This window comes from Oncorhynchus kisutch, linkage group LG4 (assembly GCF_002021735.2).
Source record: "Oncorhynchus kisutch isolate 150728-3 linkage group LG4, Okis_V2, whole genome shotgun sequence".
In the NCBI taxonomy this organism is placed as follows: domain Eukaryota; kingdom Metazoa; phylum Chordata; class Actinopteri; order Salmoniformes; family Salmonidae; genus Oncorhynchus; species Oncorhynchus kisutch.
In genome coordinates this window covers 21,036,299-21,180,477 of record NC_034177.2, presented here as the reverse complement: position 1 = coordinate 21,180,477, position 144,179 = coordinate 21,036,299, and the positions used below count along the sequence as shown (strand labels likewise).

Genomic DNA, 144,179 nt, shown 5'->3' with positions numbered 1-144,179 from the left:
GTATCTTTACTTTGAAACTATTGAGTACTTTTTCCAATGCCGAGGATCAGGAATCCTTCATTTCTTGCCACAATTCTATTTTGATCATAACATCAACAATCTCAAGCTGTCACTTTCTCCAATGCAATGTAGTATATAGGGGCATTGCCAATAATTCACCAGCTTTCCTCTACAGCTTCCATAATCAAGGAACATCGCATGCCCACAAAAAGAGGAAACATGGTTGTCTGCCATTGTATGAGAATAACATCCATGAGTAAAAGCTTAGTGCAATCCAGAATCGTTGGGATGTCCCTATCCTAAACTATACCTAATCATTTTTGAAATGCCAACTTCAAATGGGGTAATGTCAAGGCTTAGACATCCAAAAAGTACTCCAGTGAAAGGCACCCAGTAAAGTTGGTAGAGCATGGCATTTGCAACTCCAAGGTTGTGGGTTTGATTCCCACAGGGGACCAGTACAGGAGAAGAAAAAAAATCAACTCATCACAGCAAGTCGCTCTACTAAAATGACAAAATTGAAAATAAAATCACAGAAACTTTCCTAACACTATAGTGCCTTGAGAAAGTATTCACTCCCTTGCCATTTTTCCTATTTTGTTTGTAAATATAGTATAACCTACCAATCAAGTGAAAGTTTTACCATCTATGCCAGGGATGGGCAACTTCATGAGCCACAAACAAAAATGGAACTCATCATGAGGGGACAGTGGCTGGTGGGTCTGCATACCCACCACCATTCTGAAATTGCACCTTGTGTATTCTATTATTCATTTTCTCTGGGAGTAGGACACAGGAGAGCTAAATAGATCATGTGAGACAAGTGACAGACAATGAATCAAATAAATAAATCACAGCAAAGGAATGTCATTTGTGAGCTAGAAAATGGAGGTGATAGTACATGAGTTTTGATTGGATTACAGTTTAGTACTCGGTGGCGTTTTGAAAATAAATGTGTTCAGAAGTGCCTCCTTAGAGCTCTCAATCATCTCAAAAACTAAGCCATTTTGTATTACAGTGGTAGCACCTAAACATCTTTATTTTCTCATCAGTTCATGTTTTGTTCAGGGTTTTACATGATCTGCAAATCTATATATTTCACTTGTCTACTGTGAATTGTACAAAAACATTGAATTCACTTAGAATAAAAAATAAAATAAAAATTGAAAAAAACCAAATCACTGAAACTTGCTGATTATGTATGATCGAATGAGAAAAGGCTGTTAGAATCTGTCTAGCAGGTTAACTACTGGATCTTTACCTCTGTCGTTACAAAGAGGAATGTAGTAACCTTTGACTTAAATCCAGCACCCAAGTCAGTTCTCCAAAAAACACATAGCAAAATGTAGTTTGTTTCTTAATTCAAAGGGCAAAACAATGGTGCACATACAACTTCAGTCAATAAGAAACTGATTGGGGGTTGGTTCATTCAATGTAAAAGTACATTGTATGAAGGGTAAACGCTTTTCTGTTTGAGAAAAACACTTCAAATTTGATAGATGTTTCCAATCCATGGAAACAATAGCTGCAGAATCCAAACCAAGTACACATCCTATACTCAGCCTCCTTTACTCCTGAAAGTTTTCATTTAAGAACTTTAGCAGTACAAATATGAATGTTCATAAAACATGTAAAAAATAAAAAAATTAAAAACTGACTTGGTGAGAGAAGACCAGAAAGATCTCTCCCCCAGTCCCCCCTCAGAATGCACGACTAACTGGCTTATTCTGTTGTTGCATGTTGAGGTTATCCAGAGAGTGACCCTCCTAATGTTCCTATCCTCCATATCTTGCCCAGGCAGAGGCCCGAATCCATCCTTCCACGCAGCAAGAAGCAACATTCCTGAAGGCTTGAGGAGAGCCTCGGGTGGGGCAGAAACATACTGACTTTAATTTAATTGGATTCTTGCTGGCTCCGGTCCAGTGTGAGGCAGTGATCCAGGTGAGGAGGAGATTGGGTGGTTGCTCTCAGCTCCCCTTGACAGGGTGAGACTGGTACCCAACTGGCTGAGGAGGGGCAGTTCACTGGGTTGTGTGGGAAGGGAAATGTTTTTTAGGAGTTGTTGGCCGAGTTCTCATTGCTGGTTGAGCTGGAGGACGGGGGTGCAGAGGAAGAGGCAAAGTTCATCCCTGATAGACCTGGAGGATTCATGGCTGTGTTCAGTCCACTTAAGCTTTTCCTGCACACTGGACATGTGTCGTGCTTTGGAAACACACAGGAGCACAAACACAGAAGACATCATTATATATAATCAATCATCTTCAAGAAGATTTTATTTTCCGGAAAACTCAAGATTGTAAGTAGAGCCCACAGTTTTAATTGACAACTTAACTTAAACAGGAGAAACTCTGGTTCAGGAAAAGGTCATCTAGGTTTTGTCAATGATAGCACTAAAAGAAAGGTACATATGAGTGGAAAGGTCTTACCTGTTCAAGCCAGGGTACTATGCAATCATTGTGAAACAAATGATTACATGGAAGTTGCCTAACGTTTTCTCCAGCACTGTAGTCTTCTTTACACACTGGACATTCTAGACCAGAGCCTTAAAACAGAAAAACAAATTCAAGATGGAAATGTGTTCAACAAAGGCTTAAAAACACCTCCAAAACCGATGACCTACTGATTTCCATAGAAAATGAGCAAGACCACAACAAGTCCAGCGCACAGGGCCTGAGATGATGCACTTGACTGTGCTGTGTGTGTGTTGATATTCAGGGTCACTTACCTACATGCTCCTGTGTGATTAGGACTGTGGGAAGGGTCATGATTTTGTCCCCATCAGCTGGCGGAGGACCAGTGTTCTCAAACTGATTTAATAACTATAGGACACACAATTTTTTTATTTATGTATTTGATACTGTGTGGATCATGCTAACCAAACAAATAATAATAATTTTGACAATCCAAATGCAGGTATTTTGTTGTTGAGTTTCACAGTGAATTTAGAAATGTTTAATAAGGTGAGTGGTAAACAGTCATTATGTACCTGTGTAATGATTGCATCTAGTCCGTTGGCACCCCAAGCGTAATCCATGGGGTTTGAGTGAAGCACGCCCCTATAAATGAAGATAAACAAAAGTCAGCTGTAATACAAAGAGTCAGTTGGAAAACTTCTACAAAGTTTTACATAAAAACAATGGGTCACGAGTCCCAAAATACTGGAATGTACTAAGTTTAACTCACCAGGGTCCCACACCAATATTTGGCACTGCCGCAGGGGCGATTATTCCATTCACTAGCTGCTGAATTATTCTACAAGAGGACAAAACATTTTGGTTATCCTCTGCATGCATCCAAAAATAAGACCTAATTGCATCATTGCCTACATAGAACATGTTATCAAAGCTCAGAAGAAAAGAGACAAGCCTATCACTGGGAACATCTATGTGAATCATGGAACATTTAAAAAAGGTCCCACAAGTCACTGAACTTACCCCTCTAATGTGGGCACTCCCTCCGGTCTCCCTGCCTGCCTCCTGACGCCATGGCGACCTCGAGGTTGCCTGGCGCCGTATCGCTGCCGTGATGCCATCTCCCGTTCTCGTCGATTCTCTGCGTCGCGGTTGTCCTCTGTTCCCAACCCAGGTCCTCCTAGCCCTGCTCCTCCCAACCCAGCTCCTCCCAGCCCCGCTCCAAAGTCAAAGGAGTCGTCAAAGACACCCATAGCAAACTGGCCGTAACCCGAGGGGAACGTAAATATATTTGAAGGGTCCACATTCTACAAGAAATGGACATTTCACAAACAGATGCATTCATAAATTACTTGGAGTTCTTTCTGTACATACTATTCAATGTTTATAGTCAACAGAAATCCCAACTAGGCCTACGTCAAAAAACAGGTCCGATTTTACAAGTTGTGTTTGTTTGTTTTCTAAGATAACAATATCATGTTCAAGCCTTTGTTTCTCAATACGCAGAGTAAATAAGCTGAGAAACCTCAAATGGATGTTGGTTCTGGTCACCACTGGAGATGGTGGATGTGGACCCATTTTCACTGCTGTTCAGGAAGAGAAACATAGAAAACAGTTAGCATTTTTGGAGAGGGATTTGATTTAAATGTGTACGCACACCCTCTTGACCAGAGTGCTGTAATCATAGGTAAAAAGTTATGTGATGCCAAGTGACAAAATCTAGTGACAAGGTTGCTGACATTTTTATTCAGAATGTCAACAGAATGCTTGCTTTGATGTCACACATTCAACAAACCGTCTCTCCTCCAGCAGTTCCTCGATAAAGCCAGATTCACACCGAGGACATGTGTAATCCTGCAAACAAATATTATAACGCCATTAAGTGTCATTTTCGCATTCACTACCACAAAACAGGCTAGCAATCAGCTATTGAATCACTACTACTACATTCAACTATAGTATCAGTCAAAAGTTTGGACACCTACTCATTCAAGGGTTCTTCTTTATTTTGACTATTTTCTACATTGTAGAATAATAGTGAAGAAATCAAAACTATGAAATAACACATGGAATCATGTGGTAACCAAAAGTGTTAAAACAAAATATATTTTAGATTCCTCAAAGAAGCCACCGTTTGCCTTGACAGCTTTGCACACTCTTGGCATTCTCTCAACCAACTTCACCTGGAATGCTTTTCCAACAGTCTTTAATGAGTTCCGACATATGCTGAGCACTTGTTGGCTGCTTTCCTTCACTCTTCAGTCCAACTCATCTCAATTGGGTAGAGGTTAGGTCATCTGATGCAGCACTCCATCACTCTCTTTCGTAGTCAAATAGTCCGTACACAGCCTGGAGGTGTGTTAGGCCATTTTCCTGTTGAAAAACAAATGATAGTCCCACTAAGCACAAACCAGATGGGATGGCGTATCGCTGCAGAATGCTGTGGTAGCCATGCTGGTTACGTGTGCCATGAATTCTAAATAAATCACAGATAGTGTCACCAGCAGAGCACCCCTACAGCATCACACCTCTGCCTCCATGCTTCACTGTGAGAACCACACATGCAGAGATCATCCGTTCACCAACTCTGTGTCGGCGGCTTGGACCAAAAATCTCAAATTTGGACTGATCAGACAAAAGGACAGATTTCCACCGGTCTAATGTCCATTGCTTGTGTTTCTTGGCCCAAGCAAGTCTCTTCTTATTGGTGTCCTTTAGTAGTGGTTTCTTTGCAGCAATTCGACTATGAAGGCGTGATTCACTCAGACTCCTCTGAACAGTTGATGTTGAGATGGATCTGTTACTTGAACTCTGAAGCATTTATTTGAGCTGCAATCTGAGGTGCAGTTAACTTTAATTAACTTATCCTCTGCAGCAGAGGTAACTCTGGGTCTTCCTTTCCTGTGGCGGTCCTCATGAGAGCCAGTTTCATCATAGCACTTGAAGGATTTTGCAACTGTTCTTGAAAGGAACTTTAAAAGTTATTGAAATGTTCCTTATTGACTGACCTTCATGTCTTAAAGTAATGATGCACTGTCGTTTCTCTTTGCTTATTAGAGCTGTTCTTGACATAATATGGACTTGGTATTTTACCAAATAGGGCCGTCTTCTGTATACACCCCCCCTACCTTGTCCCAACACAACTGATTGGCTCAAACACATTAAGGAAAGAAATTCCACAAATTAACAAGGCACACCTGTTAATTAAATATGTTATCTCTGCTACCGCACGGCACGCAATACTGTAGCGCCAAGTCTAGGTCCAAGAGGCTTCTAAACAGCTTCTACCCAAGCCATATGACTCCTGAACAGCTAATCAAATGGCTACCCAGACTATTTTAATTGCCCCCCCCTCTCTCTCACTCTCTTCTATGCTGCTGCTACTCTCGGTTATTATCTATGCATAGTCACTTTAATAACTCTACCTAAATGTACATATTACCTAAATTACATTGACACCGGTACCCCCGCACATTCAATAACTCTTCTTGAACTGCACTGTTGGTTAAGGGCATGTAAGTAAGCATTTCACGGTAAAGTCTACACTTGTTGTATTCGGCACATGTGACAAATAAAATTGGATTTGGAATTGAAATGCATTCCAGGTGACAACCTCATGAAGCTGGTTGACAGAATTCCAAGAGTGTTCAAAGCTGTCATCAAGGTAAAGGGTGGCTAGTTTGAAGAATCTCAAATATATTTTGATTTGTTTAACAATTCTTTGGTTACTACATGATTCTGTGTGTTATTTTATTGTTTTGATGTCCTCGCTATTATTCTACAATATAGAAAATATTTTTTTAAATGAAAAAACCCTTGAATGAGTAGGTGTCCAACCTTTTGACTGGCACTATATGTGTGGCCAACACGAGAGAAAAAATTGACAAAAAGGAGATAACCCAATTGAACTACACTGTTAAGAACAGTCAAGAAGGAAGGAGTTGAATTGTGTTCAGTATTTAATTCAGTGTTCATTGCCAGCAAACTGTGGAAAGCCTACTGATTAACATGTTTCATTGTGAGAGACACCTTTAGTATTCTATGACAGATCATTCCAGCACCTGACTGCTATGCTGGTGTGACTTACTGAATGGTGCAAACACACACACACACACACACACACACACACACACACACACACACACACACACACACACACACACACACACAGAGAGAGAGAGAGAAAGAATACACTGTGCCATTGTCACTGTGACTAGAATATAACACTAGACATAATATTTTAGGTTTGGCATTGGAATCTGCCAACCTCTCTCCTCTACATGTCTATGCTTTCTACAGAAAACATAAATGCCATCATCATGGAAATATTACAATAAATTGTTCCTTGAAGATGCAGAAAAATAAACATATCATATGACTAACGTTAGACAAATACAAATCTCCCTCTGCTTTAGCTGATCTGAAGCCTACAGGATGTTTGGTTACTGAATGGAGTCCTTTATACATCATTTATGACTAATCTGGATGCACATGCCATTGCCAAGCATTGCTGATATCACAGGCAGTTCAGATGCATTCCTTGGCTAAGACTGTTTGTCCCATGTGTTGTCAAGATTTCTAGGCAGCTAGCTATGTTGTTCCCATTTATATCTTTCACATATTAATAATGAGCCGTGAGTATAGAATAATTGCTGTCAAGCTAATTTCATGCCCTAGCTATAAATCAAGCTGGTTAACGTTAGCACGCGCACACAACCAGAATAACTAGCTAGCTAACGTTAACTACAAACGACGCAACACAATACAGGATAGCTAGCTTGGCTGATAAGCACATCGGATGCGGTTAGTTAGCTAGCGAGCTAATCAGTCTCTGATTTTACACGCTTTCTATTTTAAAATATGAGCGAACTAGACTAGTTCTCGTTAGCTGGCTAACAGTCAGATGCAAGAAGTTGAAAATATGGTTAGCTTAGCTCAATGACTGTATGATGGGGTTTAGTTAGCCAGCTAGCTAGAATTTTTATGGACTCGTTCAAACGTACAAGACCAACAATAATTTAGCTACTCTCCTCGACTAATTGTCTTTCGCTTCTTGTCAACGTTACTTACGGGGAGACGAGGGCTGATCTCTTCTGAACATCTGTGACAGAAAAACCGGCTGGGCCATGGAGGTGCTTCCGCCATTTTTTTGGTTCTCTGTTGAAGGATTCAGTTGGAGGGTCGTCACTAGTTACCACAGCCACAAAGTCATAATTATGGATAAACCCAGACTATTTCTACAATTATCTTCTTAAAATCTGATTTTAAACCTAACATTAACTACACTGCTAAACGTATTTCCAAGCCTAATCTTAAATTAAGACCAAGAAGCTAATGTTTTTTTTCCATAAATGTTTACGATATAGCCAAAGTTAGTACAGTATGATTCTCCAATAGAAATCCCAAAATCACACTGGTAGACGATGTCATGTCGACGTTGGCTAGCTAAACTCATGCGTAGAAACACTTAATCGCGTTTAACGGTCGTCTCGCCAGAAACTGCGCATGTGCAGTCGTCAAATCAAAGGCACTCCTTCGATATAAAGTTATTTTTGACAAAAAATGAAAACGTGTCAGTTTATCACTTTTACGAGCTTGGAGTAAAAACAAGATCAACTACTTAAAACATTGGGTATAATCTAGGTTGTGACTTTGGATTTCGATAAAAATTAACAAATAAGGAAGACATTTTGACTTCTCTCGATTACTTATTAAAACCCAAAACCACAGCCTGCTCTGTTTGCACTGTTTCGCAAGCGTTCCCGGAAACGTAGCGACGTTGCGCCTCTCAGTTTAGAAACTCTGTGATATAGCCAATTCTGACTTTGTGGCTGTGGTAACTACTGACAACAGTGGAGACAGTACAGAGTAAAGAAGGGGACAAGAATGATTCGCTCACTAGAATATACGTAACGCATAGAATGAAATACTTCAAACTCTTCAAATCTGTTTCTACATTTATATTATTCCACATATTCAAGCTAGCAAAATAAAAAATGCAATCTTGAAGTAGGCCTAAATTAGCATTTTCTCTCATTCTATCAACGTTGCACTCATTTTGACAGAGAAGTACATCAGATACAGATAGTTAGCTAGCGAGCTAGTCAGTCTGATTTTACAAGCTGAAAGAACTCGATTTATGGCTAAAATATGACTTGGATGTTTCTTTAACTCATGGGACTAAGTTGAGCTATTGTAACCCGACCACATATATCATTTTCTCGTGATTTTTTAAGAAATTAAAATGATCAAAATACACATTTATAAAGACGTTTGGGGAAAAAATAAAATGACCAATGTATATTTCACTTTTCTAATGGCAGTTCTATGCGTTATTGCCACATGGTGGTGCTTTTGTGTCCTATATCTATTTACAGATGATCTCCAGTAAATATTGCAGTTCAGCAGGTAAAGTATTCTATTCCTACTTTCTTCATATCAATGTACAAGATTGTGGTACATTTAGTGACCAGTTGAGAACCTATTGGAAATAATCGTTGTGATGCTAAAAGAACCAGGGCGCAATGAGATCATGCTGGTCTAAATGACCAAATCCCCCTCTAGTATCCTCATGGATGGAATGTTATTAATGTTTTCCATAATTTCCTTATTAATAAACATGGTTTAAAAACAACTATGAAAATCTGTTGTTTTTATGTCAAACGGTTTTGTTATATTTCAGTCTTCTGTGATGTACAGCGCATTCAGAGAATATTCAGACCCCTTGACTTTTTCCACATTTTGTTACTTTACAGCCTTATTCTAAAATTGATTAAATAATTGATTTTTCTCATCAATCTACACACAATACCCCATAATGACAAAGCAAAAACAGGTATTCAGACATTTTTGTAAATGTATTGAACATTTTTAAAAGCGCGATAGCGCGATATCAACCCAGAGCATATCGAGCTACCAGGTACAACCCTCAATCCATAAACATGGGCACCCTCATAGATATCATCCTGACCAACCTGTCCTCTAAATACACCTCTGCTGTCTTCAACCAGGATCTCAGAGACCACTGCCTCATTTGCCTGCGTCTGACCACCCCCCATCACTGTCAAACTCTCCCTAAAACACTTTAGCAAGCAAGCCTTTCTAATGGACCTGGCCCAGGTATCCTGGAAGGATATTGACCTCATTCCGTCAGTAGAGGATGCCTGGTTATTCTTTAAAAGTGCTTTCCTCATCATCTTAAATAAGCATGCCCCATTCAATACATTTAGAACTAAGAACAGATATAGCCATTGGTTTACTCCAGACTTGACTGACCTTGGCCAGCACAAAAACATCCTGTGGCGTACTGCATTAGCATCAAATAGCCCCCTGCAACTTTTCAGGGAAGTTAGGAACCAATATACAAAAAGTTCTGGGGCACTGTAAAGTCCATGGGTATTAAGAGCACCTCCTCCCAGCTGCCCACTGCACTGAGGCTAGGAAATACGATCACCGCCCGATAAATCATGGTGTGTCAGTGACCTTCCACATCTCTCCTGCCTTGAAAGACCAGTTTCCAGATAAATGGGCTTTCACTGCGACTCGCCTTGGGCTAGCAGACCATTCTTATCCAGTGACCAGCCTTCAGAAGAGATACAGGCACTTGGTTGGTCTCCCCCTACAGCCGTTCATAAACGGCAAGCCTCTAGCCCTCATTGGTGCAGATCATCCTCATTTGATTACCCCCATTGAACCAGTGAGGTTCGGTCCTCCGTGCGGGCCAGCAGCTGTCTGGACCAGACTTGGGTGAATGCTAGGTTGGTGGAGTCCAGCTAGGTTGGTGGAGCAACACCTCCGGCCACAGCAATATTTAGTGACGTCCATCATCCATACCGTCCATACCTTTCCGGAATGAGAAAGAGATGACCCGGACAAGGAATCCGTCGACCTGCTCGAGGCCAAGACTGCATGCATAGAGGTAGACAAAGTGTTTCGCTACGCCAACCCGCTAATGCCAAACCCCTAAGGAAGAGGTGATGCAAAGCCTTAGAAGAATGGAGAGACGGCTTGCTAAGGATCCAGAGAGAGCTGCAGCCTACAGTGCTGAGATGCAAAAGCTGGTGCAGGCAGGCTCAGTTAAGAAGTTAAACTCTGACATGCTCACTCAAGAAGGAGAATGGTGGTATAACCCCCACCACATGGTGAGTCACAATGGCAAGAATCGCACCGTATTCAAATGCTCCTACCAGTTCCAGGGTCTCAACCTGAATGAGTCCCTGCTGCCAGGACATACCTTGGGTGCGTCACCCCTGGGAGTACTGTTGCGATTCCGTGAGCATGCCGTCGGGATCAGTGGCGACATCAAGGCAATGTTTCATCAGGTCCGCCTCCTGCCTGAAGATAGGCCCTTCCTACGGTTTGTGTGGTGCGACATGAAGAGAGAAGAGCACCCTGATGTCTTTGAGTGGCAGGTGCTTCCCTTTGGCACCAGATGCAGCCCATGATGCGCAATCTTTGCCCTCCAGAGGCATGTCACACAAAATAGCGAGCCTAGCGAAGATATTCGGTTCTCTGTAGAGGTGCTTCTACATTGATACCTGCTCCCAGAGCATGCCAACACCGGCAGAAGCCAGACAGCTAGTGGACAAGCAACGAGGTCTCCTGGCATCTGGAGGGTTCGATCTACACCAGTGGACCAGCAACATGCCAAGCATCATCAATCACCTACCAAAGGAGGCTAGATCAGACAACCTCGAGCTTTGGTTTGCCCAAGAGAAAGAAGATTCACCTGAGTCTACCCTAGGCCTCAGCTGGCACTGCATGGCAGACACCTTGGGGTACACGCATTGAACCGTGGACTACGGAGTGCCGATCATTCAGAATGTGTACAAGGTTCTCGCCACCCAGTACGACGCCCTTGGGTTCGTTCTGCCGTACACCACCCGAGCCAAAGTGTTGGTCCAGCGCCTCTGGTATAAACATTGGGACTGGAATGACCCTCTTCTCACTCAAGATCTTCTTCAGGCTTGGAACATTTGGGAAGGAGAGGTACAGATCTTGCCACGCATCACCCTGCCTAGGTGCTATGTACCTGCAGATGTCTACTAGTCAAGTGTCACCAGAGAGGTCCATGTGTTCTGAGACCCATCAGAGAATGCCTACGGGTCTGTCGCATACCTGAGGACAGAGATAGTCAGAACAAGACCTACCTGTCATTCCTGATGGCCAGGTCCAGAGTTGCTCCTTAGCGACTACTTACCATGCCAAAACTAGAGCCCAACTTGCCAAGCTGATAGAGAAAGAGTTTACAGTGCCTTGCAAAAGTATTCATCCCCCTTGGCATTTTCCTATTTTGTTGAATTACAACCTGTAATTTAAATATATTTTTATTTGGATTTTATGTAATGGACATACACAAAATAGTCCAAATTGGTGAAGTGAAATACAAAAAATAACTTGTTTAAAAAAAATATTTAAAAAATGTAATGGAAAAATGGTGCGTGCATACACCCCATTTGCTGTGAAGCCCCTAAATAAGATCTGGTGCAACCAATTACCTTCAGAAGTCACATATTTAGTTAAATAAAGTCAACCTAATGCTATGTCTGGTGCAAACCCAACACTTCTCATCACCCCGAGAACACTATCCCCAGTGAAGCATGGGAGTGGCAGCATCATGCTGTGGGGATGTTTTTCATTGGCAGGGACTGGGAAACTGGTCAGAATTGAAGGAATGATGGATGGCGCTAAATCATTTGCCCTCAATGGAAAATCTTGAGGGAATCCTGTTTCATTCTTCCAGAGATTTGAGACTGGGTCGGAGGTTCACCTTCCAGCAGGACAATGACCCTAAGCATACTGCTAAAGCAACAGGGGGGATACATTTAAGGGGGATACATTTCAATGTCTTGGAATGGCCTAGTCAAAGCCCAGACCTCAATCCAATTGACAATCTGTGGTATGATTTTAAGATTGCTGTACACTAGTGGAACTCATCCAACTTGAAAGGGCTGGAGTAGTTTTGCTTTGAAGAATGGGCAAAAATCCCAGTGGCTAAATGTGCCAATCTTATAGAGACATACCCCAAGACACTTGCAGCTGTAATTGCTACAAAATGTGGCTCTACATAGTATTTACCTTAAGGGGGTGAATAGTTATGCACCCTCAAGTTTTCTGTTTTTTTATTTATTGTTTGTTTCACAATAAAAAAATATTTTGCATCTTCAAAATGGTAGGCATGTTGTGTAAATCAAATGATACAACCCCCCCAAAAATCAATTTTAATTCCAGGTTGTAAGGCAACAAAAATAGGAAATATGCAAAAGGGGGTAAATAATATCGCAAGCCACTGTACCTTGAAGATCTGCCAGACCCCCTTGTGGACATATTCCACAACCGTGCTGGTGTGGCTGCAGTGAGAATCCTGCCGCTTCAAAGTTTTTGTAGACACCCGGGTGGCCGAGATTCAAGAAGTTACAGACCTCCGTGCATGGCACTATGTGGATTTGGCGGGGAATCCCGCAGATGACATCACAAGAGGCAAGACTCTGAAAGACCTTGCGGAGCCCAACAGATGGAGTCAAGGACCACCGTTTCTCCTTCAAAGTCCAGGCGAGTGGCCAGCTAAGCTAAATGCTCATCCTGAAGAGGACACGTCTGAACTCCGAAAGCCCATCTTCTGCTGTGTCTCTACGGGTTGCTGGTCCCCAAAACCCAGATGTGAGCTAGTGTACCACATGGAAGGAGCTTCTGGAAGTCACAATGCAAATGCTACAAGGGGCGGCAGATCAGGGTGGTGACCCTACTGCCGAAGACTACCAGAAAGCGGAGACCGTCATCTACAAGAGAGCTAGCGAGAGAGTTTCACAGATGAGCTCTGTCTCCTGAACGCTGGTAAGCCTCTCCCATCCAGCAGTCGCCTACTTACATTGTCACCTGAGCTTGACGAGTCCGAGCATCCGAGTTGGTGGGACACTAAATCGTGCTGAAGATCTAGAACATGCTACAGTTCATCCCAACCTTGGTCATCCATCCACTACACTCCTGATCTAAGATTACGACAACTGTCTGTGCCATCCCGGCCCTGAGAGGGTGTTTGCAGAGATCTGCCGCACCCTTTGGATCCTCCGGGTGGGAGGCCATCCGTTGCTTCGAGCACACCTGCACGCAATGCCGTAGGTGGAAATCCAGATCTGCTGTCCCCAAGATGGCTGACCTGCCAGCTCCACGCCTGTGCCTCTTCAAGCCAGTCTTTCACTCCACGGGCATGGACTGTTTCAGGCCCTTCCAGGTCAAACTGGGGCTGCGCATCGAGAAGAAATGGGGGATAATCTTCAAGTGTCTCACCACGAGAGGTGTATACTTGGACCTCCTGACCAACATCAATGCCGACTCCTTTCTGATGGCTCTTAGAAGATTCATCGCCTGCCAAGTGACGTCTGCTGAATTGTTCTCTGACCAGGAACGAACTTCCGGGGAGGCGAGAAGGAGCTGTGTGAGGCTTTCACTGATTTGTCTCCCAACCTGCAAGTGCAGCTTGCAAAACAGAAGATTGCCTTCCGCTTCAACCGCCCTGCAGCACCGCACATCGGAGGAGTTTGGGGGAGAGAGACTCACTCAGTTAAGACTACCCTTTACACTACAGTGGGTGCCCAGTCAGTGACCGATGAAGTGCTCAGAACTGTCCTCATTGAAGTGGAAGGTATCTTGAATTCGAAGCCCTTGGGCTATGTGTCCTCCAGTATTGCAGACCTGGACCCCGTGACCCCTAACCTCCTGTTGAGGGGGCAGTCAGATGGATCACTGCCTCAAGGGGTGTACCTGGAGACTGAGCTCCTCAGCAGACATCGATGGAGACACTGACAGATCACTTCTGGTCCAGCTACATCATGCACTACCTACCCAGCCTGCAAGCCCGCTAGAAGTGGCATGCCATCCCTGCAGACCTCAAACAGGATATTGTGGTTATGTTGGTTGACCCCCAGCTTCTGAGAGCCCTCTGGCCCATCGGATGTGTCATTAAAGTTCACCCAAGTGCAGACGGTCATGTGAGGTCTGCCGAGGTCAAGATCAAGGACAGAACATGCACACGTCCTGTGGCCCGATTGATAGTCTTCCTAGCTCTCCCTGACAGAGAAGACAATGACAGTACGCATGCCGTAACCCCTCCCAAGAGCCCTTAGCCTTTCTCAGGAGCAAATTGATATCGCAATTTGGAGGCAGCTCTACGAAAGACTATTGAGAGGAAATATTAGTTCATCATAGGAGAGATGTAGCTCTGCCCACCGGTGATATGGAGCAGTGAATGCTGGGTGATCTCTGAGGAGAAGGAAGTAACTAGAGAAGGTACACACGCCGTGATAAGTTCCAGCCATCTCCTGTGATAACCTTTAGTTAGCACTCTTTGTTTTAGCCAAGGCCAGTGTGCGTCCTTCAGAAATGTGAGTTCATATTTCTTACAATTCATGTGTTGTGGACACACCTCATTGTTATGCTAATTAGCGTTTTTTACCGTGCGCTAGGAACTGTAAGTCCTCTAATTTCAGAAATTTAACATTTCAGTGTCTAGTCTTATTATATGGATGTATACTGTACAGACTATGTGGGTATTTGTTAGAATTGAGCCTTGTGGATGCATTACACATTCAAGTTCATGCAGTTGTGTGAGGATGATGGTGCAGCTCTGTAGTGTTGTGTAGTTGCACTCTTCATTCATTAGTGAAGTCACAGCCATGTTGTTAGGTTGTATTTCCCTCTGCAGCAGATGACCTATTGTAGTCATATTATTTATAGCTTATGTAATTGGAGGTTGTATTAAGCCTATACCTGCCATTTACTATTGTATTTAATTTCCCCCTTTTCAGAACCACACACAGTCTTGGTTAACACAATTGTCAAGCCATACACTGTGCTGTTCGGTTACTGTTCTATGTGAATCAGCGTCATTAAACCACCTCAACTGGAATCCTACCGGTCTGTCATCTGTGACCTTACAAGCACCTGGGATGGAACACATAGGGCTAAGTAAAACCTAACCCTAAAGAATGTTACAGTCCACCAAGTCCAACTACAGTAATATTGGGATGCAAACTCAACATTTTATACATTTCAACTCTTTATCTGACATGGTACAGGTGTCATCTTCTTTTAAGCTTATAACCATGTGTTTGAGGTGTATACTTTTGTTTCAAAGTAGATTTGTTTAAGACTACCAAGAAACACTCTGTGTGACCCTGATTTAGCCTACTGCAGAAAAAGGTTATATAATTACATACTTTGGGGATTTGACAAGCTGTGGGTTAAATATACAAAATTAATATGCAGATAGTATTAATCTATTTATCTGTTATAAATGCACATAATAGTTCAAACCTCACATTTTTAATGCAAGATTGTACTGCCCAGATGGTTTTGTAGTTATGTAAAAGCGGGAAGGTTGATTGATAAGACCCAGTGCACCAGGCAGGTCTGTTTTTATTTTGGATATGAAAAATACATGTCCTTTGATATTTCACTCTTTCACAAGTAGCTTTAATGTTATCTCCAGAGAGACATAACATTAGTGATTTATGGTCAGCTCTGGTCGCTTTGTAAGATATCACTCCAGCATGTAGTGGTGTTGAGTTTGCTGTGCTACCTTGAGACACGCAGTATTTCCAGTACTTGGCACCAAGTGTTGAGAGTAAGTAGGAGTTTCCGCCTGACTATCCTGCAGCCAATCTCTGCTCTCCAATCTGCTCGGCTGATTTTGATGTGTTATTTCATACTCCTGCCATGCCGAAACCATTATTTTTAGCAAATACAGAATCCATATACCAAGCATAGAATAGAATGAGGCCAAAGTAGGGTACTTTTGATTGATTTGGACTAAATACAACATGTTGTTGCCAACATACCTTTAAAGCTAATTAGAAAAATGGCATAGTAAACACATAATGTACAAATTGCCTCGCCTAATTTACAAATTACCATGTCCTTGTGGGTCATTATGCCTTTAAAAATATTTTCCATCACATGAGCTAGTCCAACATGAGGACTATTTCTCTTTATCAGCTGAGAACATTTCACAGTGATATAATATTATGTCCCACTGGGCACCCCACTTCATTTTAACGTGGACATTTAGGTAATATCTTGTTGAGACGTTGATCAATGAGATTTCAACCTTTATTCACCCATGAAAAAGATCAGACAGAAGTTTGTTGAATTCTCAATGTGTTATCAATATGCTTTCAACCATCTAAAGCAAGCAAAGATAAAATGGGAATACTATGTCAATATTTGGTTTATTTATGCAACAGATTAATGTGTTATCACTGTGCATAATTTAATAGAACCACCACATGATCTGGATTGCACTTGATATTACATTGAAAGTAGATGTGCAATTGATCAATTCTGTTCGAGATTCTGCACAGGTTATTATAGTAATTGTGAAGATCTCCACAGACCTGCGACCTGCTATCTTGAACATGCACGCTTTCTATGATTACATATAAAGACATTTATAGTTACAGTAACCTCAATCTGGCCATGGATGTGTTACTCATTTTAAGGTTGAGTAAACACTGTTACAATAGTTTGTCAGATAGCCTTAACTTTAGGCTTTTAACCTTATTACAAAAGTAATATTGAATTATACTTGGTTGACAATGCAAACGAATATCAACATTTTAAAGAAGATGCACAGTGCCTCCAGAAAGTATTCATACCTATTTCACATTTTGTTGTGTTATTCAAATTGATTTTTAAAAAACATCTCACCCATCAGCATACAGTACCCCATAATGACAAAGTTAAAACATGTTTTTATATTTATTTTTACATTTGTTGAAAATGAAATGGATGGGTGAGTCAATACTTTGTAGATGCACCTTTAGCAGCATTTACAGCTGTGAGTCTTTCTGGGTAATACGTCTCTAAGAGCTTTCCACACCTGGATTGGACAAAATGTACCCATTATTCTTTAAAAAATTCTTCAAGTTCTGTCAAATTGGTTGTTGATCATTGCTAGACAACCATTTTCCGGTTTTGCCATAGATTTTCAAGTAGATTTAAGTCAAAACTGTAACTCGGCCATTCAGGATCATTCACTGTCTTCTTGGTAAGCAACTCCAGTGTAGAATTGGCCTTGTGTTTTAGGTTATTGTCCTGCCGAAAGGTGAATTCATCTCCAAGTGGAAAGCAAACTGAACCAGGTTTTCCTCTAGGATTTTGCCTGTGCCTAACTCCATTCTGTCTATAAGTTATCCTGAAAAACTTCTTAGCCCTTAACGATTACAAGCATACCAATAGTATGATGCAGCCACCACTATGCTTGAAAATATGAATAGTGGTACTCAGTAATGTGTTCTATTGGATTTACCTGTCACGTTCTGACCACGTTCTGACCATCGTTTCTTTATTAAAGAACCATGAATTATAACCACGCTGCTTTTTGGTCCGCCTCTCTTTCACCAGAAGAAAACCGTTACATTACCCAAACATAACACTTTGTATTCAGGACAAACAGCTAATTGCTTTCACACATTTTTGTAGTATTACTTCAGGATCTTTGTGCCAAAAGGATGCATATTTTGAAATATTTCTTCTTTTCACTCTATCAATTAGGTTAGTATTGTGGAGTAACTACAATGTTGTTGATCCATCCTCAGTTTTCTGCTATCACAGCCATTAAACTCTGTAACTGTTTTAAAGTCACCATTGGCATCACAGTGAAATCCCTGAGCAGTTTCCTTCCTCTCTGGCAACTAAGTAATGAGTATGAGGGTGATGTGGTCTGCGCAACGCATCACCGGGGGCAAACTACCTGCCCTCCAGGACACCTACAACACCCGATGTCACAGGAAGGCAAAAAGATCATCAAGGACAATAACCACCCGAGCCACTGCCTGTTCACCCCGCTTCTATCCAGAATGTGAGGTCAGTACATGTGATTCAAAGTTTGGACAGAGAGATTGAAATACAGCTTCTATCTTAAGGCCATCAGATTTTTAAACAGCCACTACTAGCACAGAGGTGGCTGCCTACCTACAGACCTACAGACCTACATCATTGGCCACTTTAATATATGGAACACTAGTCACTTTAATAATGCCACTTTAAGAATGTTTACATATTTCACATTTCTCATCTCATATGTCTATTCAGTATACTGTATCCTTCACTATCTATTCTTTACTATCTATTGCATCTTAGCCGCTGTCACTGCTCATCCATATATTTTATACTTCTATTTTCTTATCCCAGTCCTTTACTAGATTGCGTGTATTAGGTTTAGTTGTGGAATTGTTAGATATTACATGTTAGATACTGCTGCACTGTCAGATCTGTAAGCACAAGCATTTCGCTACACTCACAATAACATCTGCTAACCATGTATGTGACCAATAACATTTTATTTTATTTGATGAAGGACTGAGTGTATTGATACACCATTAAAAGTGTAATTAATAACTTCACCATGCTCAAAGGGATATTCAATGTCTGCTTCTTTTTATTTTTTACCCATCTACCAATAGGTGCCCTACTTTGCGAGGCATTGGAACACCTCCCTGGTCTTTGTGGAATCTGTATTTGAAATTCACCGTTCGACTGAGGCACCTTACAGATAATTGTATTTGTGGAGTACAGAGATAACGTAGTCATTCAAAATCCTGTTAAGCACTATTGTCTATTATCGTCCATGCAACTTATTAAGTGATTTGTTAAGCAAGGTTTTACTCCTGCTCCAAAACCGCCATATGAAAGCCAGACTATGGTTTGCAACTGCACATGGGGACAAAGATTGTACTTTTTGGAGAAATGTCCTCTGGTCTGATGAAACAAAAAGAGAACTGTTTGGCCATAATGACCATCGTTATGTTTGGAGGAAGAAAGTGGAGGATTGCAAGCCGAGGAACACTATCCCAACCGTGAGGCACGGGGATGGCAGCATCATGTTGTGGGGGTGATTTGCTGCAGGAGGGACTGGTGCACTTCACAAAATAGATGGCATCACGAGGAGGATAAATTATGTGGATATATTGAAGCAACATCTCAAGACATCAGTCAGGAAATTAAAGCTTGGTCACAAATGGGTCTTCCAAATGAACAATGACCCCAAGCATACTTCCAAATTTGTGGCAAAATGGCTTAAGGACAACAACGTCAATGTATTGGAGTGGCCATCACAAAGCCCTGACCCAACCCTATAAAAAATGTGTGGGTAGAACTGAAAAAGCGTGTGCGAACAAGGAGGCCTACAAACCTGATTCAGTTACACCAGCCCTGTCAGGAGGAATGGACCAAAATTCACCCAACTTATTGTATTTAAAGGCAATGCTACCAAATACTAATTGAGTGTATGTAAACTTCTGACCCACTTGGAATATGATGAAAGAAATAAAAGCTGAAATAAATCATTTTCTCTACTATTATTCTGACATTTCACATTCTTAAAATAAAGTGGTGATCCTAATCGAGCTAAGACAGGCAATTTCTGTTAGGATTAAATGTCAGGAATGGTGAAAAACTGAGTTTAAATGTATTTGGCTAAGGTGTATGTAAACTTCTGACTTAAACTGTATCTTCTGTGTCACTGACTTATTCTGGCTTTAATTCCAGTTTAATAATTGATATGTTGGATTCACGTATCCATCTCAAACGAAAATCGAAGTCGTCAGACTAAATCATGTTTGATTTGATTTAGTCCTTATCTTTGACTTTAACTTTGGGTTGAACTGGAGACCTGAATCAAACATATTAATATTTAACTTGAAGATACAATTTGAAATCAACCAAAGCTTGAAACCCTAGGCCTATACCTGTATGTATTGTCTATTTTTAGTTGAAACCAGGGTTGATTTAAAACAATAGCTATTTATGACTTCACAAATGTTATACAGGCCAAAATAGTATAATTGATGATATATGACTACATTGATTACATTACATTTCACTTGCTCTCTTAAACACATTTTGTTGGACTGACTTTGTTAGCAACAGTGAATCTTTCTCAATAATAATTTTCACGATAGCACATTGGCAGTTGTCAGTGACAAGTATCACTGATGATAAGCTGAGCTGAGAATAGGTTTTTATTACCGGCGTAAGGCTTGTTTTTCTTTAGAGGCCAGGAAGCACTTGATTAAGTGTATCATGCAGCCCTCAGGTTCATTACAAATAAAAAACACAAGACAAGCTAGCTACTCTAACTTGATAGCCTGAAGTGGCTTCTTGATAGCTTGTTATGAGGTTGGGAACCTACTTGGGCTAGCTAAGCCAGCTTCATAAAATTGCTAACTGGCTAATAGTATTACAGAGAACCAAACAAAATAATAATAAACTACACAAATCTGAGGGGCACGTGCCATCCTATGTGAATGATGGCTCTGGTCACCGCTGCTGTAACGGATCTCGTCCTCCTCTTCTGAGGAGGAATAGCGAGAAGGATCGGAGGGCCAATGCGCAGCGTGGTAAGTGTCCATAATGTTTAATCAAACACAACAGAACACTGGAACAAAACAATAAATGTGAATAAACGAAACAGTCCGTGTGGTAACAAACACTGACACGGAAGACAAACACCCACGAAGCACAGGTGGAAAAAGGCTACCTAAGTATGATTCTCAATCAGAGACAACTAACGACATCTGCCTCTGATTGAGAACCATACCAGGCCAAACTCAAAAACCAACATAGAAAAACGAAGATAGACAACCCACACAACTCACGCCCTGACCATACTAAAACAAAGACCTAAATAAAATAACTAAGGTCAGAACGTGACAGCTGCATTACCATGTTCACTGTTGCACTCAAATCTGGGGAGTGACTATGAGCAGCCTGAGCAGACCAGGGTCAGAGACAGGTCATGTGAGCTGTTGGAAATAACCATGCAAGACTGAGCAAGCTCTCTGATCATGTCACCGTAGTAATCCGTAGTAATCTGGGGTTACGATATTGAATTATTAAGTGTTGAAAATAGAACTGAGTTTACCTTTGGAGTATTTGAGGCTATCCCTCAGTCATGTAGAAGTAAGATATGGTGACAGGCAGCAGTTCAATATGAAATACAGTATTAATGAATTGCTCAAAATGTGTGTATACCTAGAGTAAATGGGATTAATAAACACTGTAAATGTATATTATTGAATGTGTGTTACTATGCAAGTTATCTGTGTAAAAACAGATGGTAAAACTACAATCGGCAGACAGAAGGGTCCTTTAGGGCCAGCATGGCCAACTCCTGATGATGCAGTCATAAGAATAGAACATAACATGCTTTGTGTGTAAACGTGTGTATAGGCACTAGACAGGCATTGTCCCAGGCATGCTGGTAGGACAGCTGTCACCCCATAGAGTTGTTCCAGACACTCCAGCAGGGAATGGCCTGCACAGTTCCGCTCGGCCCCCGAGTACTCAGACACACAGCAATAACAAACTTCCTGGGCCTCTTAATCATGCGTCACTTATTTTTGCTCCCACTTAACGAGGTCCCTCTCCTACACACGCTGGCTGTAGCCATACATCATAAGAGCTGAGCATCACACTGTAAAATTCCAGAAGTGAGTGCCAGAGTTGTAAAGATTTCAGTAGTAATGGAAAATATGTCTGCCCAAGAAGTCAAGACAAACATAAAACGTTTCAACACATAAATGAAACACACATTAGGCAGTGTGGATTGTCTGCCAAATCAATTCCAGGTCATGAGATCTTCTCTTTGGTCAGCTCATCCACAGTGTTTTTCCATTTGTGATTGTGTGACTAGGCTATGTGTCACAGACACTGGCCGCACTGCAATAGTCCATTAGCTTTGCCGATTACATCACTACGAAGCCACGGAAATATAGATGCCAGTGTAGTCGGCAATAACATGTGTGCACAATTAGCAGCAACAATCCAATCTCCTCTGTCATAGTGAAGGCTTCTTAGTCTCTCTCTCTCTATGCTCTTGCAATACCCAAGAGATCTTGATGTAATGATAGTTTGGTAGTGAATTTATGACCCATTGCTTCACATTATTACATGTGTCAGACAGGAGCGTGAACACAAAGTGTGCCTCCGTCCCTTATCCCAGAATCAGGTCACCATGGTGAGGAAGGGTGGTGAAGGGCCATGGCAGACAGACTCAGATCCCTATCGTCTGCTGGAAGGTATTAGACGCAGCAGATGTGTCAAATGGATTTTGTCAAGGCTGGGTAGCCAGTATAAACTGTACTTCCTCAAAATAGTCAGAATTTATCTAAGATAACTCAAAAAATCAGTCTTTAATTTTGACGTTTTTGCTGAGGAGAAAACAAGCAACAACAATATAGATAGAGAGTGGGGCCAGTGTGTCAGACTGTTGTTGTCGACACGCCCCTGCGCTGAGCCGGGGCAGATGATATCAGGGCAGAGGCAGGCAGGCAGTCCTCCAGTCGAGAACTCCCTCACCATAAGTCTGTTGCTGAGATGTGTGTAATTTTATTTATTTGATTTGATTTCACCTTTATTTAACCAGGCAGGCCAGTTGAGAATAAGTTATCATTTATAACTGCGACCTGGCCAAGATAAAGCAAAGCAGTGCAACACAAACAACAACACAGAGTTACACATAAACAAACGTACAGTCCATAACACAATAGAAAAATATATGTACAGTGTGTGCAAATGTAGAAGAGTAGGAGGTTAAGGCAATAAATAGGCCATAGAGGCAAAAATAATTACAATTTAGCATTAACCCGGGAGTGATAGATGTGCAGGTAGAGATACTGGGGTGCAAAAGAGTAAGAGGATAAGTAACAATATGGGGATGAGGTAGTTGGGTGTACAATTTACAGATTGGCTGTGTACAGGTACAGTGATCGGTAAGCTGTTCTGACATCTGATGTTTAAAGTTAGAGAGGGAGATATAAGACTCCAGCTTCAGTGATTTTTGCAATTTGTTTCAGTCATTTGCAGCAGAGAACTAGAAGGAAAAGCGGCCAAAATAAGTGTTGGCTTGGGGATGACCATTGAAATATACCTGCTTGTGCGTGCTACAGATGGGTGTTGCTATGGTGACCAGTGAGCTGCGATAAGGCGGGGCTTTACCTGGCTTAAATTTAGCGATGACCTGGAGCCAGTGGGTTTGGCGACGAATATGAAGCGAGGGCCAGCCAATGAGAGCAAACAGGTCGCAGTGGTAGTTAGTATAGGGGGCTTTGGTGACAAAACGGATGGCACTGTGATAGACTACATCCAGTTTGCTGAGTAGATGTCATCGCCGAAGTCAAGGATCGGTAGGATAGTCAGTTTCTGAGGGTATGTTTGGCAGCATGAGTGAAGGAGGCTTTGTTGCAAAATAGGAAGCTGATTCTAGATTGAATTTTGGATTGGAGAAGCTTAATGTGAGTCTGGAAGGAGAGTTTACAGTCTAACCAGACACCTAGGTATTTGTAGTTGTCCACATATTCTAAGTCAGAACTGTCCAGAGTAGTGATGCTAGTCGGGCAGGAGGGTGCGGGCAGCCATCGGTTGAAGAGCATGCACTTAGTTTTACTAGCTTTTAAAAGCAATTGGAGGCCACGGAAGGAGTGTTGTAAGGCATTGAAGCTCATTTGTGGTTTTTATTTATTTTATTTTTATTTCACCTTTATTTAACCAGGTAGGCCAGTTGAGAACAAGTTCTCATTTACAACTGCGACCTGGCCAAGATAAAGCATAGCAGTGTGAACAGACAGAAACACAGAGTTACACATGGAGTAAACAATTAACAAGTCAATAACACAGTAGAAAAAAAGAAAAAGAAAAAAAAGACTATATACACAATGTGTGCAAAAGGCATGAGGAGGTAGGAGAATAATTACAATTTAGCAGATTAACACTGGAGTGATAAATGATCAGATGGTCATTGTGCAGGTAGAGATACTGGTGTGCAAAAGAGCAGAAAAGTAAATAAATAAAAACAGTATGGGGATGAGGTAGGTAAATTGGGTGGGCTATTTACCGATGGACTATGTACAGCTGTAGCGATCGGTTAGCTGCTCAGATAGCAGATGTTTAAAATTGGTGAGGGAGATAAAAGTCTCCAACTTCAACGATTTTTGCAATTCGTTCCAGTCCCAGGCAGCAGAGAACTGGAAGGAAAGCCGGCCAAATTAGGTGTTGGCTTTAGGGATGATCAGTGAGATACACCTGCTGGAGCGTGTGCTACGGGTGGGTGTTGCCATCGTGACCAGTGAACTGAGATAAGGCAGAGCTTTATCTAGCATGGACTTGTAGATGACCTGGAGCCAGTGGGTCTGGCGACGAATATGTAGCGAGGGCCAGCCGACTAGAGCATACAGGTCGCAGCGGTGGGTGGTATAAGGTGCTTTAGTAACAAAGCGGATGGCACTGTGATAAACTGCATCCAGTTTGCTGAGTAGAGTATTGGAAGCCATTTTGTAAATGACATCGTCGAAGTCGAGGATCGGTAGGGTAGTCAGTTTTACTAGGGTAAGTTTGGCGGCGTGAGTGAAGGAGGCTTTGTTGCGAAATAGAAAGCCGATTCTAGATTTGATTTTGGATTGGAGATGTTTGATATGAGTCTGGAAGGAGAGTTTACAGTCTAGCCAGACACCTAGGTACTTATAGATGTCCACATATTCTAGGTCGGAACCATCCAGGGTGGTGATGCTAGTCGGCGTGCGGGTGCAGGCAGCGAACGGTTGAAAAGCATGCATTTGGTTTTACAAGCGTTTAAGAGCAGTTGGAGGCCACGGAAGGAGTGTTGTATGGCATTGAAGCTTGTTTGGAGGTTAGATAGCACAGTGTCCAAGGAAGGGCCAGAATTATACAGAATGGTGTCGTCTGCCTAGAGGTGGATCAGGGAATCACACGCAGCAAGAGCCACATCATTGATATATACAGAGAAGAAAGTCGGCTGAGAATTGAACTCTGTGGCACCCCCATAGAGACTGCCAGAGGTCCAGACAACAGGCCCTCCTGACTGAGTATATTCATTCCTGACTTCCCTGAAACGTTGCATATCGCGGGGGCTATTTGATGCTAATGCAGAGTGCCACAGGATGTTTTTGTGCTGGTCAAGGGCAGTCAAGTCTGGGGTGAACCAAGGGCTATATCTGTTCATAGTTCTACATTTTTTGAACGGGGCATGCTTATTTAAGATTGTGAGGAAAGCACTTTTAAAGAGCAACCAGGCATCCTCTACTGACGGGATGAGGTCAATATCCTTCCAGGATACCCAGGTCGATTAGAAAGGCCTGCTCGCAGAAGTGTTTTAGGGAGCGCTTGACAGTGATGAGGGGTGGTCGTTTGACCGCAGATCCATTATGCACGCAGGCAATGAGGCAGTGATCACTGAGATCCTGGTGGAAGACAGCAGAGGTATATTTAGAGGCCAAGTTGGTCCGGAGGATATCTAAGAGGGTGCCCATGGTTACGGATTTGGGGTTGTACCCGGTAGGTTCCTTGATAATTTGTGTGAGATTGAGGGCATCTAATTTAGATTGTAGGACGGCCAGGGTGTTAAGCATGTCCCAATTTAGCTCACCTAACAGTATGAACTCTGAAGATAGATGGGGGGCAATCAATTCACATATTGTGTCCAGGGCACAGCTGGGGGCTGAAGCGGGTCTATAACAAGAGGAAACGGCGAGAGACTTGTTTCTGGAAAGGTAGATTTTTGTTGTTTGTTTGGTTCACAGTTTGGGCACAGACCTGGTTAGCATGACAGAACTCTGCAGGCTATCTCTGCAGTAGATTGCAACTCCACCCTCTTTGGCAGTTCTATCTTGTCGGAAAATGTTGTAGTTGGGATGGAAATTTCAGGGTTGGTGGCCTTCCTAAGCCAGGATTCAGACATGGCTAGGACATCCGAGTTGGCGGAGTGTGCTAAAGCAGTGAATAAAACAAATTTAGGGAGGAGGCTTCTAATGTTTACATGCATGAAACCAAGGCTTTCACGGTTACAGAAGTCAACAAATTAAAGCGCCAGGGGATTGGCAGTGGTGCTGGGGGCTACAGGGCCTGGGTTAACCTCTACATCACCAGAGGAACAGAGGAGGAGTAGGTTAAGGGTACGGCTACAGGCTGTAAGAACTGGATGTCTAGTGCGTTCAGAACAGAGAGTAAAATGAGCAGATTTCTGGGCGCGGAAGGATAGATTCAAGGCATAATGTACAGACAAGGGTATTGTAGGATGTGAGTACAGTGGAGGTAAACCTAGGCATTGAATGACAATGAGAGTAGTTTTGTCTCTAGAGGCACCATTTAAGCCAGGTGAGGTCATTGCATGTGTGGGGGGTGGAACAAAAGGGCTAGCTAAGGCATATTGAGCAGGGCAGGAGGCTCTACAGTTAAATAAGTAAATAATCACTAACCAAAACAGCAATAGACAAGGCATATGGACGTTAGGGAGAGGCATGTGTAGCCGAGTGATCTTAGGGTCCCGTGAGTAACTTGGCAAGCTGGAGACACGAAGATTCAGACAGCTAGCGGACCGGGGCTAGCGGACTAGCAGTTGGGCCTTTGGGGTACGTCGCAACGGAAGAGCCTGTTGAAACCCCCTCAGACGGTTAGCAGACCAGTCGTGATGGATCGGCGGGGCTCTGTGTCAGCAGTAAAAGGGTCTAGGCCAATTGGCAAAATAGGTATTGTAGCCCAAGAATTGGTTGAAGGACCTCTTCGGCTAGCTGGGAGATGGGCCTAGCTCAAGGCTAGCTCCAGGCTAACTGGTGCTTGCTTTGGGACAGAGACATTAGCCAGGGGTAGCCACTCGGCCAGCAGAAAGCTACAGTGCCTTGCGAAAGTATTCCTTGTTCCTTGTTCCTTGTTCTTCATGATGCTCTCTGCGCTTTTAACGGACCTCTGAGACTATCACAGTGCAGGTGCATTTATACGGAGACTTGATTACACACAGGTGGATTGTATTTATCATCATTAGTCATTTAGGTCTTTGCACGCCCAATTTTTCAGTTTTTGATTTGTTAAAAAAGTTTGAAATATCCAATAAATGTCGTTCCACTTCATGATTCTGTCCCACTTGTTGTTGATTCTTCACAAAAAAATACAGTTTTATATCTTTATGTTTGAAGCCTGAAATGTGGCAAAAGGTCGCAAAGTTCAAGGGGGCCGACTCACTGCTGATGGGGGTTCTGGTTCCAAAGTGTAAAAAATTGCAGATCCGTACCACATTGTGTGAGGCCGGTTGCAGGAGAGTATGTTCAGTCCGAAGATGAAAATTGAGATTAAAAATATTGAAAATATATATGAAGAAAACAATACTGCATATACATGGGACGGGACATGACAAGACAAAACAGACGTCCGACTGCTACGCCGTCTTGGATTTTTGTGTAGTCAGAGGAAATGGATCCCATATGGCTCCAGGAGATCACTGGGGGTGTATTGTTCCTTTGCGATGAGAATTGAATTCTCTGCAGTTGCTTTTGCGATCAGTGTTCTTATCGTTAAGCTATCAAGTTGTTCTAAATTGGCACCTTTTACTTGCATCTTCTAAATGTTAATTTGGGATGCTGAATGTTCACTTGTCAAAAGGTTAGTTACACATGGAATAAACAAGATTACAGTCAATAACACAATAGAAAAAAAGAAAGTCTATATACAGTGTGTGCAAATGGCATGAGGAGGTAAGGCAATAAATAGGCCATAGTAGCGAAGTAATTACAATTTAGCAAATTAACACTGGAGAGATAGATGTGCAGATGATGATGTGCAAGTAGAAATACTGGTGAGCAAAAAGAGCAGAAAAGTAAATAAAAACAATATGGGGATGAGGTAGGTAGATTGGATGGGCGATATACAGATGGGCTTGTTGATGGAATCAAAGGGATACATCCCTTGCTGTACTTAAAGTCAATTGCAAACAGACTCAAAGATAGATGCATACTCCTCATTATATAAAATAGCTATCTGCTATGCTACTAATGCAAAAAAAGGTAATATTCTAAATGTATTGGGCCACAAATTATATTAGGCTAATTTATTTGGATCCATAAATCGTTTTTTGAAGGAGATTTTTGCATATAATATCTATAAACTTTGGAGACCTATATGGAAAGGAAATAAATTGGAAGGAAGTCACATTGATCAGTTTCAGATGTGGGGTTGGGACTGTTTAAATCAAGGCGTGATGTGGAGAGTGGGTGGTCTCTGGGAGCACCCCAGCATGTTTTCGTCGGGACGTCTACGCCGATCAAACTGTTGGGCGTAACTTACTGGAAGTTGTCAGTCAACTGCAGCACCAAGATGACAAGAAATGGACAAAAAGAGGCATGGAGAGTGAGCAATGAAGACTTTTTCTGATCAAAATAGATGGACCCAACATCTCTCAAACTTGAGTGTTTGAGTTGCTTCAAGTGTTTGTTTGAAAGTCTAAACATCTTACTTGGAGCTCATGAGTCATGACAGAGAGGTTTGTGCAGTGTGCATCTGTTGGATTCAGAGCAACAAATCAGTGTGTTCTGGTCAAATCCACGGCAGTGCATGACACAATCTACAGCAGGATTGCAGACTCCTTCCATTCAGGAAGTGAAGGGAATACTTAATGGCCTTCAGAACTGCCCCCTTACATGTAGAAAACACACGGTGGACGTCCTGATCATGGTGTGCTACGAATCTCAGAGGTCTCACGCTAAACCTAATTACAATTGCTTTGAAATGCCTCATATGGTCTGTGCACCCTGAAGTTATACCTCCAGTTTGGGATTGGGGAACATCATTTCCGTTGTGACTCAGAAGACATTAGCTGTAATAATACACTGTGTTTGGGATTAGGTTGTTCTTCCTGAATGTATATTACAAAACAGGGATGGCTGTTATGGTGGCCCACGTTGGTTTATGAAGACTTACACATGAACCCGATAATGTTTGCTACACTCGCATTAACATCTGCTAACCATGTGTATGTGACAAATAAAATTTGATTTGATTTGATTTGATAAAGAGCTTCATTGCCAAAATCTCAAACTATCCCTTTAAAGCTGTTCCTGGGGGACCAGGGATGGTAGTAGACTTGAGGTTAGAGAGCCAGACCATGGTTCAAGCCCCGGGCTGGGCAATACAAAAATGGGAATGGACATGAACTGGCATTTGGAAGGCTGCTGATCTCTGATCCCATGTAACATTTCCTGCCTTTGTGACTTTGAGCAAGGCACTCAACCCCCCCACAATTGCTCTCCATCCAGGGGGTGCTGTACTGCTGCTGACCCTGTGCCTCTCAATGTGTGTGTATGTGTTTGTTTGTATCTAGGGGTGTTGAGAAAGGAAGGCAGAATTAACATTTAAGTTCTAACCAAGTTACAATGAAGTTGTATTCTATACTACTATTGGGTCACAGTTTAGTCTAGAATGGTTAAACATTGGTTTTGTTTATTGGGTTGGTCACAAGACAATTGAAATGGCTTTACATGGGTTACTCATATCCCAAAAATGGTCTGGGAACCATGCCTTAAACATTTAATTTTCTCAGGCATTCTCCATAATGAAACTTTAATTGAAATTCTTTCATATACTCTAAAAGGATCTTTCACATAAAAGGATCTTTCATATACTCTACTTTTATATGCTGATTATCACTATATAAAAAACTGAGCTGGCATGAGAGCTCCTTCTTCCTAAGAATTGGAGCGTTTAGATAAAACAAAAGAGTAGTGCATGCCATTGGACCACATTGAGGTCAGGTCTGACGAGATCATCAGACCATTACAGTTTGTACCAGAACTCTATAAACTAGGGAATGGGTGGGTTCCCTCTATGCCATCTGATAATGCAGCATTTAATTACAAAACAGAAAACAAAAGAACAGCATTTACAATAGAGAAACGGTAGAATAAATAAGCAGAAATAAGATGCATGCAAATCAGAAAAACAACCACTTTTCCATAACATTGTTATTGCCTGTTCGAGCAAATCTTTAATTCCATTATCAATGTATTAAAGGGGTGCTTGGATCACAATATAACATATCGCAAAGTTAAACCAGATGCTGGCCCAGTCAGGCCAGATGCTGACCCAGTCAGGCCAGATGTTGGCCCCGTCAGTCTAGGAGTGGTTTTCAGTCAGAGCAGAGTAAACAAGGACAATATGTCAAATAGGAAAGTGAGTCAGTCAGTGGCCCTCTGTCGCTTACCTCACCCACCTCCTCTCCTCCAGAGGGGGCTCCTCAGGAACAGGAGATGGGGTGCCTGTGCCCTTGCTTTAATGCTCCATCCCCCTCTTCACTGGTCTCCTTTCCCATCCTCTGAGGCTTGTCAGTGGGATGTCAGTTGCCAGGGCCATTGCACGCACAGAGGTTGCAGCATAGTAAAAGCCGTCCAACACTCTAGCCCACCTGCTGATCCTCTATGTGGGTAGTTAAGGTAGACGGTTCACTAAGGTTCATAACCATGGCCATTATCTTCTGTAGGCAGTAAGGGATAGACGATGTGCATATAAGTTTGTCACGACCGCCCCACGAGGCTTGAAAGGACTCCATTAATAAATGCCTTTACTATTGTGTGTATTTTTAGACTGACAAAAGTCTAGAATCTAGAATGGCAATTACTGTGCATACAGTATGTTTGTACTGTAAGTGATATTTTGTATGATAGAGAATTAATAACAGAGGGTAGGACAAAGCCTATCTGGAATTATGCACTAGACTAGAGAGATTATTCTGACTAGTATAACATGAATTTAATGACTGTCGAAATTGCACCAGAAATGAGAGAGGCATCATGACAAATACTATAGTTTATGTTGAGATAAAATGGCAGTACAAAAATACAAAAATAAGTAGATACATTTGTCATTCAAATTTCACAGTAGGAACACAGGTACATGAAATTGAGTTCTATTTACAAGAAACTAGTGTAAATTGTTCAAAAACAGTATTAGTTTTAATTAAAAATCTATTATATCATCTAGAATAAATGGGTGGGCAGCACTATTCATTCATATCACAATAACCAATAGCTATTTGCAAATAGCTATCTGCCCATTTGGTCCAAATAGCCACTAGTACTTAAACGTTGAACAGATACATTCGGCTGTGAGTTAACTTTGAGTAAATTAATGTAATTTGGCATTATCATGTTTTTAATTTGATAAGGCTAACAACATTTGTCAGATTTTGCAGTTACACTATATTACAGTGTATTCAACAACCTGTATGGCATTATATTGGTCTCATATTACCCACAAACATACAAAATAAACAAAGCCAAGACTTCAACAGTGGAGGTATTGTAAAGGCTTGGGGTTGAACCAACAGTCTAATAAAATGGCTGCACACTGAACTAAACTGTTCATTTGAGTGATCAGTGGGAGGCTTATACATTTTATTGGGCTCCAGCATAAACAGTTTCATACTCTGTGCAAGCAGAGTTAGAGGAGACATACTGTGCACTTTTGTTTTGGCTAAGTCTCTCATCACCTCCAAACAAACACTGAAATACAGACAGCAGTTACCCTGTTTTGCTTCGAGTGAATTGAAACAAAATATATTGTCATCCTCTAAATGTGATATCCAGTATCCAAACAAATTGAGTTTTTTTGTCATGCTGCTTTTAAGGGGACAAAGCACTTTATTTAGGAATATGAAAAATACACAAAAATAAAAATAACTTGCCAAAATAAAAGAATGTACCTTAAAACAAAATACAATAAATACAGCTGACCTATTGATATATGGATTTGTATACAGGGTCAAAACATAAATAGAACAGATTTGATACCTTCTTCAATAAATAGTAGCAGTATTTACTTACAATATACACATATTTTCCAATACTTAAAGCCCCCTACATATTTCTCCACAGTTTCATGAGCAAATCATCCTATTTAACATACATTGCATGCATCATCAAATACAGTATTGGTTTCCTTTTGGAAGAACAAACTGCTACTTCCAACGGGTTCCCCCATATCAAATGTATCATTGTTCTATGTACAGGGGGTAGGGATGGAGGGGATAAGTGATTGTAAAAAAAGTAGTCAACATAAATCAGAACTTGGTGAGTGAACATCGGGACAATGTTGGTTCACGTATCGAAGGTGATCTCTTGGAAATCTTCGTACCGGGTGTACTAAGCTAAGTCTAGTGCCAGGTGGACTGAAGTACCAGTTGGACCACACAAGAACTGTCCCTTTAGAGTGAATTCTCCTCACTGCCCTCCAAAGCCAGGGTGCTTCTTGGAACACCTGAGAGAGAGGACACAAGACAAAACACATCCAACACATGCCAAAATATCTAAAGTTAGAAAATCCATTCAATTTAGGTTGTTTATTAATTTATTGATTATACTTAGGCTATGTGTTGACAGATCAGGAACGGTGAAGGGGATTTACTAGTGCAGCTGCCATAGTGACGCACTCCTATGGAGCGCCCCAGGAAGCAGGTGGCTCTACGGAGGTGGCAGGCGCTGGGGTAGGTGATGTTGTCGTTGCCACAGATAGGCATCTCGGACTTCAGCGGTATTGGGCAGGGGGTTGTGCGGCACATGACACAGTGGGCACTGTTAGTCTGATCTGTCACACAGGTGTGGGTACCTGGGCACACCACATTGGAGCAAGACTCTGGACAGAACATGAACATAGAGCATTAGTAATATAGTATCGCTACAAAGGAATACTGATTTGAATCCAAGAATGTGTGTAATATTGCTGCAGTAGCACAATTAGTATTTGAAATAACCAAACTGCTGACATGCAAGATAACTCTTGAAGTACAGGCGTGTCCTCACTTTTGCATTCTCCCTGGTACATGACCTCCAGATCAGGGTGTCCCTTACAGCGGGCCATCAGGAGGACACACTCGTCACGATAGGAGTTCCCATCGCTGCCACACACAGCATGCTTTTTGGAGATGTTAGTGCAGTCGGGAGAGCACGCACACTGAGGACGTCCAGCCTTCAACGTACACACCTTCCCTGGGCCGCAGTTCACACCATCACAGGTCTCTGCAAAACATAGAGTAAAAAGTCAGTATTACTGTCGAAGCATTTACTCATCTTAAATGGTCTGTCGTTAAGTGATCCATATCCACCGCTGCTTAAGATTCATTCTCAACAAAACAGAACACATTTCTGAAAACTTTTGTCTTTAACCGCAGCATGATTTAGCCAGCAAAACATTTACAATAAATGCATATTTTGTTTATGGTCATACACAAGGATGTCAAGTCTGTAAGAATGTGTCTGAGGTTGTGCCTGTTTCCACGACTGTAAGATCCCTGTAATGATGAAAGCAGGGCTAAGTCTTAGATGGATGGAAGGGTGTTTGAGCAGACCAACCAGTTCAAAGGCCTGTCACTGGGTATTACAGGCTGAGAGATGTTGCAGGAGGAACCGTTGACTCTCCAAGGCCCAGCCTGGTCAATAGGAAGTCACCCAGTACTGTAACCCTAAAACAACACAGACATACCATCGCCACCTTTCAACAGGCTTCTCAGGACCTGTTTGATCCTAATAGAGAGTGATATTCAGACCTGATCCTGTAAAAAGCAGCACTTTATTGCCTTTCTCTGCGAGCGCTTGCTTTAATATCCTGCTATTCTCCATCTCCAAAGAGGCCAACTCTGATACCTCTGGATTTTTCACACGAGTATCAGATTCATCCCCATTCCTCCCAGGGAAATCCCCCAAAAATCCCTTTTTCTGTTATGTTTTGCTCCGGTTCACTGGCAGCTCGTTTCAATTCATATACGTTTTCACAAATCAATGCAGATTTAAATATAGGTCAGACATGGAGCACTAGTCAACACCCAGGAATGCTTTGAAGCACTGGAAATCAGTAGCCCCAATGGGGAGGATCAACTGTTGGGCCCAGTCTGACTCTGACAGGCAGTACTATGATAATAGACCAGCACTTCCCCGCAGTATCACATGTACATTGATGCTGTAGTTTTGTTCTTTCAGTCTGCTTAATGATCCAGATAGTGCTCCACATTATGAAAAACAGACGTCTGGGTATGTGGCAAACATTTCTCCTGTGGTAAACAGAAATTCATTTTTTTTATTCTCTGAGGGGAGGCAGCCAGGCCTGTGTCTCAGCCAGCATTGGGAAATAATTTATGCAGAGTGAAAAAGAAGAGGGAGGAGGAGAAGGAGGAGGGTTATTGTCCATTTATTTTATTATTTCGATTTTATTCAATTGCACTGCAACTTGCAGGGACATTTTGTGGACCAGTTCCAAGGTGGGATGGACACACCTCTCGATATATGCCATACAGTGCCTTCAGAATGTATTCATACCCCTTGACATTTTTCACATTTTTTGACTTTACAGCCTTATTCTAAAATGGATTAAATCGTTTTTCCCCCTCATCAATCTACACACAATACCCCATAATGACAAAGCAACATTTTTGTTAATTTATAAAAAATTAAAAACTGAAATATCACATTTACATAAGTATTCAGACCCTTTACTCAGTACTTTATTGAAGCACCTTGGGCAGCTATTACAGCATTGAGTCTTCTTGGGTATGACGCTACAAGCTTGGCACACCTGTTTTTGGGATGATTCTCCCATTCTTCTCTGCAGGTCCTCTCAAGCTCTGTCAGGTTGATGCACAACTATTTTCAGGTCTCTCCAGAGATTTTCGATTGGGTTCAAGTCCGGACTCTGGCTGGGTTACTCAAGGACATTCAGAGACTTGTCCCGAAGCCACTACTGCGTTGTCTTGGCTGTGTGCTTAGGGTCATTGTCCTGTTGAAAGGTGAACCTGCTCTGGTTCATCTTTCCCTCAAACCTGACTAGTCTCCCAGTCTCTGCCGCTGAAATACATCCCCACAGCATGATGCTGCCACCACCATGCTTCACCGTAGGGATGGTGCCAAGTTTCCTGCAGATGTGATGCTCGGCATTCAAGCCAAAGAGTTCAATCTTGGTTTCATCAGACCAGAGAATCTTGTTTCCCATGGTCTGAGTGTCTTTAGGTGCCTTTTGCACCTTTTACTGAGGAGTGGCTTCTGTCTGGCCACTCTACCATAAATGTCTGATTGCTGGTGCTGCAGAGATGGTTGTCCTTCTGGAAGGTTCTCCCATCTCCACAGAGGAACTCTAGAGCTCTGTCAGAGTGACCATCGGGTTCTCAGTCACCTCCCTGACCAGGGCCCTTCTCCCCCGATTGCTCAATTTGGCCGGGTCGGCCAGCTCTAGGAAGAGTCTTGGTGGTTCCAAACTTCTTCCATATAAGAATGATGGAGGCCACTGTGTTCTTGGGGACCTTAAATGCTGCAGACATTTTTTGGTACCCTTCCCCAGATCTGTGCCTCAACACAATCCTGTCTCGGAGCTCTACGGACAATTCCTTCGACCTCATGGCTTGGTTTTTGCTCTGACATGCACTGTCAACTGTGGACCTTATATAGACAGGTGTGTGCCTTTCCAAATCATGTCCAATCAATTGAATTTACCACAGGTGGACTCCAATCAAATTATAGAAACATCTCAAGGATGATCAATGGAAACAGGATGCACTTGAGTGAAATGTTGAGTCTCATAGCAAAGGGTCTGAATACTAATGTAAAGAAGGTATTTCTGTTTTTTAATTTTTAATTTTATAAATTTGCTAAAATTTCTACAAACCTGTTCTTGCTTTGTAATTATGGGGTATTGTGTGTAGATTACTGAGATGTTTATTTATTTAGTCCATTTTAGAATACAGCTGTAACGCCTACAAAAAGTGGAAAAAGTCTAGGGGTCTGAATACTTTCCGAAGGCACTGTAGCTAAATCATTGACATTTATAGCTTGTCTTTTACAACTTGTCTTGTTACTTTTGTCATTCTAGATCACTTGAGATTATCCACTTATCATTTAAGCACATAATTGATGAGAACATTTCATTATTTACTTTTGCTGCTATCATATAATTATGCTTGTTAATTCAACTAGTTGGTTTATACCTTGTTGTAATCAACAGCATGCTGGAATAGCCTTTATATCCCTTAAAATAAGACTGCTCCATAGAAGTGAAAACATGATCGATCATACAGTAGTTAGCAGGAATGCTACTACATTTTGAAACTAGGATTATATTGCTATTTGGTACATGCTGGCTTCAGCCTTGCTGACACTAATCATCCTCACATGGTTTAAAATAATCCACTACCCTGGCAAGAGATCACAAGGACTTGTTAAAGTGCCACCGCAACCTTAGTTTATAAAAAAGGAATATATCCTTGAGTGAACCTGAATACCCATGGTGAAGGCTTCCAATAGTGGAAGCCACTCAAAACAGCTGTACAGAGTTAGATGGAATGACTGGCTGAGATCCACATTTCACAAAATTTAGAAACCTCTGGAAAATAACTTGACTTGGAAATTCCATATGGGTCAAAGTTATCCCAAGAAGAAGACAGGTGGTCTAGTTATAGCCAAATGACCTGCCATTTGGAACTATGATCAACATGTGACCCCTTAACATCTTTGCTTCATTCATTGCCAGTTATGAGGGGACCAAGTGGACAACCTAAAACCATCTAACTTGTCTGAGGCACCTTTGGTACACTACCAGCGATGGTGGTTTGCCATAACAAGAGACAAGAAATCAGCATCTACTTCTGTTAGTCAAATGGTTTGAGAAATAGCAAAACACCCGTATTAATGATAGGGATATGATACTGTAATTTTGTTAGTTGATTCACAGCAAGTAATTCTGCAAGTTCTACTGCGTTGTTACCTTTGCAGGGTTTGCAGGATACGATTCCCAGGAAGCCCAGTAGGCTGACCTCATTGATCGGCAGACTAGTGTTGGACCAGGCCGTGTCCAGACGGCCCCCGGAGCAGCATTCCTCCCTGCTGACCCCACGCATCAGCACCATGTCACAGCGCTGCTCTTGGCTCTGCTGCAGCCAACACATCCCCGCTGAACACACCACAACAAAGACAACAACAGATCTAGTTGGAGTTTTTCTACATCATTTATATACATGATTGACATATTTAAAGTAGATATACTTTGATGTATACAATGGCCTACTGGAAATACAAATAGCCCACTTCAGAGCCATAATATAGATTTATGGCTCTGGCCCACTTGTACAATAGCCAGGACTCTATTTACTTTACATCAAACTGGACTGAATGGACCAGACCAGTCCGTAGCACACGCAATACACTTTAGCAGCATCTAATCCACCAATTCATACAGGAGAATAGAGACCTTTTGCACAATCATGGAGTTTTGTTTAAAGGTTTTAGGACTCATCACTGCCACAATCCATAAACTCTCACGTATATTACTTTGTAATATATAAGGTATTCCAACGTCCCTAAATGAGAGAATAAAGTTACTTTGGAATAAACATGCAGTTCTGCATACTAATGCAAACCTGTGATTACGGTAAGTAACAGTTTGCACGTTACACCGTAGTAACACAATGCGCACCTGCACTCTGTAATTCTCAGTATCAAGCAAGCAAAACTATGGTTTAACTTGGTTTAATGGTCATTATTCACAAATCATGTCAATCAAGTACTTTCGAATGTTTTAAGCGTTTTAAATTAAGATATCAAAGCTAGACTTCTTAAGGCAAAAATTGTTCCAGAATGATTTCATAATTAGTCTACATATCAAACGTAATTTTTGATAAATAAAATAATACTTTACTCACCATTTACAGTATATCTTCCGAACATTTGACTCAAAGCAACTGTCACACCGAAAAGAGCAATCAAAAAGCCCATGGTGATAAAAAAATATAATAATAATTGTAAAATAAAACTTTGGTCAAAACTTTCAAAATGTCTGTTTGTTCTTTTCCAAACGTTTTCAAATAATGTTAACTTGGCAATGGAGAAGTTCGCATAGCTCTCACGTGAATGAATGTGTTGTAAATGAAGGTCGTTCCCCTCTATATAAATATTTAGCCCAGACGAAATTATGCTGCTGGGATGGGCGATGTTCTCAGCCAGTTATAATGCTGGAACAGGGCTGGAATTGACAGTGTTCTACGTGTTCTGCGTTCTGACTCAATTTCCAGACAAGAGACGTCCCCTCACCAGAGTGCATCAGAAGCAACTGGACCATGCGTCTTCTGATTACGGTGGTGTTGTGAACGTAGAGTAGGCCTAGCATATTTCGAATAGGTTTAACATATTTTCAAATTATTATATGCGAATAGATAATAAAACATTTTTCATTCAAATATTTCAAATAATGTAGAAAAACGTAAGAACTTTTCAGTCCATATCATATAGCTTTCAATTGTAGACAATGTTGGCTATAATCAATTACAACAATATCACAATTCTGTTTTATTTGTTATATATTTTTTTTTTTTACTGATAACAGGATATACAGTATGACTTGCAGCTTTGATATAGTCTAGATTGTTTTAAATCTGTAGTGACCATCGTGACATATGAAGCATATTTTCTTTAAACTTGTCTGGCTCTGTTGTCTAGGCGCTGTCTGGTTTAGGTTGCATGTCCTCTCCTCCTAATTGAAATCCACAGAGTGTGAGATGTGATTATGGGAGACTGTTGCTGTATAAGTACATTGTGCTTTGTGGATGTGTGTTGGACTTTTCTTATGGATTAAATCACAAAAAAATTAAGAAAAGTTCAAGAATTCAAAACATCAATCATTCTTAATTTCCCCCAGTGCAGACATGCCTAATTTCCTCAACTATACACACTATTATTGCAATGTATATGAACCTTAACAATATGCAAAGTTAATCCATATCATCAACTAAGATATGAAGATACATCCAGCCTATAGACAGTCTCAATACCACTAAGTTAGATGTGGTTAGATAAATACCAACATGTTAGAGATGGGGTATAAGCCTTTAGCCTTTTTCTATTTTTATGAGAGGACACATTAAAGCTAATAAGTGATCAAATACATTTGTGGCCCCAAGTCAGTCTTCAACAGCAGCAGGGAACACAGAAGAAGCAGAAGCAGATGCAAAGCATCAGTGAGAGCGATGGCAGGTGATTGTGATGGTTAGGAGGCACTCATTTCACTGATAGAACCCCTACGTGAGAATGTCAGAGTGAGCCTGAGTGTTATTTCGTCAACATGTAGACCTCCATCTATCTTCCATACCCTTTCTTTCTCTTGTCCCCTATCACCGCCTCTCTTCTGTGGCGTATGATATTGCTTGGGAGCCAAAATTGTGCCAATCTTCCCATCTGTCTGTCTCCGGCTTGTAGTCCCTTTGGTGGTGGAGAAAATGAAAGTAGCATATGCTGTTTCTGTAAGTCGTGGTGAATGATGTTGCCTTCTGTTGCTGTACAGAGATCCCCAGGGCACAGCTGGAATGCTGACCCTGCAGAGTGGTGCAGTGGGTGGGCTGGAGAACTGGGTCACTGCAGCAGCTCACATGGTTTGGATCATTGGGCCACACAGATGAATAGGCTACGGTTTGGCAACCCAGACTAACCACTTTTTATCGCTATTATTTATGTATCTATGGCAATGCAATACTGGTGTGACATTTCAAGTTGAAGACATTTTGTAAAACGACATGACTATGAAGCATGTGTAGAATCTAGGGTTTTCTAAAAGTTATATGACTATAGTTTAAGGACATATTCTATCAATCATAATTCTGTTTGTATTTGTCTGTCTTTCTCTGTTTAATGTGCCACTGTATCATTGCTGTGACTATGCATTTGGTCCAGAAAGATATAATTTACCAGTGCTGCCATCAACTGGTGAGTGTTAACATCACATCCACATAAGGGAAAGCTGAATAAAATATGTTTTTATAACTATTAGCATAATAAAATAATTTGTTCACACAGCCTCAGAAACAATAATCACCTGTGATAGTGACATGACAGGGCCCATCTCCCCCTAATAAACAACGTTTGAAATATGTTCTACCCTTTTGTGGCTGTGAGACACTGACTTTAATCACAGAGTGAAATTTTAACCCCAATGGTCCTGTGGTCATAGACAGAAGTTTGCATTGAGGTCAACTCACTGGAACCGTCCTGTTTCTACAAGAAACTACACATTTTGTAAAAATACCGTTTTTAAATCTTGTTTTTTTTTGTACCATAACCAACCTTAGTAGCAGGCAGCCTGCATCGTATGACTTCGTATGACTTCGTATGATATCGAAAATTGTGACCTCTCGGAGGATCGCATGTATTCCTGCACCACAATTCTTAGCTGTTGCTATAGATTTCCGCATTGTGAATTTCTATGTTTGGAACATAGATAATGTAAACAAGATGGAGGCGTTTCTGACAGCCAACACTTCTTCATAGGCAATCGATGACACCGGTAAATGAGCATACAAGGTAAAGTTGACCTCTTTCAACATACAGACAATATACCCCATACCTGAAAATGTAATGCAAAATGACAGGACAGGAAATTAATGTAGCGTTAGCTAACTTAATAGCTTACTAAGAGACAGCTGAATACTAAATCTATAACATTGCTTGGTTTGTGGATGTAACTGCAGTAGATAAGACAGTTAGCTGGCAAGCAGGCTCGTTGGGGAGATGTTTATTGCACAAGAGTCGGCTGCTACAATGAGTCTTCTCGGAATTGTTATTGTTCCTTTATATGTGTGCCCTTATCGCAAAACAATGAACGATATCTAGCTAACGTTTGCTAGCCTTGCTGTTTCAATATGCTTTGTGTTGTAACTCTAGCCGACTAAACTCACCGATTTACGATGGAGTTGAGCGGCAACTAGTGTGGGCGGACTGGTGCTCCGACGTCACATCTACAATGAAGGTTTTATTCCAAACTATTGATTTAAACACCCAAATAATAGCCAGCAATTACACAGAACAATGTCGTGTGTAATTGCGGGCTAATCTTTGGGTGCTGAAATCACTAGTTTGGGATAAAAACTAGATTGTTTGGGACGCGGGAACTCCAGTCTTAACTGTTGTCGCCGCTCAAATCGTGAAATTGAGTTTATTCAGCTATGTTGTAGCTAGTCACGACAGACCGCTGGTTTGCACTTTCTGACCTCACTCACTGACACTGATTATGCTATTCATGGCCTGCTCAGGGGCGAAAATCTGATATCAACTTTGGAGGGACAATTACATCATTTTCTCAAGAGCAATTCCCGGACACCAAAAGTAGTGCTGTAACACATAGCCTACGTTGTAATATGTCAAATGTATATTGAGGAACCATAATTACTACTACTGGATAATTGATAGGTACAGTAGTTAACTGAAGGGTTGTCCCAACTTGTTAAAATGTTTAAATCATTATAATACTACTACGAATAATAGTTATAGCAGTGTTCCTTATCAGTCCAGTATGTATGCAAGTGTTTGTATTTACAACCAGCAATACCAAGCAAGGCCAGTAGGTGGTAATGGTACTGTACACTGTATGGGTACAGGTTTCATAAATACAATAAACATGGTGCGATCTCATCTCAAAGAATCTCCATTGAGAACCATCACAAAGTTGGTCTCCGCACTGAACTGACCTTTTTATGGAACTTTTTTCATATTAATTTATATAGTCATTAAATATGTGCCACTGGTTTGAGTCTATTACAACATCTTTACAAGAACAAAACGCTCAGAATAAGAACAGTTCCAAAAGCAAAATAACTACTTCAATGAAAAACCCAAACAAATCAACCAAAATATCCTTCAGAAATACTTAGTTATTGTTCAGTCAGTGTCACAACTCTTCAAACAACAGCTATGGACAAGTATGTCACACAAAGTATAGAATTGTAAATAAAATAAAGAATTAGTAAGTGTACTGTCATGTACTAAAAATGTCAAAACAAAATAACAAATAACATACTATACACCAGGGGTTCTCAAACAGGGTAGGTGGACCCCTATGGATCCCTGGTGTAATGGCAAGGGGTCCATGAAAAAAAAAAAAATGTAATGAACGTATTCAGCAGCACTCTTTACAACTTTTGCAGAATGTTTATTGTCCTGGTCAAAACGGTTGCCAAACTGAACCTCCACACCATCCAACATTTTTTTTAATTCTGCCCTATAGTGATCCACTGTTTTGCCAGCAAATCGTCTTGAGTTTGCATCAATGGATTCAATCAATGTTATTGCTTTCTCATACAGTGCAAGGTAGCTTTCTTCATTTCTGCTGTTTACCCCACGCGCTGGATAACTGGACACTGATTGGATTTAGCTGGTGTGCTGTTACAGTTACACAGTGGCGGTGGGTTTGGCAGTTTTGATGTGCTGTGAATTTTACAATGGCTTTTCTCCAGTTCCTAAATCCTGCACTAATGAAGGCAGCATCCGCTCTTTGGCCAAAAGATGGCTGGCTTGAAAACCCTTGGCTACAGTGAAAACACAAAACTCCTTTTATTGATGGATTATAATGTAGCCCGGGGAAATCGCCAAACCATCTCTCTTGAAACGTCAACACTGTTGGCAAGAGTTTGGGGTTCTATAAATTGTGGGTGTGGCTGATATAGTTTTGTGCCATCACTGAGGTAACTGGACAATGCTGTGCCACTCTCCCCTATACTGGTGCAGCTGGCAACAAGGTTGACACCTGGTCCTGCCGTGGCTGTGCCACTGTTCCCTATACTGGTGCAGCTGGCAACAAGGTTGACACCTGGTCCTGCTGTGGCTGTGCCACTGTCCCCTGTACTGGTGCAGCTGGCAACAAGGTTGACACCTGGTCCTGCCGTGGCTGTGCCACTGTCCCCTATACTGGTGCAGCTGGCAACAAGGTTGACACCTGGTCCTGCCGTGGCTGTGCCACTCTCCCCTATACTGGTGCAGCTGGCAACAAGGTTGACACCTGGTCCTGCCGTGGCTGTGCCACTCTTCCCTATACTGGTGCAGCTGGCAACAAGGTTGACACCTGGTCCTGCCGTGGCTGTGACACTGTCCTCTGAAGTCTCTCTCCGTGGCTCTTTCCCTTTTACCACCCTCACTACCTAACAGTCTGTCTCTAGAAAATAAATAAGGTGTTTGCTGTACTCCTAACTACCGGTACCCAAAACTACACAATTAATCACAACAGCAATACCATTGCCTTAAACAAATCTTAGTTCAGTCACCAGTTTAAGTTGAGAGTGGGGTTCTCCATGGCATTTTCCTATTATGTCCCTATTTTACAAGTAAAAAAAATTGAGATCCTTTCATAATGTTGCCAAACAAAGACTCAACAAACTTACCTGAGACTCCCTGTCTCTGCCAGTCTGTCCCTGCCCATCTGTCCCCATCTCTGCTGTCAGTGTGCCCGCTGTTGCCTGATCTGCCTAATGACATCATTGTGAAACATTTCCATTAGCATCTCACTTCTTTCTAATGAACATTTTATCAACTAGTCTTAGGCTACTAGGGTTCTTGCTTTGCGTTTACTGAAAAATGTACCGAAAAATATATATATATATATATTTTAACTTTTTTCTGAAAATTTTCTACCTGGCAGGATGGCTAGCTGCACAAACACACAGTGTGTGTAGGTTATTTACATTAGGAGATGGGCTTCTATCATTCTATATGGGCTTCGATCTAAAAGGTAGCTAGCAAATGTGAAACGGATTGCAGTGACAAGAGTTGACAGCTGTATGAGTTCACCATTTACACAACATATGCTGCAACCTTTTGTAATTTGAATAGTTTGTTTCATATTGGCTGGCTTCCAACAATATCTGAATTTGCAAAGCTAGCATGCACCAATTCCGTTTCTGTGGTGTTTGCTATAATCTTTGCTATCGTCAGTTTACTCCAAGATCGGCACATATGTGCTTCAAAGTCCCATAGCGACATTTTAGCTTTTGCAACGAGACCATTAAAGATATGTAAGACAATGGTAGAAGAGAGTGTAGTTCAGTTGGGAGTTCAGTTTATCGCTAACCTTATCACAGGGACTTTGAAGCACTACAGCTGTATGCTGATCTTGGAATAAACTGACGATAGTGCAGATTCCATCTTTAACGACGCCACATAAATGGAATAGGTACTAGCTAGCTTAATAGTTAATGTTTGCCTGCTAGCTCTGCAAATTCAGCTAGTGTGTGTGTAAACCCTGCCAACATTAAAAAAAAAAAAACATTGCTATGGCGCGATTGACTGGATTAACCTCACGTCAGTTACGTGCCTTTCAGACAGTAGATACGAACCCTCTGTTTCCTGCCAGATAAGGAACTGGCAGTGGATCAAACCATTGTGAGGCAAAGGGCGGGGGGTCGCAATCTTTTGAAACTTAAAAACGCACTATTAAGTGTCTATAATTAGCACAAGTGCTTTCATTGCATATTATTAATATGATTGAAATTACATAGTTATGTTTACAGTGATATATTGGGGGGGACAAATCATATTTTTCCCAGGATAGGGGGGTTGCGTCCCCCTGGGATTTCCGCCTATGGGCCTGCTATGTTGTTGAGTGGATGTGATGTTCATAAAAATATTCAGCATTGTTTGTTGTAATGATAGGAGCTAGTTAACTAGTATTTAAATGTATACCGTTATGATAGCACATCCGCATCATTGGTCATGTGTATTGACATGGTAGTATCGTAGTGTGTATAGACATGGTAGTGTACAAATGCATTTGCACTTTCCATGCATTTCAGTCTCGTGAATTTCATCAAAATGCATATGCATGTGATTGTGCATTTGTATTGCAGATCTGAGGATCCCTACAATGATTCATTGAAACTGGATGGACAGTTGTGCAGGCTTGGCAAGTACCCAGGATTTATTCAGAACATGGATGGAAGTAGAACATTCGATTACCCAAGCTTTGTAAAATACCTCGTTGAAAATCTATCATCATACACCACATTTACAATTCATTATTACACTTGAATAATAGCAATTATGCAAACAGAACGTAATTACATGGTTTGCCCAAAACATGATGATATTAACCAACAACCAAAGCACTCATCACAGCAGTTTCCAGGTGTCACAAGGACATGGCTAAGAAGGATGGAATAAGCCTGTATCATCTGAGAACATAGACAGAGAACCAAACATTCCCTCTTATCAGAGCCAAACTCTGTAGACCTGTAATATTGGACACCAGGTCCACTCACCTCTCTGGTCACCATACTCAAGCAGTGCTACATTGTCAGCAGGTTAAGGAGAACCTTCTGTTGCATTTCTGCAGTTGCAGCATCCCACATTTCAATACATTAGTCTGCATTCATATTCATTGTTGGAGTATTGTCCGACCTAGGATATCCAGAAACATACAACACATAAGTATTAAAAACAGTCACGTCGCTGAAAGGGGAAACCATGAGTGACGGGGACTTCCATGAACACATGGACTATTTGGACTATTTGGAGAATCACCTGACCATGTACACCTTCGTCCAACTTCGTCCATCGCATCGACTCCAGTCATCTACGAGCCGCGGAGGAAGAGGGCAAAGCTGATTGGGAAGTACCTGATGGGAGACCTGCTGGGGGAGGGCTCCTATGGGAAGGTGAAGGAGATGCTGGACTCTGAGACACTCTGTAGGAGGGCTGTCAAGATCCTTAAGAAGAACAAACTGAGACGCATCCCAAACGGGGAGCAAAATGTCAAAAAGTATGTGAGATGCTTTGCAATGGTCTTCACAGTAATTTTAGTGTTGATAGATGCATAATAGACTAGCCGTGTTTGTTTGGTGTGTGAATGTGCTTCTAATCAGTGCATGTATTTCAGGTGTTACTGTGCCTTTTAAGAATCACTGAGAGTAATATTAACCACTATTAGTTGAAGTGATTAAATGTAGCTTTTTAAGAGTAATTATGGTTTTCTCACTAAATCCTGCCTTTAGAAGGTCAGAAGATAAAACAACGTTGAGGTTGTTCAAATTACTTTGGCCCTCTGTGTTTTTTGTTGTTATCAGTGCTGATGAAACTGCATAATTATTTTGTAGTGAAAATTAATTCAGTTTTCCCAATGCCATATATCTAAACAGTTTAAAAAAAAACATTTTCCTTACAGAGAGATTCAGCTGTTAAGAAGATTGAGGCACAATAATATTATCCAGTTGGTCGAGGTTTTGTATAATGAGGAGAAGCAAAAGATATATCCTTTAAAAATGATGAATGTGTTTTTATTCTTTAGCAGGAGTCTATCTAAACCATAGAGATGTCTCATTAGTTGTACAAATCGTACTAACGAAGACTTCAAAGCACTGCATAAGATTTGACCAAGCATTATAATGTGTGGATAGTGGGATAAGTTAGCCTATTTTGCGGCTACTTTTCTCACAGTTGGGGAATTATTGTTTTCCCATGGAACAGTAGAGTAAGCTATGCAGATCAACTGTAAAGATAAGTGTGCACTGTCCTTCAAATGAGTTTCAATGCACCAATAGTCACTTTCACCGGAAATGTCATGTTGCTGTAATTCAGCGGTATGACCACACGAGGTCTCTGTTGTCCTGTTGGGGGAATACGGCAACTTGACTCTCAGTATTAGATGGACTAACTAACTTCACAAGGCCTTTACCTTCTGCTCTCTTCCTCCCCCTAACTCAATCACTCTTTGATTCTAATAATCTCTGGCTTGTCCTTAGAAGTCTGCCGCTCTACACCACATAAAACACTCATTACCCTTTGTGTCGGACATTAAAAGGGTCTCCCCAATTGATTTAGTACAGTTTAGACCATGAATGATTCAGCCAATGTTCAGTCAGGTAAAAAAATAAATCCCAATTTACATTTTAGACCACGTAATTGTTGAGGTGAGAACATATTATAGGAAGTTATGACATGGTTTTCATTTTAGTTGCTGAGTCATACAAGCTAGATTGACTTAATGGAATGTCTCCGCTTTGTCTAGCAACACGTGTTTGTGTTTTATAATTTAGTGTCAAGGGGTCTGTTCTTTTCATCCGCAGCATGCTCTGTTGGAACATTGTGGCTCACAGGTCACTTTGCATTGCGGCTGTAAAAGAGTAGTGATGAAAAACGTGACTGAGTTATTTGTGTGGAACACAAATATGTTAAGGGCGTGAGAGCTCTGGCTTCTGCTTCTAAAACAAACTCTGAGAATAGTTGCAAAAAAGTTTCTAAACACGGAACCATATGTTTTTGTTACCTGTCTTTTTGCACAGAGCAAGAAGTGTGAATACGTAGAATTCTACCTTTAAAAACATCAATCATTTGCCTCTCAAAAATGTTCTTTCCGCCCGCCCGGCCACCCCCTGTCTGAAAGCCCACGGCTCCTACGTCAGATGGGCCCAGCAGTGGTGAGTGCTCCTTCAGGCCCGTCTGACTGCAGCCCAGCTGCATCATCTATTCACTCAATTTACTCCTAATGTGTGTTACTGATTGAACCGGCAATGAGGGCTGCCCCCCTTTTCCTCTCTCCTGCTCCTTCCTGTGCCTTTCTCTCCGGTCATGTGAAGTCCCTCCAGCGGTTAGTTAATGGGGGTTCTAATATGGGTGTGAAGCGCATACTGTGGGCTGACTGCCCCCCCCCCCCACCCCCCTCCTTGGGAGAGAGGAACACTGACGCAGTCGTGACTAACTGGCTCCTACTGTCATAGACCTGCCTGTTTACCCAACCAACCAGCCCTCCCCGATCCAACAGGATGGAAATATCCCCACCTTTCATGTCTCTCTCCTCCCTACTCTTCTTCCTCTCTGGCTGGGGCTGCTGGTTAGATAAGTGCCTTCTATAAGTGACCCTGAGAACTGTGAATACAGAATTTAGTATTGTTTTGACATGTAATTTCACAATCCATTTGTACACTTTCATTGTCTCATCTTCGGTCCATTCAGGAAGATCAATTTATTCTCAGGGACAAATGGTATTTTTCCAGAGTTATCTTGGATTGATGATATTTTGTGTGTCTAGCTAGTTTGATGGATTAGTAACTAGTCAGTCAACCACATATTGATCAGTAATGTAGACAGGATTCAAGGTCATTTGTGTTGAATTAATATAAATCCTTTGGTGATGAAGATATAGCACTTTCGTTTTGATACCTTGCTAGGTTACCAGTATGAAACAATTGCCACCTTGTCTCTTTTCCTTGACTCTGCTTACCTATATGGTGATGGAATATTGTGTATGTGGAATGCAGGAGATGTTGGACAGTGTTGATGAGAAAAGGTTTCCAGTTTTTCAAGCTCATGGGTATGTTTATCTTTCATCTCAATTCAATAATTGTAGATATGTGGCTTGAAGATATCTGACCAAACACCGAAGTTAATACAGACACAGTTGAAGACAGAAGTTTACATACACTTAGGTTGGAGTCATTAAAACTCCACAAATTTGTTGTTAACAAGTCGGTTAGGACATCTACTTTGTGTATGACACAAGTAATTTTTCCAACAATTGTTTACAGACAGATTATTTCACTTATAATTCACTGTATCACAATTCCAGTGGGTCAGAAGTTTACATACGCTAGGTTGACTGTGTATTTAAACAGCTTTGAAAATTCCAGAAAATAATGTCATGGCTTTAGAAGCTTCTGATAGGCTAATTGACAATATTTGAGTTAATTGGAGGTGTACCTTTTGGATGTATTTCAAGGCCTACCTTCAAACTCAGTGCTTCTTTGCTGACATCATGGGGAAATCAGCCAAGACCTCAGAAAAAAAATTGTAGAACACAAGTCCTTGGGAGCAATTTCCAAATGCCTGAAGGTACCACGTTCATCTATACAAGGAATAGCACGCAAGTATAAACACCATAGGACCACGCAGCCATCATACCGCTCAAGAAGGAGATGCGTTCTGTCTCCTAGAGATGAACGTACTTTAGTGCAAAAAGGGCAAATCAATCCCAGAACAACAGCAAAGGACCTTGTGAAGATGCTGGAGGAAACGGGTACAAAGTATTTATATCCACAGTAAAACGAGTCCTATATCGACATAACCTGTAAGGTCACTCAGCAAGGAAGAAGCCGCTTCTCCAAAACCACCATAAAAAAAAGCCAGACTACAGTTTGCAACTGCACATGGGGACAAAGATTGTACTTTTTGGAGAAATGTCCTCCGGTCTGATGAAACAAAAATATAACTTTTTGGCCATAATGACCATTGTTATGTTCGGAGGAAAAAGGGGAAGGCTTGCAAGCCGGGGGTGGCAGCATTATGTTGTGGGGGTGCTTTTCTGCAGGAGGGACTGGTGCACTTCACAAAATAGATGGCATCATGAGGAGGATAAATTATGTGGATATATTGAAGCAACATCTCAAGACATCAGTCAGGTTAAAGCTTGGTTGCAAATGGGTCTTCCAAATGGACAATTGTATTATTTTTTATTTTACCTTTATTTAACTAGGCAAGTCAGTTAAGAACAAATTCTTATTTTCAATGACGGCCTAGGAACAGTGGGTTAACTGCCTGTTCAGGGGCCGCAAGCATACTTCCAAAGTTGTGGCAAAATGGCTTAAGGAAAAATAGGTTAAGGTATTGGAGTGGCCATCACAAAGCCCTGACCTCAATCCTATAGAAAATTTGTGGGCAGAACTGAAAAAGTGTGTGCAAGCAAGGAGGCCTACAAACCTGACTCAGTTACACCAGCTCTGACAGGAGGAAAAGGCCAATATTCACCCAATTTATTAAGGCTACCCAAAACGTTTGACCCAAGTTAAACAATTTAAAGGCATTGCTACCAAATACTAATTGAGTGTATGTAAACTTCTGACCCACTGGGAATATGATGAAAGAAATAAAAGCTGAAATGAATCATTCTCTCTGCTATTATTCTGACATTTCACATTCTTAAAATAAAGTGGTAATCCTAACTAACGTAAAACAGGATTTTTACTTGGATTAAATGTCAGGAATTGTGAAAACTGAGGTTAAATGTATTTGGCTAAGATGTATGTGAACTTCCGACTTCAACTGTATACATTTCTCTTTTTACCCAGGTACTTTTGTCAGCTGCTAGATGGCTTGGAATATTTGCACAGCCAGGGAATAGTTCACAAAGATATGAAACCAGGGAATCTACTGCTGACGACGGACGGTGCACTAAAGATCTCTGACCTGGGTGTAGCGGAGGTAATTATATTCTCTAATAGTTTTTGATGTCAACTTTATTGCATTTCAATTTGGGCATAGTTCAACATCAGTGGGCTACATTTGCAAACCCCAAAATCAGAGACTGGGGCCTTCTGATGATGTCTGTGTCCCCCCTGGTGTTCTCCCTCTCAGGCGCTGCACCCGTTTGCGGAGGACGACACATGTTGTACGAGCCAGGGCTCTCCTGCCTTCCAGCCCCCAGAGATTGCCAATGGCCTGGACACCTTCTCGGGGTTCAAAGTGGACATCTGGTCTGCTGGTGTCACACTGTGAGTGGCCACTCGCAGATTAATGGTTTCAGATGGCATATTTATTTCATGCCTGATTTTATTTTTATTTTTGGAATATATTGAATTTTTCCTTTCAGATATAACATAACAACCAGCCTGTACCCTTTTGAAGGGGATAACATATATAAGCTGTTTGAGAACATTGGAAAGGGACACTACAGTGTTCCAGAGGAGTGTGGCCCTCTGCTCTCTGGCCTGCTAAGAGGTAAGAGTCTAGACTGACTAACACTACTGCTGGCACTCCTGATATTCTATTTCATGGTATTAAACCTTGTTAGAGATGAAAGCATTAGTTGCAGTAGTAAGAGTATTACAAGAAGGGTATGACCACACAATTATAGATTCTCCTCTTTATTGGACTTAATTCGTCCACTCAGATGTACTTTATAGTAAGTAGCGGTGATTCAATCTTGGAGGTTTTTCTTTAGGAGCTGTAGATGGCACTGTGGTGATTTTACATTAGCACAACAATGATCATTTTGATGTATCATGAATATGCAGTTGATAGAAAATGCATTTCTAAGGTAAAGATGGGTTTAATTGACACCCTTTTTTCTTTGATGGAAATGGTCATAATGCACAATTGTCTGTTTCATTGTTTTCAAGAAGCCCTGATTTGAACACAGCACAAAAATAAGGAAATAATGAAAGGAATAAATGCATCTCATCAAATGGTTACAAAGCCGTCAATAATTTATTTTGTATTTTTCTTCCAGGAATGCTTGAGGATGACCCTGAGAAGAGGTTCTCAATACAACACATTAGACTACACAAGTAAGTCATCGTACTCCCTTTGTCTTTGAAGCAGAATATGTGCTGAAGAGAGTGCTAGAAGTACAAATTGAAAAGGAGATGAACTGGGGAAAACAGCAGTCCGGTGATGAGCGGTGTCCAATCTATTTATTTTCAACACATGAGGATGAATGTAATATGCATCTCTTATGTCATAGATTTGTTGTCATTTGCATCTGAGCTCCGCTGAATGCCAATTTGTCTCATTTTGATAATGGTGGGTAACGGGACTGGAGGAGAAAAATGAAAATGCACCTCCTCACTCTATCATTTGCAGCTCTTATGGGAGGCCCATTATGTTGGAACAGGCTTTTATGATCATTTAGCACGCATATCTGTTTGTTTTCTGTCTCTTTTATCTGCATGTGTGTGTGCGCTTGATCAAGCCCTCAGCTCAGTGTGGAGGCGGACTCCTGTCCAGTGGTAAATAGGAGCTACAGAAGGTCAACAACCTTTCCCTCTCTGAATCTCAGTCACGACATGCTGCTGCTTACAGATTCACATATTCATCTCTTTTCATGATGTTGACCTTACTTTTCTTTGGCCTTGCCCAAGGAATGCACTTTCTAGTCTGGAACACCAAGTAGACAATAGTTTGGCAAATTTCATTAGGCTTTACTGTGATGTTGTGGGGACAAATGGGGAATGACGTGGTGTTAATTTACACACCAAAAGGAAATATTCACATTTGCTAGTTAGCACAAACGCTGTAGTTTGTTATAGCCAATTCATCTTCCAATCTTTTGTGCGCCTCTATCTAACATCAGAGAACTCATGTGGTAGTATTTGTTGGGATGTGAGGGCCTCTGATGAGCTGTAGTTAAAGGCCCAGTGCAGTAAAAACAGGATTTCCTGTGTTAAAAAAATACATCTATATCTATTTCCACACACACACACACACACACACACACACACAGTACCAGTCAAAAGTTTGGATACACCTACTCATACCAGTTTTTTTATTTATTTTTACTATTTTCTACATAGAATAATAGTGAAGACATCAGAACTATGAAATAAAATACATGGAGTCATGTAGTAACCAAAAAAGTGTTAAACAAATCTAAATATATTTTATATTCTTCAAAGTAGCCACCCTTCGCCTTGATGACAGATTTGCACAATCTTGGCATTCTCTCATCCAGATTCATGAGGTAGTCACCTGGAATGCATTTCAATTAACAGGTGTGCCTTGTTAAGTTAATTTATGGAATTTATTTTCCTTCGTATTGCGTTTGAGCTAATTAGTTGTGTTGGTAGAGGTGGTATACAGAAGATAGCCCTATTTGGTAAAAGACCAAGTCTATATTATGGCAAGAACAGCTCAAATAAGCAAAGAAAAATGACACTCCATCATTACTTAAAAACATGAAGGTCAATCAATCTGGAAAATTTCAAGAACTCTGAACGTTTCTTCAAGTGCAGTCGCAAAAAAACTAGTCCAACACTCTAACCACCTGCCTCACAAGGAGCCCGCCTGTTACGCGAATGCAGTAAGAAGCCAAGGTAAGTTGCTAGCTAGCATTAAACTTAATCAATCATAATCACTAGTTATAACTACACATGGTTGATGATATTACTAGTTTATCTAGCGTGTCCTGCGTTGCCTATAATCAATGCAGTGCGCATTTGCAAAAAAGGACTGTCGTTGCTCCAACATGTACCTAACCATAAACATCAATGCCTTTATTAAAATCAATACACAGAAGTATATATTTTTAAACGTGCATATTTAGCTAAAATAAATCCAGGTTAGCAGGCAATATTAACCAGGTGAAATTGTGTCACTTCTCTTGCGTTCATTGCACGCAGAGTCAGGGTAATACAACAGTTTGGGCCGCCTAGCTCATTGCAAACTAATTTTCCAGAATTTTACGTAATTATGACATAACATTGAAGGTTGTGCAATGTAACAGGAATATTTAGACTGATGGATGCCACCCGTTAGATAAAATACGGAACTGTTCCGTATTTCACTGAAAGAATAAATGTTTTGTTTTCGAGATGATAGTTTTCGGATTTGACCATATTAATGACCTAAGGCCCGTATTTCGGTGTGTTATTATGTTATAATTAAGTCTATGATTTGATAGATCAGTCTGACTGAGCGATGGTAGGCACCAGCAGGCTCATAAGCATTCATTCAAACAGCACTTTCGTGCGTTTTGTCAGCAGCTCTGCTGTTTATGAATTCAAGCCTATCAACTCCTGAGATTAGGTTGGTGTAACAATGTGATGTGAAATGGCTAGCTAGTTAGCGGTGTGCGCGCTAATAGCGTTTCAAACGTCACTCACTCTGAGACTTGGAGTAGTTGTTCCACTTGCTCTGCATGGGTACTGTCACTACGCCTGGAGTGGTGGGTGCGGAGTCAAACGCAGAGAGCAGAGGATACTGGGGAAGCCAGACTTTATTTCGGTTTCCAATGCTAACCCCCAAAACAAGGTGAAATAATAAATAATCACAAAAATGTCCAACCCAACACAGGGCACAAATGGTCAGGAACACTAGGCGCAGGCGATCCGGGTGGAGGCGGTGGAAGTCCCTCAGTAGTGATAGGTCCAAGATGTCCCCCACCGGTACCCAGCACCTCTCCTCCGGACCGTACCCCTCCCAGTCCACAAGGTACTGTAGGCCCCTCACCCGGCATCTAGAGTCCAGAATAGAACGCACAGTGTATGCCAGAGGGGGAGGAGGGATCTCGAAGTCCAGAGGGGGAGGAGGGATCTCCGGCACCTCAACTTCCTGCAGGGGACTAGCCACCACCGGCCTGAGGAGAGACACATGAAACGAGGGGTTAATACGATATTGGGAGGAAACTGTAACCTATAACACACCTCGTTTATCCTCCTCAGGACTTTAAATGGCCCCACACACTGCGGCCCCAGCTTCCGGCAGGGCAGGCAGAGGGGCAGGTTTCGGGTCGAGAGCCAGACCCGGTCCCCGGGTGCGAACATGGGAGCCTCACTGCAGTGCCGGTCAACGCTCCTCTTCTGCCGGCCACCAGCTTGTTTCAGTGATTCCTGGACGGCTCTCCAGGTCTCCTTCGAGCGCTGCACCCATTCCTCCACCGCAGGAGCTTCGGTCTGGCTCTGATGCCATGGGGCCAGGACCGGCTGGTAGCCCAACACGCACTGGAACGGTGACATGTTAGTGGAGGAGTGTCGGAGGGAATTCTGAACCACCTCCGCCCATGGGACGTACCTCGCCCATTTACCAGGCCGGTCCTGGCAATACGACTGCAGAAACCTACCCACATCCTGTTTCACTCTCTCCACCTGCCCATTACTCTCGGGGTGAAAACCCGAGGTCAGGCTGATCGAGACCCCCAGACGTTCCATGAACGCCCTCCAAACTCTGGACGTGAACTGGGGACCTCGATCAGAAATGATGTCCTCAGGCACCCCGTAGTGCTGGAAGATGTGGGTAAACAGGGCCTCCGCAATCTGTAGGGCCGTAGGGAGACGGGGCAACGGGATGAGATGACAGGACTTAGAAAACCGATCCACAACGACCAGGATCGTGGTGTTTCCCTGAGACGGGGGAAGGTCGGTGAGAAAATCCACCGACAAATGCGACCACGGCCGTTGTGGAACGGGGAGGGGCTGTAACTTCCCTCTAGGCAGGTGTCGAGGAGCCTTGCTCTGAGCGCACACCGAGCAGGAGGTTACATAAAACCTCACGTCCTTGGCCAAAGTGGGCCACCAGTACCTCACCCTAAGACTCCGCACTGTCCTCTCAATACCAGGATGACCCGAAGAGGGAAGGTGTATGGGCCCATCGAATCAAACGATCACAGACACCAAGCGGCACGTACTGAACACCCGCTAGACATTGAGTCGGCCAGTTACACACGGCTGTAACGCGGGCACACTCCATCACCACCCCAGAGGTGGAAATGCGATAACCCAGGAAGGAAATGGCTTGTTTGGAGAACACACATTTCTCAGCCTTGACGTACAGGTCATGCTCCAGCAGTCTCCTAAGTACCCTATGCACCAGAGACACATGTGCAGCGCGTGTGGCAGAATAGATCAGTATCTCATCGATATACACCACCACACCATGCCCGTGCAGGTCTCTGAGAATCTCGTCTTTGAAAGATTGGAAATTGGCTGGAGCATTCTTCAACCCATACGGCATGACGAGGTACTCATAATGACCAGATGTGGTACTAAACGCTGTCTTCCACTCATCTCTCTCCCGGATATGCACCAAATTATACACACTCCTAAGGTCCAGTTTTGTGGAAAAAAAGCGCCCCGTGAAATGATTCCACCGCCGTGGCGATGAGAGGTAGCGGGTAACTAAACCCCACTGTGATGGAATTTAGACCTCTATAATCAATGAGCGAACGCAGACCCCTCTCTCCTTTTTCTTCACAAAAAAAGAAGCTTGAGGAGGTGACGTGGAGGGCCGAATGTACACCTGTCCCAGAGATTCAGTGACATATGTCTCCATAGCCACTGTCTCCTCATGGGACAACGGGTACACGTGACTCCTGGGAAGTGCAGCGTTTACCAGGAGGTTTATCGTGCAATCCCCTCGTCGATGAGGTGGTAATTGGGGCAAATCGGCATATTCAGAGGGAATGCGCACAGTGGAAACCTGGTCTGGCGCTGTGCGCATTCCCTCTGAATATGCCGATTTGGCCCAATTACCACCTCATCGACGAGGGGATTGCACGATAAACCTCCTGGTAAACGCTGCACTCCTCAAGCTTCTTTTTTGTGAAGAAAAAGGAGGGAGGGGTCTGCGTCCGCTAGTCGGATCGACATGTCAATGAGTTCGTCGAGGGAGAGGGTGGCGTCCTGACAAGCTAGCTCCCTACGGCGTCCTCCCGGAGGCTACAACAATAGTGGTCCATTAGGGCTCTCTCGTTCCACCCCGCCCCAGCGGCCAAGGTCCGGAACTCAAGCGCAAAGTCCTGCGCGCTCCTCGTCTCCTGTCGCAGGTGAAACAGCCGTTCACCAGCCACTCGGCTTTCAGGTGGGTGGTCGAACACGGCTCGGAACCGCCGGGTGAACTCTGGGTAGTGATCCCTCGCCGAGTCTGGGCCATTCCACACTGCGTTGGCCCACTCCAGGGCTTGACCTGTCAGACAGCAGACGAGGACGCTCACGCTCTCCTCCCCCGAGGGAGCCGGACGAACGGTAGCCAGGTACAGCTCAAGCTGTAGTAAGAACCCCTGGCACCCAGCTACCGTGCCATCGTACTCCCTGGGGAGCACCAGACGCAGAGCACCGGATCCGGACGCCATAGGAGGGGTAGGTGGAGCTGGCGGCGGAGGAGATGGGGGTGAGGTAGGGAGGCCACTCCTCTCCCATCCGATACGGTGGAGAATGGCCGTATGATGGAGGACTCGCTCCTCAATGGATGGGAGAGGAGGTGCAGCTGCTCCTGCTGACTCCATAGTATGGTGCTGGCTTCTGTCACAATGCCTGGAGTGGTGGGTGCGGAGTCAAACGCAGAGAGCAGAGGATACTGGGGAAACCAGACTTTATTTCAGTTTCCAATGCTAACGCCCAAAACAACAGGCGATATAATCACAAAAATGTCCAACCCAACACAGGGCACAAACGGACAGGAACACTACACGCACAACCTGACTAACAGAAAACAAGCCCGCACAAAAACAGGCGGGCCTAACAGGCTTAAATAGTCCTGAATCAAAAACAAAATAAGAGACAGGTGCAACCAATAAAATAAAACAAACAGAAAAGGAAAAGGGGATCGTGGCAGCTAGTAGACCGGCGATGCCGAGCGCAGCCCGAACAGGCAGGGGAGTTGTGACAGTAACGCTGCTTCGAGGGTGGCTGTTGTCGATGTGTTCCTGGTTCGAGCCCAGTTAGGAGCGAGGAGAAGGACGGAAACTATACTGTTACACTGGCAATACTAAAGTCCCTATAAGAACATCCAATAGTCAAATGTATATGAAATACAAATGGTATAGAGAGAAATATAATTTTTGCCTATTTACTGCCTCTCTCTCCTAACTTTCCAGTCTTTTTTACAGCCCTTAAAGACTCTTGACTACACGAGCTGTTGCTTTGGCGAATGTCGGCTGCAGTTACCATGGCAACAAATGACTGAAGCATATCTGTGTGCTGGTGTGATGTTAGACCACTGAGAGAGAATAGAGAGGGAGGGGCCATGTGCGTCTCGAAACTGCTTTAAAATCATATTTCATTTTGGCTCACTGTATTGGGTGAGAAAAAAATTATGAAAACCGGCAGATTCTTGTAGAGTGTAGACAAGCACACACACACTTGTAATGAACTACACTAGCGTTCAAAAGTTTGGGGTCACTTAGAGATGTCCTTGTCTTTTAAAATAATTTTTTGTCCATTAAAATAACATCAAATTGATCAGAAATGCAGTGTAGACATTAATGCTGTAAATTACTATTGTTGCTGAAAACAGCATTTTCATTTTCTTTTGAATGGAATATCTATATAGGAGTACAGAGGCGCATTATCAGCAACCATCACTCCTGTGGCACGTTGTGTTAGATTATCCAAGTTTATAATTTTAAAAGGCTAATTGATCATTAGAAAACCATTTCGCAATTATGTTAGCACAGCCGAAAACTGTTGTGTGTCACGTTGGCATGAAGGATCGGGAGACAGAAGCAGGAATGCATTTTTTTTTATTACACCCAAAATGACGGTCTATTCTTGTTCTGAGAAATGAAGGCAAATTGTGACAAATTACCAAGAAAGTGAAGATCTGGTACAGTGCTGTATACTACTCCCTTCACAGAACAGCGCAAACTGGACCTAACCAGCATAGAAAGAGTGGGAGGCCCCGGTGCACAACTGAGCAAGAGGACAACTACATTAGAGTGTCTAGATTGAGAAACAGATGCCTCACAGGTCCTCAGCTTCAATAAATAGTACCTACAAAACACCCGTCTCAATGTCAACAATAAAGAGGCGACTCCGGGACGCTGGCCTTCTAGGCAGAGTTCCTCTGTCCAGTGTCTGTGTTCTTTTGCCCATCTTAATCTTTTATTTTTATTGGCCAGTCTGAGATATGGCTTTTTCTTTGCAACTCTGCCAAGAAGGCCAGCATCCGGAGTCGCCTCTTCACTGTTTTCTAATGATCAATTAGCCTTTTAAAATGATACACTTGGATTAGCTAACACAACATGCCATTGGAACACAGAAGTGATGGTTGCTGATAATGGGCCTCTGTTCACCTATTTTTTTAAATTTTCTTTCACCTTTATTTAACCAGGTAGGCCAGTTGAGAACAAGTTCTCATTTACAACTGCGACCAGGCCAAGATAAAGCAAAGCGGTGCGACACAAACAACACAGAGTTACACATGAGATAAACAAACGTACAGTCAATAACATAATAGAAAAATCTACATACAGTGTGTGCAAATGTAGTAAGATTAGGGAGGTAAGGCAATAAATAGGCCATAGTGGCACAATATTTACAATTTAGCAATTAAACACTGGAGTGATAGATGTGCAGAAGAGGAATGTTCAAGTAGAGATACTGGAGCAAAAAAATAACAATATGGGGATGAGGTAGTTGGGTGGGCTATTTACAGATGGGCTGTGTACAGGTGCAATGATCGGTAAGCTGCTAAGACATCTGATGCTTAAAGTTAATGAGGGAGATATAAGACTCCAGCTTCAGTGATGTTTTTTTCCAGTCATTAGCAGCAGAGAACTGGAAGGAAAGGTGGCCAAAGGAGGAGTTGGCTTTGGGGATGGCCTGTGAAATGTACCTGCTGGAGCGCATGCTACAGGTGGGTGCTGCTATTGTGACCAGTGAGCTGAGATAAGGCAGGGCTTTACCTAGCAAAGACTTATAGATGACCTTGAGCCAGTGGGTTTGGCGACAAATATGAAGCGAGGGCCAGCCAATGAGAGCATACAGGTCGCAGTGGTGGGTAGTATATGGGGCTTTGGTGACAAAACGGATGGCACTGTGATCGACTACATCCAATTTGCTGAGTAGAGTGTTGGAGGCTATCGCCGAAGTCAAGGATCGGTAGGATGGTCAGTTTTACGAGGGTATGTTTGGCAGCATGAGTGAAGGATGCTTTGTTGCGAAATAGGAAGCAATTTTAGATTGAATTTTGGATTGGAGATGCTTAATGTGAGTTTGGAAGGAGAGTTTACAGTCTAACCAGACACCTAGGTATTTGTAGTTGTCCACATATTTTAAGTCAGAACCGTCCAGAGTAGTGATGCTAGACGGGCGGGCGGGTGCGGGCAGCCATCGGTTGAAGAGCATGCATTTAGTTTTACTTGCATTTGGAGGCCACAGATGGAGTGTTGTATGACATTGAAACTTGTTTGGCGGTTTGTTAACACAGTGTCCAAAGAAGAGCCAGAAGTATACAGAACGGTGTCGTCTGCATAGAGGTGGATCAGAGAATCACCAGCAGCAAGAGCGACATCATTGATGTATACAGAGAAAAGAGTCGGCCCGAGAATTGAACCCTGTGGCACCCCATAGAGACTGCCAGAGGTCCGTACAACAGGCCCTCTGATTTGACATACTGAACTCTATCTGAGAAGTAGTTGGTGAACCAGGCAAGGCGGTCGTTAGAGAAACCAAGGCTTTTGAGTCTGCCGATAAGAATGCGGTGATTGACAGAGTCAAGCCTTGGCCAGGTCGATGAAGATGGCTGCACAGTATTGTCTTTTAGCGATGGCGGTTATGATATCGTTTAGGACCTTGAGCCTGGCTGATGTGCATCCATGACCAGCTTGGAAACCAGAGTGCATTGTGCAGCTGGGAGGAGATGCTCTTATTCTCCATGGACTTTACAGTGTCCCAGAACTTTTTGGAGTTTGTGCTTCAGGATGCAAATTTCTGTTTGAAATAGCTAGCCTTTGCTTTCCTAACTGCTTGTGTATATTGTTTCCTAACTTCCCTGAAAAGTTGCATATTGCGGTGGCTATTCGATGCTAATGCAGTACACCACAGGATGTTTTTGTGCTGGTCGAGGGCAGTCAAGCCTGGTGTTTTTTGAATGGGGCATGCTTACTTATGGTGAGGAAAGCACTTTTAAAGAATAACCAGGCATCCTCTACTGACAGAATGAGATCAATATCCTTCCAGGTTACCCTGGCCAGGTCGATTAGAAAGACCTGCTCGCTGAAGTGTTTTAGGGAGCGTTTGACAGTGATGAGGGGTGGTCATTTGACCGCGGACCCATTACGGACGCAGGCAATGAGGCAGTGATCACTGAGATCCTGGTTGAAGACAGCAGAGGTGTATTTAGAGGGCAGGTTGGTCAGGATGATATCTATGAAGGAGCCCATGTTTTACGGATTTATGGTTGTACCTGGCAGGTTCCTTTTTTTTCTTTTTTTCCCACAATTGTTAGAAGCTACTGTCTTGTCTCATTGCTACAACTCCCGTACGGGCTCGGGAGAGACAAAGGTTGAAAGTCATGCGTCCTCCGATACATAACCCAACCAAGCCGCACTGCTTCTTAACACAGCGCGCATCCAACCCGGAAGCCAGCCGCACCAATGTGTCGGAGGAAACACCGTGCACCTGGCCACCTTGGTTGTGGCATGCACTGCGCCCGGCCTGCCACATGAGTCGCTGGTGCGCGATGAGACAAGGATATCCCTACCGGCCAAGACCTCCCTATCCCGGGCCCAATGCCAATTGTGCCGGTTACGACGGAGCCTGGGCGCGAACCCAGAGTCTCTGGTGGCACAGCTGGCGCTGCCGTACAGCGCCCTTAACGACCGCGCCACCCGGGAGGCCATCCTGGTAGATTCCTTGATAACTTGTGTGAGGTTGAGGGCATCTAGCTTAGATTGTAGAACGGCCGTTGTGTTAAGCATGTCCCAGTTTAGGTCACCTAACAGTACAAACTCTTAAGATAAATGAGGGACAATTAATTAACATATGGTGTCCAGGGTACAGCTAGGGGCTGATGGGGGTCTATAACAAGCGGCAACAGTGAGAGACTTATTTCTGAAAGGTGGATTTTTTAAAGTAGAAGCTCGACCTGTTTGGGCACAGACCTGGTTAGCATGACAGAACTCTGCAGGCTATCTCTGCAGTAGATTGAATCTCCACCCCCTTTGGCAGTTCTATCTAGGCAGAAAATGTTGCAGTTGGGGATGGAAATTTCAGAATTTTTGGTGACCTTCCTAAGCCAGGATTCAGACACGGCTAGGACATCAGGGTTGGCGGAGTGTGCTAAAGCAGTGAATAAAACAAACTTAGGGTGGAGGCTTCTGATGTTAACATGCATGAAACCAAGGCTTTTACGGTTTCAAAAGTCAACAAATGAAAGCGCTTGGGGAATAGGAGTGGAACTGGGGGCTACAGGGCCTGGGTTAACCTCTACATCACCAGAGGAGTAGTAGGATAAGGGTACTGCTAAAGGCTATAAGAACTGGTCGTCTAGTGCGTTGGGGACAGAGTATAAAAGGAGCAGTTTTCTGGGTGTGGTAGAATAGATTCAGGGCATAATGTCCAGCAATGGTATGGTGGGATGTGAGTACAGTGGAGGTAAACCTAGACGTTGAGTGACAATGAGAGAGGTTTCGTTTCTGGAGGCAGCAGTTAAGTCCGGTTTAGGTCTCCGCATGTGTGTGGGTTGGGACAAAACAGCTATCTAAGGCATTTGGAGCGGAGTCCTCAGGCCTCTACTGTGAAATAAAACAATAGGAACTAGCCAAGGTAGCAGTAGACAAGGCATATTGACATTAGAGAGAGGCATAAAGCCATCACAGGTGTTGATCAGGAGAGCTAAGACAGCAATGGGTAAATGGCGATGAATGGGCAGAGCGGGTCAGTTAGGTATATACAGGACCTGAGTTTGAGGCTGGGGCCGACAGGTAAACAAAATGAGGTACAGTGTTATTGAAACAGTCCAGGGGGCATCAGCTGTGTAGCCGGGTGATCATAGGGTCAAAAGAGCAGCAATAGGCGAGTCAGGGTGCCGTTCGGTAGTCACTACTACGCTAGGCGAGCAGGGGACACAGCGTTCAGAAAAGCTAGCGGGCCAGGGCTAGTAGATGGTTCTTCGGCGACATCGTAACAGAATAGCCTGTTGAGACCACATCGGGCAATCACATCAGCAGTCCAGTCATGATGGATTGGCGGGGCTCCGTGTCGACAATAAAGGGTCCAGGCCAATTGGCAAAGGAGGTATTGTAGCCCTAGCATTAGCTGGTATATGGGCCTAGCTCGAAGCTAGCTCAAGGCTAGCTGGTGCTTGCTTCGGGACACAGGCGTTAGCTAACAGTAGCAGCTAGCTAGCTGCGATGATCCGGTGTAATGATCCAGAGCGGCAGGAATCCGGTGATGTTGTACAGAGAAGCAGTCCAATATGCTCTGGGTTTATATCGCGCTGTGCAGTCTGGCAGGGGTTATCCAAGCTAAGGCTGGCTGGTGACCGAGAAAAAGGTGAAGACCACTAGCCGTTGCTAACATCGACTAGTAGCTAGTTAGCTGGCTAGCTCCTTATGGAAGCAGATCTGTACCACATTGGGTGAGGCGGGTTGCAGGAAAGTATATTTAGTTTGTAGATGGAATGTGAGATTAAGATGTATACGAAAAATACTGGATAATTACACTGGATAAGACACGGTATTAGACAAAGTCAAACACACACGTCTTACTGCTACGCCATCTTGTAGTTGGGTGTAGATTTGATGTAGATGTAGATATTCCATACAAAATCAGCTGTTTCCAGCTACGATAGTCATTTGCAATATAAACACTGTATATATGATCAATTTGATGTAATTTTAATGGACAAAAAAATTGCTTTTCTTTCAAAAACAAGGACAATTCTAAGTGACCCCAAACTTGAATGGTAGTGAATGTTGAAGAGTTATAGTCTAGTTATAGAAACATTTGTAGTTACTTTTTACATTGGAAGTTTCTCATGGTTTAAATATGTCTAATATTTGCTTTTTGAATATGGTAGCAAATGTGACTCATCTGACCTCAAACTGTAGCCCTGTATGCCTTTCTTTTATTTCCAAAACACTTAAGCGTTCTGTCTCTGATAAACTCTTGTTATCTCTCTCAGAACGATCTTCTTGACCCTAACCAGGACGGGTCTTCTGTGTCACGGAGGCTCTGCACTGCCAAAGCTGACTCTCGCTCCTCTGTTCTCATCCTCCTAGATCTATCCGCTGCCTTCGACCCCGTGAACCATCGGATCCTCCTCTCCACTTTCTCAGGACTGGGTGTCTCAGGCTCTACACACTCTTGGATTGCAGCTTACCTGGCAGGTCACTCCTACCAGGTGACGTGGCGAGGATCTGTGTCTGCACCACGTACTCTCACTACTGGTGTCCCCCAGGGCTCTGTTCTAGGCCCTCCCCTCTTCTCTCTATATACCATGTCACATGGCTGCGTCATATCCTCACATGGTCTCTCCTATCATTGCTATGTGGATGACACTCAACTACTTTCCACCTGACACCCAGGTGGTGACACGCATCTCTGCATGCCTGGCAGATACCTCAGCTTGGATGTCAGCCCATCTCCTCAAGCTCAACCTCGACAAGACAGAGTTGCTTTTCTTCCCGGGGAAGGCCTGTCTGCTCAAAGACCTCTCCATCACAGTTGGTAACTCAACAGTGTCGCCCTCCCAGAGTGCGAAGAACCTTGGCGTGACCCTGGACAACACCCTGTCATTCTCTGAAAACATCAAAGCATGCTCTACAGCATCCGTAGAGTACGACTCAACCTCACACAGGAAGTGGCAAAGGTTCTAATCCAGGCACTTGTCATCTCCCGTCTAGACTACTGCAACTCGATGTTGGCTGGGCTCCGCGCTTGTGCCATCAAACCACTGCAACTTATCCAGAACACTGCAGCCACTCTCTACCTTCAGGCTATGCTCAAACCCTACACTCCAACCCGATCACTCTGTTCTGCCACCTCTGGTCTCTTGGCCATCTCACTCCTACAGGACGGTAGTTCCCGCTCAGCCCAGTCCAAGCTCTTCTCTGTCCTGGCATCCCAACGGTGGAACCACCTTCCCTCTAAAGCTAGGACAGTAGAGTTCCTGCCCATCTTCCAAAAGCACCTGAAAACCCTACCTCTTCAAAGAGTATGTTAAATAACGCCCCCCCCCCCCCCCCTTTGAGGAAACATGTACTTACTATGCCTGTGATATGTATATTAAGATAAATGCACTAACTGTAAGTTGCTCTGGATAAGAGCGTCTGTAATGAGTTTACCTTGAACAGTTTAACTTGAAGTTTATTTCACTTCCAGGTATAGAGTAGACACCATGCTAGAATGTGGTGTGTCCTGTGTCACCTAACCTATTTTAGTGCATGTTAATACCAAAGGTAATAACAATTAATAAATCAGAATCTAATCAATCTCTCCTTAACATGTGGTCCTTCCACGTGTGGTCATGCCAAAAAGCAAAAGGAAGGATAAGGAGGAGTAAATAGAAGCTGTGGAAAAAGAGCTGTATAAATATTTCACCTGGCAAAAGGGCAGATGGGTCTTTAAAATTAATTTCCAAGCTCTGCAAATATTAACATTAAGGGGAATTACAATGGGTAGAGTAGCCATGCTGAGTCAATGCAACTGTAATGACCCGGCTCCTGAGGGGCACCCTATTCTTAAGGTGTAGCAGCTTCACTAGGCTGCATTATGGAGGCTTGATCACTTATTATCCCACACACACACAAGGCCTTGCACAGACCGGGATCAAGTGCTCAAAACAAAAACAGGGCGCACTCGGCGCTTGAAAAACAATTACTGTCATAATTCATACTGTATGTCTAAATTCCTAACTTACCAACTGCCTCTGTAGCAAGTAAACATTTGGCGCATAGGCCTATTTATTTCTGCAACAACACACATCACAAATTGTAAGCAAGCTGGTTACATTGCCCCCTAAAGACATGACTGACATTGGGGAAAGAGAGTGGGCTATCAGCTGATCGCAGATTTCTTTTGTGTGTGATTTATCTTCAATGCTCTTAAACTTCATATTATTAATAATCTTCTAACTCATGATATATCGCTGGCTGGTCGGCTAGTGGCTTGTGTGGATATTTTAGTGTATGGTGGTTAGCTAGTGTCTAGACTAGCTGTGTTGATACTGCCCTGACACACACGTGCAACTCCCGACTGAAGGAGGGATGGAGTTGGGTCGGAGGGTCGTTGATGCAGCTGCTCCTTTCTCTGCGGCGCATATCAGCCAACCAGATCGAATATTGATGATGATGATGATATAAATCAGGTGGTTTTAAATACTACTCGAACGTTATACTTCTTTGGCAGTACTGTTGATATTGAAACTGGGTAGCTAGCTACACACACTCGACCGGTGGTATCTCAAGCCATGCATGTTTGCATACTGGGCGTCCGCAATCTCCGTACAGGGCAGACGATGTCACGACGACTTGTGGTTTCAAAAACCCCAATGACAAAAACTATCTACAGTACCAGTCAAAAGTTTGGACACACCTACTCATTCAATGGTTTTTCTTTATTTCTACTATTTTCTACATTAGAATAATAGTGAAGACATTAAACCTATGAAATGACACATGGAATCATGTAGTAACCAAAAATGTGTGAAACAAATAAAAAAAATAACCAGCTTCATGAGGTAGTCACTTGGAATGCATTTAAATTAACAGGTGTGCCTTGTTAAAAGTTCATTTGTGAATTGTATTTAGTTCTTAATGTGTTTGAGCCAATCGGTTGTGTTGTGACAAAGTAGCCCTATTTGATAAAAAACCAAGTCAATATTAGGGCAAGAAGAGCTCAAATAAGCAAAGAGAAATGACAGTCCAATCAAACACACACACACCCACTTACTATCATACCCTACACACAGCTTCTTATCCTACACACACATTTTACAGGCCATCTCTTAACTGCACACCGCAATTATACACATCAGTTGTTTTAAGTAACTGCTTATTCCATTGGTTAGCCATTTTTATACACTGAACACAAATACAACGGAACATGTAAAGTGGACCCATGTTTCATGAGCTAAAATAAAAGATTCCAGAAATGTTTCATACGTACAAAAATGTTTCTCTCAAATTTTGTGCACAAATTTGTTTACATCCCTGTTAGTGAGAATTTCTCCTTTTCCAAGATAATCCATCCACCAATGGCATATCAAGAAGCTGATTAAACAGCATGATCATTACACAGGTGCACCTTGTGCTGGGGGCAAAAAAGGCCACTCTAAAATGTGCAGTTTTGTCACACAACACAATGCCATGAAGTTTTGAGAGAGCGTGCAATTGGCATGCTGACTGCAGGAATGTCCACCAGAGCTGTTGCCAGATCATTTTAATGTTAATTTCTCTGATATAAACCACCTCCAACATTGTTTTAGAGAATTTGGCAGTGGGTCCAACCGGCCTCATAACTGCAGACCATGTGTATGGCGTCATGTGGGCGAGCGGTTTGCTGATGTCAACGTTGTGAACAGAGTGCCCTATGGTGGCGGTGGGGTTATGGTCTGGGCAGTCAAAGCTGCGGACAACGAGCACAATTGCATTTTTATCAATGGCAATTTGAATGCACAGAGATACCGTGACCAGATCCTGAGGCCCATTGTCGTGCCACTCATCAGCATCACCTCATGTTTCAGCATGATAATGCAAGGACCAATGTCGCAAGGATCTGTAAACAATTCCTGGAAGTTGAAAATGTCCCAGTTCTTCCATGGCCTGCATTCTCACCAAACACGTCACCCATTGAGCATGTTTGGGATTCTCTGGATCGATGTGTACAACAGCATGTTCCAGTTCCTGCCAATATCCAGCGACTTCGCACAGCCATTGAAGAGGAGTGGGACAACATTTCACAGGCTACAATCGACAATCAGATCAACTCTATGCGAAGGAGATGTGTCACGCTGCGTGAGGCAAATGGTGGTCACACCAGATACTGACTGGTTTTCTGATTGACACCCCTACCTTTTTTTAAGGTATCTCTGTGAAATCCATAGATTAGGGCCAAACATTTTCTTTTCAATTGACTGATTTCCTTTATGAACTGTAACTTAGTAAAGTCTTTGTTGCGTTTTATATTTTTGTTCAGTTTATAACTAACTAGCAAGCGGAGTTGGAAGTGGATGAGAATGGCTGTTAGCACTTGATCAGAGAATATTAGTGAGTAGGAGTGTGTCCTATCATAATAAAGGAAAAAGTGATCTCTGGGGAAGATAATGTTGCTTCGTTGGCAAACTTAGTGATGGTGTTGTAGTCGTGTGCAGCCACGCAGTCATGAGTGAACAGGGAGTACAGGAGGGCAGTAAGCACGCACCACTGAGGGGGCCCTTGTGTTGAGGGTCAGCGTGGAGAATGAGTGGTTGCCTACTCTCACCACCTGGGGGCGGCCCATCAGGAAATCCAGTTGCAGAGGGAGCGATGAACTTGGAGAGCACTATGGTGTTGAACACTGAGCTGCAGGAGATGTAATGATGACACATACTGCACTGAGGATAACAATGAATAAATATTTGATCAATTTGGGGTGGCAGGTAGCCTAGTGTTTAGGGCCAGTAACCAAAAGGTTGCTACAGTAGATCGGATCCCTGAGCTGACAAGGTAAAAATCTTTCTTTCTGACCCTGAACAAGGCAGGCTGTTCCTAGGCTGTCATTGTAAATAAGAATTTGTTCTTAACTGACTTGCCTAGTTAAATAAAATAAAAATTGTCATGACACATCTCTTAATTGCTGTGCGTTGCAGCTCTTCTTTTGTTGTCCTCAATCCACACTCTTATAGTCTGCCCACTTCAGAGCAAACCCTGCCTGGCTGCAAAGACTTTGTCAACTCTGTCAGTTGGTTGTCCTGTATTTAGACCAATGTGAGAAGAAAGGAGGTTTTGGCTTCAAAGCTGGCTTGAAGAGTAGGCTTATTAGACTGAACAATCTCGGTATTGTACATCAGAATAGTATTTGAGTATTTCCATGTAAAATTATTATGACTGTAATGGAGGACCGGGTGTCTCCTTATTATGCAATATTTAAAAGGTCTGCGCTATTGGGGGAGACCAGCTGTTTTTTTTGTGTTTTTTTTATTGTATATATATTTTAACCATTATTTTGACAGGGAAATCATACCGACACACTCTTTTTCAGATGAGCCCTGCATAAATACATCAAACACACTACCGTTCAAAAATTTGGGGTCACTTAGAAATATCCTTGTTATTGAAAGAAAATCAACAACAACAAGAAATCCATAAAAATAACATAAAATTCATCAGAAATACAGTGTAGACATTGTTAATGTTGTAAATGAATATTGTAGCTGGAAACTGATGATTTTTAATGGAATATCAACATAGGCATACAGAGGCCCATTATCAGCAACCATCACTCATGTGTTCCAATGGCACGTATTTGTTAGCTAATAAAAGGCTAATTGATCATTAGAAAAACCTTTTTTAAATTATGTTAGCACAGCTGAAAACTGTTGTGCTGATTAGAAGCAATACAACTGGCCTTCTTTAGACTAATTGAGTATCTGGAGCATCAGCATTTGTGGGTTTGATTACAGGCTCAAAATGGCAAGAAATAAAACTTTCTTCTGAAACTCGTCAGTCTATTCTTGTTCTGAGAAATGAAGGCGAGAAATTGCTAAGAAACTGAAGATCTCGTACAACGCTGTGTACTGAGAAGTACAGCGCAACTGGCTCTAACCAGAATAAAAAGAGGAGTGGGAGGCCCCGGTGCACAACTGAGCAAGAGGACAAGTACATTAGTGTCTAGTTTGAGAAACAAACCCTTCACAAGTCCTCAACTGGCAGATTCATTAAATAGTACCCGCAAAACACCAGTCTCAACGTCAACAGTGATGAGCTGACTCCGGGATGTTGGCCTTCTAGGCAGAGTTGCAAAGAAAAAGCCATATCTCAGACTGGCCAATAAAAATAAAAGATTAAGATGGGCAAAAGAACACAGACACTGGACAGAGGAACTCAGCCTAGAAGGCCAGCATCCCGGAGTCGCCTCTTCACTGTTTTCTAGTGATTAATTAGCCTTTTAAAATTATAAACTTGGATTAGCTAACACAACGTGCCATTGGAACACAGGAGTGATGGTTGCTGAAAATGGGCCTTTGTACGCCTATGTAGATCATCCATAAAAAATCAGCCGTTTCCAGCCACAATCATCATTTACAACATTAACAATGTCGACACTATATTTCTGATCAATTTGATGTTATTTTAATGGACAAAAAATTGGCATTTCTTTCAAGAACAAGGACATTTCTAAGTGACCCCAAACTTCTGAACGGTAGTGTATATACAACATATACAGTTGAAGTCGGAAGTTTACATACACTTAGATTGGAGTCATTAAAACTCGTTTATCAACCACTCAACAAATGTATTGTTAATTAACAAAGTATAGTTTTGGCAAGTCGGTTAGGACATCATCTTTGTGCATGAAACAAGTAATTTTTCCAACAATTGTTTACAGACAGATTATTTCACTTATAATTCACTGTATCACAATTCCAGTGGGTCAGAAGTTTACGTTCACTAAGTTGACTCTGCCTTGAAACAGCTTGGAAAATTCCAGAAAATTATGTTATGGCCTTAGAAGCTTCTGATAGGCTAATTGACATCATTTGAGTCAATTAGAGGTGTATCTGTGGATGTATTTCAAGGCCTACCTTCAAACTCAGTACCTCTTTGCTTGACATCAAGACCTCAGACAAACAATTGTACACCTCCACAAGTCTGGTTCATCCTTGGGAGCAATTTACAACTGCCTGAAGGTACCACGTTCATCTGTACCATGAATAGTACGCAAGTATAAACACCATGGGACCACGCAGCCATCATACTGCTCAAGAAGGAGATGCTTTCTGTCTCCTACAGATGAACGTACTGAGGTGCGAAAAAGTGCAAATCAAGCCCAGAATAACAGCAAAGAACCTTGTGAAGATGCTTGAGGAAACGGGTACAAACGTATCTATATCCACAGTAAAACGAGTCCTATGTCGACATAAGCTGAAAGGCCGCTCAGCAAGGAAGAAGCCACTGCTCCAAAACCACCATAAAAAAGCCAGACTGCGGTTTGCAACTGCACATGGGGACAAAGATTGTAATTTTTGGAGAAATGTCCTCTGGTCTGATGAAACAAAAAGAGAACTGTTTGGCCATAATGACCATTGTTATGTTTGGAGGAAAAAAGGGGAGGCTTGCAAGCCAAGGAACACCATCCCAACTGTGAAGCACGGGGGTGACAGCATCGTGTTATGGGGGTGCTTTGCTGCAGGAGTGACTGGTCTATAGATTGCAGCATGAGGGAGGAAAATTATGTGGATATATTAAAGCAACATCTCAAGACATCAGTCAGGAAGTTAAAGTGTGGTCGCAAATGGGTCTTCCAAATGGACAATGACCCCAAGCATACTTACAAAGTTGTGGCAAAATGGCTTAAGGACAACAACGTCAAGGTATTGGATTGGCCATAACAAGCCCTGACCTCAATCCCATAGAACATTTGTGGGCAGAACTGAAAAAGCGTGTACGAGCAAGGAGGCCTACAAACCTGACTCAGTTACACCAACTCTGTCAGGAGGAATGGGCCAATATTCACCCAACTTATTGTGGGATGCTTGTGGAAGGCTACCTGAAACATTTGACTGAAGTTTAACAATTTAAAGGCAATGCTACCAAATACTAATTGAGTGTATGGTAACTTCTGTCCCACTGGGAATGTGATGAAAGAAATAAAAGCTGAAATAAATAATCATTTTCAGAAGCCTTCTACCGAAGGTACCTCCTCTCCCTGTTTGGCTGCGCTCGGTGGTCGGCGTCTCTGGTCTACTAGCCATCACGAGCCCATTTTCCTTTTCTGATTCTTTTGTCTTTGGTTCTTTTTCCCACCTAGTTTCATTTGCGTTAATTCTGTGTGTATAATTGTAACCTGTTGCCTGCCTAAGTTTGTGCGGGATTAGTTGTTGATTGTGAGGTGCTCGGTTAAGTATTACCGTTATTTGTTTTCACGGGTTCTGAAGTATGAGTGTCGGAACTTTGTTTGTTCCTCGTAACTTTGTACGGGTTTTCTGTTGTCGAGGGGGTTGTCCTTTTGATTGTGCCATTCCTGTGTTGGTGGACTTTCTTATTAAACACGCTTCTCAGACATCCCTGCTCTCCTGCGCCTGACTCCTACACCTACCACCTGGACGCACGTTGTCACAAAGTCATTCTCTACTATTATTCTAACATTTCACATTCTTAAAATAAAGTGGTGATCTTAACTGACATAAGACAAGGAATTTTTACTATGATTAAATATCAGGAATAGTGAAAAACTTTTTATGTATTTGGCTAAGGTTTATGTAAACTTCCGATTTCAACTGTATAACCTTGAAACCAATCTTTGTGTGATTACAGCTGGGTGAGGAAGAAACACCCTGCCATGGAGCCTCTGGTGCCAATGCCCCCCAGTACTGACGGGAGGGATGCGTGGCGTAGCATGACTGTACTGCCTTACCTGGAGCACCTGCACGGCTACACCGACCAGGATGATGATGAACTCTTCGACGGAGCTGGAGACATCTACTCTCAGGGTTTCACTATGCCAGGTGAGATACAGAGATTTGGGGGGAGAGAATGAGGGAGATATGACTTAATAGAGTGATTTTTATAAGGACCATATTTCCAACCAGGGTTTTGCTATGCAAGGTGAGAGACATGGGATGGAGGGAGAGGGAGGTGGAGAGTGAGGGTTATTGGGAGAGAGCATTTGAGTGATAAATAACATTTATTTGTCACATTCTTTGCAAACAACAGGTGTAGACTAACAGTGAAATGCTTACTTACTGTACGGGTCCTTTTCCAACAATGCAGAGTTAAAGATAAACTATTTAAATAGTGCCATCAGGAATAAATACACAGTGAATAACAATAACGAGTAAAAATAACATGGCTCTATACAGGGATTACCAGTACCGAGTCAATGTGCAGGGGTACGAGGTAATTGAGGTAGCTATGTACATTTAGAGTATCAGTCAAAGTTTAACACACCTACTCATTCAAGGGTTTTTCTTTATTTTACTCTTTTCAACATTGTTGAGTAACAGTGTGAAAACATAAACTATGAAATAACACATGAAATGCCTAGTTAAATCAAATGTAAAAGATCATGTAGTAACCAAAAAAGTGTTAAACAAATCAAAATAGTCTATTTTAGATGCTTCAAAGATGCCACCCTTTGCCTTGATGACAGCTTTGCACACTCTTGGCATTCTCTCAACCAGCTTTACCTGGAATGCTTTTCCAACGGAAATGTTATTGTTGTGTAGCAAAATGCTTGCGCTTCTGGTTCTGACGGTGCAGTAATAGCTAACAAGTAATCTAACACCTCCCCAACAACTACCTAATACACACAAATCTGAAAGGGGTGAATGAGAATATGTACATATAAATATATAGATGAGCGATGGCCGAGCGGCATAGGCAAGGTGCGATAGATGGTATAAAATACAGTATATACATATATGAGTAATGTAAGATATGTAAACATTATTAAAGTGGCATTATTTAATGTTCCACACATATGCTGAGCACTGTTGGCCGCTCGCAAACCATCTCAATTGGGTTGAGTTCGGGTATTGTGGAGGCCATGTCATCTGATGCAACACTCCATCACTCTCCTCCTTGGTAAAATAGCCCCTACACAGCCTGGAGTTGTGTTTTGGGTCATTGTCCTGTTGAAAAACAAATGAGAGTCCCACAAAGCGCAAACCAGATGGGTTGGTGTATCGGTTCAGAATGCTGTGGTAGCAATGCTGGTTAAGTGTGCCTTGAATTCTAAATAAATCATGACAATGTCACCAGCAAAGGAAACCATCACAACTCCTCCATGCTTCACGGTGGGAACTACACATGCAGAGATCATCCGTTCATCTACTCTGCGTCTCACATAGACACGGCGGTTGGAATCAAAAATCTAAATTTTGGACTCCAGACCAAAGTAAAAATTTCCACTGGTCTAATGTCCATTGCTCGTGTTTCTTGGCCCAAGCAAGTCTCTTCTTATTATTGGTGTCCTTTAGTAGTGGTTTCTTTGCGGCAATTCGACCATGAAGGCCTGATTCACGCAGTCTCTTCTGAACAGTTGATGTTGAAATGTCTGTTACTTGAACTCTAGCATTTATTTGGGCTGCAATTTCTGAGGCTAATGAACTTATCCTTTGCAACATCTCTGGGTCTTCCTGTGGCGGTCCTCATGAGAGCCTGTTTTATCATAGCGCTTGATGGTTTTTGCAACTGCAATTGAAAAAACTTTTAAAGTTCTAGAAATGTTCCAGATTGATTGACCTTCATGTCTTTAAATAAAGATGGACTGTCATTTCTCTTTGCTTATTAGAGCTGTTCTTGCCATAATATGGACTTGGTCTTTTACCAAATAGGGCTATCTAATGTATACCACCCCTACCAACACAACTAATTGGCTCAAACGCATTAAGAAGGAAAGACATTTCACAAATGGACTTTTAACAAGGGACACCTGTTAATTGAAATGCATTCCAGGTGACTAACTCATGAATCTGGTTGAGAGAATGCCAAGAGTGTGCAAAGCTGTCATCAAGGCAAAGGGTGGCTAATATGAAGAATTTCAAATATAAAATATATTTTGATTTGTTTAACACTTTTTTTGGTTACTACATGATTTAATGTGTTATTTCATAGTTTTGATGTCTTCACTATTATTCTACAATGTAAAAATAAAGAAAATCCCTAGAATAAGTATGTGTGTCCAAACTTGCGACTGGTACTGTAAGTAGGGGTAAAGTGACTAGGCAACAGGATAGATAATAGACAGTAGCAGCTGTGTGTCCTGTGTGTGTGCAAGAAAGTGAGTCCAAAAAGTGTCAATGCAGGTTGTCCGGGTAACCATTTGATTAGCTATTTATCAGTCTTGTTTAAAAGTCTTATGGCTTGGGGGTAGAAGCTGTTCAGGGTCCTGCTGGTTGCAGACTTGGTGCACAGTCTATAGCTTGGGTGACTGGAGTCTTTGACCATTTCTTGAGCTTTCCCCTGACACTGCTTGTTGTAGAGGTCCTGGACAGAGCATGTGAGCGGAGCTGGAGTAGATCAAGGTGTGGAGTGTGCCCAATTTGACTGGAGCGCAGAGCGAGTTTGACAAAGGCTGGACCTTCGGCCTTCTTGCACACTCCAGTAGTGCTCACTTCACGAGCTCTGGGCATACCCAGCCCAGCATGCATTTGTAGGCTACTTGTGTGCTGCTATAGCCCCTTGCTTTAGCTACTGTCATGGAGTTCGCTAAATATTTTCAAAAAGAAACTGATAAAACAAACAGGTTAAAAATCAAGGTGACTTACAAAGATGAGGAGTACCAAGAGCAAGAGAGGGAGTGCAATGATGTAGTGTCTACGACTAAATAATAATTGTGAGATCTGAAAAGACACATATCCCGCAAGCATGATGGGTACTTTGTCACGCCCTGACCTGTAGAGAACTTTTTATGTCTCTATTTTATGTCTCTATGTCCTTTTTCTATGTTTTGTATTTCTTTGTTTTGAACGGGTATGGTTCTCAGTCAGGGACAGCTGTCTATCGTTGTCTCTGATTGGGAAGCATACTTAGGTAGCTTTTTCCCACATGGGTTTTGTGGGTAGTTATTTTCTGTTTAGTGTTTGCACCTTACGGGACTGTTTCGGTTGAATTTATTATCTTGTTATTTTGTATTAGTGTTCAGTTCAATAAACAATATGAACACTTACCACGATACGCTTTGGTCCGACTACTCTTCCTCATCTGACGACGAAAGCCGTTACATACTTACTATGTGTACATGCTAACAGAAAGGAAGGAGGTGGCTAGCTAGCTAAGTGTGTCATTGTAGCAAAGTATTTCTAAACTAAAAATCAGATCTCTTAAAAGTGTTAATTTTCGTTCTGTTATATATTCTGAATAGAAATATAAACGCAACATGTAAACCCATTTTTCATGAGCTGAAATAATATCCCAGAAATGTTCTATATGCACAAAAATGTTTCTCTCAAATTTTGTGCACAAATTTGTTTACTTCCTTGTTAGTGAGCATTTCTCCTTTGCCAAGATAATCCATCCACCTGACAGGTGTGGCATATCAAGAAGCTGATTTAACAGCATGATTATTAAACAGGTGCAACTTGTGCTGGGGAAAATAAAAGGCCACTTTATAATGTGCAGTTTTGTTACACAACACAATGCCACAGATGTCTCAAGTTTTGAGGGAATCATATGCAGTTACATGCAATTGGCATGCTGACTGCAGGAATGTCCAACAGAGCTGTATCAGATAATTAAATGTTCATTTATCTTCCATAAGCTCCCTCCAATGTCATTTTAGATAATTTGTCAGTACGTCCAACAGGCCTCACAACCACAGACCACGTGTAACCACGCCAGCCCAGGACCTCCACATCCGGCTTCTTCACCTGCGGGATCATCTGAGGTGGAGGGGGATGCTGAGGAGTATTTCTGTCTGTAATAAAGCCCTTTTGTGGGGAAAAACTCATTCTGATTGGCTGGGCCTGGCTCCCAAGTGGGTGGACCCGGCTCCCAAGTGGGTGGGCCTATGCCTTCCCAGGCCCATCCATGGCTGTGCCCCTGCCCAGTCATGTGAAATCCATAGATTAGGGCCTAATTCATTTATTTCAATTGACTGATTTCCTAATATGAACAGTAACTCAGTAAAATCTTTGAAATTGTTGCGTTATATATATTTTTCAGTATATATAATACGCTGTCATTGATTTTGCCCCTGTAGGCCTGAAATATTACCTCTTTCAAGCTTTCTGTTTTATTAGGGTTATTTGACCTAAATACCTTTTTTTAGGCCTAACTATAGAATAAAAAACTACAACTCCACATCCCTGCCCAGTCTGGCAAGAGTGGCCCGAAGGCTATTTATAGCATCCCCAGTGGCTTTGCAAGTGCGGAGAGGGTATTCTCTGCTGCTGGCCTACTCTCCAGGCACCATCACATAAGTCTGAAGCCACAGACTGTGACCAAACTCTAGGGTGTCGCACTCCCAAATACTTCAGTTTATTTATTTGTAGACTATAGCCTTGAAATAATAGGATAATAATATAGCCTAAATAATTTATTTTAATGTCTGGCCAGTTCAATCAATGTGGATGTCTATGATTGGTTCAGATTTGGTCCGGTCTGTCTGTTGAAATCAAGGAAGGTCTGGACCGCACCATTTATTTAAAAAATGTACATTGGCGTTGGTCCGTTCTTACTGTGGTGTAGCCTACAGTGTCGACCCACAATACAATTTTAGGAATGGCCATCCATGTGGTAGGCCTAACGTTTGTTGAAATGGTTAGTTGCATTGGCTTTATTAGTCCTGATTCCTGTGACTAATCAATTTGGCTAATTTCTATAATTCCAGTAGTGCTCCTAATTTCAGTTTACTGTATGTGACAAAACAAGCAGTCATTGTGTGGAGAATCATTGTAACATCTAAACCGCTGTGAAATATATTTTCCATAAATGAAAATATTGTATTTTAGCTGTTTTGAAACTGGTGTACAAATCCCGAAAGTAAAAGACTCCAAAACTAAATGTAAGAACGGGCAGCATTAAAATCGAGCACATAGAACAGATCTACCGCTTCTTAGGCTTGCTTTCAATGAGAATGGCAGATCTGTAACTCACATTTTCTATGTGAATCACCCAAAAAGTTACATATTGCAGCTTTAAGCTCTGAATGTCAGCTGTTTAATTGTATCAGGAGTTATCCTGAGCCTGTTTTCAATGAGAATCAATGTGTTTACACAGCGGGTAATGCAGAAGTCTTGTGTTTTTCTCTATGATCACCTTGTCAAAAATGTACGGATACAAACTCCATTACGTGTTGTCCATTTAACTTTGACCTGTCCTGTTTTTAGGATATGATTGTTAAAATGCCATATTCACATCAAAGCACATTTTTTATTTGAAGGATGTTTAAAATATGAGCAACACATCAAACAGCAGTGTTGCGTCAGCCGGTTCTTACTTCTGTGTAGACCTATTAGTTTCCCAAAATATTTCACCTTAATGGAGTTAATGAAGTCCCTCCACCCCCTCTCTTTTCCCCCCCTCTCCTCTTTGTCTCTGTCATAATAATGTGATGTTGCCAATAGCCAGAGCCTTATCTAGTGCGGGAGAGGAGACAGCCAGGCCTGATGGAGCCAACCAGATGCTGCTGATATTGTGCAGCACTAGGACATACTTGGGGAACCACACTAAGACAAATGTCAATGTTATGTGTTTTCTTTTGGATATTTTTAGATTTTTTGAATGACAAAAGCACTGTTTGGCATGGATGCACAATCCTTTGTCTGTTAGCCTTCTGTAGTGGTGTCATTAACACGGCAGTTATGTCATGCGTCAGAGCCCACATCCTCAAATCAAAGTTTTACTCGCTTCTCACTGAACGTTTTTCCTTAGTTTGGATTGTTATCTCTCTGTGTGTGTGTGTGTTCTGGTGTGTCCATCACTGCAGAGGATCTGATCAAGCTGCTGTCTGTCAGTCTGTCTGTGATTGTGTCAGCCTAGTGCGTATGTGGGCTGGTAGCCACTATGGACCAGTGAGTCACTTTGCCCAGGCTGAGACTAGTGATTGAACAAGGTCAGAGCTGATAGGAGAGGAGTCTGGAGGAGGAGGGAGCAGAGCAGGTGAAGTTGACTATGTCAGGCTCAGAGAATGTCCATGGAGGAAGGAGCAGAGCAGGTGAAGTTGACTACATCAGGCTCAGAGAATGTCCATGGAGGAAGGAGCAGAGCAGGTGAAGTTGACTACATCAGGTTCAGAGAATGTCCATGGAGGAAGGAACAGAACAGGTGAAGTTGACTACATCAGGTTCAGAGAATGTCCATGGAGGGAGCAGAGCAGGTAAAGTTGACTACGTCAGGTTCAGAGAATGTCCATGGAGGAGGGAGCAGAGCAGGTGAAGCTGACTACATCAGGCTCAGAGAATGTCCATGGAGGAGGGAGCAGAGCAGGTGAAGCTGACTACATCAGGCTCAGAGAATGTCCATGGAGGAGGGAGCAGAGCAGGTGAAGCTGACTACGTCAGGCTCAGAGAATGTCCATGGAGGAGGGAGCAGAGCAGGTGAAGCTGACTATGTCAGGCTCAGAGAATGTCCATGGAGGAGGGAGCAGAGCAGGTGAAGCTGACTACGTCAGGCTCAGAGAATGTCCATGGAGGAGGGAGCAGAGCAGGTGAAGCTGACTACATTAGCCTCAGAGAATGTCCATGGAGGAGGGAGCAGAGCAGGTGAAGCTGACTACATCAGCCTCAGAGAATGTCCATGGACTTGGTCACAGGGTTCATTTCCACTTTCCATGGAAGAACTCATTTCTTTCTCTAATCACTCAGTCAACTTCTCTCTTAGTAACACAAGGCAGATGCTGTGATGTGCTCGCCTGGACTTTCACATGATATCTGATTCATTATATTGGATGACATTGGCACTAACATTGTTGAATGTGACAGGCTGGTATAGCAGTAGTTGTGGCCTGAAGGTGGACTTATGTTGCTGTCTTGTACTTGTTTTGTAACATAAGGTGCTAGAAGCACTCAATATGTCCTCGCCTGCCTTGGCTAATTACTGCATGTTGTTGGTGTCATGGCTCTGGTTAGAGACACAGTATAGTAATTCTTGGCCCACTGCTAAAGCCCTAGACACTGGCTGTGATGTAGGGCACACTACACAGAAAACAAGGTATTTCAAGGCTATAGCCTACTATACATTTCAGAACCTCAAAACGGGAAGGATCCAGTATTGAATGAATACAAAAAGCACATTGGGCATTTGACATCAAAAGATTAGATTAGATTCCTAGATGCCATACAATCTGAAATCTGATTCCTCCTTTGTCCCTGTAATCTTCAGATGTTTCACTGACAGCAGTACATTTGATACGTGCCATAAGACCATACAGCTACTTGCCTGTTTTAATGACTCATTTTAGTGGGTAAGTTTTGGGTACATTTGCAAATTTTTCCCATTGACTGCAGTGATTAGCCTACCTGAGTCATCATATAAAATACTGCCCAAACTGCCTCCTCTCTGATAACACAGTGAAGTTCAAAATCAACACTGATTCAATCATTCCTAGTTTTTCTTGTCTTATATTAGAGATAAGAAGTGATGGAAATTGTTTTATTATATTAGCTTTCAAGTAATTTACTTTATTCATCTTTCCACAATAGAGTTTTATGAGCTTGCTTGAACTGTGATAAGGTTTCCAATCTGGCCTTACCCAATTACATGAGGACAACATGGAGAGAGACTATCCATCACGTATTTCTCCTTTCCCTCAATTACCTTTCCTCCCCTAAACAGCAGTCTTTTATTTTGTCATTTGTCTGCTGGGGTTTCTTGTGCATTATGTGTTGCCAATTAATCAACGTTAAGCCCATTTAAACCTGAATCGTGTTTATGTTGGGGGGAAATGTCATTCCCACCTCTCCCCTTCAAAGGGAAGCACAAAAAGATGATTTTGTATTTTCGATTTGATTCACCGCTACTTTCGCTGTTGGGCGGCTTGTGGAAGGTATTTGTGAAATTATACCCACTATAGTTTCCTTTTCCCTTGCTGCCGTCTGTTGTGTGTTTGCTGTGCCATGCTGTGGCTGTTAAAACATGTAGAATAGAGCTTAAAAATAACTGGAATCACAATCATTTGTACTAGCGTGGCTTTGTAGGGCAATGCCTGTTGAGAGGCTGATTTGTGAGAAAGAATAACTACAGTTAGTATGTAGAAGTGTGATAGAAATTTGCAAATTCAATTGAGTTAAATTTGTTCATATAGTAATCCATTTTCCAGCCCAACTCCTCCCCAGTCTGAGCCTCCTATACTGCACAACACACAGTCCTGTATTCTTCATCATTCCTCCATTAATCCATATCTTTCTATCTCTGTATCTCTCCCTCTCTCTCTCGCTCTCTCGTTGTCATTCCGCTGAAGGCTGAAGCATTAAGGGGTTTTAGAATTCCGAAGGGGTTTATATGTGTGTAGGGAAGCTCACCACTGCTTATCTAGAGACTAGAAATCACCCCTGCAGCACCAACTCTTACTGTGCAACGATGCATCCCACTATAGAGGGAGCCATAGCTTGACTACATTAGAGCGGTGAGGTGTTTTTGAGAAAGAGAGGGAGGTGTGCATATGGCCTGTGGTGTATTTGACGTCAAACGTCCTGGTTTGTGACCCCCGTATCAGCCTTTCTTTCTCAGTTTGTGCCCACACACAACACCACCACCACTTATTTCAATGATTTCCGCAAACATACATTCCCCCTCCTCCCTCCGCTTGCCGGCTCCAGAAGCAGCAGTTTGAAATTGCCGATTAGAGAGTAGCAAGTGTTTAAGTTGCCATGGCAACTGGGTGAGTCATCCCTCTGCGGTCAGTTTAGTCACACTTGCACTGTATATCCCTCCCTCTTCCTTCTCTCCCTCCTTTCCTCCCTCTCGCTCTGCTCTGACACCGTATGATTCTACCTTTTCTTTTGTCACCTTTGCTGTCGTCAGAGGGGGTGGCAGATGCAGGTCTTTACAGGTCAGCCACTGTTAGAGTCGTGAGTCAAGGATGGTAGAGAGGCGCTGTGACGGGGAGTTTGATGAGGGCAACCCGAGTGTCGCTGTGCTGCCTTTGATTACTTATTTATGGCCCAGGCTAATCAGTAAGCCCAGTGTCGACAGCTTCACAGGGGGGGATAAAGGAAGAGAGAGCGCGCCCAGACAGACTTCATTTAGCTGGTCTTCATTTGCTGAGAATGCCCAGAGTGCTTGGATTTCTGATTGAACAAGTCTAATAATGTGCGGATGTACATTTTGGTTAATTGTCGTTATGAGTGTGGCTTTAGTCATCTGGCCAACTCATTGCCCAATTCATGAAAAATCATTATTATTAATGTCATGTAGTTTGAGTTTTATTTTCCTATTTCAACTTGGCATATTTTACTTACCTGTTAGACACTTTGTAATCTTGGTTCCTCAAGCAACAGATGACTGACAGATGTAACATGTTCTGCTCTCTATAATGAAGTGAAACCAGCTGCATATTGATGCTGCTGTAACTACTGCTGCTACTCTCTATACTAGTCTGTTTTCTGTTAGCTCACCTGCACCCCAGCCTGCTCCTGTTTGGCTGCTTTTCTTCTCAGAGGGGAATTGGTATATATCTCAATCACTGCCTGTAGTTGATTAATAATGGTAATAATTGATTGAGCTCCCCTGAAGGAGCAGAGCCTAATGCCAAGACCACATGTGTTGTCATCTAATACGTGGGTTTCCTGTCTGAAGTTCTGTTGTTGAACAACTTCAGTTTGGATCAGCTACTCTACACTAGGGGACGGTTTACTGGGACACAGAAGTCTAGTCTTGGACAAAAAAAAACACATTCTCAATTGAACATGATTTTTAGTTTCGGACTAGTGTCAATCTTTGTCTGGGGAAACTGGCCCTATATGTAGATAGCTGTGCTCTGTGCTAGTGGGAATACTGTTTGCTATATGTAGATAGCTGTGCTCTGTGCTAGTGGGAATACTGTTTGCTATATGTAGATAGCTGTGCTCTGTGCTAGTGGGAATACTGTTTGCTTACTGGAGGGTTTTATTTGGCAAGTGGGTTTTAATTTGAACTCCAGAAGAACTATATCAGCTGTAAATGAAGCAGGCTGTTTTGGGTTGTGCTTTCACACAGTGAAGAGCACAGAAATAGCATGAAACACTTTGAAATTAAATATATTCTCTGTAGGCGAGACATTTTAATTTTAATCAGCAGTTAATGTGTGAATGTGCTTTTTCTTGTGTTTGTGAATTGCAGCATTTGATTTCTATGCAAAATGTCCTAATAAAATAATCTTAGAAATTTGCCAGTCAGTCAAAAGCGCCTGTCATCAACCATCTCTGTAAAAATGCAAACCACAGAGGCACAAGTTAAAAAACAAACATTTTGTAAAAGCACACAGTAAAAATAGGCTTACATTTAGCAAGTCTCCCAGCACTTTCTGTCTGTCTACAAACTGTTGTTCAAAGCTGCTCTGTGCTCACCTCCCTCATTATCTTGATTACTCTGACCTGTTTCTAACAGTGTGTGGAGGTGAGAAGGAAAAAGCTCATCCTACTAGACACTTACAGTGTCTGACACAGATCTAATGTCAATTTGTCATTTCCCCCTAATGGTAAGCTGATCCTAGATTTGTGCATAAAGCCGATTTCTACCCGGAGTCTAACAAGATGGCTGACAGCATACTGTATGTTTCTCTAGTGAGCCATCTCAGACTGCTGACCTCTAACCTCTGCCTCTCTGTGTCTTCTCCCCAGGACGGGTGCATGAGGACGGGCTGGAGCAGAACGGGTACCAGGGGGGGTGTGTGGGGCCTTGGCTGGGGCTTAGGACCCTGTGTGTGAACGGCACAGACACAGAGACAGACCAGGACCACTACCCAACCACCAGCAGAACCAGGTCCCGATCAGAACGCCTCTCCAGCTCCTCCTCCAACCCCTCACGCAAAGGAGTGTCCACCTACAGCCGCATCCGCAAGCTGTCCAACTGTAAGCAGCAGTGAGAGCAGTCCCCGAGTCCCCCAGCCCTGAACACACACTGGACAGGTGAGGAGAAGGAGTAGTCATACAGGACACCTGTACAATGTTGTGGTCTAAATCTAATTATAAATTGGGTGGTTTGAGCCCTGAATGCTGATTGGTTGACAACCGTGGTATATCAGAGCGTATACCACAGGTGTGACAAAACATTTCTTGTTACTGCTCTAATTACATTGGTAACCAGTTTATAATAGCAATAAGGCACCTTGGGGGTTTGTGGTATATGGCCAATATATCCACTCACTCTGTGTTGTGAATAAGAACAGCCCTTAGCCGTGGTATATTGGCCATATACCACACCCCCTCGTGCCTTATAACTTAAGTGTATGGAGACACCCTTTGGGGCTGATCCTGTGACCTTGAGATGATAATGCTACTTAATCCAACTAAGATGTTGTCTTATCTGAGATGTTCTCTTCTCTGAGATCCTTAATAAATACAAATACAAGGATGAACTGATCCCTTGATCCCCTACTGAAACATACAGCTAATTGAAAATGTATGCCCCCACCCAACATATCAGGGAAATAAGATTCTGATTTCGTCTACCTGGAGTAATTATTCATCAGTGCCTTGATTTCTTTCTTCTGAGACACTCTCTATGTAAACAACAGGCCAGAAGAGTCTGAGTGTAATTATGGAGCCAAATAGAACAGTGGAGTGGTGCTGCCTGGGTGTCTCCAGGGAGAGAGAGAAGAGGAGAGGCAGGCTGGTTTGGTGGAGAGCCTGGATGGGGGCTGGATGACGCAGTTTAGGGTGCTGAGAGGGGTGGGGGAGGCAGGAAGAGCCCTGACTGACGCTGATGCTCTGTATGGATGGAGAGGAGGAGTGTGTGGGCAGACTGTGTGGAAGGGAGATGCAGCATAATCAGCTTTTTTGAGTGTTTTCTCTTCTCCCTTTTTTTCTATATATTTTTCTCTCTGTCGGCCCTTTTTGTTTTTCTCTTTCCCTCTCTCCGCGCTCCCCCTGTGGCACCTGCTTATTCATGTGGGTTCCTCTCTTTCTTCCTCTCTCACTCCTTTCTTTCTCTCCCTCAGTCTCTTTCTGTGAGTCATTCCTGAGTACGCGCTCTGACTCTTTAACAAGCTCCCCCTGCCTCACGCCTCACATTCCTTTTTCTGAAGGAGAAATTAAGGATCCCATCAAATGTGCTGCTGCACTCCTGCCTGGTTAACAGGATCGTTCAAATGCTTTGCACAAATACCCTCATACCACCTCCCGAGCCAATAGGAGATTCTGATGCTGATTGAAGAATACTTCTGATACTAACAATATTCCTTCCTAACCCACATGTTTTTGGCCATTTTATCATAGTTTATAACATTGTGATGGTGCTATATGAAAAAAACTATTTGTCTGATTATTTGTTCAAAATAATGAGTTAAAATAAAATAGTCCGGAGAACTAATTGTATTGTCATATTTGAAATGCCACATCATCTACAGTACTATATGTAATTGAGTGTGACTGATAAGATGACATCATCTCCAACTTGTTTTTATGCCGTCAGTCACATGGATGGATCTGGGACCACAGCTAATCAGTGAGAAATGGAATAGCTGTCCAATAGCAGCAACGAGCCAAGCGGCATCCTTTCTGAGTCATCGGCATGCAGGCATCTCCCACGCAGTCTGCCGAGGGGGAGAGGGTGATCACTCCTCCACAGCATCATCCCAGAGACATCCGTGAATACTGAGAAGCCTTTCCACAATAAGGGAGAGAAGGGTGGAATGGAGGACGTGGTGGTGGGGGAGAAGGGGGACACCATCCAATCTATATTAGTTTGTGCAATGAATGACTCACAGCCCGGCTGAGACTGGGCGTAATGGACTGGACAGGATATTGTGTTTGGTAAAAGTCGGACTAATCGAGGTCCTGGCTGCAGTCTGGAGCCTGCTGTCTGACAGAAAGTCCAGCAGATTCCAGCTGTAACAGCCTGCTGTCTGACAGAAAGTCCAGCTGTAACAGCCTGCTGCCTGACAGAATGTCCAACAGATTCCAGCAGTAACAGCCTGCTGTCTGACAGAATGTCCAGCAGATTCCAGCAATAACTGCCTGCTGCCTGACAGAAAGTCCAGCAGATTCCAGCAGTAACAGCCTGCTGCCTGACAAAGTCCAGCAGATTCCAGCAGTAACTGCCTGCTGTCTGACAAAGTCCAGCAGATTCCAGCAGTAACTGCCTGCTTTCTGACAGAAAGTCCAGCAGATTCCAGTAGTAACTGCCTGCTGCCTGACAGAAAGTCCAGCAGTAACAGCCTGCTGTCTGACAGAAAGTCCAGCAGATTCCAGCAGTAACTGCCTGCTGTCTGACAAAGTCCAGCAGATTCCAGCAGTAATAGCCTGCTGCCTGACATAAAGTCCAGCAGATTCCAGCAGTAATAGCCTGCTGCCTGACAGAAGGTCCAGCAGTAATAGCCTGCTGCCTGACAGAAAGTCCAGCAGATTCCAGCAGTAACTGCCTGCTGCCTGACAGAAAGTCCAGCAGATTCCAGCAGTAACAGCCTGCTGCCTGACAGAAAGTCCAGCAGATTCCAGCAGTAACAGCCTGCTGCCTGACAGAAAGTCCAGCAGATTCCAGCAGTAACTGCCTGCTGTCTGACAGAAAGTCCAGCAGATTCCAGCAGTAACTGCCTGCTTTCTGACAGAAAGTCCAGCAGATTCCAGCAGTAACAACCTGCTGCCTGACAGAAAGTCCAGCAGATTCCAGCAGTAACTGCCTGCTGCCTGACAAAGTCCTGCAGATTCCAGCAGTAACAGCCTGCTTTCTGACAGAAAGTCCAGCAAATTCCAGCAGTAGCAGCCTGCTGCCTGGTTGGTTCACAGAGGGAAATCCTCCACATCCGTCTCTCCGTGTCACGCTGGCTGATTCTGTGTGGGCGGCATCCCACTCACTGAGAGTGGCCACAGGGAGGATTACAGTGCCAACTGAATGGCTGGACAGATACAGATGCAGGACACTATCCATAAAACCTTGGTTCCATTGGTGTCATAGACTGTAATACTATGTGAATCCTCCATTATTCAGACATCACAAACTGTATTGTGTAAATGTTAAATGACTGACTGAGTAATACTGTATAAGTCTTGAGCTAATTGTGTGTTTTGATTCCCTCGTAGGTCTCTAATTCCCTGCTCCTGATGTTGGGATCCCTCTGTATTAATGTAGCTCGTTTTAGACTACTACACTGTTTATCCTACAGTTACTCTGTATTAATGTAGCTCGTTTTAGACTACTACACTGTTTATCCTACAGTTACTCTGTATTAATGTAGCTCGTTTTAGACTACTACACTGTTTATCCTACAGTTACTCTGTATTAATGTAGCTCGTTTTAGACTACTACACTGTTTATCCTACAGTTACTCTGTATTAATGTAGCTCGTTTTAGACTACTACACTGTTTATCCTACAGTTACTCTGTATTAATGTAGCTCGTTTTAGACTACTACACTGTTTATCCTACAGTTACTCTGTATTAATGTAGCTCGTTTTAGACTACTACACTGTTTATCCTACAGTTACTCTGTATTAAAGCGCACATCGTGATGTGTATTGAATGACATTGATCATTTCAATAAATTACAATATTGGTAAGAATAATGATCATTTATATAAAATGCATAAACTGCATGCCATGCAGGCTAAAAGAAAGGGATCTATAGATACGCCAAGCATACATAACTATTCAGGAATGTCTTGGCTTGGTTTTTAATTTTGGGTCTGGGTTTTGTTTCAGGGTTTTATTCCCCACAATATGTTTTTCATTATTTATATAAAATGCACCCCAACATCACCAGCTGTGTTTCTTCAGTGATTTCTCTTTATTTGTGGCTGTATTATAAATGTATCTGGTCAATCAAACAATAGGCAGTTTGAACCTTTAGAACCTCGTCCCCAGGCTCAATTTCTAGGTTCAGAGAGAGAGAAAGAGAGCTGACTGATGGGCGAGATTACAAACCTTATGACATTTCACTGACATAAATTCATTTGGTCTGCTTTTCACTTCTCCAGCTTCTTTAAAGAACAGCTGTAATTGGTTACATGAGTTTCTGTTGCAGTCAACCCTGCAGGCTGCTCTAGAGCCACAGCACTGTACTGCAGATCGCTTTACCTTGACTTTGATGTATTATTCTTACTGGTCTATTGGCTGGTGGGAGGGTTTGCTGCAGCCTACTTTGATAAGATAATATGTGGCTCCTGCTGTGACGGGCTTGTTTTAGTAGAGCTGGCCTGGCCAAGGTATTGATCCAGGGTGTTCCTTTATCCTGAACTGGAGCACAACAGAGGAATCTTCACACAGACCCAACATGCTTCTCAAACTATGCAACAGTGGATTTTTCATAAAATCAAGAGCAAAATAGAAAGAACAGAAGTTATAGCTTTGCTGTAGGGTGGTAAGTAGATCCACACATTAGTGCTAATCTAGGGTTGCAAAGGGAGGGTTTATTACTAAAATCCTTCTAAGTTTACCAGTAAATGACCATCATTTTGGTAACTTTAAAGTTTTGGGGGAATTTTATCAGATGACATCTAGTGGCCTTTTGGGGTTCTTCAGATTATAACAGGTGTGGTGTAATTATCTCTGGCCCTCTGTGGCTCTAGCAAATGTAGACTATATAAAATAATCTTATAAGATGATTCTAAAATAAAACAGAATGACAAAGCTGTAAAATATTATCCTAAATATAAATCATCAACTTAGTGAATACCATTGGTGTTTAAATATGAGGGTCTCTCAGCATGAAATATCATTTTTTTGTGCACTTTTATTTATTTATAGAAATATGTCTTTGTTTGAAATGTTTTGGTGCCAAATTGGTGGCAGTTGTGAAAAAAGTCAATTGTTGCAAGAGTTCCAGAGTTAATTTTAAATAATGCCATTGTTGATTAGATGCTTTTTAAATTAATTTGGCTATTTCTCTTAAATCATACAGTATGGTTTATCTACTAGAAACTCATGGACAATATAAACAGATATAATAAATGAATAGTGTATATGAATACATGTTTTAAAAGTTACCATAGATTCTATTAATTACTGAAGATTCCGGTAACATTTGGTAAATTACCAGTAGTTTAGCGACCCTAGTGCTAGTGGTTTATTATTTATTATAGTGATAATGTGACTAAGATTTACTCCAATGATTAAAATAACCTATCAGGGAATCTGATGGAATGCTGGCATTTATCATTCTGTCATATTTGCTGATGTTGGCTAGGTGATAAGGTTCTTATGGGCTGGGTTTACACAAGCAGCCCAATTTTGTTCCACCTATTGGTCTTTTGACCAATCACATCAGATGTTTTCACAACAGCTCTTTTCCAGAGCTGATCTGATTGGTTAAAAGACCAATTAGTGAAGAAATATCTGAATTTGATTGCCTGTGTAATCTCAGCCATGAAGGCTGAGACTGCTACCATACTTTCCCTCCCCTCTGCTATAGACTGGGAATCCTTATCACTGTGGAATCATCATTAATTGATGTGCTTTGGCTCTGGTGTATACAGTGCATTTGGAAAGTATTCAGACCCCTTGACTTTTTCCACATTTTGTTACGTTACACCCTTATTCTAAAATGTATTAAATTGTTTTTTTTCCCCTCATCAATCTACACACAATACCCCATAATGACAAACCAAACACAGGTTTAGACATTTTTGCAAATGTATAAAAAACGGAAATAACACATTTACATAAGTATTCAGACCCTTTACTCAGTACTTTGCACCTTTGGCAGCGATTACAGTCTCAAGTCTTCTTGGGTATGACGCTACAAGCTTGGCACACCTGTATTTGGGGAGTTTCTCCCATTCTTCTCTGCAGATCCTCTCAAGCTCTGGAAGGTTGGATGGGGAGCGTCGCTGCACAGCTATTTTAAGGTCTCTCCAGAGATGTTCGGTGAGGTTCAAATCCAGGCTCTGGCTGGGCCACTCAAGGACATTCAGAGACTTGTCCTGAAGCCACTTCTGCATTGTCTTGGCTGTGTGCTTAGGGTCATTGTCCTGTTGGACGGTGAACCTTTGCCCCAGTCTGAGGTCCTGAGCACTCTGGAATAGGTTCTCATCAAGGATCTCTGTACTCTGTATCATGGTTTCATCAGACCAGAGAATCGTGTTTCTCATGGTCTGAGAGGCCTTTAGGTCCCTTTTGGCAATCTCCAAGCAGGCTGTCATGTGCATTTTACTGAGGAGTGGCTTCTGTCTGGCAATTCTACCATAAAGGCGTGATTGTTGGAATGCTGCAGAGATGGTTGTCCTTCTGGAAGGTTCTCCCATCTCCACAGAGGAACTCTGGAGTTCTGTCAGAGTGACCATCGGGTTCTTGGTCACCTCCCTGACCAAGGTCCTTCTCCCCCGATTTCTCAGTTAGGCCAGGCGGCCAGCTCTAGGAAGAGTCTTGGTGGTTCCAAACTCCTTCCATTTAAGAATGATGGAGGCCACTGTGTTCTTGGGGACCTTGGACGTTGCAGATCTGTACCTGTGTTCTTGGGGACCCAGATCTGTACCTCGACACAGTCCTGTCTTGGAGCTCTATGGACAATTCGACCTCATGGCTTGGTTTTTGCTCTGACAAATCAAATCAAATGTATTTATATAGCCCTTCGTACATCAGCTGATATCTCAAAGTGCTGTACAGAAACCCAGCCTAAAACCACAAACAGCAAGCAATGCAGGTGTAGAAGCACGGTGGCTAGGAAAAACTCCCTAGAAAGGCCAAAACCTAGGAAGAAACCTAGAGAGGAACCAGGCTATGTGGGGTGGCCAGTCCTCTTCTGGCTGTGCCGGGTGGAGATTATAACAGAACATGGCCAAGATGTTCAAATATTCAGAAATGACCGAATAATAATAAGGCAGAATAATAAGGCAGAACAGTTGAAGCTGGAGCAGCAGCACGGTCAGGTGGACTGGGGACAGCAAGGAGTCATCATGTCAGGTAGTCCTGGGGCATGGTCCTAGGGCTCAGGTCCTCCGAGAGAGAGAAAGAAAGAGAGAATTAGAGAGAGCATATGTGGGGTGGCCAGTCCTCTTCTGGCTGTGCCGGGTGGAGATTATAACAGAACAGAACATGGCCAAGATGTTCAAATGTTCATAAATGACCAGCATGGTCGAATAATAATAAGGCAGAACAGTTGAAACTGGAGCAGCAGCACGGCCAGGTGGACTGGGGACAGCAAGGAGTCATCATCGTTTATGTGTCGGGGGGCTGGGGTCAGTTTGTTATATCTGGAGTACTTCTCCTGTCCTATTCGGTGTCCTGTGTGAATCTAAGTGTGCGTTCTCTAATTCTCTCCTTCTCTCTTTCTTTCTCTCTCTCGGAGGACCTGAGCCCTAGGACCATGCCCCAGGACTACCTGACATGATGACTCCTTGCTGTCCCCAGTCCACCTGGCCATGCTGCTGCTCCAGTTTCAACTTCCACCTGACTGTGCTGCTGCTCTAGTTTCAACTGTTCTGCCTTATTATTATTCGACCATGCTGGTCATTTATGAACATTTGAACATCTTGGCCATGTTCTGTTATAATCTCCACCCGGCACAGCCAGAAGAGGACTGGCCACCCCACATAGCCTGGTTCCTCTCTAGGTTTCTTCCTAGGTATTGGCCTTTCTAGGGAGTTTTTCCTAGGCACCGTGCTTCTACACCTGCATTGCTTGCTGTTTGGGGTTTTAGGCTGGGTTTCTGTACAGCACTTTGAGATATCAGCTGATGTACGAAGGGCTATATAAATACATTTGATTTGATTTGATTTGATCATGTCAGGTAGTCCTGGGGCATGGTCCTAGGGCTCAGGTCCTCCGAGCGAGAGAAAGAAAGAGAGAAGGAGAGAATTAGAGAACGCACCCTTAGATTCACACAGGACACCGAATAGGACAGGAGAAGTACTCCAGATATAACAAACTGACCCTAGCCCCACATAAACTACTGCAGCATAAATACTGGAGGCTGAGACAGGAGGACACACACTGTCAACTGTGGGACCTTATATAGACAGGTGTGTGCCTTTCCAAATCATGTCAAATCAATTGAATTTACCACAGGTGGACTCCCAAGTTGTAGAAATATCTCAATGGATGATCAATGGAAACAGGATCCACCTGAGCTCAAGTCTCATAGCAAAGGGTCTGAATACTTACGTAAATAAGGTATTTCTGTTTTTTAAATTAGCTGAAATTTCTCTAAACCTGTTTTCTCTTTGTTATTATGGGGTATTGTGTGTAGATTGATGAGGACATGATAATTGAATGCATTTTAGAATAAGTCTGTAACGTAACAACATATGTCGACCCTCAACACCTGGAGGGAACAACACACTGGAGTGGGAAGGAAAGATGGGAGAGAGAAGTGAGGGAGGTTGGAGGAAAGACTTGTAGTCACCGTGCCTTTCTCCTCTTCTCGTCCTCCTCTTTTTCCTCTGAGTACCATTAAAGGTTGAAATGAGACAAACCACAATCATTAATGCTTCATTCATTTATTTACTGATTGGAAAACCCCAAAATAACATTTTCAATTGTTTGGTCCCTCAAGGCTCAAATAGGTAGGGGTCAACAAAGGCTAAGTTGTTTATAAAGCTCTACTTTTTTTAACTAGTTCTTTGAGAAATTGAGCAGTAATAACTAACAAGCAGGAATACAGAAATATATATATTTTTCTTTCATGGAAATAAATATCACAATCATAGCATATCAGTTAGCATTGCATGACTCCTAAACAAAGGTAAATGTCATAGAATACAAAACCTCTAGAAGTACCAGTGCTGATTTAAATGTCTATGTTCTGCCTCAAAAGCGTCGACCAACAACCAGGGAATCATTTGGTACAGTAGTTCTGAGAAACATGGAGATACGTATTAAAATGGTTAATTGTCATGCAAACCTATGCACCGTAATGCATCGATGCATTGGACAGGCTACTTGTTCGTATACAAAAAGTATTTGACCAGTGTCCCCAGTTACGTCTACACCTAATAAAAGACATAGACTACATTAGCTCCTCCAACATTGTGCTTGTATCTCACAACAAAGTAACTTTTTGTACAAATGTACTAATTTGTTCGCCACTCTAGTCTTTTTCATTAAGTTGGTGTTACCACCCCCTTTCTTCCATCAATTCAACTAAATGGCAGAAATGACGCACTATTCCTCTAATTTCTGACAATAATCAGAAAATGTTAAGTAACCAGTAACCTCAAAGGCATCTGATCTTGTTTGTTCCTAAGATGACTGGCTGAAGGATCTGTCTTTTTCCTTCCTTGATGATGTTCCAACACCTCCATAAAGGCACCTGGTAATAACACAAAATGGTGCTGAAACATGTGAAGCCCCTGGGTTTCCCATGGTGACGTAATGTGCACTGATGTGTGGGCTAAGTGAAGGAGACAGAAAGGAAGGATATCACTAGCCTCTCCACACTAGAAGACAAATTCAAGCCCTCTCACCACCTTTCATCTTGACCATTCTTTGTCTAATGAGGGAAGGTGCCTTCTGCCTGTGAGTCCACTCTGCTATAACAAGGAGCTGTCTGATCTCCATGTTAGAGGAAACAGATCTGATTCCCCAGGGCTGTGAAGTAGCACAATCACACCCAAACATAGGGAAATGACAGATAGAAATATCTCCCTCTTTCCCAATTACAGAAACGTCTATCTTTATTGCAATGGCAGGTAGCCTAGCAGTTAGAGAGGCGAGCCAGCATCCGGAGGGTTGCCAGTTTGAGTCCCAGGTCTGCTGGGAAAAATCTGTCAGGACTGGAGCTGGCAACCGGAGGGTTGCTAATATCAAATCCTAGATGCCATTGCCTGTTGTTGTGCCCTTGAGCAAGGGACTTAACTCCCCCACAACAACTGCTCCACAGGTGCCCAGTGTGGCAGCCCCCTGCTCCAACCTGTGTGTGTGTATATATATACTGTATATCTATATATATGTATGTGTGTGTACAGGTAACTGCCAAAATATAGGAAACACCAACATAAAGTGTCTTAATAAGATGTTGGGCCACCATGAGGCAGAACAGCTTCAATGCACCTTGTCATAGATTCTACAAGGGTCTGGAACTCTTGGAGGGATGCCACATCATTCTTCCATGAGAAAGTCCATCATTTGGTGCTTTGTTGATGGTGGTGGAAAACACTGTCTCCCGCGCCGCTCCAGAACCTCCCATACTGTAAGAGTTAAATTGGGTTGAGATCTAGTGACTGAGATGGCCATGGCAAATGGTTCACATTGTTTTCCTGCTCATCAAACCATTCAGTCACCACTCGTGCCCTGTGGATGGGGGCAATGTCATTCTATGGGAGCGTTTCCATGGTAGCCAAAATAATGGCCTCCCCAGCACTTTTATACATTCATTTATTTTAAATTGTTATTTAACCTTTATTTAACTAGGCAAGTCTGATAAATGACCCTACGCATGCTTGGATGTTAATCGTTTAACTCAGAAACCACACCTGTGTGGAAGCACCTGCTTTCAATATACATTGAATCCATCATTTTTGCAGTTATCTGTATGCTTGTCTTTCGGGGGGGTTGGGATAAAGCAGAAGTCAAATTTTGGTTGGACCTTGTGACCAATTGACCAATAAAGTGATCTTAATCTTAATTGTGTTACACCCTCAGCCAGAGACCATATTCAGCACCTTTTCCTGCAGCACTTTCCTATAAATGTAAAGCAATAACTAGCTTCTGAGGAAACTGGGGATAAAGTTTACAGTAATGTACTGTTAAACCAAAGTTTATTTTGAGTTTACGGTAACATACAGCACCTTTTATTACAGTAACTTACAGGTAACTGGCTGCCAGTAAGTTACCGTAAAAACAACAGGATTATTTTTACAGTTTGGGTCAGAGAGCTGGGAGCCGGAGCTGCTGACTGTAGCATGTGGGAGATGCAGCACACACCCAGCCATTACACAGCTAAGTGCAAAATAGTTCCCAAGGTACTTCTGGAATGGGCATGCCATTCCTTGCCTTCTTTTGGCCCATAAAACATAATCTGATAATGTGGTTATACTTGAATGGCAGCATTGGGTGGCAAAGTCTACACAGAGGAAGTCAGAGGAGAAAATGTGGAATTTGTTCTGGTTTGGAAGTGCAGTCCTTATAGCCCAGGGGGATCGCTGCTGCGTTGTCTACTTTCACAGGAGAAGGAGGGGGAAACAAAAGAATATAAGCAAACAAAAAAAGCCTGTTCGGGGAACCCATGCACGAGAAAGTATGAAGAAATTCAATGAACGCAAATGTCTGCGAGAGCAACATTGGCCCCATTCAAAGCCTTAATTTAAACTGTTACAGCTATAGACCTGCACTAACCAACACTGTTGGGGGAGGCCAAAGGAGCCTGCCTTTGATATGTGCTCCTAACAGAGTTGTCAGTAACACTATTGCGATCCCTCTATTTGCAGACAAGGTTTTTCTGGCACAGAAATTAGGCAAAAACCTGGAATTTAACTCTCCCCCTGGCCTCCTGTAAGCCACTTATTGTCACAAGCAGAGGAAATATAAGACGAGCATAGACACATTTAAATCAAATCTGTCAACAATAAATACAACGGCATTGAACAACATGTCCTAAACAACCAGAACTTTTCTGGAAAGCAATTTTTCCCTTTAAGAACATCTTTGAATAGAAACATGAGTCCAGACATTCAGCGACAAGGACATTTGACGAAGGATAATGCTCTGATCCAGAGTGGACATGATGAGGCTGTAATTATATAAATGCTGTAATATAGTCAGTGTCCAAATTAGGAGAGCCTCGGCCCTCGTCATATCCATTTAATGACAGCGTATGAGAAACAATTCATCTTCATCATCAAATCCATGGTCGACTGTTTTCTGTTCCTAGTACCATAGATTCTGATTCAATTACATCAAGATTCAACAGAAATCTGTCCGAAAACATTCAATCATAAATTACAATTTACAGGATTGCTTCAATTAATGACCAATACGGTACTGAAGTAGTAGATTATTATATTCATATGTCCCGAGAAACATGTGGACAATGTGAAATTTGGCTTAAAAAAAATATCAGGGATACCTAATTATTTGTAAAACAATTATGACGACTTCAAGAGTCAAAATGCCACATGGAAAGAATTTGATATATGTCAATGGCCAAATACAACAGATATCCAGAGCCATTTATAAGAAATGAAGTGATGAAAAAGTGATGTAAACATAGATAAACCTATTTTGATATTCAGCCAGGACTGGCCTATAGGGCCCAGATAAACTTTGTATCCAGATCTTTAGATGTTTAATAGCACCTGGTTTCACAGTGGATAGACTAGTTCAGAGGCTGGCTCTTAAAGGGAAAATCCACAATTATTCTACTTTCTTTTCATTAATCGGCTGATGATACAGTCCCAAAATGTTATTGGCCTTTCAAGAAGCAAAGCGTCATCTTGATGATGTGGCCGGTGACACTTTGCTTTTTGAAAGTCCAATATCTTGGAAACCGGACGGCTGACATGCAAAACATTTTGGTACTGTCAACAGTGGACTAATGAAAAAAAATACCAAAGGATAGTTTGAGTGGTGTTTCCCTTTAACATCGTCACTTCTCTCAGAGCAGAAAGGAATCATAGCAGTCAGAGACACCACGGTACTGTAGACACTATCTAGGGGTGGATTCTTCAGCTAGCCTACATGACACTGTATAGTGTAGCCTGTTTTCATGTTACGGGTCTGGAACATGCTAATTCAGACAGATACAGAGACATCGCAGTTACCTGGCGCAGACTGAAATCAAATCAAACACAAAGATCAGGGAGGAGTGGAGGAGGACTGGAGACATGCTACACTGGGCTGTGGTCGGGGGAGGCGTGAGTGACTGTCACCACACACTCAGTTACCACCGCCGGGTCCTTTGTCCGTCGCAGGCCCGTGTACAGCCGCTCGTCCAGGGTGGTGCTCAGCTTGTCCGTCAGCTCGGCTGTGATGGTCTGTGGGCCGTAGCCCTTGTCAGGGGGCTGTGGGGGCTCGTCAGGTGGCTCAGGGGGGTGTTCTGCCTGCCTTGTGTCCTCCTGGGGGTCGGGCTGCTCCCATAGCAGACCCTCTCTCTCCGGGGGAGGGGGAGGGGAACAGGACGCCATCCCTTTGTCATCTGTGATGGTCACGGTGCTACTGCCACAGCTACTGCTGGGACTCTCTCTCCTGTCTCCTTCCTGTACCTCGGCACCTTCTGCCCCTCCCGCCACCACCGCCTCAGCCTTGGGCGTCTGGGGGGTGCTGGGGGTCCCCTCGCTGGCCTCTTCGTCAGGCGCACTGATGATGCGTGGAAGCGTGCTGTGGTAGCCTGTGTCCAGCGGGTAGTTGACGCTATCACCTCGTCGGAGGGGGTTCCGCTGCCTCTCAAAGGAGTGGTACTGGTAGCGAACGCCTGGGTCACTGTACTGCTTGTGGCGCTGCCACTGCTTGCGGAGGTGGATGCGCGACCGATGTTTCTTCGGCGTCTCCTGCTGGTCAAACTGGGGGTCGTGGCGGAGGAACTCGTGGAAGAGCGCATCCGTCTTCTCGTCGATGCTGTAGTCACGGTGGTGAATTGATAAGGAGGGGTGGGGGTGGGGGTGCGGCTGCGGCTGCGCCTCTCGCGGGGTGAACATCTGACCGTACGGAGACCAGCCCAGGGGAGACCTGGCCGTTTCTATGGTCATGCCGCCCATTGCACCCGCCGGCGTCTCCTCGTCTGGCTCTTCCTCGAAGATGCGGGCCTCGAAGCTCTCAACCACTGTGCCAGTGCCCCCTGCACTGGTGAAGTAGTGTCTCTTCTCCAGGGCCGACCTGTCTATACTGCCACTGCTGCCACTACTGCCAAACAGTCTCAGCTCCTCTGGCGCCCGTGATGGAGCCTCTATAGACGTATAGCCACTGTCCATCTGCATTAACTTACGGTTCCCTGACTCCCCGTCACTGCCCCTCTCTGACTCCACACTGTCCTGCTTCCCCCCTTTCTCCTTCTCTCCCATCCCTTCATCCATGGGCAGCTCCACATCCCTCTCGGGCCCATCCCCGATGTCCTGGGAGAGGTAACTGGTTAGCCCCCCCCTCTTGGTCTGCCCCCTCAGAGAGCAGACACTGTCAGCATCGCTGCGGACAGAGTCCCTGTCGTTGTTGTTGATCTGGTCTGAGGAGCCATACTGCTCCAGGGAGGCCCGGAGTGTCCAGATGTCTCTGTACAGGGCCTGGTGGTCTGATGCCGAGTTTTCCGGTCTACAGTCCCCCAGGCTTGCTGCCTCGTCCTGGGGCTCCGGGGACAAGCCGATCACCTCCAGCCCCTGGCCCCTGCTGCAGCTGGGTTCCACCACCACCTCCACCTCTAACCTGTGGTGACACACACAAATACGAAGACAGGTGCACACACACACACACAGTACAAGTCAGTCACAGAGCACTCTCATGATGCCCATACACACATCTGATGTCTGATGTTTGCAGCCGCTGTGATTACAAGTGGTCACCATGACTTGAAATGGTATTAGCATGTTTTCCACGAACCACTGAATTGCAATGCACCAATGTCATGTGCTTTGCAAATGTGTTGAATTTCCCTACATTGTGATCTTACTGGTCACGGTTATTTATGAGGAAAATGTTTTATTCGTACAATTTCCAAAAGCTAACCAAACATCATTACTTTTACGAGACGTGTTTGTGCAGTCATGTGCATTAGCAGCACAATTGAACTTATTTACATTTGTTTTTACCTACACTTGTATGTTGACTCCATATTGACGTTAAGGTTTTAAGTTTTGACTGACTTTTCTTAGAGGATGTACAATCATCGCAAATTGAATTATGAGGCGTTTCAGGCCCCAAAGTGAACGTAATTATACATTCGCAAACTCCATTAAAAACGAGGGCTGAGGGCCTTACGTTGCAAACTTCCCTTGTTTGGCTAATCATTTGGACCGACAACAAATATGGCCGCAGGGATTCCCCCAAGGGCATAAGTGAGGGTAAGCAGACGAGGGTGTGTTTTTTATGAGTTGAAACATAGTCATTGACCCTGACAACTATTCCTGTCCATGACACCACTCTGCGTCAGTGATGGAATGGGCTAGCTTGTTAAGCAGCTGTGGGTAAAAGTTGCCGGTAGGCACAGATCTAGGATCAGCTTACTCTCCCCAAATCCTGACCTTAACAGGAAAAAAATATGCAAAACTGACCTTCTATCAGTATCTAGAGGCAACTGTGACTAATTCTACCATTAAGGAGAGAGGTGATGACGGAGGCAAAGCAGTGGGGTGGAAGGATGGCGAGGGAATTAAAGATACCTGCCGAGGGAGGGTGGTGGCGTGGAGGGGGATGAGTGTGGCAGGAGGCAGGCCGAGGCAGAGGGGCGATAGGTGGCATCCTGGGTCCTGGCAATGTACTGGATGAGGTCAATGTGGTGGGCATCGCTATCCTCCTGGTCCATGCTCTCGCTGGCAGCGCGCTGCCGCTGGAACTGTCTCCTCTTAGGGGACCCTGACACACAGAGACAGAGGACATTAGACATTAGTCCGAGGGTACAGAGGGACATGGGATGGAAAATGACGTTGGCACAAACATTCACCATAGTGAATGTTCAGCATATCTGAAGACAGCATACATTTTTTTATCTGGAGGTGACAAATGTGTCACAATGATGTCATGAAGAGATCCCAGCAGGCTTTGAGATATTTTGGGGGTGTTAGTCCTGTGTGCTCTGTTGTTCCCTGAGTATAGGGGAAGCGGGAAAGGGAGTGGTATGTGTGTTTGTGTATGAGGGGATCTGTGGGGTGGCTTCAGTTAGACTCACAATGCCTTGGAAGAGAAGAGCCCTACGTCATAAAGCCATCTGTTAGAGTGTGAGCACAGTGTGAGAGCCCTGTGTACATGTTGGTGTGTTATTGTGCACTATGCACCTTGCCAGTCCGGTGAAGCCTCTTAAAGTGGGACCTCATTCTTAAGAGGCATTGTCTTTTTCCACAAGGGAACAGGAGCCGGTTTCCCAAAAGCATCTTAAGGCTAAGTTCATTGTGGTTCTAATGAACCAGGCCCAGATAGAAATAGAATTTGTACACTAAATCCAAAAAACAAACGATCATGTAAATCCAAGCTGATGCTCCATCAATCTGTACATAAGCATATCATCATAACATAATAATAGATATTAAAAGCCAAGTGTCCTGTACCTCTGGTGTCCAGACTGGAGGCCCGCTGGCTGCTGTCTAGCTTCCACTTCTTGATCTTGAAGTATGGGCTGGCTCCCTCCAGGCTGGCATGGCGCCTCAGCTTGGTGAAGAACTGCAGCACCGGGCCCTGCCCCACCCCTGCGCCAGGAGATGCACCTGTCACAGACGTCACCGACGCCCCTTCACTCAAAGACGGACTTCCCCCATTCCTGGAGCCAGACACCATCACCTCAATCTGGGGGAGAGAGAGGGAGGGGATATAAAAGGGAGTTGTCCATATTGTGTGGACAACAATAAAATATGACAGATACTCTAAGGACAAATGGAAGTTGATATAAATATGTGATTTTAATCTCTCTCTAGTTCCTCCCGAGGTTAAGAAAAACAAAAATGATACAATTTTCCATGCAACTGTTAACTTTCTCCTATCTACCACGGAGAGGGAGAGCGGGGCCGGTGAGCAGCCAGGAGCGATGAGCAAATGTGGAGAGCAGAGGTGTCTGTAATTTCCCCTGACAAGGCTGTTCCAGAGGCTCTCCCTTATTTATCCATCATCCTCCACCACTGTTGTCATTAAGACAGAGAGACTAGGGACACTGTGGATGCACACTCCTTACTTCTCCTCTCACACATCAGAGGCTTCATAATAACCTCTTGGCTTCAATGTTCACTCAAGCTTAGTGTGTGATACTGTGTGTGCAACACATTTGTATATTTGCAATCATGTCAAATCTCTATTTAAATTATCTAACTCCAATTTTATACGCACATTTCAAAGCTGATCCAAGAAATTAATCAAATAAAAATGATATTCTCTATTCAGACCCATCATACACATGATTAGTGGCTAACTGTATTCCATAGTAAAATGTTAATTAAAACATAAAGGTTTAGATTCAACCCAACAACGCTGTCATTCAGCCTGTCATATTTAGGTAGACACTTTGTATGTGATGATGAATAATTAACCGAGTCCCTTAACGTAGTGTTCAATATTGCACATCATTTTAAATGTGAATGGTTGATTGTTGGGTTGATTAACAGATAGGGGTAAGTGACTCACGCTGCTGGTGCTGGGCTCCTTGGGACCCAGTGCCAAGGAGTTAAGGGTGTCCCCAGGGAGGGCTGAGCTGGGGCTGACACTCAGACTGGTCAATGCTGTCTGGGGCAGGGGACACAGTGGCCGTCGGGCACACAAAGGCGGCTACACACACACACACACGCGCGCGCAAACGCAAACATACCCGCAACACATGCACATACACAGAATACACACCATCAAGGCAGGATATATGAAGGATACAGGAGGATACAAATACACAGACCGAATTCTACATCGGGACTGGGAGAGGTCGTTGGCCTACTAGCTAGTGACAAATCAAGTTCAAGCAAGTCCATCACAAAATGACTGAGAAACCTCAGACAATTGCAAAATCAATGTATGGCCCATTGGAATGAGGAAGCAGAATTATCAATGGGCTGCATTTGATAGGCTTGATACATGTTGTGGGCCCCACATTGATGGATGACCGAATGGGCCCAGTCATGACTAATGATGTATCATTGCTAATAGCAGCACAGTAGACCGGCTGTCACCTGGAAGATGGAGAGGCTGGACTTGGCGGCGGGGCAGGTCGTCATGGCGATGCTGTTCTCAGATGACTCACACTCGTGAATGGTGACGATCTTGAGGGCCAGCGGCGGGATGTGGAGGTGTGTGAGCCGCGCATTCTTCAGGTGGTGGAAGTCACCCTCAGTCAACGTAAATCTGAGGTGGAAAGGGGTTGAGAAACATAACAAACAGTTCAGAGAGTTGGAGGCTGACACAATAGAAGTGCTGCTTTCAAGGAATATTATTCTATCCTACTCCTTGGGACCTGCAGGGAGTGAAGGCTTTTCTTCTCAACTATAACTACACCTGATGTCACTAATCATCAAGTGTTTCATTTGTTGGATCAAGCCTTTTAGTACTGGGCAGGAACACACTGAGGAATTCTCACTTCAAACTCAAGGCTCAGCTGTATTGTGTATTTTGCCCTACAGAGTTTGTCTCCACCTCATTTGCATATCAGGATGAGGAGGGGCTCAAACAAAGAATTAGGACAGTCAGAGAGAGAGAGAGAGAGAGAGAGAGAGAGAGAGAGAGAGAGAGAGAGAGAGAGAGAGAGAGAGAGAGAGAGAGAGAGAGAGAGAGAGAGAGAGAGAGAGAGAGAGAGAGAGAGAGAGAGAGAGAGAGAGAGAGAGAGAGAGAGAGAGAGAGAGAGAGAGAGAGAGAGAGAGAGAGAGAGAGACAGCACATGAGTGGAGAAGGACTGCCTCCTCTCAATGAAGCCACGGATGTTCAAGGCCGACCTAGGTACCGCAGGCATGGTTAGCAGAAAACAGGATCCCCCATTATAGTGAATGGAAAAATGGCAAATGGTCAATGTTTATGTAAATAAAAATAACATTAAAAGACAATCATGGTACCAATAATTGCTTAAAAAAAACAGATATAAACTACATACACCAGTATGTGGACTAGAGGTCGACCGATTATGATTTTTCAACGCCTATACCGATTATTGGAGGACCAAAAAAAGCCGATACCGATTAATCGGACGATTTTATTTGTTTATTTGTAATAATGACAATTACAACAATACTGAATGAACACTTATTTTAACTTAATATAATACATCAATAAAATCAATTTAGCCTCAAATAAATAATGAAACATGTTGAGTTGGGTTTAAATCATGCAAAAGAAGAAAGTAAAAGTGCAATATGTGCCATGTAAGAAAGCGTTTAAGTTTCTTGCTCAGAACATGAGAACATATGGAAGCTGGTGGTTCCTTTTAACATGAGTCTTCAATATTCCCAGGTAAGAAGTTTTAGGTTGTAGTTATTATAGGACTATTTCTCTCTATATGATCTGTATTTCGTATACCTTTGACTATTGGATGTTCTTATAGGCACTTTAGTATTGCCAGTGTAACAGTATAGCTTCCGTCCCTCTCCTCGCTCCTCCCTGGGCTCGAACCAGGAACTCATCGACAACAGCCACCCTCAAAGCAGCGTTACCCATGCAGAGCAAGGGGAACAACCACTTCATGTCTCAGAGCGAGCGATATCTGAAACGCTATTAGCGTGCACCCCGCTAACTAGCTTGCCATTTCACATCGGTTACACCAGCCTAATCTCGGGAGTTGATAGGCTTGAAGTCATGCTTGAAGCACAGGGAAGAGCTGCTGGCAAAACTCACAAAAGTGCTGTTTGAATGAATGCTTACGAGCCTGCTGGTGCCTACCACCGCTTAGTCAGACTGCTCTATCAAATATCAAATCATAGACTTAATTATAACATAATAACACACAGAAATACGAGCCTTAAGTCATTAATATGGTCGAATCTGGAAACTATCATCTCGAAAACAAAATGTTTATTCTTACGGTGAAATACAGAACCGTTCCTTATTTTATCTAACGAGTGGCATCCCTAAGTCTACATATTCCGGTTACATTGCACAACCTTCAATGTTATGTCATAATTACGTAAAATTCTGGCAAATTAGTTCACAACGAGCCAGGCGGCCCAAACTGTTGCATATACCCCTGCCTGACTCTGCATGCAATGAATGCAAGAGAAGTGACACAATTTCACCTGGTTACGCCAGTTCTTTTTCGCGAATGTGCACCGCATCGATTAAATGCAACGCAGGACACGCTAGATAAACTAGTAATATCATCAACCATGTGTAGTTAACTAGTGATTATGATTGATTGATTGTTTTTTATAAGATAAGTTTAATGCTAGCTAGCAACTTCCCTTGGCTTCTTACTGCATTTGCGTAACAGGCAGGCTCCTCGTGAGGCAGGTGGTTAGAGCGTTGGACTAGTTAACTGTAAGGTTGCAAGATTGAATCCCCGAGCTGACAAGGTAAAAATCTGTCGTTCTGCCCCTGAACAAGGCAGTTCACCCACTGTTCCTAGGCCGTCATTGAAAATAAGAATGTGTTCTTAACTGACTTGCCTGGTTAAATAAAGGTGTAAAAAAAATACATCTGCCAAATCGGCGTCCAAAAATACAGATTTCTGATTGTTATGAAAACTTGAAATCGGCCCTAGTTAATCGGCCATTCTGATTAATCGGTCGACCTCGGACACCCGTTCAAATGAGTGGATTTGGCTATTTCAGCCACATCGGTTGCTGACAGGTGTATAAAATCGAGCACACGGCCATGCAATCTCCATAGCGACATTGTCCGTAGAATGGCCTTACTGAAGAGCTCAGTGACTTTCAATATATCACCGTCATAGGATGCCACCTTTCCAACAAGTCAGTTTCTAAAAATTTGCCCTGCTAGAGCTGCCCCGGTCAACTGTAAGTGCTGTTATTGAGCAACGAATGGCTCAAAGGCAAAGTGGTAGGCCACACAAGCTCACAGAACGGGACAGACGAGTGCTGAAGTGTGTAAAAATCGTCTGTCCTCGGTTGCAGCAGTCACTACCGATTTGAAACTGTCTCTGGAAGCAACGTCAGCACAAGAACTGTTCATTGCAAGCTCCGTGAAATGGGTTTCCATGGCCGAGCAGCCGCACACAATCCTAAAATCACCATGCACAATGCCAAGCATCGGTTGGAGTGGTGTAAAGATTGCCGCCATTGGACTCTGGAGCAGTGAAAACACGTTCACTAGAGTGATGAATCGCGCTTCACCATCTGGCAGTCCGATGGACAAATCTGGGATTGGCGGATGCCAGGAGAAACGCTACCTGCCCGAATGCATAGTGCCAACTGTAAAATTTGGTGGAAGAGGAATAATGGTCTGGGGCAGTTTTTCATGGTTCGGGCTAGGCCCTATAGTTCCAGTGAAGGTAAATCTTAACGCTACAGCATACAATGACATTCTAGAAAATTCTGTGCTTCCAACTTTGTCGCAACAGTTTGAGGAAGGCCCTTTCCAGTTTAAGCATGACTATGCCCCCTGTGCACAAAGCGAGATCCATAAATTTTTTTTTGTTGAGATCAGTGTGGAAGAATTTGACTGGCCTGCACAGAGCCCTGACCTCAACTCCATCGAACACCTTTGGGATGAATTGGAACGCCGACTGCGAGCCAGGCTTAATTGCCCAACATCAGAGCACAACCTCACTAATGCTCGTGGCTGACTGGAAGCAAGTCCGCACAGCAATGTTACAACATTTAGTGGGAAGCCTTCCCAGAAGAGTGGAGGCAAAGGGGGGACAAACTCCATATTAATACCCATAATTGTGGAATGAGATGTTTAACGAGCAGGTGTCCACATACTTCTGGTCATGTAGTGTATGTCCTTAAACCAATTAATACAAAATAAAAAATAAATTTAATTAAAATAAATCGCACAAAGATGAAGTAATAAGGATAATTTATTTGCTAATGGCAGCCTGTAGTACTCCAGTCGCCCTTCAACTTGATTTACTCATTGAGAGGGGGTAGCACTGTGCTAGCCTGCAACGTCACTTCCTGGAGTAGCTCAAACTGCACGTTATCAAAGATTGTCAATTATATTGAAAAGATAGTCAAGTGACCACTCTAAGAATGGAAATACATGTCCTCAAAGATGGAAGGCAAGCAGGAGTGGGCAAGATCAGGTAAGACCGTTCTAACCATTGAGAGGGTAAATATGCGTATGAACAGCAGGCCATAGAGATATATATAGGAGTCATCTTTGTAACTGTACCATTATAGCATCTGTGACAGTGCCATTTAGGCCTTCTTATTTTTCATTGGCTGATTGCTCCCAAGTCATAGGAATCCCCACGCAGTTGCCTACTTTAAAATGGTGGAAGCCCTCAATGGCAATGTCCATGCTACATGCTACAGGCACAACTCCAATATTAAACGTTTTTTTTCAAAGTTGCATTCTTAACAACCTAACCATTCCGAAACTTCTACAAGAAACTTCTACATGCAAATTAGCAATTGCATTTTTTGTTGACCAAATTCGACACTCACTCATTGACCTCCATAAAAAAAATCTAAACTTCGTGGGCTTATTTTCGTGGACAGATTTTGGGCTTAAACCTCTCGCTTCAACTCTTCCTCTCTGATTTTATGTCTCCCTGAGAAGCCATCATAAACGACATTTGGTTTCAATGCGCTATTGAGGCTTCACATAGGAATGAATGGTGTCATGTGATAGATGGCTTTGTCCATTCATATATTCAGTCATTGGATCATACAGAGCTTTGTTACCATACCATACATAATACATTATGAAAGTAAGCTACACTGCACAATTATGTTATGCGAGTGTCTGCATTTTGAAAATCCTTTCTATGAATAATGTGTGTATGATGCATTTTCAGTACATCAGTCCCTATTATTATAAAGCATCATAACAGCTCTTCCAACTGCCTTTATAATGTATTACACAGATGGCTCTTACAAAGTGTCTCCATAATGTCTTCTAATGTAAGAGCCAATCTTTTCACAGGTTTTAAACACACAAACAGCTTGTTGCTAAGGCCGTCGTTGTATTATATTGTAGAATATGAGTGTATTCAGAGTAGTCAACTGCGGGGGAGTGAGTGGGTGTCTGGCGGAGGAATCTGTCTGACCTACGGCCTTTCTCCTGGGCCTTCTTGCCGTGGTCGAAGAGTGCCACCTCATTGAAAGAGACACGGCGGCCACCGTGGGTGCCTGTGGACAGGAAGCGCTCTGTCTCCATGTCCACGTGGGAGCTGGCGGCCGATAGGCAGTCTGACTCGTCTACACGGATGGTGATCTGTCCTGGGGGGGTGAGAGAGGGAGGGAGGTCAGGGTCTGGCTGAAGGTTGGTCCCAGGAAGAATCAAACCTATGATCCAGGCAAGCACCATGCTAAGTGTGTGCATGTATATATGTATGACATGTACTTTTCAAAATAGAACTTCGTTTGTTCTAATATATTCAGGACAAAGCAGATCTGATATTGTGTACTAAGTGTCCCTTGCCTTAGGTAATTACTTTGTCTCTCTTAATGAATGTAAATGTACTCCCGAATTATCATACCCAGGAGAGAGCTGAGATCCTCAGATAAACCACATTGAAATGTCTGTATATACAGTGCATTCGGAAAGTATTCAGAGCCCTTGACTTTTCCCACATTGTTACGTTACAGCCTTATTCTAAAATCGACTACATTGTTTTTTTTTCTCATCATCAATCTACACACAATATCTCATACTGAGAAAGCAAAAACAGTTGATTTTGTTGTCTGCAAATGAAGCCAAAAAAAACAAAAAACTGAAATATCACATTTACATAAGTATTCAGACCCTTTACTCAGTTCTATGTTGAAGCACCTTTGGCAATGATTACAGCCTCAAGTCTTCTTGGGTAGAAGCATGTGTTTCATGTGTTTCAGACATAAGGAAGTGGATGGCTGCAAACGTTCTACTTTTAAACTCGGACAAAACAGAGATGCTTGTTCGAGTTCCCAAGAAACAAAGAGATCTTCTGTTGAATCTGACAATTAATCTTAATGGTTGTACAGTCGTCTCAAATAAAACTGTGAAGGACCTCGGGGTTACTCTGGACCCTGATCTCTCTTTTGAAGAACATATCAAGACTGTTTCAAGGACAGCTTTTTTCCATCTATGTAACATTGCAAAAATCAGAAACTTTCTGTCCAAAAATGATGCAGAAAAAGTAATCCATGCTTTTGTCATTTCTAGGTTATACTACTGCAATGCTCTACTTTCTGGCTACCCGGATAAAGCACTAAATAAACTTCAGTTACTGCTAAATACGGCTGCTAGAATCCTGACTAGAACCAAAAAATTTGATCATATTACTCCAGTGCTAGCCTCCCTACACTGGCTTCCTGTCAAGGCAAGGGCTGATTTCAAGGTTTTACTGCTAACCTACAAAGCATTACATGGGCTTGCTCCTACCGATCTCTCTGATTTGGTCCTGCCGTACATACCTACACGTACGCTACGGTCACAAGACACAAGCCTCCTAATTGTCCCTAGAATTTCTAAGCAAACAGCTGGAGGCAGGGCTTTCTTCTATAGAGCTCAATTTTTATGGAATGGTCTGCCTACCCATGTGAGAGACGCAGACTCGGTCTCAACCTTTAAGTCTTTACTGAAGACTCATCTCTTCAGTGGGTCATATGATTGAGGGTAGTCTGGCCCAGGAGTGGGAAGGTGAACGGAAAGGCTCTGGAGCAACGAACCGCCCTTGCTGTCTCTGCCTGGCCGGTTCCCCTCTTTCCACTGGGATTCTCTGCCTCTAACCCTATTACAGGGGCTGAGTCACTGGCTTACTAGGGCTCTTTCATACTGTCCCTAGGAGGAGTGCGTCACTTCAGTGGGTTGAGTCACTGATGTGATCTTCCTGTTTGGGTTGGCGCCCCCCCCTTGGGTTGTGCCGTGGCGGAGATCTTTGTGGGCTATACTCGGCCTTGTCTCAGGATGGTAAGTTGGTGGTTGAAGATATCCCTCTAGTGGTGTGGGGGCTGTGCTTTGGCAAAGTGGGTGGGGTTATATCCTTCCTGTTTGGCCCTGTCCGGGGGATGTCCTCGGATGGGGCCACAGTGTCTCCTGACCCCTCCTGTCTCAGCCTCCAGTATTTATGCTGCAGTAGTTTATGTGTCGGGGGGCTAGGGTCAGTTTGTTATATCTAACTTCTCCTGTCCTATCCGTTGTCCTGTGTGAATTTAAGTATGTCCTCTCAAATTATCTCTTTCGGAGGACCTGAGCCCTAGGACCATGCCTCAGGACTACCTGACATGATGACTCCTTGCTGTCCCCAGTCCACCTGGCCGTGCTGCTGCTCCAGTTTCAACTGTTCTGCCTGTGATTATTATTATTATTTGACCATGCTGGTCATTTATGAACATTTGAACATCTTGGCCATGTTCTGTTATAATCTCCACCCGGCACAGCCAGAAGAGGACTGGCCACCCCACATAGCCTGGTTCCTCTCTAGGTTTCTTCCTAGGTTTTGGCCTTTCTAGGGAGTTTTTCCTAGCCACCGTGCTTCTACACCTGCATTGCTTGCTGTTTGGGGTTTTAGGCTGGGTTTCTGTACAGCACTTTGAGATATCAGCTGATGTACGAAGGGCTATATAAATACATTTGATTTGATTTGATTTATGACGCTACAAGCTTGGCATACCTGTATTTGGGGAGTTTCTCCCATTATTTTCTGCAGATACTCTCAAGCTCTGTCAGGTTGGATGGGGAGCGTCACTGCACGGCAATTTTTTAAGTCTCTCCAGAGATGTTTGATTGGGTTCAAGTCCGGGCTCTGGCTGGGCCACTCAAGTGTATTCAGAGACTTGTCCCGAAGCCACTTCTGCGCTGTCTTGGCTGTGTGCATAGGGTCATTGTCCTGTTGGAAGGTGAACCTTCGCCCCTGTCTGAGGTCCTGAGCGCTCTGAAGAAGGTTTTCATCAAGGATCTCTGTACTTTGCTCCGTTCCCAGTCCCTGCCACTGAAGACATCCCCACAGCATGATGCCGCCGCCACCATGCTTCACCATAGGGATGGTGCCAGGTTTCCTCCAGACATGACGCTTGGCATTCAGGCCAAAGAGCTCAATCTTGGTTTCATCAGACATTTAGGTGCCTTTTGGCAAACTCCAAGCGGCCTGTCATGTGCCTTTTCCTGAGGAGTGGATTCCGTCTGGCCACTCAACCATAAAGGCTTGATTGGTGGAATGCTGCAGAGATGGTTGTCCTTCTGGAAGGTTCTCCCATCTCCACAGAGGAACTCTGGAGCTCTGTCAGAGTTACCATCGGGTTCTTGGTCACCTCCCTGACCAAGGTCCTTCTCCCCCGATTTCTCAGTTAGGCCGGGTGGCCAGCTCTAGGAAGAGTCTCGGTGGTTCCAAGCTTCATCCATTTAAGAATGATGGAGGCTACTGTGTTCTTGGGGACCTTCAATGATGCATAATTTTTTAGGTACCCTTCCCCAGATCTGTGCCTCGACTCAATCCTGTCTTGGAGCTCTACAGACAATTCCTTTGACCTCATGGCTTGTTTTTTTCTCTGACATGCACTGTCAAATGTGGGACCTTATATAGACAGGTATGTGCCTTTCCAAATCATGTCCAATCAATTGAATATACCACATGTGGACTCCAATCAAGTTGTGGAAACATCTCAAGGATGATCAATGGAAACAGGATGCACCTGAGCTCAATTTCGAGTCTCAGAGCAAAGGGTCTGAATACTTACGTAAATAAGGTATTTAATTTTTTTTTTTTACTGTTTTCGCTTTATCATTATGGGCTATTGTCTGTAGATTGATGAGGGGAAAAAATTTAAGGCATTTTAGAATAAGGCTGTAACGTAACAAAATGTGGAGAAAGTCAAGGGCTCTGAATACTTTCCGAATGCACTGTACATGGCATGACTGAGTACTGTAGCAGAGGAGCATGGCTTCACTTTGACAGAAGCTTTTGTTCTTGGGTAAGTACAGTACATGGCAATATGGCCAATGCCCATGGGTGTTTACTGGAGACGACAAAGAAACCCTGATGGAGGCAAGCCGAAACATTTGTGACTTTAAATCAATAATTTGCATTGAAGCAAGAGTATTTTATTCAGCTTCTATACATTATTTTTTACAAGTGCTGACAAATGAGGAACAGGGGTTTTTGATTTACCATGTACTGGCTGAGACTCCTCCATGTAGCTGGTGTTGGTTTTCTCAGGGTCATCGCTGGCCCTGCAGCACAGAGGAGCACCGATCAATGCACAGACATCTTTACCCCTGAAGTCGGAAGCTACGTCTCAAATCACACCCTATTTTGTAAGTAGTACACAACTTCTGACCAGAGTCGCATCAAAAGTTGTGCCCTACATCTAGAATAAGGTGGCATTTGAAATATAGCCATATGCTTAGCCCTAGACTGTAGGTGAGCTGACAGGAGAACATAGAGAGGACAAACATACTCTCACAGCAAGGTCAATCTGACTAGTAAGCAGCATAATCAATGCACATGTAAATCATGTCAGGTTTCATGGAAACCTTCAGGGAAAATGGGCCTCTTGACCTCTTCAGTAGAGAATGGGATGTCAGTTCTATACTATGAGTTGAGTTCTTTCTAATACTAATATAGAGTATTATTTTGACTAATACATATTACAAATTAGATCTCTATTAATGCCTACTATGATACAAATGAAATATATGCAGTTCTCTTCGTTATAACTTCTCTAAGTGGAGGAATTCTCCCTATTATATTATCTGTAATTGCCCTAAACTCACTGATGCACTGTGTTTTTGACTCCCACCACAGCCTTATTCTGGAGCAGTAGAGCAGCTGAGATCTCTTCTCTGTCAGAGTGTCTGTGGTTCCTTTAGGCTATATTAGAATGCTGATCATCGACTACAGCTCAGCATTTAACATCATAGTACCCTCCAAACTCGTCATCAAGCTCGAGACCCTGGGTTTCGACCCCGCCCTGTGAACTGGGTCCTGGACTTCCTGCCCCAGGTGATGAGGGTAGGTAACAACATCTCCACCCCGATGATCCTCAACACTGGGGCCCCACAAGGGTGTGTTCTCAGCCCCCTCCTGTACTCCCTGTTCACCCACGACTGCGTGGCCATGCACGCCTCCAACTCAATCATCGAGTTTGCAGACGACACTACAGTGGTAGGCTTGATTACCAACAACGATGAGACAGCCTACAGAGAGGAGGTGAGGGCCCTCGGAGTGTGGTGTCAGGAAAATAACCTCACACTCAATGTCAACAAAACAAAGGCGATGATCGCGGATTTCAGGAAACAGCAGAGGGAGCAGCCCCCTATCCACATCGACGGGACAGTAGTGGAGAGGGTAGTAAGTTTTAAGTTCATCGGCGTACACATCACGGACAAACTGGAATGGTCCACCCACACAGACAGCATGGTGAAGAAGGCGCAGCAACGCCTCTTCAACCTCAGGAGGCTGAAAAAAATGTGGCTTGTCACCAAAAACACTCAAACTTTTACAGATGCACAATCGAGAGCATCCTGTCGGGCTGTATCATTGCCTGGTACGGCAACTGCTCCGCCCACAACTGTAAGGCTCTCCAGAGGGTAGTGAGGTCTGCACAACGTATCACCTGGGGAAAACTACCTGCCCTCCAGGACAACAACCACCCGAGCCACTGCCTGTTCACCACGCTATCATCCAGAAGGCGAGGTCAGTGCAGATGCATCAAAGCGGGGACCGAGAGATTGAAAAAAAGCTTCCATCTCAAGGCCATCAGACTGTTAAACAGCCATCACTAACATTGAGTGGCTGCTGCCAACATACTGACTCATCTCTAGCCACTTTAATAATTAAAAAATTTATGTAATAAATGTATCACTAGCCACTTTAAAAAATGCCACTTTATATAATGTTTACATACCCTACATTACTCATCCCATATGTATATACTGTACTTTATAGCATCTACTGCATCTTGTCTGTGCCATTCGGCCAACGCTCATTCATATATTTTTATGTACATATTCTTATTCAGTCTTTTACACTTGTGTATAAGGTAGTGAAATTGTTAGGTTAGATTACTTGTTAGATATTACTGCATGGTCAGAACTAGAAGCACAAGCATTTCATTACACTCGCATTAACATCTGCTAACCATGTGTATGTGACAAATAAAATTTGATTTGATATTTCAGTAAAAAGGAACGAGGGCGTGTGGTATATGGCCAATATACTACGGCTAAGGGCTGTTCTTAGGTACGACGCAACACAGATGACTTATTGCTATTATAAACTGGTTACCAACGTAATTAGAGTAGTACAAATAAATGTTTTGTCATACCTGTGGTTTAAGATCTGATATACAATCAGCATTCAGGGCTCAAACCACCTAGTTCATAATATCTGTGTGAGAATGACTTGAGGGATTTCTCTGGCTGCCCGGCGTTGTGCTTTCATTTCCTCTCTCTCTGTGTGTGTGTGTGTGTGTGTGTGTGTGTGTGTGTGTGTGTGTGTGTGTGTGTGTGTGTGTGTGTGTGTGTGTGTGTGTGTGTGTGTGTGTGTGTGTGTGTGTGTGTGTGTGTGTGTGTGTGTGTGTGTGTGTGTGTGTGCTGCAGCTAGAGCTTATGACAGTGTGAGACGCAAAATGAATCAGCGTTGATGGCTGCTATGAAATCTCATTACACTCATCATTTGTACCAGTCTGCACTACTCTACCCCGGCCAGCCTGACTCTGTTGCTGTGTACTGAAAAGAGGGGCGCATGGAAATGGAATAAACATATCATATACAAATAGAAGTCTGTATCTCTCAGACATAACAACAAAGGTGCTATTTCTAAATGAAGACGATTAAAAATCACTTACAAATGAATATAACAATGTTTCCATGTTAGATCAACAATGGTCTGTAGACAGACAATATAACTCAATAATAACGGAATGCACTGTCCAGTCTTTTTTTTACCATACTTACAACATGCATTGTTACATCTCTGCATGCACTCTTTATGTCAGAGGGATGGACACATGTGCATACAGGATTTGAATGGTCTCCATCTCACTCACAGACATGCATAGTCACTAAACCATGCATACTAGTGCCGTGGTTACTGTACCACCAACGGAATTTTACTCTGCCTGGAGTACCCTCTCATGTGCATTTTACCACTAAGCCTATGGTCTCATGAGTCTTCTCAAGTACCCCGTGTGGATAGGCCAAGTACCCCCAGGGTCCTAGTACCCCTGGTTGGGAACCACTGGACTAGTGGTCTGACCTGGCATGGCGGCAGTCTCCATCACAGCAACGTCTGCAGATGATCAGCAGGACAGACAGCAGGACCAGTGTTCCCCCCAGGAAGATGGACAGGAGCACCAGCAGTAGGACGTAACCATCCTGTTGTTTACCAGGCTCAAATGGGACCCCCTGGAAAAAACATGGGAGAGAGGATGAGGGAAAGCAGGAACTGTAGAGACTAGAGACAAAGCTGTAGGGATGTGAAGGACTGATGGAAGAATGGAATATAATAGAACTAATCAAGGTGGTTAAACCAGGGATAAAAAAGAAAATAACTTTAAAACATGCCCCCCTTCAGACAATTACATTTAATCTCCATATATTATTCAATCTATTGTTACAGATTGAGGTTTGGTAGATCATACCCTGCCTGTGTGTCATGCTACTGTGGTTAGCGGTGAGTGGGTGGAGGGAGAGTATGCACAGGTGTGCTCATTGTTCTGGGGTTGAGATGATAAGTGCACGGCTATAAGATCCTGAGAGGTATGGGTTTACTGAGAGGGAGACGGGGCCGGAAACCTGAGTCACTAAGACTGTGTGTGTGTGGAGGGAAGAGAAGAGAAAAAACACAGAGCCATGCATCTTCCCCATGAACATCAAAGCCCAGAGAGAAGCCACTTGTAGAAGGGCCTCTTGGCTAACTGTTCCCCTGGTCCCTTTGTGAGCAGGCTATTCAGGTGAGACAAGGCAGCAGGAGCGCTAAATGGAAGAAAAAAGCAACACCGCACTTCTCTACACTTCCCTCTGTAACAGCTTTTCTTTTAATTGCTTTATCTTGTTAGAGAGCAATTATTACACTCCATACATACTTCTTTCTACCTATTGCGTAAGACCAGGAATGGTTAGACTGATCACAAAAAAAGCCACATCTCAGGAAGTGTTCGGATGTGAAAAACACACAATGCTATGAGAAAGGCCTCCCTAAACAGCCCACTGGGCAGAGGCATTACTTTACCAATTACAGCATGCAGCTTAAAGCCATTGATTTACCCCCACTGGTTTGGGCACCATGAATCTATAAACGCCACAGAGGTATTAATCCATTGGGGCATGTGCTATTAACCTGTCTGCACCTAAAACAGGAAAAAAAATGCTCTGATGGGTGGGCTGGAACTAACTGAATACAAAAGGGAGGAGATTTTAGGGTGTCTAGCTGTCTGACAAAGACAGTTTAGGGTTTATCAAAAATGTCAGACTCTGAATGAGGTTGGACTCGATATAATTATGTGTAGTCTATCTAAAAGCTTTTGGATCAGCCAAGGCAGAACGACGTTTCCACTGGCCAGATAGTAAAATTTTACCTTGCCAACAGCACATCAAGTCACTCTGGCCCTAGGGTGTGTGTTGTGTGTGGGTAATTGAAAAGTTAACATAGCTGAGCATTGGCATCTGCTCTGTTGATGCCATACTATCAAAACAAAGGCTTGGAAACTAGCTAGTTCAATCAGAAACTAATTTCTGCAGCTTCTTTGATCCATTGCATTGTTAGATGCAAACCGCTCAAGAGAAGCAGCAGTACACAGCTGTTATACAGTGGTATGCTGCTCATGTACATCTGTTTAATATCACAGACACATAGTAACCAAGATTAACAACTGTACCATACACTCAGTAATATGCATGTTACCCCAGCGTTAATGACAGCTGACACTGATGTCAGATTGTAAATTCTCTAAAAGGGGATATTAAACTCGAGATTAGATCAGGGATTCAATTATTTCAGGCACAGACCAGGATGTTCTCTCTATTAGCCAGTCAGGCTGTATAGAAGGAGAACACAGTCACCTCGAGCAGTTAGCAGAGCACACACAAACACGCACACACGGCTCACACACAACGGAAGGAGGATGAGGAGGGGGTCTTGGCAATGACTTACGGTGGAGTTCTCGGTGAAGTTGATCCAGACGGTAGACTCATTGCTCATGGTCCAGGCGAGCGTGAGCGTCCCCCTGAGACAACAGACAACAGGAAGTTAGGAAGCTCCCAGAACACACCACAAAACACTCCACAGAGATTTGGATACCGATTCTGCTCTCCTCACTGACAGACATGCAGTCAGAACACAGGCAGCTGGGTAGAAATTTTTGTTTGATATCACAGATATCTACTGTAAATATATCTGCAGATACTTGTTCATCTTTAAAATAATGTATGAATATGCAGAAAAGCAAAACATAAGAATTCAAGCCAGTCATAGGCCAACTTTATCAACCTGTTAGAAAAGTTCATTTTAAACTGAACAAGCACAGTAAAGAACATATACCAATGTATATGTACATATACTGTAACTTCACACATTTGTCCATACATGAATGCCTATAAATGTCAACATTTCCAGGCATGAGTGAGTCTCTCTCTCTCTCTCTCTCTCTCTCTCTCTCTCTCTCTCTCTCTCTCTCTCTCTCTCTCTCTCTCTCTCTCTCTCTCTCTCTCTCTCTCTCTCTCTCTCTCTCTCTCTCTCTCTCTCTCTCTCTCTCTCTCTCTCTCTCTCTCTCTCTCTCTCTCTCTCTCTCTCTCTCTCTCTCTCTCTCTCTCTCTCTCTCTCTCTCTCTCTCTCTCTCTCTCTCTCTCTCTCTCTCTCTCTCTCTCTCTCTCTCTCTTCTCTCTCACACAGCAGATCATAGCCATTACTGCTTCCGACTACAGTGTACACACACCTGTGCTGGAGCTGCCTGTCGGAGTGTCTTACCCTGATGGAGGGCTGTGTGCAGCAGCTCTGGATGTTGGTGTCTCCCTGCTCAGATCTTCCTCAGCTCCCTTGCTGCATTCTCAGCCTGCCTCTGCCCACCCACCTGGCTGGCCAGCCTCCTCAGGGCTATTTTGTCCTCTCAGCATAGGCTTGCCTAGACTCTGACCAGAAGCTCAGCTGCTTAGGAAGCAACAACAACAAGGCATTGGCAATCAGACATGAGCCTGGTTCCCAAGTAGGTGGGCCTATGCCCTCCCAAGCCCACCCATGGCTGTGCCTCTGCCCAGTCATGTTTCATAGATTCATAGATAAAATTGACTGATTTCCTTACATTAACTGTAACTCAGTAAAATCGTTGAAATTGTTGCATGTTACTTTTATATTCCGCCTATATGTTAAGTAGCCTACTGTAAAACCATGCATGCAAATAAGTCACTCATTATTTATAGTTCACCACCTGTCTGAATGCTGTTACATGCATAATCATCCATGATGTCTATGATTTACAGTGTGACTGCTCAATTGACTGCTTTGGTGGTAGTAAACTGAAAATGATTATTGATAATTCTCCACTAGTCTTTTACACCTCATATCAGCCTTCTCTTCTCTCCCTGGATCTGCTGCATTCCTCATAAACTGCTACGCAATAGGCATTTCAAAATACTTTGAATCCCAAATGTTACCTTGTGCTGTTTGCCTTTGTTGTTATAAAGAGCACATAACATCTGAATTGATCGTCTCTTTCTGATATTTCCTTTGTACAGTCCATGACGTTGGGATGAATTGGTTTTGATCAACAGAAAGTATAGCGATCGCTAATAGCGTATCGACTGTATATTCTTATAGCAAGAACGCGTCTCTGTGCGTGCCTGATAATCTACCGGATATTCTATTCTAGATTTGATTATATTTATGTCAAATAATTTGAGAAAAACGGCCCTTGCGCTGCCAGCTGTTTCCATTCTTTCTACATGGACTGTCTGCAATATCACCGATTTAAACTGGTATTCAATGAAAATAGTGAGATGGATTTTGAAATCTTCATGCGGACAGTAATCGATTAAATAGAATACTAAAATCTCCTGATTTTAATGTGGAACCGATAGGCTAAGGTTTGATGTCCATCACAAACGTGAATTTGTAAAAAAATAAAATAAAGAAATGCCACTCACCTAATTAAAATTGAGGTGGTCCATGTGAGGGAACTTAGGCAGAAGCCAAAACCTTCGCCGAACACTTCAAGTCTGATTTAAAAGCAAAAACTATTTATGAATGAAACCCTATGGCTGAAGCCACACCCACCACCCGGGACGCACCACGTGACGTAAGTGATTGAAGAGCTGGAGGAGGCGTGCGCTGAAGATCATCAGCATCCATCCCTTCAAAGGTAGGCTGTTTGGGGGGAGGGTAGGAGACCTTATGAACACGCTTCTGGTGGAACAGAATGAAAATATGTAAATTCACATTATTTTCCGAATGAAGAATTCTAATAGGGCTAGAATAATGGTTGATACGTTTCCGTTCTGAATTTGTAGGCTATACCTAATATTCCTTATTATTTATAATATTATATATAGAGCTCTAATATTTTATTATATAGACTATACTTTATATTGAACATTATTATCTGAGCAACCATAGTGGATACTGTAGTATCAGGCTCTGTATTGTTTTGCAGCTTTTGGTAAAACAGAATAACACTTTAACTTTGATTCTGTTCACCTTGATGGGTCAGTGATGATCTTATCAATCATCTCATCAGTGGATCCTGTTTGACATTCTAACGGCGCCACCCCCTGGCTGTGAAATGTTGCACACTGCCACATATGCCTTCACTTTTTCAATAAATCTGTCTATTTACAACGGCAGATAAACAAAAATATGAAGTATTCCATGTTAAAGATCACACCGAACGAGACACATTTTCAGATTGAACACTGAGGCATACGAATCCTTGGGTTGAATGTGTTGCCTCTAGAAAATAACTACATTTCCCATCATCCTTTGAACGCTCATAAGGCATTGTTGTTCGGTCCAATGTCCTTGTCCTATCAGACGCACACTGTTTGACTGACTTCGCGCAAGGGCTTGGGGATTCGTTTGTACTTGAATTATATTCATTCAAACAAAATGATGGCAGCAAGGTTTCTCCGTTGCTCTCTCCCTGTATTGAGGCAAGCAAGATGCTACGCCGACGCACCTTCAGGTTCTGCCCAGATGTCATTCACATTTGCCTCGCCAACGCAGGTAATATAGTCCGGGGTTGACAAGGCTTATGCTATTGGCCTCCGGTAGAGTCCTAGCTAGCTATCTCCATTGATATAACCAAAGACAGATATAACGCCACTCTCTTAATAATAAAGACACATTATCCAACCATACGCATGTAGTTAGCTAGCGAAAAATGCCTGTGGCGTGCACACCGCTCAATGGCTACCTAGTTTAACTTGGTAACGTTAGCGAGTTAGCGTACCTACTTTTTAACTGTGCATGTAACAGTTAGTTGTAAATTGACGCTCGCGCGTGTATATTCTTCCAACCAAGCCTCGCCAAATCAATTTGGCATGCCTAAATTGTTCTGTGCAACAATGTGTCCCTGTGTTGCCACTTGCTAGCTAACGTTAGATTGCAATAAATAACCTGTTTGTCAACGCTAGTTACCACAATGGATCACAGGCCCTTGCACTTTCTTATGATTTCACCTTGGGACTATAAATGGATTACAGTACTCTTCAATTGTTAGCAACCATTTCTGATTTAATCATTCGATTGGCTAAATCTTCAGGAGTGTGCTGACTCCACCTTCTTTGTCACAACTAGCTAGCTATTCTGTTAGTTATCTAGGTACAAGTTAGCGTTATAGCTAGCTAGATGTCACTGAAGTGCATCTGACAGTAATTTACTACCTTGTTGGAAACAGTCTTACCTAGTTACGTAAATCAACATTAAATAAGATAATTATGTTTGCTTTTCAACCTGTCAGACACTAATGGCATATTATATAACGTATGATAACATAACTGCAATGTACCTTACCAGAACCTCATTGACAACTAAAATATAGTAACATCTCAGTAAATAAGCATGGACTTTATCCATTAGAACAATTATCTAGTACTGCATGCAGATGCTGTATATTTCCACAGATTATATTCAAATTCAATGCTAAGAAAATCAATAATAGTCAATGTAATGTATGTGTTTCTCCTTCTCCCAGGTGTACTTCAAGGAGGCCAGTGTGAAACAGGTTGACGTGCCCACGCTGACTGGTGCTTTCGGTATCCTCCCTGCCCATGTCCCCACGCTGCAGGTTCTCCGGCCCGGAGTGGTCACCGTGTTCAATGATGATGGCTCCGCAGCAAAGTTCTTTGGTGAGATTTTGCTTGATGGCTCAGTGGTCTGATAACCTCATGTGAGTTTATGCTTCAAACATAAAGGGCAAAGAGGAGGCTCATGAGTGTACCGGTTGGACGCATGAGGTGTGAGTAGCTCTGTTTTGTACGGTCAACTGTGGTTATATGTAGAAACCAGATAACAAAGTTAAAGCAAGCCCCTTGATTAATCAAGTCTACAAGAAACTGGGAGAGTGAGCAATCCGTTTGCTAAACAGCGCCGCGACATGAATCCAACAGACCATTGCCGCCTTCGAAGGAAATGGCAACTTGGAGACGCAAACAAAAATTAAATGCTGTCCAGGAAAACATAGCTTTAATACTCTCAATGCACACCAAAACTGCTACAATTGTTGAAGAAAAAAAATTGCAGATTCACTCAGAGGATATTGTGTCAGATACGCACAAACAAGGCGTGCGCATGAATTAACAACATTTGCCTTTTGGGAACAAGGTTGTGAACTTGAGAAGAATTGGACCAGCAAGAAAACACAATCTGACGTAATGAGAATATTGTCCTGACCAGAAGATTACGAAAAAGGAGAAATTCCAGAAATGTGGTCAAACTGTTATCAGAGGAACTTGTCCTGGGTATATCACCAGAGGATCTGGAACGATACTACTGGATCGGAGTGAAACAGAAGAATGCTAAATACCCACTCATGGGTATCATCAAACTATGGAACTTTCAGACCAAAGTCAAGGGGGAAGTTGGTCAAAATCCAAGGCCAGACTTTTTGATTTGTCCAGGACCGGTCTGCATGATTTCTATTGATATCTGAATTCCAGAGTTGACATCTAAATGAATGAAATCTGGGATGTCTGAGGTGTTTACCAGGTTTATTTGCAGTGTTTTATATTTGTTTAACCTGTAGTTTGGCTCTCTTCAAAATTAAAATATAATATTTTGGCTTATGTTCAGAAATATATATATTTCTTGTAAATACTTTATGGGCTTTTTCTAACATTTAGTGTTTTTACTTTACTCAGATTTAACTTGAACTGAGTATGAGAGTATCATTCCCCTAAAGTATGCATAAAAAGATCCCAAATTATGTCATCTGTCTGCTTTCCTCTGTCTACATTTGTAATGCTAAAAGGTCTTTATTTTTACGTTTACTCATTTAAGAAATTTAGATCTGTTCGTTCTCCATATTTCTTCGCTAAGTGCATTTTCAACAGAATTTTCTGTTGGGGTAATTCTGCATGATACAGGAGAATGATCCTATATCATGGCTCTTTGAAGACTGTACATTTTGTTTTAAATACGTCTTGGTAAGTTTTAATAAGATAATGAATATATATTCTCTGAACATAAATCTTAACTATAGAAGCTTTTAAAATTGTTATCAGCAGACCAAGAGTCACTAAAATAAATATCACCCAAAAATAAATAAATGGGCGCTGTTACAAAGTTCTCAAGGCAAAAAGTATGGACTGCTTTCCCATAGAATTTGAGTTGACATTCTGGGACAGAAGAAGTGCTCCCATTTACTCAAATGATGTCACACATCACTTCAGAGTTCCATGTATCAAACCGTTATATTAAATTGAGGAAAATATGGAGTCCTCTGCAGCGTTCAGACCCATAAGTGGCAACGAAAAGAATAACTCCTAAACAGAATGGCAAGTCTTACCATACAAGAACATGTTTCAATATAATACACTAACAAAATTAATGTAGATTTATCAATGGCTGTTGTCAAATGTCTTGAATAGCCTTTTCTATTCAAATCTTCAACTTTTCAGCTCAAATGATACATTTCTTAAAAATACACATTTGAAACATCTTTAGAAATGGGCACGAGACAGGAATGCCCTCTGTCCCTCATCCTGTTTGCACTAGCAATTGAACCGCTTGCAGAAAGAATTAGACAGGACCCAAACGTAACAGGTATTGGTAAAGATGAATATAAACTAAGCTTATTTGCCAACGATATAACTGACTGTTATTAAACTAAATGCCCCCTTTAAAATTTTGAAAATGTTATATCCTGAGATGGGGAAAAAAGAAAACTATAGGGAAAAAGACAACCTCAGGGTCTACAGAAATCCTTCAACACTAGAACTACCTGGCCTTTCAGGCTATAAGTACCTGCTAGAGAACATTGCCGGCCGTCTACTTAAGCATATGCATCAGATGCATATTATCCTGAAAGGTGCAGGAATCATAAGCGCCAATGCTCAATAAATAAAGGATTAATTGCATGAATAAATAAACTTGGCAAAAAAAGAAGTCCCTTTTTCAGGACCATGTCTTCCAAATATAATTCGTAAAAGTCAAACTTCACAGATCTTCATTGTAAAGGGTTTTAACACGGTTTCCCATGCTTGTTCAATGAACCATAAACAATTAATGAACATGCACCTGTGGAACGATTGTTAGTGTCTTAATTGCCTTCTGTCTGTAAGCTGTTATGGCCACAGTTATGAAAACTTAGAACACTAAAGAGCCTTTCTACTCTGAAAAACACAAAGAAAGATGCCCAGGGTCCCTGCTCATCTGCGTGAACGTGCCTTAAGCATGCCGCAAGGAGGCATGAGGACTGCAGATGTTGCCAGGGCAATAAATTGCAATGTCCGTACTGTGTGAGGCCTAAGCCAGCTCTACAGGGAGATGGGACAAACAGCTGATTTTCCTCACAGTGGCAGACCACGTGTAACAACACCTGCACAGGATTAGTACATCCGAACATCACACCTGCGGCACAGGTACAGGATGGCAACTGCCCGAGTTACACCAGAAACGCACAATCCCTCCATCAGTGCTGAGACTGTCTGCAATAGGCTGATAGAGGCTGGACTGTTGTAAGGCAGGTCCTCACCAGACATCACCGGCAACAACGTCGCCTATGGGCACAAACCCACCGTGCTGGACCAGACAGGAATGGCAAAAGGTGCTCTTCACTGACGACTGGCGGTTTTTGTCTCACCGGGGGTGATGGTCGGATTCACGTTTATCGTCGACGGAATGAGTGTTACACCGATGCCTGTACTCGGGAGCGGGATCGAGGTGTAGGGTCCGTCATGGTCTGGGGCGGTGTGTCACAGCATCATCAGACTGCCTGTAATGACAAGCTCAATCTCAACACTGTGTTACAAGGATGACATGTGGTACCTGTCCTGCAGGCTTATCCTGACATGAACCTCCAGCATGACAATGCCACCACGCACAGAATGAGTCGTATGGATGATTTCCTGCAAGACGGGAATGTCAGTGTTCTGCCATGGTCAGCAAAGAGCCTGGATCTCAATCACATTGAGCAACTGGGGTAACATCTCACAGCAAGAACTGGCAAATCTGGTGCAGTCCATGAGGAGGAGATGCACTGCAGTACTTAATGCAGCTGGTGGCAGCACCAGATACTGACTGACTTTTGATTTTGCCTTCCCCTTTGTTCTGGGACACATTATTCCACTTCTTGTTCAGTTTGTCTCAGTAGTTGAATCGTCTGTTCTTACAAATATTTACACATAAAGTTGGAAAATAAACACAGTTGACAGTGAGAGGATGTCTTTGTTTGCTGAGTTTATTAGTGGGAATATATGTTTGAAAGAAGTTATTTGTTAGTCAAGGATATGTTTAGTATAATTCTACAGTCCTAGGAAAACAATGCCTGTAACTTATTTTAGTTTATTTTACAATAACAATAGTGCAATCCATTTGATCAACTTTATTTGATTAGTTAAGTCAAGTTACAGCTTCTTTTGACATGGTAGAAACAAATAATGTATTAATATAACCAGACAGGTGCCAAAGTTAAACAAAAGCACCAGTTTATGAACAATTGTAAGGGATGAATTACATAAATGGCATATTTTTGGTTAGTAGCCAGAGCAACGCTGCTGTGTGAGCGGTCGTGCTGAAGGCATGGACAGCGCGCATATTCTTGCAAAAAGTGACATTTGGAAATAGAGCTGCACCTCTTGAATTATGACAACGGTAAGTGTCATCGAAACACCAGATTTATGCTTTCTAATACTTTATAGAAATCAATGTTTTACCTGCATGTGACTCTGAAGGAGGATTTGATCGGGATGATCCTTTCCTGCATCTTTAAATATAACTGTGCGCACATCTCTATGTACAATCTGACAGCTGTTAAGCTTAATATTGTCACTCATCAGATTGTCAATTTAATCTGGTCTATAGGCTCTCTTATTGTGTGAAATTAGTTTGGATGTGCATGCTGACTGGCATATTTTGATTCCCGCTCAAGTTGGATAGAGTCAAGGATATGTCTTGCATTATTTTGAAGGCCTACTGCAACACAGTATGTTTTCATTTCTATTAGAATACATTTGATTAGTAATGGTTACAATAAATAAAACTATCCTGTAACTGCTTATTTTTACAAAGTTAAACGTGAAAGAGAACAGTGTCAACCCAAAGGCGCACTGTCCAATTATTTGTTGCTGATTTTAATAGGCATAACAGTCCTTACACAATTTGTCTTTCTAAGTTTTTAAATCAACCTCTTCACCCTCATCATTCAGTTAGGCCTCATTTTAAATTGAATTGTGAAGTAAGGTACACAATTATCACCTGTTAATCCATTTGTCATTCAGCGACGAGTGCGACACACTAGCGCCTGCATGGGTACCAACAATCTACAGCACGTGATATCTAAAGGCGTCCTAAAATTCAGAATCAAATTGCATAATGAATCATAGTATTTCTAAAATTCGCCCACATGGAAAACCTAACATTGAAATAACATTTCAATGACAGAATTAAAAAGGAAATTTGGACTGACCAATGTAGACATTTACAAATACAGCTGAAGTCGTAAGTTTACACACACCTTAGCCAAATACATTTAAACTCAGTTTTTCAGGATTCCTGACATTTAATCTTATTAAACATTTATTGTCTTAGGTCAGTTAGGATCACCGCTTTTATTTTAAGATTGTGACATGTCAGAATTATAGTAATGATTTATTTAAGCTTGTATTTCTTTCGTCACATTCCCAGTGGGTCAGAAGTTTACATCCATCAATTAATATTTGGTAGCATTGCCTTTTAAATGTAACTTGAGTCAAATGTTTTGGGTAGCCTTCCACAAGCTTCCCACAATAAGTTGGGGGAATTTTGGCCCATTCCTCCTGACAGAGCTGGTGGAACTGAGTCAGGTTTGTAGGCCTCCTTGCTCGCACATGCTTTTTCAGTTCTGCCCACAGATTTTCTATGGATTGAGGTCAGGGCTTTGTGATGGCCACTCCAATACCTTGACTTATTTGTCCTTAAGTCATTTTGCCACAACTTTGGACGTATGCTTGGGGTCATTGTCCATTTGGAAGACCCATTTGTGACCAAGCTTCAACTTCCTGACTGATGTCTTGAGATGTTGCTTCAATATATCCACATTATTTTCCATGCTCATGATGCCATCTATTTTTGTGAAGTGCACCAGTCCCTCCTGCAGCAAAGCACCCCCACAACATGATACTGCCACCCCCCCGTGCTTCACGGGATGGTGTCCTTTGCAGGCCTGCCCCTTTTTCCTCCGAACATAATGGTTATGGCCAAACAGTTCTATTTTTGTTTCATCAGACCAGAGGACAATTCTCCAAAAAGTACAATCTTTGTCCCCATGTGCAGTTGCAAACCATTGTCTGGCTTTTTTATGGAAGTTTTGGAGCAGTGGGATTCCTTGCTGAGCAGCCTTTCAGGTTGTCGATATAGGACTTGTTTTACTGTGGATATAGATATTTTTGCACATGTTTCCTCCATCTTCACAAGGTCTTCTGTTCTGGCACCAAAATACGTTCATCTCTAGGAGACAACATGTCTCCTTCCTGAGCGGTATGACGGCTGCGTGGTCCCATGGTGTTTATACTTGTGTAATATTATTTGTACAGGTGAACGTGGTACCTGCAGGCATTTGGAAATTGCTCCCAAGGATGAACCAGACTTTTGTGGAGGTCTACAATTTTCTTTCTGAGGTCTTGGCTGATTTCTTTTGATTTTCTCATGATGTCAAGCTAAGAGGCACTGAGTTTGAAGGTAGGCCTTGAAATACATCCACAGGTACACCTCCAATTGACTCGTGATTTTGCCGTGTGTGTGGAATTAGCCCTGTTTTTGCAAGAGCACCAACATTGTCATGCAGATTGCTTAAATTCTGAGTTCATTCTCATTTCTGTACCCGCGGAACTGAAGCAAGCAATTGCCACGCACTTAGATGAGCTTGCAAAGTCTCAACGGATACTTCCCTACAAGAGTCATATCCAGCATGAGTGAGACAGCCGTTCACATTTAGTGTTGAGACAACAGATGTCAATGATGAATACCTCGATGAAATCATTGAAATTCAGCAGAGCCAGGTTCAACAGCAACTCTTCAGAACAACAACGCTTTCAACGTTTTGGTGTCAACAAATGGTAACGTACCCTGTTATTGCTAAGAAAGCTCTGGAGATTTTCATACCGTTTGTTACAACATATCCTTTTCGAGGATGCTGGACTTAAAAATGAAGAAAAGCAACATACTTTGTTTGTGAAAATGACATGAGATTGGCACTTGCCAAGGTGAAGCTGCGCATTTCTGAACTGGTCTCTGAAAGGCAACAGCAGAAGTCACATTGATTTGCAGCAAATATTCATTATTATGTTTTTGTTTGAAAATCATGTTTTGATGATTTTGTTCTTTGAACACAGTGACGTTGATGCACGGTTCATTTTGTGCACCAGTAAAATATGTTTTGAATTTGAAAAAATCATATTTTATTTTTCCAATTAAGGAGGGTTCGGTGAATGCGCATATGAAACTTGTGGGGTTCAGTACCTCCAAGGTTAAGAACCACTGCTCTACTCCCTTGCATGAGCTCTAACTAAAAGGGTTAGTTCAATAGGTGTAGCAACATGGTGGGAATTCCTCTGTTCTTAACCCTTTATGAAATGGTGGGTGAGTCTCTGACCTCTTATGGCATGAGGCGATCACCTAAAATGTATTTGATTCACTATGGCTAGATTTTTCCTCTGACACCCATGTGTACAAATACCAGTGTATGTGGTAGGCTGATATTTTTTGGATTTTACATTTTTAATGACCTCTTGATATCAACTTAGAAATCATTGCTTTTATTAATCAGATATTTAAGCTACTTAGATACAGTGCTTGCGCATGCCTTCTGTGTTTCTAGGTGATCGCAATGGTAAGTTCCATGTCAATAACTGGCCACTTTAATGTGGACCATACAGCAGGGGTCAGTCCTATCTCAAATTGTGGGGAAGACGATGACTGCATCCTAGACCTGGAGAAATATAACTTAGCCTACATTTGAAAGTGTTACCCTACCTCTCCCTGCTTTATAATCCACTAGAACAAAATGGCACATTTGCAGAAGTGGCTCCACTGAACATTTTTAAAGGGTGTCTGTGAAACGGGGTTAGGGAGTAGAAATAGATGGTAGTATGAATATTGTATATCGTTATATACCATAACACTACACATTGCCCATCCATGTCTGGTGATATCACCAGGTGGTAAATTATTTAATCGACATAACAGTTCAAACCCATCTACTAATAACAGCTCCTTTTCTCTACTCAAACCCAGTCCTAGCAACATTATTGCTGGATTGTTCTTTGCTGTTTTTTACAATTTGTTTTCAATTAATCACAAAGAGCCTTAATTGTTACCCAGAAATGATTTGATATTGAGAATTGCTTCATTGGACCTCTTTTAACATGGAACTTCATTTATTTAACCAGGCAAGTCAGTTAAGAACAAATTCTTATTTTCAATGACGGCCTAGGAACAGTGGGTTAACTGCCTGTTCAGGGGCAGAACGAAAGATTTGTACCTTGTCAGCTCGGGGGTTTGAACTCGCAACCTTCCGGTTACTAGTCCAACGCTCTAACCACTAGGCTACCCTGACGCCCCAGCAGGGGTCAGGCCTGTCTTGAATTGTGGGGATGACTGCATCCTTGACCTGGAGGAATCAGACTGAGCGTAGCACTTTCAAATTGTAGTCTACTTCCCTGGATTGAAATCAGCTAAAAGAACATTCTATGTTAGTGACTGCACAGAACTTTAGGAGACTGTTGCACTCTGTGCATGAAGGCAATGCATTTATTTAATTTCAATAGATTAAGTTGTCTACATGGGGCTGGGCGGTATATTTTATTTATTTAACCAGGTAGGTAATTTGGGAACATTCTCATTTACAACTGCTACCTGGCCAAGAATAAAGCAAAGCAGTTTGACAAATACCACAGAGTTACACATGGAATAAACAAACACAGTAGAAAAATATACAGTGTGTGCAAATGAGTTAAGGCAATAAATAGGCCATGGTGGCGAAGTAATTACAATATAGCAATTAAACACTGAAGTGATTGATATGCAGAAGATGAATGTGCAAGTAGAGATACCGGGGTGCAAAGGAGCAAGATAAATAATTAAATACAGTATGTGGATGAGGTAGTTGGCTGGACTATTTACAGGTGCAGTTATCTGAGAGCTGCTCTGACAGCTGGTGCTTAACTAGAGAGGGTGAAGTGTTTCTAGTTTCAGTTAAATAATAATCACCCATTTTAAAAAAATAAAAGAAATATGCAGTTTCCTTCCAGTTCTCTGCTGCCAATGACTGGAACAAAGGTGGCCAAAGGAGGAATTGGCTTTGGGGGTGACTAGTGAGATATACCTGCTGGAGCGCGTGCTATGGGTTGGTGCCGCTATGGTGACCAGTGAACTGAGATAAGGCAGGGCTTTACCTAGCAGAGACTTGATGTCACCAAACCCACTGTTTCCAGGTCGAGTATGAAGCGAGGGCCAGCCAACGAGTGTACAGTTTGCAGTGGTGGGTAGTATATGGGGCTTTGACAAAACGGATGGCACTGTGACAGACTGCATCCAATTTGTTGAGTAGTGTTGGAGGCTATTTTGTAAATTACATAATTGATGGTCTGTTTTACGAGGGATGCTTTGTTTTGCGAAATGGGAAGCTGATTCTAGATTTAATTTTGGATTGGAGATGCTTAATGTGAGTATGGGAGGAGAGTTTACAGTCTAACCAGACACCTAGGTATTTGTAGTTGTCCACATATTCTAAGTCAGAACCGTCCAGAGTAGTGATGCTGGACAGGCGGGCAGCGATCGGTTGAAGAGCATGCATTTAATTTTACTTGCATTTAAGAGCAGTTGGAGGCAACTGAAGGAGAGTTGTATTGCATTGAAGCTCATCTGAAAATTAGTTAAGTGTCCAAAGAAGGGCCAGAAGTACCATGTCTGCTTAAAGGTGGATCTGAGAATCAGTCTGCCCGGTATGATGGGTGGGTGGCTGAATAGAATAGGTTGCTTTACTCAAATTCTGTCTGTTTCAGTGAGCAGCGGGTCAATCACGGTGAACGCAGACTCCTCGGTGCAACTACTGGCTGAAGAGGCTTTCCCCCTGGACCAGCTGGATGTGGCTGTAAGTACCCAGCACCCACTCATAGACCTATTTATTATCTCTATGGCAACGGGTGGGCAACTCTTGTCCTGCAGGCCACAGGGTGGGCAGGCTTGTCTTCCAGGCCACCGCATCACAACTGATTCTAGTAATCAACTAATCATAGTTGTATAGTTGGACTGGGGTGTGTTCGTTCAGGTTCCTACCTGAATTTATCAAATAGAAATAAATTTTTGTTTTCCTTTTGGAGTAAACGGTGTCAAACGTTTTGCAACAGACAAAATATTTTGCAATAGCATCGGTGGAATGATTACACCCCTGGGGTGGATACCATTCTGTTGCGAAACATTTATTTAATTGAAGCAAACAACTGATGGACCTACCTGAATTTGTCGTTCTTTTTCAGCTAATGGTTACACACCTGGTGTAGTGTGTTAGAGCTGGGCAGGAAGACGGGCCGCAGAGGGATACCTTGCGTTTCCTTTGTCAATGGGAGCAGAATGTCCTTAAATCATTGAACCAGAGCAATCACAAGATGCTCTTTATCAGAGGAATAACAATTGCATGAACATTTCCCATCCTCTACATGTAGGATTTCTTTGTTCTCTGAAAAGCTAGGCTAGAGTTGTGATTGGCATCATTCAGCCCATGCAGTCATTGATTGAAACCCAAACCCTTTTATAAAGATGTTAACTGTGTGCAGCTCTGCTCAGTCAGACCTTAGCCATAGTTTTGCAAAAGGAAACCTTCCATGAAATGACCAAATCCCTTACTCAACAGAATTCCGCACAGCATTGGCTCAAATGTCAGTCAAAATATGTATTTGTGTGAAATGTCCCTAAGGCCATGTTGCTCTTTACTTTTCACAGCCCCATCAGCCGACTAAACACGTTCATCGTAGAGGAGCTCCCTCTTTTTCTCTTTGACCCTGTCCTAAGAAGGGCACATACAGTCAAGTTTACTCCAAAGAAATGGATGACTTTTTTTTTTCTCCCTCTGAGAACAATGCACAGGAGAAACCCTGCTGTTAATAAGGCAGGAAAGGTCAGTCACTGTTGAGTTATAGCAGATGTGCCAAGTTCCCACTGGGAGACCTTTAACTCCCAGCTATGTTTGGCATTTCTACGCTGTAATCGCTACTGTAACAAATGGGCCTTTCACAGGAAAGAGGCAATGTGAATTTGCAATGCTAGTCTCTCTCTTCCAGACCTGCCAACATGCACACAATTTTAGGTTAAAGTATGCAGGAATGAAAAGATGCCCTAAAATAGGCTTCTCATTGGCACATTGTGGTTTTTGACCCAACTGTCTGAAGTTGTAACTGATCCAATCTGAAGACTTGGGCGAGGAGAAAAGGCATCATTACAACGAAAGTAGTTAGCTCCAGCATTTAGTCAACTAAGAGAATACTTTCTTGTGAGCACTTAATCTCCAACAGTAGGTGCTAGTGCATTGTTGAGAAAGGAAACGTGGTGTTGCGATAGTTCAGTGTGCGTTTCTGCATGGATGGAGACAGACATGGCAGAGAACTGTTCTGATACCATCCTTCACAAAAAAATCAGGTTTGCCTACCTTTAAAAAAAAAATCTGAATATTAGCCCTCTAGAGTCGCTGTCTGCTCCCCGTGGGGAATCTAATTAGCATAATAAAAGAATCCCCATCAATCTTGTCAGTTTAAAAGATGTTTTGCATGGGCTGCGTCTCAATCCACCACATCTGCCAACGTTGCCCTTCCATCTGCCAACGTTGCCCTTTAGGTCAGAGATGGAGCTCTGGAACAAGCCCATAGGCCTAGTTCAGTTTCATAGTCCAAATTGGCAACAGTAAGCTAGACTACTACATTGCATCCAGTAATTTAATTATTAGAATAATCATTACCCCTACATTTAATCTAGAACAATGAGTTATTGATACCACCTCAATTTCATTTAGGATCAAACCCACTGAAAATAGTTTATTTGCCTGGCAGAAGCATAAAGAACAGGATGTCCTTTTTTTTAACTAATGTTCTATGCTCAGATTTATCCGCACAGGATTGTGCGGATACCCTGCTTCATCGCTGAAGCAGTGCTTCCCCAAACTATGCTTACAGGGACCCGCTGCCTAGCTCTGACCCTTGTCTCTAAGGCTGTGTTATTCATGCAGCCCAGTTCTTTTGCCCAATTATTGGCATTAGAGTTTAATTGATTGGTCAAAAGACCAATGGTGAGGCCTCCCGGGTGGTGCAGTGGTTTAAGGGCGCTGTACTGCAGCGCCAGCTGTGCCACCAGAGACCCTGGGTTCGCGCCCAGGCTCTGTCGTAACCGGCCGTGACCGGGAGGTCCGTGGGGCGACGCACAATTGGCCTAGTGTCGTCTGGGGTAGGGGGGGGCTTGGCCGGTAGGGATATCCTTGTCTCATCGCGCACCAGCGACTCATGTGGCGGGCCGGGCGCAGTGCGCGCTAACCAAGGTTGCCAGGTGCACGGTGTTTCCTACGACACATTGCGGCTGGCTTCCGGGTTTGATGCGCGCTGTGTTAAGAAGCAGTGTGGCTTGGTTGGGTTGTGTATCGGAGGACGCATGACTTTCAACCTTCGTCTCTCCCGAGCCCGTACGGGAGTTGTAGCGATGAGAGTAGATAGTAGCTACTAAAATTGGATACCACGAAATTGGGGAGTAAAAGGGGTAAAAAAAAAAAAAACTAAAATAAAGACATGGTGAAATATTTCTGAATTCGGCTGCCTGTGTAAATGCATCCCAAAAACTATTAGCCTCAGTTGAATGTGAAAAAAAAGTGAAGAAAGAAGACTGGTACTGTGCTAGCATATTTAGTATGCATGATGTCCTGGATATTGGGTTATGGTTCTGTATCTGACCTCTCTGCTCTTTAGGCTGCCAAGGTCAACTTGGAGAAGGCCCAGTCTGAAATGGCGTCTGCGTCTGACGAGGCTGCCAGGGCCGAGGTCCAGATCAACATAGACGCCAACGAAGCAATCGTCAAAGCCCTGGAGTAGACCGCGCACTGGTCTTTGTGGTACGTATTGCAACCATGTACCTCTGTGAGGTGGTCGAAGTGTAGAGCATATGAGCTTCACATCTGACCTAGATGCTGTTGGAAAAGCTTTAAAATGCATCCAATCCTCGCTCATATCCTCGCCGCGATCAGGGTGTATTTTAAAGGCTTACACTTGCCGAGCTAATCGCCTACCAGCTATTTTTTCTGAAAGCAGACAGCACAGTGACTGGATGATGACAAGTTATGCACATTTCAGCCACTAGGTGCAGGATAGATCTTGTTACCAAGCTTTGACGTTGGCTAACAGAATTGCCATCATGCGCTCTGTTTGAAGGAGAGATTTCCATGACTTGATCACTGATCTCACGCAAGTGAGTTCAGAGCTTGTTTCAGCATGGGCAGCGCTATTGAGTACATTCACCGTTTTGAAGTAGTCAACTAGGTGGGACCCTAAAGAATGATAGAGGCCTCTGGTAGCCAAAAGGCTTTAATGGCATGAGTAGCGCCATTGAGGGATTATAACGTTTTAATATAGTCAACTGGGTTGGACTTTCTACTTCATTGGCTGATCCATCCTGGTGACCCTGTTGGAGTCATGTCCAATCGGGTCATCAGGAGGGATCGGACAATCAATTTTCAGCGAACTGAAAAGAGGAGTGACCCATGGATATGTGTGCTTTGGGGACCTTTAACAGAATGTGACTGGCAGAACGGGTGTTGTATGTGGAGGACGAGGGCTGCAGTAGGTATCACCCTATCAAAAGCTTTGGCCAAGTCAATAAAAATAGTTTTTTTGTGTCAAGTTTCAGGAGCTCCTTTAGCACCTCGGACTAGGTGACTGCCTGCAGAGGGAAACTTTGTAGAGGGGCAGGGGGAAAAGAGCGAAGCATCAGGTATAGTTGCATTAGAAGGGGTGGGAGATGAGGAAATATTGGACGGGCAAGGAGGCATGGCTGAGGCATAGGAATCCTGAATTAATAGTGGTGATTCGAGCTCAGCCATGTGCTTCTTGTCAGTAAAAAAAAACACTTCAACTTTAAGGGACATGGGCAGCTGTGAGGAGGGTTTATTTTCTTTAACCGTTTTCCAGAACCACTTGGTTAGACCAACAGAAGTGGAGTAACTGCCAGATCACAGACGAACCAGGGGCTGGACCTGTTTTTTAATTTTTTATTCGTGTTTTCTTTATGGGGGTGTGTTTGGTTAACAATACCACTGAAAATATCAAAGGTCCAAGTATCCTTGACCGAGGGGTTCAAGCTGAGTCTTCCATTTTATCTCTATGGTTCAGTAAGTATTTGAACAGGTTGTTGGGTCTTTAGCACACCCCAATGTTATGTCAGACTGTTTTTATTTCTGGATGACTGTACTTACCGTAATCAGATTTTCACCTTTGTTCCAGGTGTCGTGTTGGTATAAAGGAAATGAAAATTCTCCAACTGTTTCCAGGACCAGTCAAGTCAGTAACTGCAAGATCTCATGCTTGCTTTGTACAGTGGAATGAAATGACCAATAAATGTATTTGGATTTACCTGCCAATAATTCTGTATTTTTGTTCCTTTCTATGTAGGATTCAATGACTGGTATTGTGTGCTAAATTTTGTAAGGGAAAAAAGACCAAACGTACATTTATTCTGTGTACAATGTGTTTTTCCTGTATTTTGTGGTTATACTTAATGCAGTTCTGCTTTCCGCCACTTGGCGAGTCTTCGTAGACCAGTCAAAGCAGGTAGCGAATGGAGCAAAGTCTGTTCCCATTGTGGTGAGACAAACCCATTAACCAAGGGTAGCTATTACAATCACCTTTTGTTTTGGCTATGTTGTGATTTCTCAAGTGTTATTAATTAATTGAAGGCATCAAATGTTATTTTTGTCCATACTGATTTTGGTGGTATGCTTGATTTTGTTTCACATTTCGTCAGCAGGTGGTTAGCTTTGGTGTTACTCAATGTATGTGGGGGGGGGGGGGGGCTGTTGACCATGTAAAGATCTCCATCACTCCCTCTGTCTCTCAGTGTGGGAATGTTCTTTGAGTCAATATGGTTACCTCAGGTTTTTGTGGTGCTGTCCATTTTAAAACTGCAATTAGTGTAAAAAAAAAAGGGCTCTGGTTGAGACCATTTGGTTCCATCTTAACAAAAGCACTCCAGAGTTCTAATCATGTTCTGACTCAAGACTTTCAGTCCTCCAACCACAACCTGTTTTATGAATGTTTACTCTCACCAGGCCTCAAATAATTATTGTGTGCAAGTACAGTTGAAGTCGGAAGTTTACATACACTTTAGCTAACTACATTTAAACTCAGTTTTTCACAATTCCTGACATTTAAGCCAAGTAAAAATTCCTTGTCTTAGGTCAGTTAGGATCACCACTTTTTATTTTAATGTGAAATGTCAGAATAATAGTAGAGAATTATTTATTCAGATTTTCTTTCATCACATTCCCAGTTGGTCAGAGGTTTACATACACTCAATTAGTATTTGGTAGCATTGCCTTTAAATCTAACTTGGGTCAAATGTTTCTGGTTGCCTTCCACAAGCGTCCCACAATAAGTTGGGTGAATTTTGGCCCATTCCTCCTGACAGAGCTGGTGTAACTGAGTCAGGTTTGCAGGCCTCCTTGCTCACACACACTTTTTTAGTTCTGCCCACAAATTTTCTATAGGCTTGAGGTCAGGGCTTTGTGATGGCCACTCCAATACCTTGACATACTTGTCCTTAAGCCATTTTGCCACAACTTTGGAAGTATGCTTGGGGTTATTGTCCGTTTTGAAGACCCATTTGCGACCAAGCTTTAACTTCCTGACTGTCTTGAGACGTTGCTTCAATATATTCAGTTTTCCTCATGCCATCTATTTTGTGAAGTGCACCAGTCCCTCCTGCAGCAAAGCAACCCACAACATGATGCTGCCACTCCCGTGCTTCACGGTTGGGATGGTGTTCTTCGGCTTGCAAGCATCCCCCTTTTTCCTCCAAACATAATGGTCATTATAGCCAAAGAGTTCTCTTTTTTTGTTTCATCAGACCAAAGGACATTTCTCCAGTTTCTCCCCATGTGCAGTTGTAAACTGTAGTCTGGCTTTTTTTATGGCGGTTTTGGAGCAGTGGCTTCATCCTTGCTGAGCGGCTTTGCAATAGCATTGCTCAACAATATGTCATAACATGATGCCATATGCTGGTTAAACGTTTTGTCAGTCCCCCTTAACTACACCAGGCTTATTGAACTTCTATTTCAGTCAATGGTGACTCATTTACTAATCTCATTTAACCCAAAACTAAAATCTTGCATAAATAGTACTGTAGTTCTGACCAAATTATGTTTATATAGTAGATGTGTCTGTTCATGAGATGACTAACTTCAGCCCTACAGCCACTCAAGTGTCTTTTGGGTATAAAGGGCGCACTGGATACTTGTTTGTAAGACCTCTTTATTGGTATTAAAGCAATGTACATTTAACAAAAACATCAATGCAACAAGAGTTGGTCCCATATTTCATGAGCTGAAATACAAGATCCCATAAATTGTCCATACACCTGAAGTTTATTTCTCTCATTTTGTGCACAAATCTGTTTATATCCCTCTTAGTGAGCATTTTCTCCAAGATCATCCATCTGATAGATTTGGCATATCAAGAATCATATTAAATGCTGGGGACAAAATGCCACTAAAATATGCATTTTTGTCATAACACAATGCTACAAATGTTTAAGTCATGAGGGAGCGTGCAATTGGCATGCTCACTGTAGGAATGTCCACCAGTGCTGTTGCCAGAGAGTTGAATGTTAATTTCTCTACCATAAGCCACCAACATCGTTTTAGAGAATATGGCAGTACGTCCACCGGCCTCACGACCGCGTGTGGTCGAGCGGTTTGCTTATGTCAACGTTGCGAACAGAATGCACCATGGTGGCGTTATGGTATGGGCATGCATAAACTACGGACAACGAACATAATTGCATTTAATTAATTGCAATTTGAATGCACAGTGATACCGTGACGAGGCACTGAGGCCCATTTTTTTAAGGTATCTTAAACCAACATGTGTATCTGTATTCCCAGTCACGTGAAATCCATAGATTTGGGCCTAATGAATCCTCTCTGACGTTGTGCAGTACGAAATGGCTGAAAGGGTGTGTCTCTGTCTAGGTGTGGTTGTGACTTGGCTGGGGTCGATGTGTAAAATATCCCCGGCTCTTCCTGGGACTGCTGACAATGTTTTTGTTTCAGTGTTTCATTCCAATTGGAGGGGTGTCACATTCTAGAGGGATTTGGGGAGTGCCAGGGTGAGGCTGTGGGCACATGGGTCTAGAAGTGTGTTAACCCCCTCCACTTACTAACACTTGTGATTCACTGTGTAAGTGGGGGCAAGCACTTATCGAGCAAGCAGCATGTGCTTTCATGCTCCCACTAAAATGGTAGGCCTATGTACATTTAGATTTAGTCAATAAATAGGTTGGTAGAAAATGACTTTGCAGCAGCTGTAAAAATATAACGTTGCACCAGCGCTGTTAATTTGCCAAGCCATTCATGTCCAATTGGCCAGTGATGTAATCATGTTGGGAGGGAGAGGAGACTTTGCGAAGGACGAACACTTTCATGTTTTTGTATGTCCTAGAAACCTTTTCATCCTGTGATGTATTGTCATTACTGATCACACACAGTCAATTCTACGTGTTATTCACAGCTTTTTGCTACCATCATTGGGAGAGCCTCTTCTAGGGCGACAGGTAGCCTAGCAGTTAGAGCATTGGGCCAGTAACAGAAAGGTTGCTGGTTCGAATACCTGAGCCGACAAGGTAAAAAATATGCCAATGTGCCCTTGAGCCAGGCACTAACCCTAATTTGCTACAGGGGCGTCGTACTACTATGACTGACCCTGTAAAACAACAAATTTCACTGCACCAATCCAGTGTATGTTACAATAAAACACAGAGAGTGCTCATTCCAAGGTTTTTCTTTTTCACTGTGCCTTGCAAAAGTATTAATCTCCCCTGGCATTTTTCCTATTTAGTTGCATTACAGCCTGTAATTTAAATAGATTATTTGGATGTCATGTAATGGACAAACACAAAATATACCAAATTGGTGAAGTGAAATGAAAAAAATAACTTGTTCCAAGAAATTGTAAAAAATAAAAACAGAATAGTGATGCGTGCAACCCCCCCCAAAAAATATATTTTTATTCCAAGTTGTAAGGCAACAAAATAGGAAAAATGTCAAGAGGGGTGAATTCTTTCGCAAGTCACTGTACTGTTTTCTACATTGTAGAATAATAGTTTTGATGTCTTCACTATTATCACTATGAAATAACACATGGAATCATGTAGTAACCCAAAAAGTGTTAAACAAATCAAAATATATTTTAGATTCTTCAAAGTAGCCACCTTTTGCCTTGATGACAGCTTTGCACACTCTTGTCATTCTCTCAACCAGATTAACCTGGAATGCTTTTCCAACAGTCTTGAAGGAGTTCCCACATATGCTGTGCACTTGTTGGCTGCTTTTCCTTCAGTCCAACTCATCCCTAACCATCTCAATTGGGTTGAGGTTGGGTGATTGTGAAGGCCAGGTCATCTGATGCAGAACTCCATCACTCTCTTTCTTGGTTCAATAGCCCTTACATAGCCTGGAGGTGTAAGTTACATCCCTCTCCTCCTTGGCTCTTCCTCCTCCAACTCTCCATCAGTCACTCCTAAATGAGCTGTCCATTTTCATCTGTATCAAGGTTACAGTACTAAGCTGGTTGCTCTCTCTTTTTGTAAAACAGCACCACAAAGGAATGCATTTGTTACACACACCCAAGTGTGCGTCACACAGATACACAGGCACGCACAGACAGACATCTAGGACTCAAGACAGTCAAGTGATGGCTCAGGCATGTCAGTGTACTGGTAGGTCCAGACAAGTATAATGTGGTTATATGATTGGAAGGAACTTTTATTGGGGGGTAGTGCCAGAGGGAACAGATACCAAGGGGAACACCTTTTTGGGTATCTTGTTTCTCTTTTCTGGCTCATGAGTTATTTGGAAATAATAAATTATAATAATTATTATAATAATAATAATACATTTTGACAAGCAGTGAATTTCAGTGGACTTTAAAACAGAATTGACCCACAATGCGTGGTCTGTCACTCACGTCACCTCCTCCCCTTCCTTTGGCTAGCTAGGTGACCCTCCTCTCCCTGTGTGACTGAGTGCTCAGTGGTTCCCTAATCACATGCCTCTCTGCTGAAGCACTTGGAAAATATGTCATCGAGCTAGTTTCCACGAGGACAACCAAGGCAGGCAAGCAGGCATAACTCCTTTAACACGCTTAGACCAGCTCTGGCAGGGCCCAGATTCCAGCGCTGTCCTCCTCACGCCTGCATGCAACCTCCGTCCGACAACTTCCAGTCCAGGGCACAGTGGCGCTGGCACCAATGTCAGCTCCGAAGGCCTGTCGTGTGGCTGTGGCCCGGCACTAAGGGCACAGAGGAATACAGTTATCACGTGCTGATTGGCCAGTGACACTTTGTGGGAAATGACAAAAACAACGATGACAGGGACACCCATGCAGGGGTTTGGCAATATCTCAATTGATAGCAGTGAACCTGTTTGGACTGCAGGACTCCCCAAAGATAGACACGTGTAGATTGGTATAGGCTTAGAGACCACCACCAGCTTGTCCTTTAGAATGTATCCCTTTCAAAAGGGGGAATGTTCCATAGAGGATTCCCAATGATATCCGTCCTGCGTCAACCTCCTATACCCTGGCTCGGCTCACCCCCTCACGTCAGCCCATTTAAGATTTTCCACCCTCATGGTCTTGAAAACCACATTCACTGCGTATCTCTGCATATTATGGCCTGTGCCCTAGCGACCTAATATGTCAGACCAAACAGGGCTACAGGGACAGATATGATTCAATTTACCCCTTTCCATTGCAGCTATGTTTGTCAGAGGACATATTGTATTTCAGTGGTTATGAGTGCTTTCAGCCCCGGCCAGGGCGGTCAGGCATCCACAATATGCCGTCATTTGTCAATGCCCCACGTGTGTTAGGAAAGGACGGAGGTCATTCCAGAACTCCCTACAAATAGATTCTCAAGGGATTTTTCCGAAATGTTCTGAAAGATGGAAATGTGTGTGATTGAAGTGGTACTTGGTACTTATCATTCATTGACAGTCAAAGTAAATAATGTAGTGTTGCATCTATGAGAACATACTGTTAGGCCAGGAGTATTACATTATCCATTATTAGGTGTCTGACTCCCTTGCCAAGTATTTTCTTAAATAATTCATTTGGCTAATATTAGGTCTGCATGATGAACACATCCTTAACAAGCAGTTAATGTCAGATGTCAACTGGACGGTAAAAATAGACACATCTGACTAATTAACTCTGAAGTTTTTGTTGGCTGACTCGCTGTATCAAGTAACGTCAACAGAAATAGTACACCAACCTGACTAAACATAGCCAGATAGCTATCTCGCTGGACTTAGTCTGCAGTATTAACCTTGACTAGGGTCTTTTTCCCCCAGATTATTCTAGACAGTGTGAGGATTTTGTGCAACAAAAGATCTGTTAATATAAATTATTCAGAGAATAATGCAATCCTTGAAATAAGACATTTAGAAGTGTCTCTGGTGCGGAGAATTCTCCCCTCACAAGTTTTATAGCTACGGGATGCTTTTCTCTGGCAGTGGGTAGTTAAGAAGTCGAGCCACAAATTCCTTTTCGGCTGCTTATGAACTCAAGTCTGTCCTTTTGATATCTCAAGTCTCCCCTACATTAGTCATATGATATAATAGTGTAGATATAGACGGTGAGTTTGAAGTCAGAAATGATCTATTGAGAGCACTAAAAAAACTTTTATGGCTAGGGGTTCCGCTAGTGGAAAGTTTCGACAACATCCGGTGAAATTGCAGAGCGTGACATTCAAAATAAATTGTTAGAAATATTTAACTTTCATACAATCACAAGTGCAATACACCAAAATACAGCTTAACTCAGTGGTTCTTAACCTTGTTGGAGGTACTGAACTCCACCAGTTTCATATGCGCATTCACCGAACCCTTCTTAATTGGAAAAATAAAATATGATTTTTTCAAATTCAAAACATATTTTACTGGTGCACAAAATGAACCGTGCATCAACGTCACTGTGTTCAAAGAACAAAATCATCAAAACATGATTTTCAAACAAAAACATAATAATGAATATTTGCTGCAAATCAATGTGACTTCTGCTGTTGCCTTTCAGAGACCAGTTCAGAAATGCGCAGCTTCACCTTGGCAAGTGCCAATCTCATGTCATTTTCACAAACAAAGTATGTTCCTTTTCTTCATTTTTAAGTCCAGCATCCTCGAAAAGGATATGTTGTAACAAACGGTATGAAAATCTCCAGAGCTTTCTTAGCAATAACAGGGTACGTTACCATTTGTTGACACCAAAACGTTGAAAGCGTTGTTGTTCTGAAGAGTTGCTGTTGAACCTGGCTCTGCTGAATTTCAATGATTTCATCGAGGTATTCATCATTGACATCTGTTGTCTCAACACTAAATGTGAACGGCTGTCTCACCCATGCTGGATATGACTCTCTTGTAGGGAAGTATCCGTTGAGAGACTTTGCAAGCTCATCTAAGTGCGTGGCAATTGCTTGCTTCAGTTCCGAAGGTACAGAAATGTCTCAGATTCCAGATACATCTTCGATCTTACTTACACAGTCGTCCAGCAGGGGAAAGTTTGCGAAGTTATTGTTCTCTGTTCGTCGTTTCCATAACGGTAGCTTTTTTTACAAAAGCCTTCAGGTTTTCCTCCGCTTCGATGATGTTAACTCCACCGCCCTGCATCTTTTGATTGAGATGATTGAGAGCTGCGACGATATCAGCCATGTATGCTAAAATGAGAATGAACTCAGAATTTAAGCAATCTGCATGACAATGTTGGTGCTCTTGCAAAAACAGGGCTAATTCCACACGCACGGCAAAATCACGATTCAGCACCTGTCCCCGGGATAGCCACCAAATGTTAGAATGGTACGGAAGTACCTCGAATTCAGAGCCCATTTCTTTACACAGCGCACTGAAGATGCGGTGCTTCAGAGCACTATTTCGCACATAGTTCACTCATTCCACTACAATTTTTTATACTTCTGCCAGTTCTGGAGGCAAGGTTTTTGTTGCCAACGCATGCCTGTGCAGAATACAATGCGTAACAATGATGTGTGGTGCATCGGCTTTGACTAGCGCACCAAAACCAGACTTTCTTCCCAGCATGACTGGAGCTCCGTCCGAACAAACTGCAGAAACCATATCCCACGAAAGATTGTTGTCTTTGAAGAAGTCATCCACAAGTTTCTTCACATCGGCTGCCTTAGTTGTTGTTGTAAGAGGCTTACAAAATAAAAAATCTTCCTTTATCACGTCGTCTTTCACAGCGCACAAATACAGCAAACTGGCTTAGATTGGAAACGTCTGTGGTCTCATCGAGTTGAAGGCTGAATTTTGCCGGGCTTGAAATCAGATCTGCATCTACTTGAGCCAAGATGTCTTTGCTCATGTCCTCTATTCTGTCGCTGATGGTGTCATTTGAAAGAGGAATTTGGGATAACTTAACTTCAGCCTCTTTTCCCAGCACGATATTCGCCATCTTCAACACAGCTGGTTTTACGAGTGTTTCACCAATGGTGTGTGGTTTGCCCTGCTTTGCGATCAGGTAAGCAACTTCGTGCGATGCTGTGAGGATCGGTTTGTTGATGGGTACAAAGCCGAGAACAGGCAGAGTAGCCTTTTCATCGAATCTGGCTCTCTTCACCTTGAATTCAGCGAGCGTTGTGTTCTTGTATTTTCCATCTCCATGCAGCTTAAGGAAGTGTTCTCTTAGTTTTGCCGGTGCTAGACTAGAATTGCTCAACTTAGCATTGCAAATCATGCAGTTAGGACGCTGACTCCCATCACGTTCCGTTATACATGTGAATCCATATTGTACATATTCGTCCGACCACTTTCTTTTTTTGCTCGACATAGTAAGTATGAAGGGATTAAAATATTAAGAAAGAAATCACAAGACATACCATCACGACAGTCACAAGTCGACTACTGAGCGCACCAAATTCCCTGCAGCACAGATAGGCCAAGCGATATAGCGTGATCACCTGCAGCCAATGATGGCCAAGCGGGGCGTGTCATCACGAATCATATGAGTCGGATGTGTGTCTTGACCTCCGCCGAACCCCTGATCGAACCCAGGTTAAGAACCACTGGCTTAACTTCTTGTTAATCCAGCCACCGTGTCAGATTTCAAAAAGGCTTTACGGTCGAAAGCAAACCATGCTATTATCTGAGGACAGCACACCATCAAACAAACACATGACAATCATAATTCAATCCTCCAGGCACGACACAAAACTCAGAAATAATGATATAATTCATAACTTACCTTTGAAGATCTTCTTCTGTTGGAACTCCAAAATGTCCAATAAACATCACAAATGGTCCTTTTGTTCGATTAATTCTGTCGTTATATCCCCAAAATGTCAATTTATTTGGCGCGTTTGATTAAAAAAAACACTGGTTCCAACTCGCCCAACATGACTACCATATATCTAATAAATTACCTGTAATCTAGGCTGGACCCTATTCTGAATAGCTGTACTTCTTCATTTCTCTAAAGAAAAACATCAACCAATTTCTAAAGACTGTTGGCATTTAGTGGAAGCCCTAGGACCTGCAACCAAGTGCCACAGAAATCTAGGTTCCCTCAGAAAACAAATTGAAAACATAGTGAACTCAACAACAAAAAAATCCTGGATGGTTTGTCCTCTGGGTTTCGCCTGCCAAATAAGTTATGTTATACTCACAGACATTATTTTAACAGTTTTAGAAACTAGAGTGAGTGTTTTCTATCCAAATCTGCCAATTATATGCATATCCTAGCTTCTGGGCCTGAGGAGCAGGCAGTTTACTTTGGGCACGTTTTTCATCCGGAGGTGAAAATACTGCCCCCTATCCCACACAGGTTATTAAGTCATCGGTTTGTTCAATGTAACTGGGGTAGTTAAGGGTGAGGAAAGATGGCTACATTTGATTTGCATCTATTTGTACAGTAGTACAGTCCCTTTGTGGAAGTTACTGGCATATTCTGCTAATGTTAGACTATTCTCGAAACACCTGACTTCCCAGTCTGCAGTCTAGAGTGCAATGAACCCTCAGCTGTAGATTTACAGCCCACACTAGGCTGTTATCAAATCAAGTCAAATTGTATTTGTCACATACACACATTTAGCAGATGTTATTGCGAGTGTAGCAAATTGCTTGAGTTCCTAGCTCCAACAGTGCAGTAATATCTAACAATTCACAACAACACCCACATCTAAAAGTAAAATAATGAAATGAAGAAATATAGAAATATTAGGATGAGCAATGTCGGCATTGTGGCATTGACTAAAATACAGTAGAATAAGGTACAGTGGGGCAAAAAAGTATTTAGTCAGCCACCAAGTGTGCAAGTTCTCCCACAATTGAGCATCTGTAAAAGTTTGTGAGGGTCTTAGGGGCCAAGCCAAATTTCTTCAGCCTCCTGAGGTTGAAGAGGAGCTGTTGCACCTTCTTCACCACACTGTCTGTGTGGGTGGACCATTTCAGATCGTCAGTGATGTGTACGCCGAGGAACTTGAAGCTTTCCACTGTTTATCAGAGAAGGGGGAGAGAGAAAGGAGCTGGCAGAGGGAGAGAGGAAAGTCGGGGAGAAGAGGGGGCGCCCGGGACAGAACCAGAAGGAGACAGGAGTGAATGACGTCTCTCTCCAGTGACGATTGAGTGCTATTTGAAGCGTGTGATAGGGAGAAGGCCGCAGCCAGCGCGCTCTACTCCCCTGACGTCATAGATTAAATCAGGCTGCTCTGCTGGCCTTGACTGGCTGGGCAGGCGGGGCCCTGTGACTGATAATGACCTTCTGTATCAATGATTAGATTACTGCAGCCAGGAGAGAGGAGAGGATACAGGGGAAATGTCAGTTTGCTGCAGGTCTGCAGCCAGTCACTGCAGAGCAGAGCCCCTGCTCTGAGAGAGAACCATGAGAGTAGGCGATGCAGAGAAAGAGAGTTTGCGAGGAGAAATGGAGTAAATAAAGACTGCATGAAGAGAGCGAGAGAAAAAAGGGAGAGGAGGAGTGCCCGTCCAGTGCTGATTAAATTAGCCTAGCTCGTCCAACGATAAGCTCAGGATAAGCAAGGATTAGTGGCCAGGGGATTCTGCAGAGTCCAGGCATGTAGGTGTGGATGTGTTCATGCATGTGTGTGGGAGGAGGGTGAGTGGGTGGTTTCTCAACTTGTTTGGACCAAGATAGGAAATGGGTGTATCTTGTACTGATCATTGTGTACTGTACACAGTATATCTGTGCACAGTATCTGCATCTGCCTTGATACTGCCTAATTCAGCCCTGAACCTTAGTCACTGTTACTAGCCGGCTACCACCCAGTACTCTACCCTGCACCTTAGAGACTGCTGCCTTATGTACATAGTCATTGAACACTGGTCACTTTAATAATGTTTACATACTGTTTTACCCCCTTTACACGTATATAATGTATTCTAGTCAAGGGTCATCCTGTATAACTACTGCTGTACACACCTTTTCTATTCATATACCTTCCATACTGTCTATATTCAGGAATCTGACATTGCTTGTTCTGATATTTCTTAATTTCTTTTTGAAAACTTTTTGGATTATGTGTGTATTGTTTTGTATTGCTTGGCATTACTCCATTGTTCAAGCATTTTGCTGCACCTGCAAATTTGTGTACCTGTATGCTTTGATTTGACGTATTATATGTACTAGAAAACACAGGAACAGCAACATGGCAGTGTCTATTATGTCAATGACCGCTGGCTGGAAAGGTGTTGTATAACTAATGGGATT

The 144,179-nt window shown here is 42.8% G+C and overlaps 4 protein-coding genes and 1 pseudogene across 8 annotated transcripts; 2 read left to right on the top strand and 3 right to left on the bottom strand.

Annotated features, from left to right (window-relative positions):
- Positions 1-698: 698 nt before the first annotated feature.
- LOC109889232 (E3 ubiquitin-protein ligase RNF126-like) lies at positions 699-7,669 on the bottom strand. 2 transcript variants are annotated; one of them, XM_020480510.2, is made up of 9 exons: positions 7,482-7,669; positions 4,207-4,265; positions 3,937-3,997; positions 3,435-3,670; positions 3,184-3,252; positions 2,987-3,056; positions 2,726-2,819; positions 2,427-2,542; positions 699-2,202 (listed from the first exon to the last, which is right to left on the bottom strand). In XM_020480510.2, the coding sequence occupies exons 1-9, from the start codon at positions 7,554-7,556 to the stop codon at positions 2,053-2,055; spliced, it is 930 nt and encodes a 309-aa protein (XP_020336099.1). In that variant the 5' UTR covers positions 7,557-7,669; the 3' UTR covers positions 699-2,052. The 2 variants fall into 2 exon arrangements, with proteins under 2 accessions (XP_020336099.1, XP_020336098.1); XM_020480509.2 differs by having other exon boundaries at positions 3,435-3,718; positions 7,482-7,659.
- Positions 7,670-31,034: 23,365 nt separating this feature from the next.
- Positions 31,035-40,440, bottom strand: LOC109889231 (follistatin-related protein 3). Of its 3 annotated transcripts, none has more exons than XM_031822639.1 (5): positions 40,328-40,440; positions 36,984-37,169; positions 33,041-33,256; positions 32,646-32,873; positions 31,035-32,498 (listed from the first exon to the last, which is right to left on the bottom strand). In XM_031822639.1, the coding sequence occupies exons 2-5, from the start codon at positions 37,162-37,164 to the stop codon at positions 32,446-32,448; spliced, it is 678 nt and encodes a 225-aa protein (XP_031678499.1). In that variant the 5' UTR covers positions 37,165-37,169; positions 40,328-40,440; the 3' UTR covers positions 31,035-32,445. The 3 variants fall into 3 exon arrangements, with proteins under 3 accessions (XP_031678499.1, XP_020336096.1, XP_020336097.1); XM_020480507.2 differs by lacking the exon at positions 40,328-40,440 and adding an exon at positions 37,918-38,446; XM_020480508.2 differs by lacking the exon at positions 40,328-40,440 and adding an exon at positions 37,918-38,444 and having other exon boundaries at positions 32,602-32,873.
- Positions 40,441-40,450: 10 nt separating this feature from the next.
- On the top strand, positions 40,451-86,705 carry LOC109889230 (serine/threonine-protein kinase STK11-like; annotated as a pseudogene).
- A 4,660-nt stretch (positions 86,706-91,365) lies between these two features.
- On the bottom strand, positions 91,366-116,897 carry LOC109888553 (voltage-dependent calcium channel beta subunit-associated regulatory protein). 2 transcript variants are annotated; one of them, XM_031822638.1, is made up of 11 exons: positions 116,661-116,897; positions 115,457-115,665; positions 114,676-114,748; positions 112,780-112,928; positions 109,690-109,751; positions 105,649-105,820; positions 100,664-100,835; positions 100,131-100,271; positions 99,068-99,302; positions 98,186-98,378; positions 91,366-97,232 (listed from the first exon to the last, which is right to left on the bottom strand). In XM_031822638.1, exons 3-11 carry the CDS (start codon positions 114,721-114,723, stop codon positions 95,708-95,710), a joined length of 2,697 nt encoding a protein of 898 aa, XP_031678498.1. In that variant the 5' UTR covers positions 114,724-114,748; positions 115,457-115,665; positions 116,661-116,897; the 3' UTR covers positions 91,366-95,707. The 2 variants fall into 2 exon arrangements, with proteins under 2 accessions (XP_031678498.1, XP_020335305.1); XM_020479716.2 differs by having other exon boundaries at positions 115,489-115,665; positions 116,661-116,896.
- Positions 116,898-117,506: 609 nt separating this feature from the next.
- LOC109889229 (ATP synthase subunit delta, mitochondrial-like) lies at positions 117,507-132,818 on the top strand. Its single transcript, XM_020480505.2, has 5 exons — positions 117,507-117,735; positions 118,706-118,859; positions 128,211-128,299; positions 131,151-131,293; positions 132,678-132,818. The coding sequence occupies exons 1-4, from the start codon at positions 117,619-117,621 to the stop codon at positions 131,271-131,273; spliced, it is 483 nt and encodes a 160-aa protein (XP_020336094.1). The 5' UTR covers positions 117,507-117,618; the 3' UTR covers positions 131,274-131,293; positions 132,678-132,818.
- The last annotated feature ends 11,361 nt before the right edge of the window (positions 132,819-144,179 follow it).

What these genes read in the sequence shown, in the direction of transcription:
- LOC109889232 (XM_020480509.2), bottom strand. Translation starts at nt 7,556, where the DNA reads ATGGCGGAAGCACCTCCATGGCCCAGCCGGTTTTTCTGTCACAGATGT. An exon ending in AGATCAGCCCTCGTCTCCCC is followed by an intron (nt 4,266 to 7,481) that starts GTAAGTAACGTT and finishes ATTTGTTTGCAG; the next exon opens with GATTACACATGTCCTCGGTG. An exon ending in GGAGTGCCCACATTAGAGGG is followed by an intron (nt 3,253 to 3,434) that starts GTAAGTTCAGTG and finishes GTCCTCTTGTAG; the next exon opens with AATAATTCAGCAGCTAGTGA.
- LOC109889231 (XM_020480507.2), bottom strand. Translation starts at nt 37,990, where the DNA reads ATGGGCTTTTTGATTGCTCTTTTCGGTGTGACAGTTGCTTTGAGTCAA. An exon ending in CGGAAGATATACTGTAAATG is followed by an intron (nt 37,170 to 37,917) that starts GTGAGTAAAGTA and finishes TGGTGTGTTCAG; the next exon opens with CGGGGATGTGTTGGCTGCAG. An exon ending in TCACTATGGCAGCTGCACTA is followed by an intron (nt 32,499 to 32,645) that starts GTAAATCCCCTT and finishes CCTCTCTCTCAG; the next exon opens with GTGTTCCAAGAAGCACCCTG.
- LOC109888553 (XM_031822638.1), bottom strand. Translation starts at nt 114,723, where the DNA reads ATGAGCAATGAGTCTACCGTCTGGATCAACTTCACCGAGAACTCCACC. An exon ending in GGAGTCTCAGCCAGTACATG is followed by an intron (nt 105,821 to 109,689) that starts GTAAATCAAAAA and finishes TCACCCCCCCAG; the next exon opens with GACAGATCACCATCCGTGTA. An exon ending in CCAGCCTCTCCATCTTCCAG is followed by an intron (nt 100,272 to 100,663) that starts GTGACAGCCGGT and finishes GTGTGTGTGTAG; the next exon opens with CCGCCTTTGTGTGCCCGACG.
- LOC109889229 (XM_020480505.2), top strand. Translation starts at nt 117,619, where the DNA reads ATGATGGCAGCAAGGTTTCTCCGTTGCTCTCTCCCTGTATTGAGGCAA. An exon ending in CTCCGCAGCAAAGTTCTTTG is followed by an intron (nt 118,860 to 128,210) that starts GTGAGATTTTGC and finishes TGTCTGTTTCAG; the next exon opens with TGAGCAGCGGGTCAATCACG. An exon ending in TGGACCAGCTGGATGTGGCT is followed by an intron (nt 128,300 to 131,150) that starts GTAAGTACCCAG and finishes TCTGCTCTTTAG; the next exon opens with GCTGCCAAGGTCAACTTGGA.